This window comes from Phodopus roborovskii, unplaced genomic scaffold, assembly GCF_943737965.1.
Source record: "Phodopus roborovskii unplaced genomic scaffold, PHOROB, whole genome shotgun sequence".
NCBI lineage: Eukaryota > Metazoa > Chordata > Mammalia > Rodentia > Cricetidae > Phodopus > Phodopus roborovskii.
The window spans coordinates 229,580-357,500 of record NW_026126461.1 but is presented as its reverse complement, the minus strand read 5'-3'; the positions used below and the strand labels follow the sequence as shown (position 1 = coordinate 357,500).

Below are 127,921 nucleotides of genomic sequence, written 5' to 3'. Positions count from 1 at the left end.
GGACTCAGGCAGCAGGGCACGGCACAGAGAGCTGTGCTGTCCCAGACCACCAGGAAAGGTCTCCAGGCTTCCGCACAGGGATTCAGCCTGTACCAAAGCCCAGAGGAGATGGCTGTTTTTCTATGGGCTTTAGGATAAGATTTGCATTTCACCAATGAACTGTGAGCAAGGCAGATCACCCTACTGAATCTAGTTGGACCCCCTCTCCTGGGACTTAGCTAATTGGTTGAAAGTCTGAATAAAAAGAGATAACCTTCCCCAGCAGGAAGTAGTTTTGCTACCTGGAGCCCTTAGACTTGAACCACCATCCTTCCCTGAATCTCCTGCAGATTGAACTCACCAAACCTCCATAATCACAGGAGCACACTCAGAGGCAAGCGGATCTCTGTGAGTTCGAGGCCAACCTAGTCTACAAATCAGGTTCCAGGACAGCTAGAACTGTTATATAGAGAAACCCTGTCTCGAAAATAAATAAATAAAAAGTAAAGAACAAAGTCTCTCTCTCTAGATAGGCATACTGTTGGGAGAACTTTGACTAACACTGAAAGAGCCACAGGGTACTCTCTCTGCTTAGCAAGGCATGACCCTTGCTGGGTCAGGGAGAGGAAGCCCTCAGGCAGAAGCTCCCTCTGGCTGCTACTGTCCTTCCCAGGACCCCAGGGAGTCAGCCCTTGGCTTAATAGGACTCCTGCCCCACAGAGCACTCCAAATCCTGGTTGCTGCTGTGGCAGGAGGCTCTGTTGGCAAGGAGTTGTTCTTCAGCTTCTGCAGGGGTGATGGGAAGGGACTGCCAAAGGCCGAGCAGTCTCTGGGTCCCCATCCCCCAGGACAGTGAGCTAGTTGCCCAGAGGCAACACGGGAGCCAGGAAATGGCCCTGGGTGGGTAGAGGACACCCAGGGTAGGCAGGCAGAAAGGAAGTCCAAGAGGACATTCACCCATGAGTTCCAGAAAGCCAATTGCTGCAGGAACACATGGCAGTTTGACATATGTATTCACTGGGAGGTGCCCCAAATATAGGCAAGGATTTATTAGGGTGCCGCTGTATGTCAACTAGTCAGTGGGGACATTGTGTTGGCAGGGAAGGGCAATATAAGCCACCAGGGAGATAGCATCTTCACTTGTGTTTGGGATGCTGCTGAGTGAGGACCCCAGCAGAGGGTCCCATGTCCTCTCCTTACACAGGAGGTGCACAGGCGCTGCTCAGTGCTCTCTGTGCACTAGGTTTGGAATTGACTCTTGGTTGCTGCCACAGACACCTTGCCCAGAGAATAATGAAACCTAAATGGTGGTGGAGACAGGGTAGGTAATGGGAAAGAAGAAAATACCCCATCCACCAACAGTTCACACAGCTCTGGGCTCTCCTGGTCTGCTACCCACGGCCTCTGAGTCTGAAGAGTCCTCTTTAGCTGGATGTACAAAAGACCACCCCGAACTGACACATGTCTGGTGGGAACACATGATGGGGGAAAAATAAAAAGTAAAAAGCCATACACATAAACTCTTTTCTCATACTTAAAAAGCAAAGCTGCAGGAGAGAATGAATCTCTTTTATCTGAAATGCTTGAGGCCAGACATATTTTGATTTAATTTAAGAACATTTTAGAACATATTCACAGGTATAATGAAATGTCTTGGGGCCAGGATGCAAGTCTTTTTCTGCGTGTGTGTCGGGGGACAGGGTCTCACTGAGTAGACCAGGGTGACCCTGAGTTCACAGATCCACCTGCCTGTTTCTCCTGAGTGCTGGGATCAAAGATGTGCATCACCATGTAGGTTCCGTCTCTTCTTTGTGTGCATATGTGAAGGCCTGCAGGTGTACATGTATGTCATGTGTGTGCCTAGCCTTAGAGGCCACACGAGGTGGGCAGATGGAGCTAGGGTTACAGACTGTAGTGAACAGCTTGGAGTGGGTGCTGGCAACTACAGTCAGGTCCTCTGCAAACACAGGGCAAAGTTCCCAGAAAGAAGAAACCACACCTCTTATCACACTTTCTCCAGAGCCCACTAACTTCCGAGAATGTCAAGGACTATGGAGAGGCTGGGCTCTTAGATGCAGGTCTAATGGTTTCTCTTGGGTTATCTTTAGCCCTTGAAAGAGCCATTCTTTACCCTGCTCCACAACGGACCTAACAATCTAGACAAATGGATAAAACTTTTCGGGATGCATAGACAAAACTCTAGTTCCCACCCACCAAAAGGCTGGGGAGTAATCAGACAGTATTTGAAGCCTCCCTTTCCACCTGTATGTTTCCACCAGCATATTTGAAAAGTGTCTTGGTTTAGGGCTTTCTTCATTCTGTTACTATAAAAATACCATCAGATTTCTACCATGTTGGAACACTGAATTTGGGGCTGTCCTGGAACTCATGCTGAAGATCAGGCTGACCTCGAACTCACAGAGATCCTCCTGTCTCTGCCACCTGAGTGCTGGGACTAAAAGCATGCGCCACCACCACCCACCATAATAAACTCTTATTCCCTTTGAGGTGATACAATATAACCTGAATGTAATTTTATAGTTTTTAAAGACAGGCTCTTGCCAGGCCTAGTGCCTATAACCCCAGCCCTCAGGGTGCTGGGGTAGGAAGATTGCTATGGTCATGAGGCTGGCCTGGGTTATAGAGTGACACTCAGTCTCAAAACAAAGAAATAAAACAACAACAACATCAAAAAGCAAATACTGTCTGGGCAGTGGTGGCACATGCTTTTATCCTGGCCACTGTTCAATCCAAGGAGCAAGCAAGGACCCCATGTAGCTGGGATTGAGTGCTAACTGGGCCAATGCCTTGGCCCAAACACTTACTCGGTCTTGTAAAACATTTCAGTTATCTATTTGGTGTGCATGTGTGTAGGTGTGAACATACTGTGGTCCATTTGTGGAGGTCAATGATAATGGTGGGGGTCAGTTAACTCTTCTACCATGTGGATCTTGGGGATCAAACACAGGTTGTCAGGCTTGGTAGCAGGTGCCTAATACTCATAGATCCAACTTGCTGGCTCTATTTTGAAGTTTGGGACAGGATCTTGCTATGTAGTCCAGGCTGGCCTTGAACTCATAGCCTGGTGAAATAAATGTATTTTTAAAGCCTGGTCATCAGTGTTTCCCACTGGCTTAATGCTAAGGGTTTGGAGGAGCTGGTAGGAAGAAGAAGGGGCTGGTGGATGGCTCAGCAGGTAAATTAGGTGCTTGCTGCTCAAGCTTGTGACCTGAGTTCATTCCCCAGAGAGTACACAATGGTAGAAGGCAAGACCAACTCTATCAAGTTGTCCTTTGACTTTCATACATGGACCACAGCACACATCCCAAGCCCACATTATACACACAAACAAACTGAGGATGAATTTTTTAAAAAAGAAGGAAAGTTTTTACATGGGAGAGGAAGAAGAGACAGTGAGGTTAGAACTTTATTTCTGGTCCCCCCAAAACAAATTTATAGCAAGACAAGGTGCTGTAAAGTACTGGAAAGGAGCCTGTATGGCAACTGTCCAAATGCCCCAGGAGCTGGGCTAATGGAGCAGTGTGCCATCAGTGTGTCCAGGGCTGTGGCTTCGCAGATGACCCTCCTCTTCTGGGATGAGGTACTGTCTCTATCCCAGAGACTAATGTTTTCTGCCAAGGCTGTGCAGACAGCCATGCCTTTTTCTCTGTCTCCTGTGTTCATCTAACATGTGTTCTGACAGCCAGGGACGGGAACACTATGGCAGGCACCCATTGGTGCCATTTCTGAGAAGGATGGGCATCAGCTGTGACCATGTGACAGCACAGCTGGCTCCTTGACTGCAGGAGAGGACTAACTGTGGCCTGTGGTCATGGGTGTGGCCTGTCTCTGTGGTCAGTTAGGAGGAAAGTGTGCATGGCTGAGATCCACAAGGGAGCTGGGCTGAGATCAGCCCAGCAAATACAAGGTTGGGAGTAGGCAAATAGTGTTGTCTGCATTGCGCCAGTGTGTGTGTGTGTGTGTGTGTGTGTGTGTGTGTGTGTGTGTGTGTGTAGTGGGAGGCAGAGTGTTTACTTCCCTCTTTCCTCCCTACTCTTCCTTATGTGGAACCCTCACACTTAGAACTGAATTGTGCGCTGGACATGAAGATGAAGGCACCTAAGAGTTTAACTCCAAGGGGCATCAGTGCCAGTAGGAGCTTGGAGGGCCAGCGGGGTGTAGTGAGGGGGTGTCTCCAGGAGAGCTATGTGGAGGTGACCCACCACTGTGAGAATGGCTATTTTTGGGAAAGGGCTGTCTTGAGTGGTGAGCTTCGGAAATGAACTCAGCGTTTACAGGAAGAGAGAGGCCTCAGCGCAGGAAGGGCAGATGTGGCCTAGCTGAAGAGAAGGGCAGATGTAGCCTAGCTGAAGAGCTGGAGAGGCCCATCTGGAGTGTGAGCAAGTAGGCAAAGCTTTATTTCAGTGCTAGAGATTGAGTCCTCCCTCCTGAAGCTACTTCGTCTGCAGGGCTACGTGGTCAGAGGACTGGAGGGCCAGGAGATGGATAAGGTAGGCCTCTCCCTGGGGTTTCTGCAGCCTGGAGGGGCTGCTGAGACCTCCAGAGAGGTGCCTTTAGATTGTGGAAGGCAGTAGCAATCCACCGAGGACATGTCTCATCCGGGAGAGAGAAAGGAAGAAACACTTGTCTTACTCCAGGGACCGGTTTCTGTCTATGGAATGTGAGCCCTGCCTGAGCCGTGTACTGATGTCGTTCTCCGCGTCTCTCCCCTCCATCCCATCTTCTGTAAAGGGCCTGCTGCAGACCTCTCATCCCGGAACACTCCCAGCCACACTCCTTCCCTTCCTTTCTTCATTTCTCCTCTCCCTCCATCCCCCTTTTCACGCAGGCCAGGCTGGCTTCAAACTCCTGATACCCCCTGCCTTAGTTCCCACAGTGCTAAGATCATAGGTGTCCAACATCAGGTTTGGCTTCTTGGCAATTCTTCAAACTATGACCCTTAGAAGCAGGTGGATCTTTGTGAATCTGAGAGAAATCCAGGCCAGGCAAGGCTACACAGTGAAACTCTGTCTCAAAAACATCAAACCAAGGGGGCTGAAGAAGTGGCTCAGCGGTTAAGAGCATTGGCTGCCCTTCCAGAGGTCCTGAGTTCAATTCCCAGCACTCACATGGTGGCTCACAGCCATCTATAATAGGACCTGATGCCCTCTTCTGTCATGCAGGTATACATGCAGAGAACTCCTATATAAAATATAAATACTAAAAAACAAAACAAACAAACAAACAAAAAAAAACCAAGGCAAAACAAAAACCAGCAGAGTAAACATCTGGTCTGACCGTGCTGGCTCTCAGGCAGCTACTGTCCCTGGGCTCTGACACACTGATGGGCCACCACACATTCCCACCAGGCAAATTACCATGTTTCAGGCCCCAGAGAAGTCACTTACACTTTTTAGGATACAGGAGCCCTCTATGACCCTGTATATCAGCTGGCTGAGGTGGCACACACCTTTAACACCAGCATTTGGGAGGCAGAGGCAGGCAGATCTCTTGAGTTTGTCTTGAGTTTGAGGCCAGCATGGTTGAGTTCTAGGACAGCCAGGACTACATAGGAAAATCCTGTCTCAAAAAAAAAAAAAAAAAAAAAAAAAAAATTCAGTATGCCTAGCATGTGTGGGTTGATCCCAGGCACCTGATGCCTAAGTGGGACACCAGGCCTCACGACATCCTACCTGGTGCTATGTCCACTGCTCGGGTCCTGGACCACGTCCTTTGGCCAGGGGGGGGCAGCTGTGGGAATCGAGCGAGGCTCTTGATGTCCGGCTGGTAACCACTCTCTTGGCCTGGGATCCATAACTGCTGGGAAAAAGATAGGGCCCAATACACACCTGCCCTGCAGTCCCCTAGGATGTTCATTCCTGGGCTGGGCTGCATACAAAGGAAGACATGACCCCAGGCCCATGTGTGCTGGCTCCCAGACCCTGATCTTCATGGACCTAGGCTTATTAGCCCTGCAGCTTGGGATGCTGTGGGTAAGGTGCACGGTATGGGAGGCATTGCATCTTCCTATGTGCCTTCAGTTTCTCTGCCTTGGGGGAAGCCAATAGTCACCTGACTGTCTCCCCACACCAAGCTGGGAGGTTTATTTATTACAAACAAATATACCTAGGTCTCCTGTACTTGGAATTGCTAAGTCTGGCAGCTTTGTATTTAAGATAGAAAGAGCTGGGCACTCAGTGGCCTGAGGAGATTCCATCAGGTTGGACCCTCAGCGTGCTCACAGGGCTAACACGTGGTCACTGGCACCGTCAGGCTGCCGGGACAATTGAACATTGTGCGGAGCTGTAGAGGTTGCCTGTTTCAGCCATATGCCCAGGGTGGCTCTGTGACAGGGTCTGAGCTTGCCACTCCCTTCATCCAAGCTCCTTTCTAGTCTCCACGTAGAAAACGCTTCTGTCCCCACTTGAGGTGTGACTACACAATCTTTTTCTTTCTTTTGTTCTTTTTTTGAGGCAGGGTTTCTCTGTGTAGCCCTGGCTGTCCTGGAACTCACTCTGTAGAGCAGGCTGACCTCAAACTCAGAGATCCTCCTGCCTCTGCCCCCCCAGTGCTGGGACTTAAGGTGTACGTGCCAATTAGTTAGTCTTTTTGTTTTTAAATTTTCTCTTTCTTAATTCTATATTAAGTATAAAGGAACCTGTCCTACATTTCTCCTCAAACCCAGAGCAAGAGGCTTTTTATTGACCCAAACAAGAAATCCGTTTCTGAAATGGAACCTAAAATGTAGTTTGGTCTCTAGTGTATCTGGGTTTAGAATATTCTGCTTCTGGCTCCCTTCTCTGAGGGGTCAGGGCAGGACTTGTCTGCACTCTCTGAGCAGTGTGCTGGAACTAAGACCAGGAGACAAAGGCTTGGCATACTGTGTTAGACCTGCATTAGACCCAGGCACTGGCTTTGCATGGGAAAACCACCACTCATAGCTTTCCAGGGCAGGAAAGACCTCCAGGCCTGCGCTTCCTTGGGTCAGGGTACAGTGACAGCACAATGACAAGCAGGAGAGAACAATGGTGAGCTCCCTGGAGCCCCTGCTGAGGCTTTAGGTCCATCCTTCCTGTGATGGTTAAATCTTGGTTGCTCTTTTTTTATGTGTATATGTGTGTGCCCGAGTGTATGGCTGTGTACCATGTGCATGCAGGAACCTTCCACCATGTGGGTGCTAGGAATCCAAGCCACCTAAGCCAATCCAGTTCTTCTTTTTCTTTTCTTTTTGAGACTGGTTGTCATATGCCTGGAACTCACTATGTAGACCAGGCTAACCTTGAACTCAGAGAGATCTGCTCTGATGGTTAGTCTTAATTACCAAATCGACACAGTCTAGAATTTGACAGGAAGGGAGTCCCAGTGTGGGTGTGTCTAGATCAGGTTGGCATTTGGGCATGTGGATGGGGATCCTTGGTTAATAGGAAGACCTATCCACTGTGGGTGGAGCCATTCCCTGGGCAGGGCATCCTGTATTGTGTAAGGATGCAGAGAACGTGGAACACTAGCTTGCATGCATACTGATGTCGCTCTGCACTTGCATGTGGGTGTAATATGACTGCCTTGACTTCCCCACAACAATGGTTCTCACCAGAACTTGTGAGCCAAATAAACCCCTTTCCCTTAAGTTGCTTTCGCCGGGGTATTTTATGGCGGCGACTAAGGCACTCCACTTCCTTTGTCAATTCCCTCGTCACATGCCACTCTGTGGATTCTGGGGTCGGTCCCACCCAAGTAAGATGGGCCACGGTGAGAACTGGGATCTGGGATCCCACTGGTGCACACAGGCAGCTACTGGGACAGACTGATGGGACAGGCGTGACTCCTCTGTGGCAAGTCCATTTCAGGCAGTGCTGAACCCCACATCTGCTCACCTGTGAGATTTCTTGTTTTAAGGCGAGATATCAGGATGTAGCCCCAGCTGGGCCTGAAAACCACTTGCTATGTAGACCAGTCTGGCTTTGAACTTGCAGCAATACCCCTACCTCTGCTTCTGAGTTCTGGGATTACAGGGCCTAACTGGTATGTGGTCCACACTCAAGTTATGTGTTGGTGGCTGGGGAAGAACTTTCCTCAGGCTAATTAGTGTCCAATGGGAAGAAATAAAACGGTGGACAAATGGAGCAGGGAGAGTTTTAGCCATCATTCCCTCAGGCCAGGGCTGATGAGAGCTGCAGAATCTCATGAGACCCCCCATCAGAGGGGGCAGGCGGCCAACAGATTAATTGGCATTGTGTCCTCAGGGGCTGGGTGGTTGTGGTTGGGCCAGATTGAAAGATGGTAGAGGAGAGGCAAAGTCGACGCCAGGAACAACAAATGCAAATCGAATGCCTCAGAGGCCTGGCTAGCAGAAGATGATGGAGACGGGGCTGAGGCTTAGTGTTATGAGGCCAACTCGGAAGTGGGAGGCAATGGAGAGTCTGGGACCCAGACTGGCTAAGCAATTTGGGCAGGGTATTAGAACACCATCCCAGTGCCTGGAGCAGACTATCAGGGTGTGCTCATCCGGGAGGAACACCTGCCCACATTAGGCAGGGGCCCTGGGAACTTCTCATAACTACCAAGGCAGAGTGCCCTGATGGGACTCACGGAAGAAACTGGAATTTGCTAAGGCTGAAAATGATTCATATCCACTCGTATTCTTTTTACATCTGTCGCTGTCTCCCTCTCTCTTCTTCCTGTCTCTCTCCTCCTGCCTCACCTTCCTCCACAGGATCCGTGTAGACCAGGTTGGCTGGAACTCACAGTCCTCCTCCTCTGTGTGGCCTGAAGTTGGCTATTCTTGAAAATTAGTAATTATCAATGTTAACTTTGGCCACTGTCACCAATGCCACCTAGCCATTTCTATGCACAAGCTCAAGTACCCCTGAACCCCAACAGCATGACGAATCTGTCTAAGAGGCACAAACAGGTGCTGGTGGTGTGGCTCAGTGGTAAAGAACTTGCCTGGCGTGTATGAGGACCTCAGAACAAAGTGCATCCAAAGAGACCCTCCCTCCGGATCAGCAGAACCAGGACACATCCCTAGGCGCCGAGCTAATCCCTAATGGTGAAGGCATTCTTAGTAGGACTTACAGCTGCAAATGCACGCCAAATGACCAACGTCCAGAGACTTGGCAAAAACCCTGAAGCTGCCCCTAACCACAAGGACCCTTTAGTGCCTCCTCCCGGGTTACAGGGACTTCCTTTGGGCTCTGTGACAAGCTGGTTCCTCAGCATCTGGGGCATGGGAGCCTCTGATTCTAACCAACTGTGAGCTGAGGGATCAGATCTTCTCCTGAGATCTGCTTTGCTACTCTGTGGCTTTTCCTCTCTGAATGGAGATGAGAGTCTTATCTGGCCTACTCACAATCCTTTCAATTTCCTCTTGAAAATTAAAAAAGAAATACTCGGTATATTTCTGGGTCAAACGCTCAACCCCCTGCCACACCCCATCCCTGGCATCTAAAATATACTTTTATGCCTCACCAGTTCACCACTTTCTGTTTAACTCACTGACTGACTTGCTTCAAAACACATTCCGACCTCAGGGCTGTTTATGTGCTCAGCCGCACACTCTGACACCACGGAACCTTTAACACGTGGCTGACCCCTCAGCCTGAGACACTGAGGTTCTGAAACCTGGTCACAGGTTTACATTGGGATGGTTTAGGTAAGGTTTGGGAATGTCCCTGGAGGGTTCATTTGGCAGTATAGAGGTGGTGAGACCTGCGGATGTAGGGTCTAGGCCAAAGTGATTAGGTCAAGGGGGTGTCGCCACCTAGGGGAGGGTGTTGATGTAGTTACTATGGGAACCTCATTGGTCCCCTCAAAGATGAATTGCCATAAAATCAAAAGAGCAAGCCTGTCCCTCCATGGCTGCTGGCTTCTTGTCTTGCCATATGCTCTGGGACTTGTGTGCATGCCCACCATAGTGCCATCTGCCACGCTGTGACATAACCAAGAAGATCCTAGCAAGAGGTCAAAGCAACGGGAGCACAGAGTCTTATATTTCCAGCTTCCTAAACTGTGAACTAAACGAACCTTTTTTAAAATAAAGTATTCGGCCCCCGGGGCTGCAAAGATAGTTGAGTCGGTAAAGTGCTTGTTCTGAAAACATGAAGCCTGAGTCCATTCCCCGGCACCCACACAAACACCAGGGCACGGCAGTGTGTGCCTGTAATCCCAGTACTGCAGAGGTAGAAACAGACCCATCGCTGGGGCTTGCAGGCCAGCCAGTCTAAGGGCATCAGTGGGTTCCAGGATCAGTGAGAGACCCTGCCTCAAAAACTAAGTTGGAGAGTGATAAAGACACCTACTGTTGACCCTGGCACACACAAAATAAAGCACCCAGCTGCAGGCATTTTGTTATAGCCATGGAAAGTGGACTAAGCCAGACAGCAAACTGAGATGGCTACTCCAAAGTCTCATATTGAGTTCCAGGAGCGGCTAGATGTGAGCGGTAGACACTGTGCTTCAATGGGACCTGGAAGACAAGCCTGCCACCAGATCTGTCTGCGATTAGAGACCTGTGGATTTCTGTGACCCAGAGCTGTGGCCAAGGCCAGAGAGCTTCCCAGGAGCAGGTGTGGGCTCTGCTCATCAGTGTTCTTACATGAGGAGGATATGCCACGCCCAGCATCACCAGCTTTGGCCCCTTTGCAGATGTCCGGCTGAGTGGCTGGCAGGGCCTGCAGGCAGCTATTTCTGGCTTGTTGGGCATTCTGGGTAGAGACCAGATGGGCATTCTGGGCAGAGACGAGATGGTCTCCCAGTCTGCAGAAAAACATGAAAAAAGCCAATAAATACAGATAGCAAGGAGGTATTTGAGGCAGGTTTTCTCAGGGATCCTGGAGCGCACTGATTCAGCTAGACTGCCTGGTTTCAGAGCACCACAGAGAGATGCAGGAGGTGGCTGTAACTGAGGTTATTTTGGGGAATGGACATTTTAAAACTTTTTGTTAGTTTTGCCTTTTGAAGTTAAACAATGTTACATTTATTCAGTGTGTGCATGTGCCTGTATAAACAATGTTACATTTATTCAGTATGTGCATGTACCTGCACTTGGAGTAGTTGGTCCTCTTTCCATCTTGTGGGAATCTGGTATTGAGCTTAGGTCATCAGGCTTGGTGGTGAGTGAGCACCTTCACCTGCCCCACCATCTCATCTGCCAGCATTCTTAAAAGATAGCATTTCAAGTAGCCCAGGCTGGCCTTGAACCCATCATGTAGCTGAGAACTACCTTGAACTTCTGACCTTCCTATCCCCTTCTCCCAAGCGCTGGGATGGCAAGTAGAGCCACTACCTAGATAAGCCACCTCAGGGTTTCTCTGTGTATCCCTGGCTGTCCTGGAACTTGCGTTGTAGAATAGGCTGACCACAAACTCAGATCCGCCTACCCCTGCCTTCCGTGTGCTGGGATTAAAGGTGTGTGCCTCAACTACCTGGCTCTAAAGCACCTTTTAAATTAGTAGTGGCAGAAGCCAGCAGGCTCTGTGAGGTGGCAGCTGTACCTTATACCTGCTAGTCCCCTTTGTGAATTCATAACATTACAGGGGTTAGCACATGTCTATTACATCAGAACATCTCAAGCGCTGTGGGTTGCTCAAGGCCCAAACCACTTCTCCAAGGACAAGGTTGACTGTCACATCCTGTCACGTAAGCTCTGAACAGAGGCTGGCTGAGCACGGCTGAGGCAAGTTGAGTTCTTCTACAGTGAGTGATGCTGTGTTGGCCCCAGGCTGGAGAGATGGATGGGAGTTTCTGGTCCAGCCTTGCCATGCCATGCTAGATGTGGAAAGAGACAGGTCTGGGAGACAGGAAGCTCTGTGTCCACTTGGACGTCTCTAATTGTGTGTGTGCAACAGAGCGCTCACTCACTCCAGCAAGGACACCCTGGTCACAGACTCAGCAAGGGCTTAGTGAGTCAGAGCACGATGACAAGCTTATGCCTGCCTAGGGTCAGATGTGGGAAAATGCTGTCAATAAACACAATTCCTTATGGTTCAACAAGGACAAGGAGAGACTTCTCAATATGGTGCCAGGCCTGCACCGAGTTAGAGGTGAGCTGGGCCTGGGGGCAGGTGGCCATTCAGCCTCCCGCTCTGAGTTGGGGTTTTCTGGAGGCAGAGAGAGAAAGAAGTGGGGGATTTCAGGTAAGGTAAAGAGGGATGACAAAAGACATTTGAGCCCCAAGGGAGACGAGGAGCCAAACAATGGTGTTCTGTGTTAGGACTCCTCTGTGGTCATGGCGGGAATGGGATGGCAGGGGAGAAGGGTGGGAGGGCTCAGTGACAGCCCAGAGGGCAGGGGCAGGGGCAGGGGAGGAGGGTGGAGTCTGGCTGTGCTGTTGCAGGGGTTCCTGTTAGCCCATGAGGCAGGGCCTAAGACTATCACGCTGAGCCTGCAGACACTGACTGTGAGGCACCTCTCTAAGTGCAACTGGGCTGGGGTGCCGTGAGTGAGCATGGGTGCCGTGAGTGAGCATGGGTGCCGTGAGTGAGCATGGGTGCCAGGAGTGAGCATGGGTGCCGTGAGTGAGCATGGGTGCCAGGAGTGAGCATGGGTGCCGTGAGTGAGCATGGGTGCCGTGAGTGAGCATGGGTGCCAGGAGTGAGCATGGGTGCCAGGAGTGAGCATGGGTGCCAGGAGTGAGCATGGGTGCCAGGAGTGAGCATGGGTGCCATCAGTGAGCATGGGTGCCGTGAGTGAGCATGGGTGCCGTGAGTGAGCATGGGTGCCGTGAGTGAGCATGGGTGCCGTGAGTGAGCATGGGTGCCGTGAGTGAGCATGGGTGCCGTGAGTGAGCATGGGTGCCGTGAGTGAGCATGGGTGTCAGGAGTGAGCCATACTGTCCAGAACACAGCACATAGGAGGAAGCTAGGTTATGGCAGAAGGCCAGTCTACAGTGGCAGGGGCAGGGGCAGGGGCAGGGGCAGACAGTCACTGGGAGAGGGTAGGATTAGTAACTGCAGTGGGTTCCAAGAGTTGGGAACTGTGAGGTCACCTGTGATTCTGGAAGTCACTGAGCATTCAAGAGTAAGTTCAGACTGGTGCACGGAGCCAGCGAGGACCTAAATGGGAGGGGACAGCAATCAGGTAGAGAGGCTAGGGAAGCCGGGGAGGGGTAGAAGACAGCGAAAGGGCATTGGGTGTGGGGATGGGAGCAGCGGGCTTTGGGAACTCGGAAGGGTTAGTTAGGCCGATGTGGACAGGAGTCATGTCTGGGGCGCACAGCGTAGACAAGGCTGAGAGGGCAGGGTCATGCACCAGTGTTTACTTCAGCCGCTCTGTTCCTGATGATAAAACCAGTGTTTATCATGAAAAAAATTAGATAATACAAAGGATGGGTAGCACGGCCTCTGCCACAATACCTACAGGTGACCACTTAACTGTGATCCGTTTAGGTGTTTTAAAACAGTTGGGAATGCAGCCCTACAGATTACAGCCAGGATATCTGAATCTTCTTTGAATCCCCCCCAAGACAGCGCCCCTTACCAGCAGGAAGTAGTTTGGAAAGAACGACGCCCAAATTCCCAAATATTGTGTATAAATTTTTGTTTTCATTTAATTGGACTTTGTTATATAAAATTAAATAAAATTTAAAAAAAAACAGTTGGGAATGTGACTCAGTTGGTAGTCAGCCTGCCTGGCATACAGGAGGCCCTGGGTTTGATCCCCGGCACTGCATTAACCAGGCATGTTGATAAAGGCCTCTAACCTGGCACTTGGGGAGGTAGAGGCAAGAGAATGGACACGTGAAGGTCATCCTCAGTTAAATATGATTCCAGACCAGCCTGGGCTACCTGAGACCCTGTCTCACTGTGGTGCGTATCTTAGGGAGGCAGAGTCAGGTGAATCTCTGCAAATTCAAGGCCAGGCTAGTCTACATAGTAAGTTCCAGACCAGCCAGGGCTGCATAGTGAGACCTTGCCTAAAAAACATGGCATGCATGTACCACCACACCTGGCTTTTGTCTTACAGAGAAAAAGAAAGAAAGAAAGAAAGAAAGAAAGAAAGAAAGAAAGAAAGAAAGAAAAAAAGAAAGAAAGATGGCAAAGAACCAGAAACGGGGTTTCTTTGTAGCTTTGGAGCCTGTCCTGGAACTCACTCAATAGAACAGGCAGGCCTTGAACTCACAGACATCCACCTGCCTCTCCCTGCTAAGTGCTGGGATTAAAGGTGTGTGCCACCACCACCTAGCTGCCAAAATGTACTTAAAAGAACCGGGGACCTGGCTCTTTACGGGTGGCCAGTAATACCCCTTTATAGTTCACTTCTATTCAACAACATATTGCCACATTGTGAAGGTCTCCCATGTCATCAAGTATTCTTAATGCTGCTACATATTTCCAGTACTGTTCAGGACCATAACTTGGACAGCCAGGCTGCTATACTGGGCATGTGGATATTTCTTCATAACCAGCACAGTAACAAGAACCCCTGTGCAGATCTATGCATTACAGTGTAGAGCTACTGACCCAGAAAGCACTGACCTCTTGACTCTGTGGGGCACATTAACTAAGCGTCCCCAGGAGTGCTACGGTTCTTGATTTATGTGGAAGCAATGAGGCCTACCAAGGGGCTGGTGGTTGTGAGTGGAGAATCAAATTCTTGCGTGTGATTTCAAGAAGTGGGAGTAGGAATTCTCATCACCATGACTCCTGGCCGTCAGGCGGCTGCGGGTTTTCTGAATACTGTCACATTCTTATCAAGTCACACTGAGCAGACCTCTCCATGCCTTTACTCGCTACATGATTTGCTCTGAGTTCTCAGCGCAGGTGTCACATCTTCACTTATTTTTGGGTCCCCAGGACTGGGTTCGTACCCCATTAGTCACAGAAACGAAAGAAATCAGTTATGGAGGTGGCGGTGCACACCCATAACCCCAGCTCCGAGGGGCTGAGGCAGGAGGACAGGCGAGTCTGAGGCCAGCTTAGGCTGTAAAGTGTGACCCTGTCTCAAAAAAAAAAAAAAAAAAAAAAAAAAAAAGTTAATAAATCTACCTGGCAGAGGGCGGGCGGGACTACTGAGTCAGGGAGCCTCTCACGGCTGGGCAGGTCACCCTGGTCAAATTCCTCCCAGACATGACCTCCAGTGGAAAAGCATGCTCCAGGGTCTCTTCATAGGACAGGCTACCTGGCCCCAGAATGAACTGTGCTCCTCGGTCAGGTGTTAAATTCGTTAGATCCACGGTCACCCGTGACTGAAATGCCCTTATGCTTCTTACAGCATGGCTGCCCTGCTGTGAAGCCAGGGTCCTGATCATTTTCTAAAAGTTGAAGAGATTGTTGTCTTCTTTCCCATGCCCAACAGGGATGTTATCAGTCCCCCTTGCTGCTTCTGTCCCAAAGGACCATTTAAACTAGGATGACAAGTACTCACCTGTCACTGTTCTAGATCAAAACACACAACCCCTCAAATGTAAGTGACCCATTGCAGGGCAAGAAAGGCATGCCGGAGCAGTTCACACTGCTGCTAACTTGGTGTGGTTAAGCGGTTGCTCTTTTTAAAATACGTATCTAGCTAGTCGCCATAGTGTTTGTACATATTTATGGGTACAGTGACATTTCAATACACGGACACATAGTACTAAATACACCAGGGAAACTGTATAGCTATCTGTACAAGGATGCTCTTATTCTTAGAAAGTATACGCTGAGGGTCTGGAACCTCTTTTTAAACTGTTCAGTAAGAAACAAAACAAAACAAACGAACAAACAAAAAGCTGTATAAGCTAGGCATGGTGCTACAGGACTGTGAGACTGTCTCTCAGCCACACAGCAAGTTTGAGGCCAGTCTGGACCACAAGATACAAAACAAGGAAGGTCAAGCTTGGTGGTGTACACCTTTGCTCCTAGACTTAGAGAGGCAGAAGCTAGTCTACTTTACATAGTGAGCTCGAGGTCAGCTAGTGATGCACAGTGAGACCTTGACTCAACAACAACAACAAAACACAGAATAAGGGTCTGGAAGCCTCTAATCTCTGAGGCCAGCCTGGGCTACATAGTAAGTTCCAGTACTGTCTGATCTACATAGTGAGACCCTGCCTTGAAAAACAAAACAAAACTGAACAAACTAAGGTCTAGAGAAGGCTCAGCAGTTAATGCTTGTGGTCTATCCGAGGATTAGCGTTAGCACCGGTTTTAGGTGGTCACCATCCCTCCTAACTCCAGTGCGGGAATCTGAACCCCCTCCTAACTCCAGTGCGGGGGTGGGGGGGTCTGAACCCTCTCCTAACTCCAGTGCGGGGGTCTGAACCCTCTCCTAGTCTCACTAGCAACCCTGCCTACACATAAGTAAAGCTCTTAAAAACAAGACAAGCGTGTTTGTAAATGCTGTGTTGCACATACAGAAAGTGAGTGAGAGAAAAGGCAACGTGATCTCTCCAGAACGGTACTCTCTGTTTGACTGCACACGAAAAGTGCTCCTTCTGTGTGAGAGGGAAAAGGACACAGATATACTGATTTGTGTATCAGTAATTAAAAATAAAACCCTAGAAACAGAAGCACAAGGGATTTAACCAAGCAGACCTCAGAGCACTGGTCCACGGTGTGGGCTGGGAAGTACCACGCATCAGATTCCAGGTGTGTGGCAAAGCTTGGCAAGAGCTAGTGCTGGTCACTAGTGTTTCCGGTAGCTATGCCGTGGAGCTTACAACACAGGTATTTACATCCTGCCGTCTGCTCAGTGTCTCCTGGTTTATCATAAAGTTACCACACAGAAATAATCAAACTGGTGATAGGGGTTAAGGAAAATACGGTGTGGCCATTAGGGTAAGGCCACTAGTGCCAAGTGGGTGACCACAGGTTTCAGTCAGCTTCCTGTGACATGCACACCTGTTTAGTTTTCCCAGTTTAGGAAAAGACAGGGCATGTAAATCCCAGAACAGACTCTTGACTGGCAGCTCAGAGGTCCTGAAGCACTGGTGACCTGACTCAAGTTTTATTTTTCTGTCGAGAGGTAGAAACCAGACTACAGAAAATGAACAGTGCCGGGCAGCTAAAAAGGGACATGGCTGCTTTTCCTATTTTTTTTTTTTTCTTCCTGTGTTGGGGATAGAACCCAGGGCTTCATGTTTACCCCAGACCACATAGCTGTTCTAAGAGCCTTGTCTAAAACAGAGCCGTGACACTGGAATTCTAGCATCGGGCCGGGAGAATGGACAATAAATAGGGCGGGGGGTTTAAACCGGCTGACCCCCCACTGCTCAGTAACTCCCTTCTCAAATGACCCTGGCCAGCACTGCTCTTTGGAGGTGGTTCTGGGATTCCAGCAAGTCACACGCTTCTTCTGCTTGAAGAAACAAACCTGTGTGCATGGAGAGATGGGACCTCACATGCTTTTCCTCCCCAAATCCTCAGATAAATGATGAAGAGAAGTGCTTTCCAGTATGAACACTTTATTGTGCACTTTAATACATATTCCACAGCAATTAATCCAAGCAGAGCTTACAAAAATAGACTCCCGCTTTCTGCATCCCGAACTTACGCTGGGCACCCCGTCCTGTGGCCGCCAGGGGTGACAGGCCGACGCAGGGGCTCATCCCCACTCCACTGCACACCGGCCGACCCTTTCCGCCGTGCCTTCCCAGTGTTGGTCATGATCTGGTGGAAGTAAGAAACAGGTTTAGACCGTGTGTCCCTAAGAGCTACGCAGAACCTGAGCAGGCTAAAGGGAACAGATCCAGGGACAAGATGCTACGTGAGCCAAGGTCAAGGGCAACTGTATTCCTAGCACATAGGAGGCAGGAAGATCAATATTCAGTTACATAGCAAGTCTGAGGCTAGCCTGCACCACATGAAACTCTGTCTCAAAAAGGGGGGTGGTGTAAGGACTGAGTTCAGATCTTAGCACCTGCATGGCGTCTAGTTTGTAATCCTGGCTGAGAAGTACAGACCAGGGATGCCTGGGGTAAACAGGCTAAGGAGACTAGGCAGATCCCAGAGCTCTGGATTTGGTGAGAGATCCTGCTTCAAAGTGTTAGGTGGAAAGCAATAAAAGGAAGACATGTGACATGTAGTGTCAACTTGTGGCCTCCATATGCACACACACATATATGGACACACACACACACACACATATGGACACACACACACACACACACACACACACACACACACCATGTACCAAAAAAAGGGGAAAACCTAGTAACAATAACGAAAACCAAACAAACAAAAAAGGGGGACTTCCAATGAGAGGGTTCATGCTACAGGTTACGTGGGGATGCAAAAGTTATGAGGAGTCTTTTTAGCTTTGCATACTATCACAGATTGAGCACAAAACTTAAAAAGTCGTGGGAAGAAGAAAACAGTTGAGAACTGTAGCTGCTCTAAGCATTGAAGAGGACTGGATTTTTAAAGGTGAGAAGGTAGAAAAAGCAGGCAGATTTGATTTTTTTAAAAAGCAACATTTTAACCAGGTGTAGAGGTACAAACCTGTATAATGCCAGCACCCACAGGGAGGCAGAGACAGTGTATCTCTGCAGGCTCACCTACTTCCTCTCTGCTTTGCTAGCTAGAATTTGGGCCATCCCAAGGAGCCTTCACCTGGGATAGTTTAAGGCTAGCCTGGGCTACTTAGTGAGACTGAAACAAAACTAGGAGTTAAGCTACTGGATAAGGGGGTCAGTGCCACAGGGACTACTTCCAGGTGAGTCCGAGGTTACTGCTGGCTCACTGCTTCATGGGAGCCCAACCCCCCCCCCAGTGCCTCCCATGGGATCAGACAGAATGTCACATATTTGTTCAGATGTCTGAAAACAGGACCCAGCAGTGCAGATGATGCACAGTGACCATTCACTAGCCACTCCTATGGGTCAGAGCTCCCTTCCTATCTTGGGCTTGCAGAAGGACACTGAGAGACTTCTCGGTGGCCCTGCCTGGGCTGCACCTGTTGGTTAGGCAGCGTTCTTCAAGTTGGATTCCAAGGAAATGCCTGAGGAGCTTCAGAGGTTGGCAACAGGCGTGGCTCTACTTCTAGTCCAAAAAGAGCTCCCATCTGGATTACAGATGGAGGGTCTGCCTGAAAGAAGGTTCTCCCGATGCAAGATGTGGTGCTCCTAACCACAGCAAAAACAATGGAGCGTAGACTTACTCAGTTTACTCAGTGGTACAGATTTGTCAGGCCAGGTGTGCTGGTACGTGCCCAGAACCCCAGCACCAGGGAGGCCAAGGCTGGAGGAGCTCAGGTGCCAGGCCAGCCTGGGCTGTGCGGTAAAGCCTGCCTCAAAAAATTAACAACAACAACAACAAACAATAACCACAACAAAAGCTAAAAATGTTTCCCCTGAGTTCTTTTCTTCTTTCCCTCTTTCTTTTTGCATTGCTAGACACAAAATTCTGAGTACAGGCTAGCTCTACCACTGAGCTACACACCTCGACTCACTTTTTATTTTGAGGAAGTGGGTGGTCAGGGTCTATGCCGTTTAGGCTCTCCTAAACTTTCAATCCTCCTGCCTCAGCCTCCTCAGTTCTGAGATTACAGGTGTGTGACATCATGCCTGGTCAGCATGAATGATGGCAATATAGGCATACTTCAGGGCAAGCAAGCTGGTCAGTGGGTGAAGGCTTAGGGCGACAAGCTTGACAGACTGAGTTTGAGCCCCATGACCTACATGGTGGAAGGACAGACATGATTCTTACCAGTTGTCCTCTGACTCCCACATGTGTGCTGTGGCGTGCACATGCCCAGAGAAATACCACCTCTCCCCTGAGTAAATAAATGTAATTAAAAAAAGTATAGCTGGGCAATGGCGGTACACATCTTTAATCCCAGCACTCGGGAGGCAGAGACAGGAGAATCTCTTCGAGTCCAAGGCCAGCCTGGTCTACAAATCAAGTTCCAGAGCAGTAAAATTCTGTTTGTCTTAAAAACAAACAAAAAGAACCCAGCAAAAAACAAAATAAACAAACAAGAAAACACACAGTCTGTCTGTCTGTGGTGGTTTGAAAGGAAATGCCCCCATAGCCTCATAGGGAGCGGCACTATTAGGAGGTGTGGCTTTGTTGGGGGAAGTGTGTCACTGGGGGTGGGCTTTGAGGTCTCAGATGCTCAAGCCTGGCCAGTTTGTGTCAGTCTCTCTTCTGCTGCCTGTGGATCAAGATGCAGAACTCTCAGCTCCTCTCCAGTACCCATGTCTGCTGCCATACTTCCTGCTATGCTGAAAAGGGACTAAACCTTGGACGCGCAAACCAGCTCCAATGAAATGTTTTCCTTTATAAGAGATGCCGAGGTCATGGTGTCTCTTCACAGCAATAGAAACCCTAGGAATCAATCTAGTCATCCATCCATCCATCCATCCATCCATCCATCCATCATCTTATCCATCCATCCATCCATCCATCCATCCATCCATCCATCCATCCATCCATCCATCCACTCTGTACACGTAAAAAATAACCTGGAAGCAGCAGACACTGTTAGCTGACCACTTTTCCCTCCCTCACCAACACAACACTTATTTTGTTGACACAGTAATGTGACTAGTTAAAAAAGAATTAATCTTCTCAAACTCTCGTGCAGACTGGGGTCACATGACCATAAGTTCAGGCATAAGAAATGGAGAACACTAGAGTGAATTTTAGGGAAAGCACAGTTGAGGGTAGATGTAGCTGGCTTGTGTGGCTGGCCCCTTCTTGACTTTACAGATTACAGCAGGAGCTAGCTGTCGTCTCATGACCAAGAGACAACCAACATGTAATCAACAGCGCTGAGGTAAGGTACACAGCCAATGGGAGCTACGCTTAAAAGCTCCAAGAGGGCCCTTGTGCTCATATGGCCTTTGTTTTAGACCTGAAAAGTAGGAACATTTGACAGCAGTCCGTCAGTGCTGCTATCTGTCTATTTTGACTCGATGCTGGAATGATCAAAGCAAACTTTCAGTTTTCCAAAGACATACTGAGCTGAGCTGAGGTTGCATTTAATTTGAGCTTAACAGGAAAACTTTTTGATTCAGTCATGTAAGGTCAAACACTCAGCTCTCCTAGTGTAGGGATTTATTATGTTGTCAGAGTATTTTCAAATTTCAGTGTAGAAAGAAACATGGAATGCCTGTGTCATGTGGAGGGTGGTAGACTATCATTCCAAAACAGGCCACTTTGGCATACTGGTTATTTTGAGTTAAAGACACCTGAAACAGAGCAGACGCAAGAATGGCTTCTGACTTCTCTGCTTTTCTCATAGAAACAAGAAATAAAACCTTCATGTGAGAGTTGACTTTGCTGTATCAGGAGAAGAGACATTCTTGGTCAGGAAGTCACGGGCTAAGAGAATTCTGTCTAAATACACCTTGTAAAAATATTTCTTGTCATCTTTTATCACTCAGTAGAAAACATTACAAACTCATCATAATGCAGATTTTTTTTTAAAAAAAAATCATACTTTGTGAATGTAAAAACAACTCTTCTGTTAAGGAGATAACTTATTCTGTGCCAAATATGAATGACCATGGTTCAGGAGCACAGATCCAAGCCATCCTGAGGGGTGCCACAAGCTTTTACAGTCACAGAGAATAAAGTCATGAATCAATATGTTTACAGAGGTGGGGGGAGAGAGGGAGGGAGGGAGAGAGAGAATATGAATCAACAGGTAGGGAGGGCTAACAGGGTCATGGCAGGGAGTACTTTTCTATTGGTTTCAGACACTGTCTTTATTGAGGATGAGGTCTTTCCTATGGGAATCGGATGCCATCTTTATTGCATTCTAGGCTTTAGGGTCCCTCCCTGGAGACTAGAGATCTGTGCTTAACCACACACTTCCATGTTTCACTGAGTAGTCAAGAGGATGTTAGCTGAGACACAGATGTTGGTGGTAAGTGGCTGTTAAAAGGAAGTAAAGGTCACTAGAGGTGACCTTTGAGGTTTCAAAAGCCCACCCCGTGCTACTCCCCTCCTGTCTGCCTTCTGTATTTGGGTCAGGATGTAAGCTCTAAGCAACTGCTCTAGCACCCTGTCTGCCTGCCTGTCACCATGCTCCCTGCCACAGTAATCATGATCTAACCCTTGGAAACTGAGAGCAAGCCCCCAGTTAGATGCTTTCTTTTCTAAGTATCTTTGACCATGGTGTCTCTTTACAGAGATAGAACAGCAACTAAGACACAAAGTATGTTTGTACAGAATACTCTTGCTTAACCAGAGTTATGGGCAAGCACCATGCTGGATGTGGCCACTGCCATTCTCTTGTATGCTTGGAAGAATAACTCACTGTCCTCTGCTGCATTTGGCATGGCCTGGCTCTTTGTTGCAGAGGCACTGTGTGCTCTGATACACAGCTCTTTGGTGGTGAGGGGCAGCATCGTGGCTCAGCAGAGCAGGTACCCGGGCACAGCTCCCTTCCAGGCCTATGCATCTTGGCAAGCTGCCCTGGTTGTGCCTTGCCCTTTTTCCTGCCCCAAGTTTCCGTGCTGGTTTTTAAATCAGTAGTAGTTCTGGACATCTGAGGGACTTCAGGCAGGTCTCAGGCAAGCTCCTCTGTTCTCTGCAGCTCTTCTCTGAACTCGTCTTAGAAGCAGCCCAACCTGTTCATTGTCTTCTTTTGTAGACTCCATGAAGGCAGCTGCTGCGCCTTGAACTTCACCATTCTGCTACGTCAGGGAAATGGTCTTCAAGGTAAAGTCTGTGAATCTAGTTTTCCGAGGAAATGTTCAAACCCGGATATCTTCAGACACCCTGAGACCTCTGCTGGTCCTGTTAAAGGCCCCGAGTCATGACTTCCAGGCACATATAATCCAGGGAAATGCCTGTGAGCTGTGGTCAGTGTTGGGGCTGGAATGTGAGTATCCCCACAGGCTCATGGTCCCCCGCTGGCTGATGCAGGCTGGCCAGGGCAGGCCTTGAAGGATAGCTTGGCTCTGCTTCTAGACCACCCTCCCGCCTCCTGATGGCAACAGCATGAACAAGTTCCTGCTGCCATGGACTGAGTCTCGGCAGCTACCAGACTTTCCTCCTCGTGCCAAGATGGACCGTGCCCCCTGACCTATGAGCCAAAACAAACTTTCACTCCCTTTAGATGCTTTGCCATAGTTAAAGTCACTAGTATAGTTCAGTTTTCCTCATTTGGCACATGCAGTTGTGAGATGCGACATTAAGTCCTTTTATGCACTACGAGCACAAAGTGCTTTTAAAATTCCTTGCCTAGAACGCATGGGCTGTAGGCTTGCGATTTCAGGGCACCAGTCTAGGTGAAAAGGGGCAGCTCAGGGTGATTTAATGAGTGATGGAAGCACTAGGAATATACACATGGCCTCAGTGACTATGGCTCTGCCCCAAACCAAACTGTGTATATGATTTAAATTAAGATGTTTCTATGATGAGATCCTGACCTGGCCTGGGGTTAGGGGCTCAAAAAAAGTCTCCAAAAAATACATGCATGGTCTGACCCTGGTACCTGTGGATGTGACTTCATTTACAAAAAAAATCTTTGTGGGGCTGAAGACACAAGAGCACTGGCTGCTCTTCCAGAGGTCCTGAGTTCAATTCCCAGCAACCACACAGTGGTTCACAACCATCTGTAATGAGATCTGGTGTCCTCTTCTGGTGTGCTGGCAGAACACTATATACATAATAAATACATCTTTTAAAAAGATCTTTGCAGATACAATTAAGGATCTTTGAAATCAAGAAGGCCACTGAAGATGGAGGCAGAGAGCAGAGTGATGTGGCCACAGCCAAGGGCCACCTGGGGCCACCATAAGGTGGGAAAATCAAGGAAGGGTCCTCCTTCAGAGCTTCGGGGGCAGCCCAGCCCTGCCAACTCCCGGAGTTTGGACCACCTGCCCTCTAAAACCATGACAGACTTCATCTCTGGTTTAAGCCAGTCAGTGTGGCCCTTTGTTCCTACAGCCATGGGAAATGGATGCCTTGGTCTTCACCTCTGTGTTAGCAACCCTTTCTGCCCTCATTCTCACTGGCCACTGCTCCACACAGTGGTAATGGACCCCAACGAGATAAGCAAGAGTGTGCAGAACTTTTCTGTGTGATCCAAGGCCATTCCCTCTATACTTAAAGGGATATACAAGCATTAAGAAGGGTCTGAGTGTGGATTATGGTGAAACGATGCCATTTCCAAGTGCCCATCATCTGTGGTTACTAGTAGATAGCTGTCTTTTGCACCCCACCAGTATGTTCAACCAAAGTGGCAGGCCCAGCATGCTCTGCCTCAGTTTTTGTTGTTAAAAACTGTCATTATGTCTACAAAAGACCTCACTCGCAGCAGTATACTATACAGAGGGGTCAAAAAAATTAACAGAGTTGTATTTAGGTTTATGTCTGACAAAATCACAATTAATCCCTTTGCTGGCATTTGGGCACTGTGGAGTTGGAGGTACAGACCTAGGTGTTCTGCCCAGCACTGCAGGGGACCCCGCCCACTGGCCTCCTCTGGGCACCTGTTTCTGAAGCAGAGAATCCTGCAGATGCTCTGAAGGAGCATATTTTGTCAAGCAGTCAGGTGTCTCAGAGAAGCCAGTATGTTCCCCAAGGGAAACAGAAGTCTAGTGATAGTTCAGGACTCTTGCCAGTAACCTCGAGCCCCTGGCCTCTGCCAGCATCAACTGCATTGACTAAGCAGGATCAAGCTTCCATAGTCAACTGGGTTCCTCTGGTCCATGACACACTCTGAGGACAATGGTGGGTACTGTCCTGCAGACCTTTTCCTAAATGGGTGGCAATAGCGAGCCTTCCTCTAGTTTTCTCCAATCACTTAATTCTGTCTTTTATTCTTGCCCCCAAGTCCATTTTTCACAAAGTAGCCAGAGCATGAATCTAAGTTGATATGTTTTAACTTACTTATTTATATTTTAGTAAAATATTTTTGAGATAGCTTCTCATATAGCCTAAGCAGGCCTCAAATTCACATGTAATTGAGGACGACTTTGAACTTCAGATCTTCACCTTTGCTTCCTTTGTGCTGGGATTACAGAAATGTGGTGCTTAGAATGGAAACTGAGGCTTCATGCTTGCTAAGTAGGCACCCTATCAGATGAGTTCAACCCAGCCCCTACCCGAATATAAATCAACTGAGTCCTTCCCCTACTCTCATTCCTATGGTTTCCTAGAGCCTATGCAGCTTAAAATCCGCATCCCAGCCAAGACCCACAGAGTTCCTCGAGGTGCCCCCCCCCCCCCCGCTCTCCTTCAATCTCAGATCCTACCATAACATGGAAATGAACAGCTGGTGACGACCATTACCATGGGTGACCCTGGAGACATTGTGAGGATTCCTGGGCCCCTTTTATCCCTATTTCTTTCCATACACTAACAGGTCTATCTCTGAAAGGTCTCCAAGGCACTTCAGGGCCGCCGCTGAGAACAACTGGCTAACACAGACCTTTTCACAACCCAGGCCCTACTGAACCGTGTGTTACTGGAGGCATTAAATCATGCCTGTCCTTCTGCCCCTCCTGTTCCAGGACACCTCCAGCATGTGCACTTACTCCCAAGTACTCTGTGGTTAGAAGCTTCTCGCCTGAGAGTTCTCCAAGCTGGGGCTGAATCAGCTCATCCTTGTCCAGGTCAGCTTCCATGATGTCATGATCCTCCTGTTTTGAAGGAGACAGGGTGAGAGAGTTCTGGACAACCACCCAGCCACAGTCCCCCCCAGAGTGTGCAGGCAGCTGCTGGGAAATGAGGTCTCAGAAGCTATCTGTCCCCTGCTCACAATCTCTCCATAAAGATGAGGGTGCAGAGCTGACAACTCCTGAGGAAGCTGGGCACGTGGTAAGTACTTCCACGGCTGTAGACACGAGGTCTAAAGGGCCCCTTTGCAGCCCTCACAGCAGGGATATCTCTACCTCTGGGAGGTCAAGGGATCAAGTGAAAGACCAAGCAGTTGGATCACAAGACAACTGGGAAACACTTCCACACACACAGGCCTTGTGAGGCTGTGAGGTGGTGGATGACAACTTGTTCTCTAGTGCTCATAGGTCATAAGAAGGCTCAGCACTTTGGTTTCAGTCATTGGAATACAATAATGGGCCCAGAGAGATGACTCAATGGTTGAATGTCTGTTGTGTAACTATAAGGAGCTATGTTCAGATCTCAGCACCTACAAAACAAGCTGGCTACAGTCCTACATACGCCTATAATCCAGTGCTGGAGGAGGGAAGATAGAGATAAGAGGATCATTAGGGCTTGCCAGCTACTAGCCTAGACAGAAAAAAGGAGAGCTCCAGGCTTAGGGAGAGACTGCCTCAAAGGATCGGCAGAGTGATGAAGGACACCCATTGCTCTCTTCTGATTTCTGTACATGCACAGAGGCATACATATATCACACATGTGTGCTCCAACACACACACACACACACACACACACACACACACACACACACACACACACGCACGCGCGCGCACACACACACACAAGTGAAATAACAAAGGGCACAATATTGTTGGGAAGATGGGCACACACTATTGTGGCTCTGAGGTCTACCCCTTCAAGAGTCAACCCTGCTAAGTGCCAAGGATGGTGTCATTGGAGTGCGGGAAGGTGAAAGGCCAATAGGACTGGCCAAACAAGGCACCTAAAAACTGCATATGGCTGATTCATGCTTGGTTTTGGAGAAGGAATTCCTAATCCAGAGCAGCAGCCAGTTGACAATGAGAATTTCCGTGAGGAGACACACAAGAGACAACAGCTTGAAGGTAAGTGGTTCCTTCATGAGTTCAAGGCCAGCCTGGACACAAAGTGAGTTCCAGGCCATTCAGGGCTATGTATTGAGATCCTGTATCATACAACAAACGAACAGACAAAACAATTCAGCTAAGATTTAATTCTTATTTGGGTCTGAGGCACATATCTTCGAGTCCCAGCAAATGAAAGGGCAGAAGAAACACAATAGGGCAAGACAACTTTGAAAAAGGAAGGGTTGGGGGAGGAAGACTCTGATTCCAGAGTTACTATCCAGGCAGAGTAATCCAGATTGTGTGCTGCTGGCAGAGGGACAGACAGGCTTATCAAAAACAGGAGAGGCAGAAGAGGACTCAGAAACAGATCCACACAAATGTTCCCAATTGGTCCTTTTTTTTTGAGTCTGGAATCTTCCCATGTTGCCCAGCATAGTCTTGAATTCTTGGGCTCAAGTGACCCTTCTAAACAGCCAAGACTACAAGTCCATGTCATCGTACCTGGCTAGCTTCCAACTGATTTTTGACAAAACAACACCGTAAGAGATACAGTAAACAACAGCTATACTGCCTAGGGACAGAGAGAAAAAATGTCTTTATGTTTTCAGTACAAATGTAAATTTCCCCACGAGTATTTTTGATCTGTGATTGGCTGAATCCTCAGGTACAGAATCTGGACACCAAGGGCCTACTGAAGACATCACTGGGCTGTATACAAACAGGGGGAGTGTGTGGCAGCCTTTTTCATTTCCTGCCAAGAGTCTCTTCCACATTAGATGGTCCTCTGTAGGTTAAATCACAAAGGGCCACATGAAGCAGCCTAGACCTTCGTGACGAGGTGTCAGCTGCACACAGAGGGAGCTGGCTGGTTCTGAGAATGAGCAGGGCATGGTGGAGGGGAGTCTCTGGTGACAATGCTCCCTAAGACAGGTCAACCAATGTGCTACGGATCCCTTGGACACCCAACAGCCTAACGGCTGGATCTGGTTCCCTTCAACTTCCCAGTGGGAAAAGGAAGCACCATTCTGAAATGTGGGTAGCCAGTGCCCATTTGAAGCCATCTTTTTGGTTGTTGGTGGAGTTACGGTTAGAACACAAAATGCCACCAAAGGCTCAAGTATTAAAGGCTTGAACTTTGTTCTGGAGATGTTATTTGGAGAGGGCCTGGATGGAAAGAGGGGGTCACTGGGGTGTGTTCTGGGGGTGACACCTTGCTCTGGCCCCTTCCTTGCTCTGTTTCCTGGAAGCCACGAGGGGAGCAGCCTCTGCGACATACTCTCATTGGGATGATGCTGTAGGCACCTCAGGCCCACGGCAATGGTAACCCTGAAACTGTGAGCCAAAGAAAATCTGCCCTTCCTTCAAATGATCTCCTGTTACTGACTAACCCAGTGGATTCCTGGTCTTTGGTGGATCAGATTGTGGGTAAATCAGCTCTAAAGCAGATAAGGGGTCATATAAGGGGTCATTGGGGGCCCAGGGCTGGGTTTAGAGCCAGACCCTGCAGTGAGGCTGCCTGACCTGAGTTGGCTGGGCTACATAGCCAGTGCTGTCTGCCACTTCTAGAGGGATCAGCTAGGGATGGATGGGCTGGCAAGAGCAGGGGATTTTGCTTCCCCAGGTGGCCCCTACAGGCAGGCCAGAAGCAGCATCGTGACAGGTTCCAGAGCTAGCCATGAGCAGCACTGCCTTCGTCACCTGTGGGATGCTGAGGTGACACCATCCCATCAGCTTCCATCTGAAAGCACTTATTCGAAGAGAAACTGAGGTCACCTCAGGTTTCCTTAGCATTTTATTCCTTACCTCTCATGTGACTCAGTGGGGAGTCCTCTGAACTACCTGTTGAAATGGAAAAATTAATAAAAGTCTAATAACTTAGACTCCAAAAGCCCAAATAGAAAAAGAAAAAACTTTCAAGCCTTTCCGAGTTTCCCAAAAGGCAACCCGACAGATAAGGCTAAACAAAGGACAGGGTACAGAGGCCTGGGAATAGATAACACCCCCAGCTGAGTCAACATTCCTCTGTCCTAAAGAAGATCAGATAGCTATCAATTCGTGGTTGTAAAAGTCCCTTCCTAGGAGATAATTAACAAACTTATTTCCTCTATAGCTTCCTGCTTAATTGCATCCTGCCTAAACACAGTTATTGTTTCATCCTATGTAACCATAAAAGCTTTGTAATCTCAAGACATCCAGTCTTTTGTACTTTCCCTTTAAAAAAAAAAAAAAAAAAAAAACCCTCAGCCAAAAAGCGGCAGCTTGTAATAAAAAGAACCCTTTGTTTTTACATTCGGTGTGTCCCCTCCTTGGTGGTGGATTTTTGGAGTGCCACGATCTGGGCATAACACTATTTGATTGGGAAACTTCTGGAGAGTAACATGGTGACTGACAGTCTAACCTTGAGTCTGGCCTTCAGCTCGGGCAGGTCCTTTCTGTCTAGGCTTTTCTAATTCAGCCTATAATGCCCTGTAGGAAAAGCCTGTTTCTGAGGCTATACAGTGGGGACTGGCTGGGTCTCTTAAGGACCTGTTGTCTGGCTTGTGACTGTTCCACAGGGCACAGTGAGTGAAAGAGACAGCCAAGACTGTAAAGACTGTAGTCTGGAACCCACAGATTCATTCTTTTCTCTTTACTGTCTGTCTAATAACAGATTGAGAATCCATGCTTATCCAACCCAGAATGCAGGCTGTCATCACTGCTGTGAGCTTAATCCAGGCCCAGGTCCAGTTTTCACAGTGAGGGCAGTTACAAGCACCAGAGGACCTGTCATCCTGAAATTTCACTCGGAGTTCCCCAAAGGTAATGCTATCCACCAACCCCTAGTCTGGGGTTACCTCTGGGAGGGGTAAGATTTATTATGGTGCTTGGCTTGGAGTTGAGTTTACAGAAATAGCAACACCTTAGGGATCAAATAGCATGTGTACATTATGTGATTGTTTCAGGAAAGTGACTGCTCCTTGGGAACCAAGGCAGCTGGCTCTGTGGTCTGGTGAGTGGCAGGCATGTGGGCCAGGTAGTATTTCCCCTCATCTCTAGGGAATGAGCCTTGGAGGCCTCAGCTGGAAATGGGCATGTGAATCACAGCTTCATGAGGTATTGGTGACACACCACTTCCCTGCCAAGCGGGAAAATGAAACACCAAGAAACAACAAAAGTCCACATTCCATTTCAAAGACAAAGAAACTCGATGGCTGACCTCAGCTCATACCTGCAGAAGTATTGCTTTCCCCAGGACAACAAGAACATATGTAAGACCCATTCACTTGCAAATCAAGCTATATGTACCCAAACTTGCCAACAGCACTCCTTAACTGCAATGATTGCAAAGCAAGCTAGTAAGAGTCACTTAAATATTCAGTCAATTTTGGTTTTTTTAAATTAACAAGTTAAAAGCTTTTTTTTTAAAAGTTGAAAGTACTTTAAAACGTTAATTATGTGTATGTATGTGTGTGCTTGTGCAATCATGCATACATGTGTGCATGGGAATGTCTGTGGAGCCTCCTTGATGTGGAATTACATGTGGTTGTGGATCAGCTACCCAGTGTGAGAGCTGGGCATTCAACTTGGGTCCTGGCTGTAAGAGCAATATGCATGATTACTTAGCCATTTCTCCAGCTTCCTCTCCCCCTTTTATGCAGCCTAGGCTGGCCTTGATCCTTCTGCTTCCACATCCCAGGTGCTAGGATTACAGGTGTGTACCACTGTACCTGGTGGATGTGGTGCTGGGGTTTGAACCCATGGCTTTGGGCACACTACATAAATATTCTACCAACTGAGCTACATCCCCAGCCCTGAAAGTGCTGTTTAATTAGATCCTTTGCTAATTGAAAGCTCTCTCCAACCTTCCAAAACAGGATGGGGTCTGCATCTGGTGGCTAATGTGTACATCACATCAAGGTGAGCTACCTTCAGTTGCAGCTTAATGATGTTAACTGAGATGAGAGAAAGAACCAGGGACTTATGGGTAACCTAAATACAATGAGGAAAAGGTGCTTCCCCTGCCTCAGTTTCTCTACTGCAACATGCAAGCAAATACTGTCTGTGATCTTGGGAACATAATGTTCACGCACAATGTTCTTGGTTTATAGTTCTGTACTGAGGTTCTAATTCAGGAAGATGGGATTCTTAATTTTCTCATATGGTAAGTGGGATCACCTGGCTGCCTCCTTTAAAATCACCACACATCAACTGAGGATATTTCTTAAGTCCTTTACTTTCTAAAACACTGTGGAACTGTGCAGATTCAGAGCAGTCACCATTGTGACTTCTGAGATTCACACACCAGTAAAAAGGAGGGCGTGCAGCAGAGGCCACTGAGCTCACCAGGAAGAGCAGCCGGTCAAAACCAGAGCACAGGGTTAGGACGGGAAAGGCTTGGGTTTTCTTTTTTTTTGTTTTGTTTTGTTTTTTTGTTTTTTCCCAAGACAGGGTTTCTCTCTGTAGCCCTGACTGTCCTGGAACTCTCTCTGTAGACCAGGCTGGCCTCGAACTCAGAGATCTGCCTGCCTTTCCCTGCATGCACAGCCACCACCCAGCTGGGAAGAGATTTTTTTCACCCTCACATCCAATAGAGGGCTAATATCCAAAATTTATAAAGAACTAAAAAACAAAACAAAACAACAACAACAAAACTGGACATCAAGAAAACCAACAACCCAATTAAACAAACAAACAAACAAACAAACAAAAAACTTGAATGACCGAAAAGCCATCAGGGAAATGCAAATCAAAACTACTGAGATCTCATCTTACACTTGTCAGAACAGTCAAGGTCAGTAAAACAAATGACATATGTTGCTGGTGAGGATATGAAGTAAGGGGAACACTTATCTGTTGTGAGTAGGAATGCAACGTGGCGGTCCTCAGAAATCTGGAAATTGATGGACTTCAAGATCCAGCTATACCACTCTTGGGCATACACCCAAAGAATGCTTCATCCCACCACAGAGACTTCCCCCGCTATGCTCACTGCTGCTCTATCCCTGATAGCCAGAAACTGGAAACCATCTAGATGCCTGACAATGGGTAGATAAGAAAATGTGGTACATTTACACAGTGGAACATCACTCAGTCACTGAAAAATGAAATTTGAAGGTAAATGAATAGAACTAGAAAAAAAAAAAATCATCGCGAGTGAGGTAACTCAGACCCAGAAGGACAAATTATGATACATGTCTTGCTCAGCCATCATCAGAGAAGCTTCCTCCTGCAACAGATGGGAACAAACACAGAGACCCACAGCCAGACAACATACAGAGCAAGACCTTGTAATGCTCAGCCCCAAAAGGGATGTCTTCATCAAATTCCTCCCCTCAGGACTCGGAAGCCTGCAGAAGAGGAGGTGGAGATAGTAAGAGCAGACAGGATGGAGGTCACCAAGGAAACAAGGCCTTCTAGACACAACAGGCAGGTACGAATATGAGCTCAAAGAGACTGTGGCCTGCACAGGGTCTGCACAGGTCGCACAGATGGGGTCCTAGAATTGGAAGGAGAAGTGGACACACCCCAACCCCTAACCCAGTAGCTATTTCTAACTGAGAACCACTTGCAAATGAAAATTTAGTATTCTCCAAGGGAGTCTCACTGGAGAAACTCTTAGGGTAGGCCCCATGTCCAGCAGCTGGCGATCAACACAAATGAAATGACTGGTTTCTCTGGGTTCTTTTTCTCATAATGTTATGTCAGGGCTTTTATTTTTTTAAAGCCTTACAGGCCCTTTGCACATATATTATGGCTTCTTCTAGTTTTTGTGTTTTTATGGTATCCCTATGTGTGTGAACATGTGTTTCTGTTTTTATATGCATTTCTTGAGCTTTTTCTTTGGCTCTTTTTCTTGTTTGGTTGTTTTGTCCAATTCTGGTTTGTTTATTTTTGTTGTATCTTGTTTTATTTTATTATTATTCCCTTAGATTTGTTTTCCAAGGAGAGACAGAAAGGGTGTGGATCTGGATGGGAGGAGAGGTGGAGGGAGCTGGGGAGAGTAAAGGGAGGAGGAAACTATAATCAGGATATTCTGTATGAAAAAAAAAAAAACTATTTCCAATTAACAAACAAAGAAACCCAGAGCCGACTACAGTTCCAGTCATGCTCTACAGATTAGCGTTGGTAGAGAAGCCAGAGGCTGTGGGCTGCAAGGAACCCACCACATGGCAGAAAACTCCTACAAGACAGGGTCTGCTGCCTGTGAGTGGCAGGCTCCACCTTTTGAGTGTGACATGCACTGAAACTAGCTGGAGTGTGCAGTTGATGAACCAGGTGGTGAGAGCCTGGGGCCTTCAGTGAGGAGGATGGCTCAGGTGTGTGAGCATGGGCGGGGCACTGCCTCTCACATACTGCTTCGCAGTGGCTCTTCCCCAATTCAAAAGGGAAGGGCAGTGCTGGGCCTACTCATGCAGGCCACACTTCAGTGTCCTGTGGATGCAAAGTATGGCCCTTACCTCACAGGGCTGGGTTCACTCTTGAGATAAGTAAGAGTGAAGGGCTCAGGAAATCATGGGCCCCAGAGCCCATGTTTCAACACGGGTATGAAGTTTTTATAGTTGGAAAACAAAACAAAGTCATAAATCAAGGCATTTTTCAAATATATTGGTGGAAATTAGTAGGTGTGTTACAATAACTCAGGGAACCCCCTGCCATGGGTCTCGGACACTATTCTGCTAACATTCTTAACTTGGGGGGGGGGTCGGTGGGAGCTACTTGGAGCTAGAGTGTCAACAGGATTTACCTGTTAGTTACGATGACGATGATTATGCCAGAAACAAAGATGAGCAATGAAGGAAGCTGAAGATAGCAGATCATTTTGCTTTGGATCTGCAACATTCCAACTCTTTACAACCACAAAGTTCTAATCCATTAATCAGCCTTGTAAAATCTTTAATACAGCTGTGGCTGCTTCCCGGGGTGGGGACTTGGGTTTATAGCCAGAGTCATCCATGAGCTGGTTACCTGGTGAATTTCTCTGAGTGACTCACGAATGCCCACAGAAAAGTATGTTTAAAAATCCACGTTGGGAAGGAAGGTAACGATGAACAAGGAAATGCTTGGAAAATAAATGCCTCTTTGGGGTGGGTCTTAAATACCATTGTTGGAGGAATGTACTAAAATTACTGCCTTTATGTTCTGGGGCAGAATGTACCAGGTTACTAGAGTGCAGTGATAACAATTACTCCAAGAATTAAGAATGCCTTAGGAAAAAAAAAAAGGCCCTGGAGCTGAGATGAATTGATGCTCTTAAGACAGGCGTCCCCACAGCAGTCCATGATCTTATGACACTACAAGATTCTTAACTGCAGGCTTCAGATACATAATACTCTAGACAAACCAGATTCTAAGCAGCTGGCCTGAAAACAGAACTAGGGTTGACCACTAAATGCATTTGAAAACTCAGATTCCTCCAAGATAGAGTGTAGGCAGCAGAAAGGACTCAAGTGGTTTCCCTAAGACAAGTGCGTCTCCAGTGTGCATTGAAAGAATTAGGGACTTGGACAAGCGAGAGAGCGAGCAAGCGTCTGAACTTGAGACCGCTTCCCAGCTGGCTAAGCTGTAAGCCTCCCTCTTTGTAAACACACAGGAAAGCCCTCCGCATGGGGGAGCTTGCAGGGGTGGACCCAGGTGAGCAGACTCGTGGTGTGACCTGCACATTTCCCCAGTGCATGCGCCCTGTTCCCTTTGTAGCAGTTTTCCTCCCCAGTCAGTGTGACTAATACACCAGTCCAATAACCAGCCACAAGCAGAGACCAGGGAAGCTAACACCCTGTTTCTGACATCAAGTCTACTGCTTCAACTGCTCAATTTGCTCAGTTCCCCTGTAACCCTGAATTCTAAGCAAAAACAGGGTAGGAAATATGGAGGTGCTGTTAATGATCCCAAAGGAGAGCGGAAACCCAGAAGTATATTTAATACATAGTGTCAATGATGCCTGGGAGAATCAAGGAGGCTTGACAGAACCAGAAGTGACTAGAGCAAACGCTTCAATGAGGCCAGAGAGCAAGGAGCTTGTTTGCCTTGGAACAGCTCTGTAGGAGCTACACGTGGTGTAGACAAGATGCAAGGGGAAAGCTCCTCACAGCGGGTGACAAAGACCCTGGGGGCATTGGGTAGGTGCTGAGCATTATGGAAACCACTTCCATGTTCATCAGAAAGTCCTAACAGTCTTACTGTATGTACTCAAGATACAGATGTTGCTGCAAGTAGGCAATGGCGTTGGAGAATGGGCAGCATGTCTCCCTAGTTGGCTTTGCGTTGGGTCAGTCAAAGAGCTAGTGAGGCAGTACTTAGGCCAGCACCTGCTGTCTGGGACACTCTTCAGACATCTGAGAAACTATGGGATGACTGCAGTGAACTGCCCACCTCCTGAAAGCAGAGCATCAGCCAGAGCCGTTCCAGACAGCTTGTGCGAGAGTAGTGGTTCTCACCCTGCTTAACGCTGCGATCCATGAATACAGTTGCTCATGTTGTGCTGACCCCCAACCACAACATTATTTTCGTGGCTACTTCACAACTGTAATTTTGCTATTGTTAGGAACCAAACTGTAAATATCTGATATGTGACCCCTGTGAAAGGGCTGTTCTACATCTAACGGGTCGCAACCCACATGTTAAGAAGCACGGTACTAGACTTTCTGCTATCACAAGCCTCGAGGACTTACAGATGACCCTGCAGTTATTTCCACCTGAGCCAGAGGAGAGCACGTGCACCGGAGGGGTGCCCTGGCACAAGGCACAAACAAGGTCGGTGCATCTTATGCTATAAACCAGGGCTGTGATTGGTCCAAACAAAGGACTGTGCTGAATACAAGCTCTCCTGGGGCTGCTAAGACTTACTTGGTGAGTTACTGGGACACTCTCCTGTGCTGCCTCTGCTGGGGTTGCAACATTATGCTCAGTGACAGGCTTCTGTCCTCAAGGAAAAAATACACACTGCAGAGCATGGTGCTGGCAGCTGAGGGGTCAGCAGGCTGAGCTCGGAAGGCAACAAGGCACAGTAGCACTTGAAGCTTCTCCTTGCCTAACCATAGTTCCTTTCTTTCCTTATACTATATGAGACCCGAGATAGAACTCAGGTCATAAGCCTTCACAGTAAGCACTTTTACCCTCCAAGCCATTTGTCAGCCCATTTAAAAATTTATTTATTCTAAACACAATTTCTGCCAGAGTAGAACAGAAGAACCCCCAGCCAACTGACCGGTACAGACTGGTATAGAAGGACTGAAGGAACAAACCCCCTAGAGACCAAGCCAGGGGGTGTCCCACTCCCCAGCTTGGAGTAGGGAGGGTGGGAAAACTATCACATTAGAATTGATTCTTATATGGGAAGGGATGCCCTTTTATGTCAGCACACATTCATAAAGAAACAACTATTCTTTGATATACTATGAATTCTAAAATAATATTCAGATGAACTTCAAATTTATCACAGGAAAGAAAAAAATAAAGAAAAAAGAAAATTTTCTAGCCTGACCTTGGGACAGCCAGGTCCCAGCCACACAATTCCTTCCTTATTTAACAGCCCCTTCTGACTCTGCCTCCTCCTCCCTCTCTCTTGGATGACTGTGTGTGTAGTATGAATGTGTATGAATGTTCGTGCATGCATATGTGTGTCTTATTTGATCACTTTGCACCTTACATAGTTAGGCAGGGTCTCTTGCTGAACCTGGAGCACGCACAGACTGCCAGGTTACACCCAGCCAGTTTGTCATGAAGATGGTGTCATCTTCATCTCCCAGCACTGTAATTACAGGCAGGCTCTCACACCTGCCTGGCTCCTAGGATCTGAACTCTGATCCCTGGGCTTGTGCAGCAAGCCCTTTCTCTCCTGAGCCATCTCCCCAGTCCTTGTCCCCTCTTTAACCCAAGAGGGAGGCAAAACATCTCATCCGGGTGCTTCCTATGCCGGGTTCCACCCTGTCTCCCATGACTCTGGCTCTCTCTAAGAATGAACAGGGAGCACGGTTTGCATCCAGTCACGGACCCTAGCGTGGCAACTCTACACGGGGTGTGGCACTCTCTGAACATCAAGGGTCTTCATAGGCTAGTGTACTGAATGCTTGGTCCCTAGCTAGTGGCATTATCTGGGTGGCTTCTGGGAATGTTAAGGGTGGGAGCCAGCTGGAGGAAGTGCTTCTGAAGGCTAAGTCTGCTTCCTGGTTTCTTAGCTGCTCTCTGCTTCCTGTCAGCCATGAGAGGACAGGCTCATGTTCCATGTTCCCACATGCTGTTCTGTGACACCATGGGCCTGGAACTGAGAGAGCCTGGACCCAACCAACCATAGACTGAACCCTCTGAAACCATGAGCCAAAGTAAATCTTTTAAGTTCTAGAGGGTATTTTGTGACAGCGACACACAAGTAACAGGGCCCTATTTCACAGTACTCTCATCAGCACTTGAAGCAAAGGGACTTCCCAGACAGGAACTCTGATGCTGAGTGAGGTGAGCACCCTTGTCAAGGCCTCACAGATGACAAATGGTGGGCAGGACTCGGGCCTGCGATGAGATGTCTTTCTGTATTTATATTTGCTACCCACTGACCTGACTGACATTCAGTACATTAAGCCATGTGCCTGTCCTTTTCTAGGGTCTTAAGAGGTACACAGGGCTCTCATGCTTGGCCCACACATTCCCTACTGTCCTGGACTTGGGATGAGGACAAAGACAGAATGTTGATCAAATGACACAAGACAAGAATTTGACCTAAGACTCCAGTAACCTGAAGCCATAAGCTGACCTGCTAGGAACATGTCCATCAGAAATCCAAACAGTACCTGTAACTTCAACCCCACCCTAAGGGTGCTTAGCCTTCTGAATCAGAGTTCTGCACTGCTCCAGGAAGAGGAGTCGACACCGTAATGTATGAAGGGGAGGTGGTAAACCAGCACTTATATATATTATGGGCTACAGATTAACTCAATGTCTAGAAACAGATCACTCATGACTTTCTACTCCAGTCTTAATGTGAAAACAAACTTAATAATGTGTGTGAAAGTATAAGGTAAATGAGGGTCTTACTGGGTGTGTGTGTGTTGACTACCAGCATGAGAAACTTGAGACTGTATTGGATGAGTTAGCACACAGGGGGATTGTATCAAAGGGTCCAGCCTCTTCAAAGAGCAATTTGGCAGGATCTAGTGAGGATGACAACCATCAAGTCTAGAAAAATGAACGTATGCAAGTGCACGTGTGTGCATGCGAGTGCTCGCGCGCACGCACGCACGCACGCACACGCACACACACGCACACACACGCACACACACACGCACGCGCGCACACGCACACACACACACACACACACACACACACACACACACACACACGGAAAGGAAGCTCTTGGTTGTACTAAACAAAACCCAGGAATGGAAAGAGAAACTGGTGGTCTGCTGTGTTTCTGCTTGGGTTTAGGTGTGCTGGTATGTAGGTGTGCATGGAAGCTACAGGTAAACTTCAGGTGTGCTCCCTCAGGCACTGTCTGTCTTGGGTTTAGAGACAGGGCCACCTTCTCCCTGGCCTGCAGCTTGCCAAGTAGTCTAGACCAGCTGGGCAGTGAGCCCAGATTCTTCTTGTCATTACCCCCAACCCTCAGTACAGGGTTTCAAGGATGACTCTGTGCCCAGTTTTTTTTTTTTTTTTACATGGGTTCTTGGGATGGAACTCAGGTCCTCATGCTCACACAGCAAGCCCTTTTTTGTATGCATGAGCTCCTAAAACCCCTGTGGACTGTTCTCCCAGCAGAGAAACATATTTCAGGGACATGGATAGGCTACCCGAAGCAAGTCATATAAAGGTTGAATATGAACGCTGAGTGAAAACAGCAAACTGGCAAATAACTTATACCTGTTAAGCCAGATGTATATTAAATGAAGGCAGAGCTAGCTCCATGGCAGAATGCTTGCCCAAGCAAGTACAAGGCTCTGGGTTCCATGTACAGAGCATTGCAAAACAGCAAACCACAAAACAACAGTGCACGCAGGAATATAAAGGCATCTTGAGGTGGGTTGGAGAAATGTCTCAGTGTTTATAAGGACCTGCTGATCTTGCAGAAGGCCCAGTTTCAAATTCTAGTACCCACATGGTGGCTCATAACAATCTGTAACTCCAGTCTCAGGGGATTGGATGCCCTCTTCTGACCTCTAAAGTCATCAGTCACAGTCACAGTCACAGTTACATGTGGTGCATAGACACAGACACACACGTACCCATAATAAATGAATGAGCGAATAATTAAAAATATCATGAGGGTTGGCAAGATGGCTCAGGCAAGGGTGCTGGCTGCCAAGCCTAACGACCGGGGTTCAATGCCTGAGGCGCACATGGTGGGATGAGAGAAGGGACTCCTGTAGGGTGTCCCCTGACCTCCACAGGTGTGCCGTGGCACGTGCACAGCCACTGTTGATGGACTTATTGTCTGTATATATTGTATATACTTACTGTATATAGTTTTTCCTATGTTAGTTGTAGCCTTCTTTTTGTACTAGACAAAAAGGGGGAATTGTGGTGACATATTATTTTTGATTAAAGCTTGCCTGATGATTCAGAAAGCAAAGTCAGCCTCAAACTATAGAGATCAGGCAATGGTGGCACACACCTTTAAGCCCAGGACTCAGGAGACAGATGTAGATGGATCTCTCTGAGTTCAAGGCCACCCAGGGCTACATGAAATTGAATCAGTCTAAAAGAGAAACAGAGCTCACACCTTTAATCCCAGCACTAGAGAGGTATAAAAGATAGAAGCAGGGTCTTCATTAATTAGTGTCTAGCTTCACTGGAGAGCACAGCAGACCGAGTGAATCTGAGGAGCAGTGATGTAGGGAGCAATCTGAGGATCGCCCCTTTGGTCTGAGCTGAGGTAGAGGTAGGAGCTAGTGGCCGGATGCTTTGCTTTTCTGATCTTTAGCTTGAAGCTTGAACCCCAATATCAGTATCTGGGTCTTTTATTTATTGTGCTACGCAGAACCTCCTCCCCACAGTAAGTATGTACATCTAGTACAAAATTCAAGAAAAAAATCATGACAGTACAGAATCATCTAGAGTTACATATTAGCTTTAAGGGAACAGCTAATCTGGAACGAGAGGGGCCATCAGGGAAGAGGGAAAGGGCAGAGTCGTGGTGTCTACTGAATGACCTTTTGCATTTTCTGGAAAGTTTAGACTGCTCCTTCAGGGGCTGGAGAGATGGCTCAGTGGTTATGACCAATGGCTGCTCTTTCAGAGGACCAGGGTTCAATTCTCAGCACCAACATGGTGGGTCGCAAACATCTGAAACTCTAGTCCCAGGGGATATGACACCCTTCTCTGACCTCCATATACACTATATGCACATGGTGTACAGACATACCTGAAGACAAAATAGCTGTACACATAAAAATAAATTAAACTTATTTAAAATTATAAAAAAAAAAAAAAACCAGCATGTGCTTCAGTGAAAGGGTAAGTGATCACATCCCCATGTGGCCCATTCCCTTCTCTACGAAGAATGTCTGGGGGCCACATGCATGGTAGGCTGGGAAGGCAGGTGGCTGGGAATCAGGACAGTGAAGCCAGGCGCAGGCCAGGGTGTGGACAGAAGAGGAAATGAAAGGGAGGTCGTAAGTGCTTTCAGACAGATGAGTCACGGGCTCTTGTCTGGAAGATGATGACAAGGAGAGAAAAGAGCCACAGGATCTCCAGCAGCTCCAGGAGCATGGGGACAGGCAAGTCACTCACAGACCTCACAGCTACACACGTGACATAAGTCACTTGTCAAATGCCGCAAGTCAGGGTTAGACACTGGGATGAGTACAGCTCTAGTCTGGGGTAGTCAGTAAAGTGGTCCATGTGGAGAAACTGACACACGCAGGGCCCCAAAGACTATCAAGGATGATGCCTACCATCACCCAAAGGCTTCCTCAATCTAGAAGTGAAGGAAGGTCACTAGCTGCCTGGTTCCAGTGCTCTGAGGCTCAGTTCAACTTCTCAACTTCCTTCCTCTTCTAGAACTAACGCTGACCTCTGGGGCCAGAGAAAGCCCACCAGTTAAGAGCATTTGTTGCTCTTACAGAGGACTCAAGTTCTGTTTCCATGACCCATGTGGCTGCTCACAACTGTCTATAACAGTTCCAGGACATCCAACGATCTCTTCTGGTCCCTTAGGGACACAGGTATACACGTGGTGCACTTACATGCAGGCAGGCTAGACATCCATATACGCATACACAAATAAACATAAAAAAAAAAAAAAAAACTAGAAAAGGGAGGAAAGGAAAGGAAAAGAAAAGAAGCCCAGCCGGGCAGTGGTGCTGCACACCATTAGTCCAGCACTCAGAAGACAGACAGTGGATCTCTGAGTTCAAGGCCATCATGAGCCAAGCTCCAGACAGCCAGGACCACACAGAGAAACTGTCTCAAAACAAACAAAAACAACAGAAAAAGCCCAAAAGGGATGTTCTTCCCAATCTCTAGTGACCTGACTCCCTTCCCTCTTCTTACTTGTCGAAAACACACCAGTACTCTACAGCTTCAACAGTCTCCCACTCAGTGCTTGAGCATCCTTTCTTCCCTCTGCTTACCGCAAGGTTCCCGATGTTCTTCCTACTCTCCTGTCTTCACAGCACCATGCCTTACTGACACTCACTACTATGTGTTTCTCTGCGTAAGGTCTGCTTTCCCACCATGGGAAATATCGACTTTGTTTGTTTAGTTCTCACTAGGGCTCAAGCAACTTCTACTAACAGAAACACCGTGTTTATTCAACATTCCCTTCTACAGAAACTGGATACAAATATGTGACAAGATATTGGAAAATGGAACTGGAGAGACTGCTCAGTACTTAAGTTCACCGGCTGCCTTTCCAGTGACCCAGGTTTGTATTGGTTCTCAGCACTGACATGGAGGTTCACAACCATCTCTAATCCTAAGGGATGTCTTCTTCCAGCCTCCACGGTCACTAAATGTATACAGTACACAGATAAATGTGCACACAAAACACCCATGCACATAAAATAAGAAAATGAAAAGCAAACACACAACAATAACAACAAAAAAGGGATGGAGATATGCTCAGTGGTTAAGAATACTTAATACTCTTGCAGAGTACCTTGATTTGGTTCCGAGCACCCATGTGAGAGCTCACAATCATCTGTAACTCCAGTGTTGATGAGATACTTTCCTATGAGTTCTTGGTCAAAGTGGCCCTAGGGTCCCACAAACAACACAAAATATTGCCATTGCTCTTGGCTGCTTACCAACACCCTTTGGTTGTAAGACATAGAGAAACCAAGCCAGAACTGACTGCAAAACTCCCTCCCACTGGTTTGTTTCCATAGTGCCTGAAGGCGCCATGCAAGCTGCTGGAGGGAAAGCCATCAATAGTATTACCCAGCGGAGAGCCCTGACAGCGACGGCGGCAACCATGCAACAGTGGCATGACGGTGACGGCGGCAACCAAGTACTCCAGGATTGAATTTGAGGCCTGTTCCACAGGAGGGAATTCAAGCCTGGTACTGTAAACCTGGTCAAACCCCAGCGCTCTAGAGGTCACAGGCCCTAGGGCAGCAGTGGGGAGGGAGAAGGGAATGGGATCCACTATGGTTGTCTTGTTAAATTGATAGGCTGTCAAATTTCTTCACAGTATTTATGTTTAAGCACATAGGCTAGTCCTGTCCCTGTCCTCGATCTTAGCCAGAGATGCTTCCCTCTGCCCCAGTTAGCAGTTAACTCAACATATAAGGGATATAGGAGTGGCTACTAAACCCTAAATGGGACATCTGAGCACCCCCTAACCGAGTTTCAGGGAACATCCTGGAAGAGGGGGAGGATGAGGAGGAATGCTGTGAAATGTTTTGTGACATGACATGGCCATGCCACTCACCTCACTACAACTATGGGAATCTGCATAAGGTCATAGGGTCAAGCCAGTAAGGCCAGTCAACATTCCATCAGGCAGCTCTAACTCTCAATCTCTCTCTCTCTCTCTCTCTCTCTCTCTCTCTCTCTCTCTCTCTCTCTCTCTCTCTCACACACACACACACACACACACACACACACGAAGTGGCAAAGGAAGGAGACATGTCAGGGTCCTGAGGGGAGCTGGGGGTAGGCATGATCAAGATACATTGTTCACATGTATGGAATTGACAAAGAATAAATAAAGAATATTTTACTTCAAAATGATAAATGTAATCACACATGGACTATACTAATATCCCAAAATGCCTGTGCCAATAAAAAGACCCTATATTCTACTTTAAAATATTAGGTAAGAGAGAAAAAAAATATTTACTATAAAGTATTGATTGACATTTCCTGGTTTCCATGGAAATGATATCAGACAAATATGGTTTGGAAAAGCCTTGGAATTGTGAGGTGTCTTCGAGCCCTCACCTTGTTTTGAGCCATCTGAAGTCTATTTCCATAGAAACCGGAGTGAAAATGAGGGCAGGAGTCATGAGTCAGTATGTTGGGCAGTTCCTCCCGGCCATGGTTTGGGGACCCAGGAGCTCTGCTGCAGAAATACATGAATTTAGAAACTGAAGGGTTCCAGAAAATGCGAAAGCCGCAATTGGGAAACACCGGCTTCCTTATTGAGGGGCTAGAAGCATGGCTGCCCCGTGAAAGCCACAACAGGTGACCATCTGTAGAGGCCACTCACAGACAAAGTCTAACTGCTGGCTCTGTGGACACATGTCCGGAAGAAAGTTCAGGGGGGTGAGCAATCTTACTGGTTTCAGTTGTGGGTGACAGTGTTGGATGGGAGCTGAAACTCTGAGCTCGAAACCATCTTGGCACTGGAATGCAGGTCACTGAGAGGGAACTGGCCCTTAATTTCCTGTTCTAGCCAGATGGACAGTGTGCTTCCCGTTTAAAATTATTCTACCCACATGCATACAGGCAAAACAGGCAAAGTTACCCTAAGCCTGGGGCTCTTATCTTAATGACATGCTCTCTTGGCTCACAAATCCTCATGGCTCCCCTCCCAGGGGCCCTTCCTTCTTTGGCCAGGCTCTGAACCAGTCCCCACTCAACGATGCAGCAGAAGGGAGGCTGGGTACACATGACTTCCCAGTAATTTCGTCTCTACCAATCACCACCCTGGGCCCTGAGTAAGATTCTGTGCCTCTCAAAGTTCTGCTTTTCTCATCTAGAAAATGGGGCTAAAATTAGCCCAGCTTGGAGCCATGTATGATGATGTAAGCCATAATCCCAGCATTAGGGAGGCTGAGGCAGCAGAGTTTGAGGCCAGCATGGACTATATATATAGTGAGAACCTGTCTTATAAAACCCAACCAAACTAACAACAGTAGTGGTGGTGCACGCCTATGATCCCAGCACTGGGGAGGCAGAGGCAGGTGGATCTCTGTGAGTTCGAGGACAGCCTGGTCTACACAGTGCGTTCCAGAACAGCCAGGGGGAAAAAGAGAAAAAGGAAGATGTGGGTGAATGTGAGCTGTGACCAGGTGCCATGATGACAAATGCATCAGCTCTGGACATGGAGAAAGCAGGGAGGGAGGATGGAGCCAGTGTTCAGTGGAGGATGCTGTGTGAGTCACAAAGTAACCATGTTTGTGTTGCCTCTACTAAATGTGTTCACGTCTGGGGTATTGCAAATCTTGTTCCTCCCTGCTAGCCAGTGCTTAAACTACCTGGAAACTAGACAAAACAGAACACACACCCAGCTCTTTTCTTTATTCCTGGCTACCCACCTACTATGGTGTGCTGTTGGTTTCTGTCAGGTTGACACAAATATAGATGTATTAAGAAAATGCTTTGCCAGGTGGTGGTGGTATACACCTTTAATCCCAGCACAGAGGCAAGTAGATCTCTGTGAGTTCGAGGCCAGCCTGGTTTGCAAAGTGAGTTCCAGGACAGCCAGGCCTGTTATAGAGAGAAACCCTTGAAAAACCAAAATAAAAGGGAGGAAGGACAGAAGGAGGGAAGGAAGAGAGGAAGGAAGGAAATACCTCCATAGGTTGGCCTGTAGGCAAGTCTGTAGGACACTTTATTGACTAATGATTGATGTGGGAGTGCCCAGTTTACTGTGGGTGGTACCAACCCTGGGCAGATGGCCTGAAGAAAGCAGGCTGAGCAAGCCTTGGGGCACAAGCCAGTAAGCCATGTTCCCCATGGTATCTGCATCAACTTCTGCCTTGAGTTCCTGCCCTGACTTTCCCTATGATGAATTATAAGCTGTAAAATGAAATAAACCCTTTCCTCTTTAAGCTGCTTCTGGCTGTGATGTTTTATTGCGGCGAATGAAACCCTAACTAAGACACGAAGGAACAGGAGTTAGACAAATACACTCTAGCACTCCCTACATAGGGCCAGAGTCAGCAATCCTAAGCCTGCTTCCCCTACTCACTGGTGAAACCACAATTAAAGTTCTTACCATGTTTCCCTAGACGTCTTAACCTCCAGCCCCCTAGTGCATGGTTCTCTGTGTCATAGTGTGTCCCTACCTCTTGGGCACCAAAAGGACAAAACAAATTTTCTTTCTTTCTTTTTCTTTTCTTTCTTTTCTTTTTTTCTTTCTCTCTTTTTTCTTTTCTTTCTTTCTTTCTTTCTTTCTTTCTTTCTTTCTTTCTTTCTTTCTTTTTTTTTTGAGACACAGTCTCAGTCTCTTACAGTTGAGGCTGGCATTAAACCCACCATGTAGCTGGGATTACAGGTGTGGGATTATAGGATTGGTTTATGCGGTGCACACTTGAAAGCACTTCACCAACTGTGATAGATCCTCAGCCCACAGAAACACTGTTCAGTAATGGGTATCTCCAGATATGTAGCCTTACAGAACCTCACATTTTCCTACTAACATATGCAGTGTTAAGTCCCTGCAGGCCCCATCTCTGTGGTACCTGTGTTTCCTCCAAAGCCAGGAGATGATGGGCTGCAGAAACACCGTACCACAAGTGGCTGCTGCACAGCTCAGCATGGTGGGTTAGAAACAATAATGGGGATAATGAGGATAACGACTAGCAAATTTCAAAAGTTTAAGACACTCAATGTAGATGGATTTTTCTTTGGGCTGCCAGCTCACAATCCATGACATGGAAACTTACTATGAAAGCTTAGCCTATAGGTTAGGCTTGTTCCTAACCAGCCCTTATAACCCATTTCTTTTAATCTATGTTCTTTTATGTGGCTTGGTTACCTTTACTCTGGGCTGTCACCCTGTTTCCTCTCCATCTGGTAAGCGACTTCCCAGAGCTCTCTGTGTCTAGAAGTCCTGGCTATACCTCCTGTCTAGTCATTGGCCATTTAGCTTTTTATTAAACCAATCCCAGTGGCACATCTTCCAATAGTGTAAAGGAATATTCTATAACACCTAGGCACCACCCTGCATGCTTTGCCCCCCCCCATCCATTACTGAAGCCTGCACCTATAGAAAGATTATAAAAACCACCACAGTCTGGTCTTGCTTTGGATGTAACCCTTGGGCCATGTGTTGATGAAATATCTAAGGAGGATAATGTAAGTTTTTCTGTAACCAATGCAACAGAGCAAATACAAAAGGTGATCTTTGTTTGTTTGTTTTCTGAGACATGGTTTCTCTGTAGCTTTGGAGCCTGTCCTGGAACTTGCTCTATAGACCAGAACTACCCAGTAACAGGGCAATCTTTAAAAACAGGCTTCTTAGCTGGGCAGTGGTGGCCCACGCCTTTAATCCCAGCAGTTGGGAGGCAAAGGCAGGCAGATGTCCGTGAGTTTGAGGTCAGTCTGGTCTATGGTGAGTTACAGGACACACAGAAACTACACAGGACTACACAGAAAGACCCTGTCTCAAAAAACAAACAAACAAAAACCCTCCAAAACAAAACAAAATGAAAGTAAAAAATCCAAAAATGCATTTATTTTTATAACTTTTAAAATTAAACTAGCAACTTAAAAGTCCCTGAGCTGTCTGATAGACATAAAGGATCTCTGTACTATTTTTCCTGTGAAGCTAAAATTGCCGAAGATGGAAAAAGTTTCAAAAACCCAGACACCGAAGAACAAGCATGGTGGAGAAGTATCCAGAAAACCCTGCGTCAGAGACACAAGCACCTTGGTGATGACAGACTGGCACAGTGCTGATGGGGGTCAGGAAAGGAAATGGAGGCCATGATGACAGCTTGCAAACCAAACACTAGTGCTGAGTCAACAGTCCATTGAATGGTGTCTGGACTGTTTATTCTGATTATTTAGGGCCAACAGTGACTGATTACCAGTGATCTTTAAACACTTAGCAACCAAACTCAGGTGAAATACTTAAAGCCCTGCCTGCACCTGTTGACGCTCACATGGCAAATCCTGGAACACCCGGACTTCTGACATTTGCACAGAGGGACAGCAGCATCGACACCACTGATGGCACGAAGAGAAGCAAAAGATACACAGGCGTGCCAGCCACTTTTGTCAGTGTGACAAGCCCCTGACACAGTCACACAAAGGAGCCAGCTTTACTCTGGCTCTGAGGGGGGGCAAACATCACAGCTGGGGGTACATGTGGCACCAGAGGCTCGGGGTGCAGAGAGGAGACAATGAGAAAAGGGACAGGGCGCCAGACCCCTGAGACTTTAAACAAATTCTTAAATATCAATGGGCCAAAGAAGGAATCACAAAGAACTAGAAAATGCTTAGAGACACATAAACCAAACACATGCAGAAGCAATGCTCAGAGGGAAGCAGCCGGCTGTAACGATCCAGATGAAAAGACTTCAGGTCAATAACCTAACTTTATACTGCAGGAACCAGGACAAAGAAAAGCACGATAAAAGTAATGTTAACAGAAGAAGGAAACAACAAAAAACAGAAAGCCGGAGAAAATGAAAACGCAAGAGAGAAAACCAGCAAAACACAAGAGTGGCTATGAGAACAGATGAACAAACTGGCGAAGCCTCGTCTTATTAAATGGGGCATCACTCCTGAAGCAATGAGATGGGCAAAAACACCTCAACCAATTAGATAACTTAAGAAGTGCAAAGAAACAACAAAACAAAACAAACAAACAAACCACTGAAACCCACAAATTACAGAGCAGTCATGAAGAAATATAAATGTCCAAATAAATTCTTAAAAGAAGAAATTTTCACAAAACCAAAACATAAAGGGACTCAAAGGCACAAACCAGCAAACTCTGCACCTGAGAGACGGAGGCAAAAAAGAATGAAAATTCAAAGTCACCCTCAGGTAAATACAAATTCAAGGCCAGCCTGAGCTACACAACATCCTATCTAAAAGAAAAAGCGAACAAACAAACCAAAATCAATATGTAGAAATCTATTGTAATTAGGACAATATATACAGACTTAGCAAGCAGGAGCCCATAAACAAACGCTACAGCAAATGGGACGTTTTCGTGCTATGTTTTCTCTAGTACTGCCTAAAGTAGCAAAATCTGGACAACGGCACACTCATCACATCAACAAGCATCAGTTGGCCGCGTGGAAGCATTTCCAAAGAATATTAACAAAAGGAAAAGGCCACCTTGTACATGTCTGTATATTTATATTAGATCTCTATCTGCAACACAAGCCATTGCCAAAACACACAGATAGGAGCATATGTATGTGCGTGTCTAGGTGCGGCTCTCAAAAAAGCCTACATACACCTGGGTGATAAGCAAGCTTTGCTGGGTCGGGGCTGCGGCAGAGTCAAGCCTACGCTTGGTGGTCTCCTGCCCCTGCTGCGTGCCTTCTTTCAGGCCACTGCATTCCTCTTCATCCCAGGCTTTTCTCCACCCAGCCTGTCTCCCAGTATTTTAGTAACCCCTGTAGTACTTTCCATCTCCTTCCCCTTTAAGGATCTCTAGCTGCTGTCCATCCTGTGTCTACCAGTGTCTGACTGGAGGCCCCTGGGATTGTAGCTCAGGGCGCTTTGTTGCCTCACGCCACATGCCTATGAATCCCAGCTACACTCACTAGCTTCATGCAGTTGGTGAGGGCCCGTTTTCCTGTGCGTCTGCTCATCTGTGAGAATGGAACAGTAGCAACCACAGGGCAGAATGCAGGCGGGAACAGGGATGGAGTGGTAGAGCATAAGCCACCATGGGGTGATGCCGCACAGGACCGTCCCTGTCCCCTCTGTGGAGGCATTGAGAATCACAGATAGTCTCATGGAATCTTTTGTTTTGTTTTGTTTTGTTTTTAATCCCTTCTGTATTTCCTAGAACATGGTTACTCCAAGGTCCTTAAATATTTGTTCAGTACATAATGAAGGACAGATAGGACGGAAGGAAACTGTGGGTCACTTACATGGATCCTACAAGCAAATGTACATGGCTGACTGCTCCTGGCACTACAACCTACTTTGCTAAGAGGGAGAGAATATTTGTTTTAAAATCAGTCTTCTCAAATAGTACAGGAAGGCATTTTCTCTCCACTTAAAGCCATGTGTAAGCTGACACACCAGCCTCATCTGAACACACACCAAGGAAACCTCCTTGGGGGATGAGGTCACTGGAACTGGGCTTCTGGTTTGGGATTTTTTGCCAGCCCTTAAGCAACACCATGCTCACGTTAATCATAAAAATAAAGCACATAGGATAACAGAATTCTTCCAAACACTCGATGGGAGCATCTGAAACCTTGCCCAGCCACTGGCTGGCACTGCAAATTCTCTCCAATGCATTTCCAAAGCTTATATAATGCTGCTTTTATTTCTCTGGAGGTTTAAATGGGTCTGGAGTCTTATGGACCCAAAGAATGTAAGAAGCAAGTTATTTATTAGCCCCCCCCCATCTTTCTCTTTCATTTGAAACAGGGTCTCATGTATCCCAAACCATCATTAAATTCACTATGTTATCAAGGAGGAAGACCTTGAACTTCTGATTTGCTGCTTCTGCCTCCTGAGTGCTGAGATTAGAGGTGCATATAGCATCAAGTATGGGTTCCATGATGCTGAGGATTGAATCCAGGGCTCTGTGCATGCTGGGCAAACATTCTACCAACTGATCTACATGTCCAGCTCCCATGAAGCAATTTAGAAGATAATGAGAGCCGGGCAGTGTTGGCGAATGCCTTTAATCCCAGCAGAGGCAGGCAGATCTCTGTGAGTTTGTGGTCAGCCTGGTCTAGGTATGTAGAGAAACCCCATCTCAAAAAGGAAGAAAAAAAGAAAAAACGAAAGATAACAAGAACACTGTCCTTTGAGGCCCTCCTTTCCCTATTTTGACGGTCCAGTCTCATGTCTGCCAGCAGCAGTGTGTGGATATGCTTAGTTTTTTCCTCATTTTAAACCAAACTGGCCCTTCGTCCTTCCCGGCTTTCTGCGTGTGCCCACACTGTGTGAAGAATAGGATATAATGAGGATTGCCGACCTCTTGCGGCCCGCTCGCTCCTCAGCTGACTGTAGTGTGGCCCCAAACCGAACAAATGGCTTCAGCCCCGCCACATCCACTGCCCTGCTCTTCTCCCTTGCTGGAGAGTCTGCAGTCCCGGGGCCTCTCAACTTCCCACCCACACTTCCTCATTCCTCTTCCCCCTCATGTCAATAAAATGGGTGTGGCTTTCCACACCTTTCTGCCTCACAGGCACAGGAGTGTATCTAATAACTCTCAGGCGTAAGGATTTATATGTTTGCTTTGTTTTAAGCATTGTTCACATTAACTTTATAAATTTTTTTTTTGAGACAAGGTATTGCTATGTAGCCCATGTTGGCTTCGAATTCAACATCCTCCTGCCTCAGCTTCCTCCTTGGCAGTTGGCACCACCACACCCTGCTATGTTTGCCCTCATCTCAGAGTTCCTTAAATGGTCTGTACGCCAGAGGATATATTACTAGCTCTGTAATTTTTGATTTTTAGTTATAAATGGGTGGATATTCGACATAATTGAGCTTTCTGCACATAGATACAGTTGCATTTTGAGACCTGTGGAAGGAAAACAGGATTTTGCATCTGAGTCCCCATAAGGGCTTGCACTGAGGCAGAATGCCGCAAGTACAGATCTCGGCTCAGTGTAAAGCAAGGCCAGCATAATCCGTGTGGTGCCTGAGTCACTCTGCATAGCCATGTCACCAGGCAGCTGCCTAAAGGCAGTGCAAGAAGTGACTTCGGCCATCGTACTGAGTCCAAAAATCAAATTAAAAACACGTCCTGCGCTGCAAAGTAAGAGAGGTTCGATCCTGGTGCACTGACAATACTTCTGTCTTCTTCAGGTTTGTCACTGTGAAAGGTGACAACGGCACTGCCACTCAAGTACTTCTTGACACTGTCCTCTAACGCAAGCATCTGCCACTCTTCTTGCTCTCTGTCAGCTTTAATAAGTTATGAAGGGAAGGCCTAGCCTTGGTGAAAGCAGGCACAGCAGGCTGCACCGGTGGCTCCGGCTAACGCACAGCAGTTCACTGTGAGGGTCACTGAGGAGCCAGCCCAGGCCATGCTGGCTCCAGTCATCATGTCACTTTTGACCTTGTTCTTTTATTTTTCTTATAAATCCTCTTAGGAAATTTCTGAGAAGCCTAATTACTGTGACAAATGTTTTCAAATACCACCCTCAGCCCTGGTTCGTTTTTTTTGTTAACTTGACACAAAGTAGAATGATCTGAAGAGGAACATCAGTGAAGATGCATCCATCAGACTGGCCTGTAGGCAAGTCTGTAGACCGTTTGTTTTGGTGGATGACTAATGTGGAAGGGTCTGGCCCAATGTGAGTGGTGCTGTCTCTAGGCAGGTGGTCCCAGAGTGTATAAAAAACAAACAGACAGGGCCGTGGTGGCGCACACCTTTAATCCCAGCACTCGGGAGGCAGAGGCAGGCGGATCTCTGTGAGTTCAAGGCCAGCCTGGTCTACAGACTGAGTTCCAGAACAGCCAGGGCTGCTACACAGAGAAACGCTGTCTCAAAGACAAAACAAACAAACTGAGCAAGCCATGAGGAGCAAGCCAGTGAGCAGCACTCCTCCACGGCTTCTGCCTCAGCTCCTGCCTCTTGGATCCTGCTTACAGTTCCTACCCTGTGACGTGGAAGCATAAACCAGCAGCAGAAGGCCTGACTAAGAGGAGGCTGAAAATAAAACCCTGCGGAGAAGCAGCAAATCCCAAGCCCTCGGGCCATGTGTACCCTGGACTGTAGCACACTGCTGCACTGCCCAAGGGAAGTGTGCACAAGTCAAATCCCCATATTAGCCAGCACACTTGGACCAAATGGATCTCTGCTTCAATAGAAAAGTAAAGGGTTAGTGGCAAAAACAACTGAACATGCCAGGCATGGTTACCATTCTAGCACTTGGAAAGCCAAGGCAGGAGGAGACAAGAGCAAGGCCAGCCCTGGCTACAGCACAAGACCGTGGTCTCTACACAGTATAAAACAAACCACCAAAACCAACAACGACAAAAACACCCAAAAGTCCCCGAAGATGACACCGGTAGGGAAAAGAACAGAATGTGAGAGGAACCTTTTTTGGATAAGGCAACAAAAAGTTAATGGAATGAAATGATTAACTGAGAACTATTAAAGTGTCAGGCACAAAGGGAGCGCCTTACTCCAGTGAGGCCTAGTGGCTGTGCCAGCAGCTGGCTCTACCCTAGGGTGGCAGCAACAGCCTTGAACGCAGGTGCCTATGTTTGCTTAGGTTGAGACAATGAATCTTATGCTTTTAAAGGTTTGAAAAAATTAAATGACATGAAAAGTATATAGTCTTCTAACTTTTAATGTCCACAAAAGGTTTTCGGGGAACACAGCCTGGTTTCCCACAGCCACTGTGTTAAAGGGCAGAATTGAGTGGTTCAGACAGACCGTGTGGGCCGCTCAGCCTGACACACTGCCAGCCTTCCCCTTTACACAGAGTCTACTGACTGTGATAAGCAGCTTTCCTTGTGGCACAGGGCTGCTCTCTGTCCCCTATGGAGAGGACAGTGGCTCGATCTGGGGCTCCCTTGACCCATCACGCAGGAGAAGCAAGAGTGTCCATTGGTGCCACCTGCAGCCCAGAAAAGGAATGGCAGGTAGGGAACCAGGCTGCAGGGGAAGTTAGCTTCCTGGCACATCCTAAATATGGCCTCACTGATGCCTCTGGGGAACACATACTTGGCTTTTACCAAGTATTTTCTAAACTGACAGAGCAGAACCATAACTTCAAATCCAGCTTCCTACATCCACGTATAGGGCAGATGCTCCCCAAAGAGAAGATGCTTCAGTATTCACATCTGCCCTAACTGCTACTCATACATATAACAAAGAAAGGCCATGTTGTCCAAGAAAGAAAGGATAACATGTCTGTCCTTTCTAGGTCTGAGGGGAAAGCCACCCAGAAGCTTATCAACTTAGCTGCCGCCTGCAGTCTCCAAGTTACTGTCCTTTACTGTACCTCACCAGGACTCTGTGTGCTAACTAACTTCTAAGGACCAGGAGGCAGATTTGTCACAGCCGGCAAACCTACACCAAAAGAATGAAAACAGGACAGTAAAGTGGTTGGTTCTGCCAGCTCCAAACCAGACAGGACCCCTTGTCCACAGAATCTCATCATGAGCCCGTGCACCCTCATCCATACCATCAAGGAAACAGGCAAGGGCTCACAGCCCTTCAGAGCAAAAAACTCACAGAAAAGAAGGCTTTTCACCTTCCCCTAGAAGCTAGAAGAGACACAATGCTGTATCTGTGAAGTGTACAGGGGTCCATGTCCACACCCCAGTCTGGACAGGGCTTAGATGTACATTGAGCTAAATGCCGCAGGAGTATGTCCTGAGACTTGGGAGCCCAGAGAGGATGGGAAACTTTTGCTCCTTCCCTCCGGGAGCCCAGCTTCTGACCTATAAAAAGTCTAGGCTGGAGCACTGGAAGATGCCAGCCACCTGGAGAGAGGTTGCGGAGGATGACGGCAGCCACATGCGACCTTGTGTGAGGGCTATGGGAGCACCGCACATCAGTCTCCACTAACCCCAGAACAGTAAGGAAGGCACCACGTGTGCCTAAGTGTTCAGGACACAGAGCGGTGTGAGAGCTTTCTGTGTTGTCTCAAGAGCCTTCAACTTACTTCATCATCTTCATCTTCATCATCATCGGATTCAAGAACTCCATCCAGTAAATCTTCTATAAAGAAAAAAGTCAATCAGAAAGACCACAAGGCTTGGCCCTCGGTCACCGAGTGTCAGCCAGTGTGTTCATGTGAGCATCATGTGGAGAGTCATGCTCCTGACCACAAGCCGACACCCTGACAGGCTACAGAGAGTGACACTTCCGCAGCTCAGAGCGAGCTCCTGATCACCACCCTTCACCCTCCTGATCGCTCATTATTACACCCATTTACTCTCTTGGCCATCTCCAACCCAAGCATTTCAGCCAGTTTGCTATCAATCTTAGCAACCTCAAACACTCTGTTTTTATCAGAACATATTTATTCTCATTTTTATGAACCCAAAACTGGAGAGAATTGCACCGCAGGGAATGAACCAGTGCTTTACTCCAGGAAGCCCTCTAGCTTCTGCAACAGGTGCTACTTCATTTAATCCTCATGACAGTTGTGCTGATCACCAGACCTCACCCACAGGCAGAGAGGGACCAGGGACCTGTTTGTGGATCCACTTTGTAAGCCCTTTTGCTCTAACTTGAAGATGTAGGTTTGGGAAAGGAGCTAACATGAGGTCACCCTTCAGATATGCATTATGGGGTGGGGGGGGAGGGGGAGATACAGAGAGACAAACTGACCACAAGGGGCCATGACCAGGCCTTGAAGAAGGAGATTAGGAGAGATAGCACTTATACTGAAGATGCCATGATGGGGTCTTAAAGGTAGAGAGGAGAGAGCCCTCCCTTCAAAACTGGGGAGGAGTTGCTTTAGGAGAGACTGCTACCTTGTACAGCATAGCCAGGCCTGAACAAAAGAACTTTCAAAATCCCCTGAACAAGGAGGGTTTCTGGTTCAGAGCATCTGGGGTTGGGTGGGGTGGGGTGGTGGCAGGAAGTTCTACACCATGTAACTTATGGCCTAGCCTACAAGCAAAGGGGGACAGGGCAGGCATTAGCACTAGGTAGATGCATAAATTTATCATGCAGCTGCAAGTGAGTGGGACTGGGCTTGCCTTTCCCACCAAGGCTTTGTGCTTTGAATAGTTGAGAGCAGGGGCCAGGTAGTTCTTTGTTAGGGGCGGGAGGACACAGCCTGCTTTCTTCCAAGCTGCCTCATCTGTCTCTTAGACTAGACAAGCCTAAAGTGGCAGGTCTATATATAACACCCATGACTTTCCCACAGGTTGGGGCAGGTGTTGGCAGCACCTAAGTTCTTGAGGGCTAAGGCTCATCATTCAATTGCTGGAATGTACATAGATGAACAAGTCCACGGTACTCAGAACCAGAGAATGAGCCATTTCCTCACCTGGCAAATGAAGACCTTACTGCTTACATCCTCAGACCCTGGGAAAGGAGGGAAGGGAAGAGCTGGCAGGGTTTTACATCACACCAGAACTAAGGGATCTGGACCAGGTACATAGCAGACAACACCCAAATATGAGTTAGTTTCTTCTCCAAATAGCCTTCAACAAGCCACATCTCTCCATCAGCACTGCATCTAGATTCCCAATAGCACTGTCCCTTGTGGAACAACCCATCTCCTAGTGAATGGATGGGATGGGTGGCTACTGGCTTGCCAGGAAGCCCCCTGTGAGGGTTAATCGCCAACTCAACTGAACTAAGAGATGCTTAGATTAGTGAAGCTCACTTCTGGGTGTGGCTTTGAAGACTGATGGTTCATCTTGACTGCCACTTTGATGGCATTTAGACTCACCATGGAAACAAACCTCTGGGCAAGTTCCTAGATTGGGATAACTAAGTGGGAAGACACCCTTTGAATGTGGGCACTCTTATTTCACAGGCTGAATTTCTGAATGAAAAAGACAAAGTGAGCCAAGTGTGGTGGTGTACGTCTTTAATCCCAGCACTTGGGAGGCAGAAGCAGGTAGAGCTCTGTTGGATCTCTGTGAGTTCAAGGCCAGCCTGGTCTACAAATCCAGCAGCTAGGGTTCTTACACAGAGAAATCCTGTTTCAAAAAGCAAAAACAACAAAGAGAGAGAAAGAAAGAGAGAAAGTGGGCTGAGCACCAGCATTCCTCTGTCTATTTATTCCTCTTTCTCTAACCTCAGCATCCCTGACTACAGATGCAGTGGAGTCTTGCTTGCTATAAAGGACTGTTCCTTTGAGCTAAAGGAGACTCCATGTAAGGACTCAAGCATTATGCTGGCCTGCCCCGACGCCTGGCAGAGCACACTCAGGCAGTAGCCTGGTCAGCATGCAGGTGCAAAGGACCCCTTTAAAAGAAAGACCCCGTCCACTTACACTCTCTTTGTTCCCCTGGGGCAGACAGGACTTTTCCTGTCTCCCTCTTTTCTTCTGTCCTCTCTCTGTCTGGTGTCTCTTTACCTCTTTTCTCTTTCCTTCCCCCCTTTCTCTTTCTAACAAAACTTCACTTGGTGTTTGTTCCCCGCGGTCCCCCCCCCCCCCCGCTTCTATCAGGTATCTTGCCACAGTAACAAAAAGTAACTAAGGCAGGACACTGAGTTGACTGGCAGTTAAGACAGCAACTGAGTGGGAGTGCTTGTCCTGAATGTGGCGGCCCCATTCAACAGGTTGGGGTCCTGTTCTGCCTTGCTTCTGCCTGGTATACTGGCTGGTGTCTCTAACCTTTCTCTATGATGAGCTAGCATCTATCTGCTGGCTACCCTCATGGATGGCTGGAGTTGTGGCCTGGGCCTGAGCCAAGGGACAAACCTCCCTACTGTTGTTGGCTGCATACTCTGCATGTTTCTGCCCCAGGCTGAAGTTTTCCTTTAGGCTTCACCAGCACTCCATTTTACTGGGACAATCTGAGAATTTCAAAGCTCCCCCTGCCCCTAGGACTACGATTTCATTAGTATGGACATGGACCAGACTGGAAACTGTGAGTGGACGATGGTTACCAGTGGGCATTTCCCTGGTGTGCTGGGTTGTGAGGAGACATTCTGCCTTTTGGTGTGTGCTGAATAGAATTGTGTACTTGTATTGCTGGTGCCAGGGAAGGCATGGGGAGAGATGGGTGATAAACTTGGTCCCCAGATGCTGGTAGCATCAGAGTCCACAGAAAGAGCAAGGGTCTTCCTTATCCATCCCTCACACAAGGCTTCTCTGCTCTCTTGCCACTTGTGTATCATGGCAAGGGAGGGGGCTGGGAAACAGGGGACTGTGCTGCCTTCTCCCTGATGCACATTTTTCTGGAATGGTGACATTTCTACATGGTTCTAGAAAGACTGATATCTGCTTCACTAACTGGCCACAGGACCTGGGAAAGTTGCCCTTATCAGTGGGACAGGTTTTAAGAGGGGACAGGAGGGGCTCGTAAAGAGGTCTTACAAGGGAAGAGAAGGCCTTGGGGACTGTTCTGACCTCCTTTTTGTTGACCACACACCTCTAATGTGATAAGAGATCTCCATTATGATAAGAGATGTTAATATAGACAATCTGGCTTTGACTCCCTGGCTAAACTTGTGGGGAAGGGGGTACATGCACATGTATGTACGTGTGTGAATGTGGAGGTCAGGGGTCCACCTTGCATGTCATTCCATAGGAACTGTCCATTTTGTTTGTTGAGACAGTCTCTCTCTGGGACCTAGGCTAGGCTGATTGGCCAGTGAGCTTTAGGGATCTGCCTGTTCCCAACTCTCCAGTTCTGGGATTACAAGTCACCATGCCTGGCTTTTCTTACATGGGTGCTGGTGTTCAAACTCTGGTTATTATGCTTGCACATCAAGCACTTTAGTGATAGATTATGTTCCTGGCCCTCACATCCCCATTGTGGGATATGTGTGTGCGAGTGACTCTAGATATGGAACCCAGGGCCTTAGGGTTGAGCAGACATTGTCCTACTGAGTTACATCTACCCCTTGGCTGAACTTTCATGTGTTGAACTTGGCCCCTTCTTTAAAGGCTTCTATTTTGCTTGCTTTTTATTTTTGATGGAGTCTTGCTATGTAGTTTAGGGTGGTCATAAACTCTTATATAGCCCAGGCTGACCTTGAACTCATTATGATCCTCCTGCCTGAGCTTCTCTAGTGCTGGGATTACAGGTGGGCACCACCATATCTGACTCAGAAGCCTCATGAATGACACCAGGCATCACCAACTTCCGAGAAAGCCTGAGCATCTTTCTGACGCATGTGACCAATTCGAAAGATAAGACAGAGATCTCCCATGAAACTGACCGGAATTCAGCTGCTTGATGATGAACTCTATCTGGCGGATCATTTCGGCATTGCCTTCTTTGATGAAGCATCGAAGGATATCCTCCATTCCCTAGGAACAGTACAGAGACAACTCTTGATATAGGAAGGATTACTTTTCAGTGGGGTAATTTCATCTACTCCAAAAGATATTTTTTTTCTTCTTTTGGGAAAGGCTATTTAAGATTAAAAAAAAAATCATCTGCTTAGTATTAAACATCCATTTTAAAATTCACAGTGAAATTGTTGGTTGATTATCTCAATTTAATGAGAACTTTACACTTAGGAGAAACTGAAACGATCACGAGCTTGCAGTGTAGGCCTGTGTCCCAGCATCCGTGGACGTGTACATCACTGCCTTTAGTTTGACAAACACATAGTCTGGGGAGGTGACTTCTGTCTCCCGCTTTTCCTAAATTTATACACACTCTGTTCTGAAATTTAGGGTCATTTATGGTCTTTGAAAAGTTGAACCACATGTTTTAAACAAGTCCATCAAAAGAATGATGGCCTGGCAGGGCAAAGCACTGGCCACACAAGCCTGAGTGTGACCCCTAGGGCCACATAAAAGGCCAGATGTGGCCGTGCACGACTGCAATCCCAGCACTCCTGCATGAGACAATAGGTAGAAGCAGGAAGGCAAGACAGGCTGGAGAATGAAGGGCAGAGGCAGAAACGAGGCAGGCAGTGCCTCAAGGCAAGGCAGGAAGGAGAATCCACGCATGGAGAGCTGTCCACTCTATGTCCACACTACGTGTGCATGCCACCCCACCTTCCAAATGATTAAATAAACTCACTGGGGTCTTACAATGTAGTCCTGGCTAGCCTAAAACTCACTATTTAGACCAGGCTAGCCCTAAACTTAAAAGATATGCCTGCCTTTGTCTTCCAAGTGCTGGGATTAAAAGTATGGGCCACCACGACTGGCCTTATTAAAGTTTTGAAGAAAGAATGACAGGGCTGGAGAGATGGCTAGGCAGTGAAGAGTGCTTATTGATCTTACAGAAGACCCAGGTTTGATTGCCAGTACCCACACGGCAGCCCACAACTGTCTATAACTCTAGTTCCAGGGGATCTGATACCTTCTTCTGGCTTCCTTGGGCACCAGGCATGCAAATATACACACATTCATGCAGGTGAAACACCCATATACACAAAACTAAAAGAAAAACCATGCGAAATTATAGAGCTACTGCACTGTGCCACTCTAACACAATGAATGACACTAGAATTTTCCACTCGAGCTACAAGAACTAAAGCAAACGTGGAAATAAGATGCTAACTCAGGCAAAGGACTCCCCTTCTCCCCTGAAGTACTGGAATGAGTGCACACACTGTACTAGACCAAACAAGGTGTTTCCTTGGCAGCAAGAGGAGAAGCAGGGTCTAAGAATGAATCCAAAACACAGCTAGTGGCATCCAGAGAGGCTGGCTCACCGGCAGCCAAACACTCACCAAACTGCCTAACACTTGCCCTTGAATTTGTGGTGACGTGACCTAATATGGTCCTTATTTTATTTTTTCAATGTAACTAATTGATTAAGCTATTTATTTATTCATTTATTTATTTTGGAGACAAGGTCTCACTATGTAGTCCTGGCTGGCCTGGAACTCACTATCTAAATGGACGAGTTTTGATCATGCAGAATTCGGAATGTGATAATCAGCTCCCTGAATCATGTCCCATTGCTACCGTACTCGAATTGCTCAACTTCTCCCAAACACAAGATATATCATTGGTACGACTTACGTAGATGTCTTGTGTCTCTCAAAATGTAAGGCCTGTATATAAACTGTATATAAGACCTGAGCACTTCACTTTTGCAAATTATACCTAACAAATGGTATCTAGTCCAGTGGATGGCACAAAGCGGGTGCTCAGTGAGAGGCAAAATGGAACCTGCTGGGTCTTGGAGGGACTTGTGTCTTAGGTGAGGAAAAAATGGAGCTGAAGCCCTGAAGTAAATGAGGTGCCCGGTGGTACAGTGAGAAGACCTGAGGGCTGGCCAGTATCTTAGAGGACAATGGCACTCCACGAGAGGCTGGGACAGATCTCTGGGCTTGACGTATAGTTACCCACAAGTCTGCTTTAGTCCTTGGTTTCCACAAGAGCGAAACTTTTGGTCTCTGTCTCCACAGTAGACTCTTCCCCACTTCCATCCCCACAAGGGTGAGTTAGGGGGCTGTTATTAGGAGACAGTCATGTGTTCAACCTCAACTTGCCAATGACCACAGTGGTTACTGAGCAGCTTGGGAATAGCTGGAAACAAAGAACTCATTCAATCTCTTTTCTCCCAGAGGCCAGTTCTGTGAGGATTATCTGCCCATATCTTTATAGATCATTTTAGTCTAGTTGATTCTCCTTCTTACATCTCCGGCTTAGTTAGCACGTGGAAAACAAACAGCTCAGCCCGTCTGTAGTTAGGAGGAGTGTTTGAACACGTCCTTCACAGCAAACACTCCTGTGAAAAGTTTTACATATTTTTTTTTAAAGCTACATATAGTAGGTAATGTTTAATCTAAATTATAGAAATGAGTTGGTATAAAAAATAACAGTATTCTGCTGGGTGTGGTGGCACACGCCTGTAATCCTACCGTTCCAGAGGCCAAGGCAGGAGGACCAAGGGCCCCAGCCCTCTCTGGACTAGACTGAGACCCTGAGTGCAAAACCAAACAAAACCTGGTATTTCATCCTAAAAGCAACAACCTGGCACTTCAGATAAACCTGCACAAATGAGGTGGGAAAGGTAACAGAGACTCATCACTAGCCACTTAGGCTTCTCAGACATTCAGTGTGCCAAGCGGAAGAACTAAGGAACTTAGCTCAGCTGTCATTAGAGAAAACAGTGAAAATGAAGGCTGAGTCTCCTTCGGTGGAAATGCTTGGATCAGAAAGGTTTGGACTTTACAGATTTTGGAATATCTGCATATACATAATAAAAGATATCCTAGGGATGGAACCTAGGTCTAATGAAAATTCATTTATGTTTCACAGTTTCACATACATTTTATATGTAGCCTCAAGATAATTTTACATAGTATACAATATTACACATACACACACATCTGTTGTTATTTTTGAGACTGCTCATGACCCTCCTGCTTCTGTCTTCTATGCTAGAACCATGCACTACCTGACCTGGCTACACATCTTTAACAGTTGCTTTGTGAATGAAACAGTTTCATGGTGAGAACTTTCTACCGATGGCTTCATGTCTGTGCTGAAAAGTTTGTGATTTATTTATTACTTAGATTTTTCCAGACAGGGTTTCTCTGTATTGCTCTGCAGCCTGTCCTGGAACCTGCTCTGTAGACCAGACTGGCCTTGAACTCACAGAGATCTGCCTCTGCCTCCTGAGTGCTGGGATTAAAGGCATGTGCCACCAACGCCCGGCTAAGTTTGTGATTTTTGAGGATCTCAGATTCTGTACTTTTTTAATTAGTTGTACTTTGCTATTGAATATGCTCATCATTGATTCTTGCATGCATACATTCAAGATAACACCTATGTTTTAAATACTTAATTTTTATGTACATGTAAGCGTGTGCATGAGTTTGTGCCAGCCACATGTGTGCAGGTGCCCTCAGAAGCCAGAAGAGGACATTGGAGTTACAGGTAGGTACGAGTTGCACAATGTGAGTGACGGGAACTGAACTTAGGCCTTCGAGAGGAGTGGCAGGTGCTCCTAACTGCTGAGTCATTTCTCTGGCCCCTATAGTCTGGATATGTACATGAGGGATGCTCAGCTTATCCCAACAGAGATGACAGCACTACAGTGAGAGAAAACGATCTAATATGGCCACATTTCTCACTGGACTAAAGACTGCATTAGTGCTGGGATGTGGCTTAGTGGCAGAGTGCTTTGTTAGCCAGTAAGCCACATTAGTTTCATCCCTGGTACTTTTGAGAAAGGGGGGAGGGAGAGAGAGGGAGGAAGGAAGGGAAAGAGGTTTTAATATCTAGTGTGATACAGCCACACAGGAGTGGAAAGCTCTGGAAACAAACACAGGTGCCCCTGGCTGTGTGACTCTAGGCAGGGAAGTTCACTTCAAAGCCATCAGCAAGGAAATGGACACAGCACAGTCCTAAATACTAGTTAGTTTTAATACGGAAAGCAATTAAGTTCCATTGTTGGGTGTATTCATTCACACAGACGGTTCTTAAATGAATCACGTCTTGCTTAACTGTTGACACTATTTTAGATAACCAACTAGAAGATTTAGCAATTCTCTTAAAAAAAAACAAAACCAGTGGATGGAATGTTCTTGTGGTAGCCTGTGTTCTGAGTATGGAAACACATGTAATCCCTTCACCACAGAATTTATTATGTACACAGATACTCTGGTTTCATATAGCATGAAGAAAAAGGTAAAAGCTTTAGTGGTTTTGCTGGATAACTTTAGAAACAACTGTCCTCTCAAAATAAGACACTAATTACCCAGCCATTTTGTTGTTGTACTTCAAATATAAGCACAAATGCAAACAAAGTAATTAAAACTCTATTTACCTGCAACTGAGATGCAAAGCAGCTTTATAAACTGCCAAGAAACACCTCCAACATTGCAAAAGAAACTTTCTAGAGTTTTCCCAACACTGTAGCTCTTTACCATTTACAATGTAAGGATCCTTGTGAGATTCTGATAAAAGCAACAGATTCTTCCTTTAGAAATCCACAAAGATTTGGTTTACATACAGTTTTAGGGAGTCTGTAAGCTATGTGAGGGCATAGCTTGCCCTGGAGGAAGCTGAGGTAGCCTTCTACCCACAGCTCTGACTTACAGGGCTAGGAGGAGCCTTTGAACTGCTCAGGGCTGTGTGTGTGTGTGTGTGTGTGTGTGTGTGTGTGTGAGAGAGAGAGAGAGAGAGAGAGAGAGAGAGAGAGACAGAGACAGAGAGACAGAGACAGGGTCTCACTAGAAAGTCTAATGTGAGATACACTGGGCTCAAACTCACTATGTAGCTCAGGCTGGTTCCTGCCTCAGCCTCCCAAGTACTGAGGTTACAAGTGTGAACTGCTATGCTCAGCGCAGCATATCTCTTACCATGGCTCTGGCCTCTTCACGAATGGATGGGATGGAAAGGATGCTGTACAGGGCTCCGTTCACATATGGCTGTATCTTTAAGGAGAGAAAAAGGACCAGTCATCTATTTGCAAGTTCCCAAATATTAACAACTCAACAACCAGATGCCAGACTCAGGACCATTCTCACTAAGGGGAGAGTTGGTGTCCCTCTCTTCAGAACCCAGAATGCACATTTCACATGAGACCCCTCCATTTGTTTGTGAGAGCTGCAACCGAGTCCAAATCTAAATCCACCACTCCCTCACAACCTTGTTCCTATTGTGTGTCATTGTGTAACTAATGTAATTTCTAACATCCTAGTCAACCAGAACATTGAGAGTCAATGTGGATTCTGCTATTTATTCTGCATTTCCTCTCTGAGCCATTATGGCTAAGAGCCCTTGCTTCCCCACATCTGCTTCTACTGTCCTTGCTCACATGTCACTGTCATAACCGAGGATACACTGTCTCTAAACTAGACCCCAGTTCTGAAGCTTGCCCTGTGATCCAGCTACCATGCAGCGGGGCCTTCTTACCTGTTCAATTCGATAAGAGCCTCTCTCTCCATAACTCCAAAATTACCAATGTGCAGACAAATATGAGCATCTTTCAAGATCAGGACTATCTAACACAGGATACACATGGGCAACCTTTGTCTGTTGCAGCTCCCACTCCTCCAGCTTCTAAAATATACATATGTATTTGTGTACCTCTTTTTTTTTTTTTTTTTTTTTTTTTTTTTTTTGAGACAGGCTTGCTTTGACTTGCTATGGAGCTGATGATGACCTTCAACTTCTGACTCTCCTTCGCAAGTCCTAGGCTTATAGGCATGAGACACCATGCCTGTTTTTTGTGGCACTGGGATTAAAGGCAAGTTCTACTGCTCTTAAGCAAATGCACTGGCAATAGCTGATGACAAAAAACGGACTCTTTGGTCTAATTCATTTGCATTCCATTAAGTCACAGGAAGACTATGATTCCTGTAGCACTCATCTGCCTGAGTTGAACATAACGAGGAAAAGTCTCAGGGAGCAATTGGGCCAGGACTAAAGTAGTGGAAAACTTGCTGGCCTTGAAATATAAAAGGCCCAGGATGAACTGTAACAGCCTCCTAACGTCTACCTGCTGAAGATGCCAATGTCAGTGAGGTGATGCAGCTGTGGGCAACAAACTAGACCAGAGCTGCCTGCTTGGAATGGAACGGATGTGTGGCAACCGAGTGCTCCTCTTGACCCAAGGGTCCTGCCAATCATGCCTACTGAAAGACGCCCTGTGTCAAAATATGTCTTCATATGCTGCCATCAGCAAGGAATATATATTAAACACAGCAACTGCCCAAAGCCAGCCCCCTGCCTGTGAGGTCACAAGCACCCAGGTCGTCATTACAGCCCCCCAGGCCATCCCAGGACAAGCAGCGCTGCCTGAGTACCTCATGGTTTTCGTGGCCAAGGAGATCTGAAAGGACTTTCAGCACGAGCCCTGCCACTTTAGCACACATGTTCTTTCCTGTGGGAAGCAAGACCAAAGAGACATGTTAGACAGAAGCCAGCTGTGTAAGCAGCTAGTCACTTAGTCACGCTGAGCCTCAGTTTCCTCCCTTTAAAAGTGGATTATTGTGTTGGTGGGTTTGGTGGCACATGCTTACAATCCAGGGAGGCAAAAGGATCTCTGTGAGTTCAAGGCCAGCCTGGTCTACATTGTAAGCTCCAGGACACTCAGAGCTACACAGAGAGACCAGATCTCAACAAACAAAAATAGATAATTAGTGCCTGCTCCAAAGTGAGGTACAGAATTAAGTAGGCCTACATCAACCCCAAGAACTCGGAAGCTGGTGTGACTCGGAATGACAAGTGTGCTATGTGAGCACATGGCATCACCAAACACATTGCCAAACTGTAAGGAAGCAAGCTGATGACAGGACAAGGTGGCCGGGGCTTCCACACAGCTCCACACAGGCCACTCCCAGGGCGGAAGACTGCACACATGTGGCTTGGAGCATGAAGCTCTGCAGATGGGGAAGACAGGGCAAGCTGCTGAGTCAGCACATTCTCACCTTCCTTTCCCACAGGCCCTAGGGGATGGAGGCAGCTCAGAGAGTAAGAGCCTCTTCCAGGGCATCAACTACTGCAGGTGAAAGAGTCTGCAAGGGCTGGTGTGTGTACAGAAGCTAAATCTCCCATCTCTGTCGAGCCGGTAAGCATTCTTTTGTTTGTTTGGGGGGGATGTTGCTTTCATGACAGGGTCAGCCCAAGGCAGCCTCCAATTGCAGTATAACCAAGGATGACCTTGAACTTCCGATCCTCCTGCCTTCACCTTCCGAGTGCTGGTATTACAGGCATGCACCACCACGCCTAGCTTACATGGTACTAGGGATTGAACTAGGACTTTGTGCATTCCAGGCAAGCATTCTGGATAGGTACATTCCCAACAGGTAAGAAGCAGCCTTCAGTGCCCCTGTGAACCTCCATCTCCAGGAGAGTAAAATAATGAGCAGACAGCATAATTTAATTACACTGCCCCACCCACCAACTTAATCCCAGAGGGTGTTGGGAGCATGCCTCTGTCTTCAGTAGCAGGAATCATAACTCTTAACTTCCTACCTTTGAAAAGTGCAACAAAGATGAAAGAAACGTGAGTGGATTAACTCTCCTCTTCAGAAGGACACTTTGTAAACACAAAACTTCTCATAGATTATTTCCAAAGGTAACCTGGTGTTTTAGCTTGAAGGGCTTGCTAGCTTCATACCTGCTACAAATACTTTACTTACCCCTGTCCTACAATTTCTCTAAGGGTGACAAAATGCAAGCTCTCCCTGGCTCACTGGGAATACAGATTTGTGAGCAGGTCTCTGCCCAGCCATCCTCCATACCAGGATGTGGGTATCTGGGTGCATGCATGCATGGAGGATTGGAGGGCTGTGATACCTGCACTGCGGAGGCAGAGGTTCATGAGCAAAGCCACAGAGTACTCCAATGTGTAGTCAGACAGGCAGTCGGGGTCCTTCAGAAGGTCAATCAGCCAGAAGATGAGGCCATCTCGAATCATTGCCGTCTGCAGTGGGCGCCTAACAGGAAAGGACCTTATTAGATGAATTAACATGCAAGGGATTTTCCATGGAGAGTATTCTGTGGTACAAAGAGCTTTGAAAGAAACTCAGCCAGGCAAAGGTGGTGCACATCTTTAATGCCAGCACTCGGGAGGCAGGGGCAGGTAGATCTCAGTGAGTTTGAGGCCAGCCTGGTCTACAAAGTGAGTTCCAGGACAGCCAGAGCTGTTATACAGAGAAACCCTGTCTGGGGAAAAAAAGAAAAAGAAAAAAGACAGACAGACTCTGGGGAACATCCTATTGTTAAGCCCATTCTTGATCTTTAAGGACACAATAGTTTAAAGACTGATTGAGCAGTAAGAAGGGCCTCCTACTTTGAAAGTATCCTTTCCAATATCCAAAGTTAGCAGACTTCTGCTTGAAATATGAAAATGTCATTGATAGCTTTGGCTTACTTGACCCAGGCAACAGGTCGCAGAAATACAAAAAACTTTGAAAAAAAAAAAAAAAAAGCAGTTTGGAGGGGCTTATCTCCCATGATTCCATGTGCTGGACTTACACAAACAAGACAGAGCCACAGAACAGACGTGGGAGGCTGTCCAGGGCTGAGGATGGAATGAAGAGCAGTTAGTGTGAGATTTGTTTCTGACAGATAGAAATGCTCTAAAATTAGGACTGGTGGGATGGGGGGGGGGGGTAAGGGCACTGCAGTTGGATCCCTAAGACCAATTGGTGGAAAGAGAAACAATCCTGACAGCCTGAGTTGGATCCCTAAGACCAATTGGTGGAAAGAGAAACAATCCCTACAAATCGTCCTCTGACCTCCACAACACACAATACACACATGTAAATAAATATATGGGAACTAGGTTCTATAGTCAGGTTGTGACGGCTGCAGAGCTCTGCAAATCTGTGAAAACCAGGCTTGTCTATTTATGATGGTGACTGAGGCTGGAAAGATGGCTCAGCAGTTAAAAACGCTTGTTGCTTTTGCAGAGAATCTAGGTTCATTTCTCAGCATCCACATACATCATGGCTCAGAACCATATGTTTAAGCCCTGTTCCAGGGGATTAGAAGCCTTCTTCTGGCTGCTAACATGTATGTCAACAGGCACACACAAGTTGCACATATATACACACAGGCAAAACACTCATATGCATAAAACAAAACAATTTTTTTGGGGGGGGGAAACAAGGTAGAAAACTATGTAGACAGGCTGGGTGCCTGTGCCTCCCAAATGCTGAGATTAAAGGCATAAACCACCATGTCCAGCTGAGCTGTTGCTTGTAAAAAGTTCTAAGACACTAGATCTGTTTCAAAAAACCACGAAGGGCTGGCTAGATGGCTCAGTGGTTAAGAGCTGGCTGCTGCTGCTCTTTCAGAGATCTCTGGTTCAGTTCCCAGCAACTACATGGTAGCTCACAGTAATTTATAACTCCAGTCCCAGGGATACAACACCCTCTCTGACCTCCGAGGGCACCAGGCATGCTCACAGTACACATACATTCATGCAGGGAAAACGCCAAGCAACTGGCTGGGGAAGGCAATAGCGCACTCACTGTAATGTCTTCCTCCATGCCAGCAGCCTTGAACAGCAGCGCTTAGAGAGAAGCTCTATCATGGAAAGTTATCTAACCTTTGCAAATGTTAACAGAAAGACCCATTGCTTCCTAGGACGTCATGAGAAATTAAGTAAGAAGTAAGTGGTGGTTCAACCACACACACGCACACGTGCCAGTCTGAGCTCACAGGCAGGAACTGACCCATGGCAAGGTCCTCACCTGAGGCTGAACTTCTGCAAGGCTCCAAGGACATTCTCACGAGTGATGACATCCTTGTCTTCCTCCTTCAGTCTTCCTTCCAACAGCCGCAGCACCTTTGTGTTCTGGGCTAGATAGAGTCGACCTAGAGATGTGTCAGAGATGAAAATGGGGAAGATATAAAGAATTGGTCTGCTGTGCACCGAGCCAGTTTCTAGTGAAGATTTGCATAGGATACACTAGAAAGTTCTAGAAGAAATTATTAAAGTGTATTTTTTTCTGAGCCAGGTGTGGTAGTACATGCCTGAAATCTCAATACCAGGGGAGCCACGGCAGGAGGAGTGAAGTTCGTGGCCAGGCTAGTACCTACGGAAATTTACTCAAGCAATGATCTAACCAATAGAAAACCTTTCTTCCTATAGGATGAACATACGCCACCACCGCAGTCTGGGGCACCCTGAACCTGAAGGTCCTACAGGGAGGAGAGAAGTGGAGCTACGCCGCGAGGCCCCTGACCTTCACAAGAGAGGAAGCCAAGAACTGCTCCTGGCACACTCCTCTGCTGCTTTTGGGCATGCTCAGGGCCCAACGGAGGTGGGAGCTGTGTCTGGCGCACCTTTATAAGTGCAGCATCACCACTACCCTTTTGCAGATGTGCACTGACAGATACCAATTTTAAACAGGATTATCAGATGGCTGCTTCTCAGTTCATACACTGGCTTAGAACAAGTGTTTGTCAGATGAATGGGGTAATGAAATAAACATGTTGAATATCATATATACATATCCTGAAAGTCTTTTTATTCATATTAAAAAAAATGTGGTGGTGCACAATCCCTGTACTCGGAGGCAGAGAGACGGCTATGTGTGAGGTCAAGGCCAGCCTGGTCTACACAGACCCAGTTTCAACAATAATTAAAAAAAACAAAGTAACAACAACAAAATTTTCAAACAACTGAGGATGTAAGGGGATTGTCCTGGGTGTGATGGTGTGTGAGATGTGCATTTGTGATGTAAGGGGATTGTCCTGGGTGTGATGGTGAGTGTGATGTGCATTTGTGATGTGGGAGTGTGGGTGGCAAGGCATATACAAGTAGGTCGCAGGACATTTGCGGAAGTCACTTCTTTCCTTCCTCCTTATTTTGAAGCAGGGTTTCTCCTGCTCTTCTGCCACTGTGCTGCACTCTCCAGGCCGGCTGTCTCCACCTCCCATCTCACCCTAGGAATGCTGGGATCCACATCTGACCTGTTAGTGGGTTCTGAGAATCAAACTCAGGTCATCAGTCACACACAAGGCCTTTTACTAGCTGAGCCATTCCACCTGTCCTGATAATGTCCCTGTATAAAACTGACTTTCAACGCAGCTATAGAGTCTTATTATTTCTGAAACTTTCAAATCCTTCAAAGATGAAAGGAAACAGTGTCGTGTTTGCTTGAATATGCTCCCCTTGTTTCACCAAACTTACTTTGGCAAGGAGGAATTACAAAAAGAAGTATTGCCCACTAAGCAGTTAAAAACAATTTAAGTAAGAGTTATAAAATGTTATGTATTGTAAAATAAACTCCAAAGGCAAGAAAATTTGCTTTGACAGAAACTCAGGCAATTATATTCGGAACTAATTTTCCCGAGAGACATTAGAAGAACAGAAATAAAATGAGGAGACCTGGGCTACTTTAAGCAACACTTGGAAAACACTAATTTCATAGGGATGCCCCCTGGCTTGGCCAGGGCCGTCATCTTACCTTCAGCCAGGGACGCCAGGGCATTGATGAGCCTGGCCATGTACTGCCGCACAGCCTCGCTCTTGGAGTGCAGCAGCTGCAGCACGCTCCTCTGCAGGGACAACCACCAAGAGAGATGACAGTCAGATTAGGAGGTGGGCAAGGGACAGGCGCCCTGTGCCTGGTTGACTACGGGGAAACTGGTTACAGCCACATGCAACTCTTGATTTCCAAACGTTACTCGATGAGACTCAAAGTGGCCAAACCTCTAAGTTAAATGAAATACCTTGAGCACCTAAAACAACAGGGCTCACGTGGCTGCCACTGTCGCTGGCTTCCCAGATGAGAAGCACACATCTGCCTCAGCCCCCTCCAAACATGACAGCACTACAGTACATGGCTTTTTTTTAAATTTTATTTTATAAGACACGAGTCCTGAACAACTGACTAAATACCGTGAGAAATGTTACTCCCACAGTTCTAGACAGAGGATGTAGACCCTGAGTCATTCACAAGACAGTGATGGGTGAGGACAAATCCTCATTCCCACCACTGATGCTTCAAAAGGCTGAAGAGCTAGGGACAATACAGACAGACAGAAGACAGAAACAAAGTGGCTACATGGCATTGTTCTGTTCCTGTGATCTCCCAGCACAGGGACAAGGAGGGAGTGTTACTATGAGAGGGTAACACAGAATGTGTCTGCACTGGGGTACACCATGTTCACATGAGCAGGGAGCCACCATCGTAATGGTGCTCGCCTGTCACCCAGTACTTGGGAGACAGAGGCAGGACAATGTCCAGTTCGAGGTCAGCCCAGGCTATAGCAAGACATTCTCAGTGGCTGCAGGGCTGGAGAAGATGGCTCAGCAGTTGAGAGTATTTGCTGCTCTTGCAGGGGACCTGGGTTGGGTTCCTAGTACCTACATGCCAGCAATCAACCATGAACAACTTCCAGGGGATTGAATGCTCTCTTCTGATTTCCTGAGACCCTGCCCACACGTGATGCACATGCATACAGGCACACACACACACCAAAATCAAAATAAGCAAACACCAGTGGTTGGAATGTAATTTAGCCATAGAGTATTTAAGAAACCCTGTGCTTAGAAAGGACGGTTGGGGGGGGGGGCATGCTGGAAAGGGACCATCAGGAGAGAGGAACAAGGTGTCAGTAGAACTTCTGGGAAGCAAGACTCCTGTATGGTAGCTCTGAACTTGATGTAGAGGGCTCCAATTGAACTATGCTGAGAAAGGGCCATGTGCCATCCCTGAGATGTCAACTGTCCTTGTACCATCTTTATTTAGGCAAATTTTCACTGCAGTGTACAGAACAGAGAACTTACAGGTTACTAGGACACAGCCTGAAGAGTGTTCCCAAGTGAGCATGTGGTTAGCAGGGAACCAAGTGCAGAAGTTACATTTCCACAGTCCAGGGACCCTCCAGAACACCCTTGCAAACCACTCTCTCTGGCCTGTAACATACATGAACTCCTTCCTTGCTTCTTGCTGTGTGTTCATCTGTGTGCCTCTGTGTGTGTGTGTGTGTGTGTGTGTGTGTGTGAGAGAGAGAGAGAGAGAGAGAGAGAGAGAGAGAGAGAGAGAGAGAGAGAGAGAGAAATGCATGCACATGGAGTCCACAAGTGTTTTCCAGCTTATTTTTTGAGGCAGGATCCCTCACAGACCCTGAAACTTGCTGGCCAACAAGTCCCTGGGATTCTCTGCACTGGGATTACAGAAACAGATCACTGTAACCAGCCAGATTGTCCCCCTGCCTTCTTTTTAACATGGACATTAGGAATTCATACTTACACTTAACCAACTGAGCCATCTCCTCAGCCCCAACTTTGCCTGAAAAAATTATTACTGACCAAGTAAATATTTATTACAGAAAGCCCTAATGCCTGGTTTAAGGTCTTAGTTGAATCTCACACAATGTGTGGTGTTTCATTTTAATTGTCAACTTGACCCAATCTAGAATCATCTGGGACAACAGTCTCCATGAGGGGCTGCTGCCTAGATCAGGTTGGCCTGTGGGGGCTGTCTTAATGGATATGGAAAGCACCGCTTTAACTGCGGGCAGGCCCAGGCCCTGACCAGGAGACCCCGAGCCCTGTGAGATGGGCAGGCCAAGCTCATCCCCAGCAGACGTGTGTCCATTGCTCTCTGCTGCACTGTCACATCACAGTTGTCTAGATTTGTTGGCAAAGATGGATTTACGAGCGAAAATAAACTCTCCCCCAAGTTGCTTTTGTCACAACATTTTATCACAGCAATAGAAATGAAACCAGGCTAGGGCATCCCCCTTCAACCCTGAGCCTCTAGTTTCTCACTGTAGAAGAGAGATTATTATCCCGTGTTTCAAGGTGTAAGGACCAACCAAGCTCTCTTATGGAAAAGTTCATCACAGAATGCAGAATGCTCTACACATAGAAGGTGTGCCTTTCTTCCTTTCTTCCCCTGGCAGAAGTTACACTGGCTTCTCTGGAGTTATACTGAAATTACTTTAAAGTAGCTAGACAGCCTGGGCTCCACACTCACGTCCTCTGTGTAGCAGTTTTAATTTTACAGGGGATTACAATTAAGAGAGTACCTGAATCTTAGAAGAAACTTGGAACTTTAGACTTTTCAATAAGTTTGAAACTATGGGGACTTTTGAAGTTGGACTGAATACACTTTTGCATTACGATATAGCTATAAGCCTTTGAGGGCCAGGGAGGGGAATGTGGTGATTTGCAAGAAAATGGCCCCCACAGTGGTTGACACCTTTAGGTGCAGCCTTGTTGGAGTAGGTGTGGCCTCGTTGGAGGAAAGTGTGTCACTGTGAGGATGACTTTGAGGTCTCTTTTGCTCATGCTATGCTCAGTGTGATACACAGCTCACTTCCTGTTGCCTGGGCAGTGGTGGCTCACTCCTTTAATCCCAGCACTTGGGAGGCAGAGCCAGGCGTATCTCTGGGAGTCCTAGGTTAGCCTGGTCTGCAGAGTGAGTTCTAGGACAGGCTCCAAAGCTACACAGAGAAATCCTGTCTCGAAAAACCATTAAAACAAAAAGGAGTTGCTGGTGTCTCTTCATAGCAATAGAAACCCTAACTAACACAGTATTACTATAATTTTTAAAAGTCGGAATGGGGCTATTTCTTTTTCTTTCCGTCCTTCCTTCTTTTTTTCTTTTTCTTTTTAGACAGGGTCTATGTAGACTCTTGCCTCCTTCATCCTGAGATTGGCTTTCATATTTCTTTATGAAAATAAAGATGTTGAAACCTAGAAGTTTATAAAGTGTGCAAGTTTCTATTTCTTATATTTTTGGCTGTGAGCCTGGCCTTTAGTGCCTGAGCCATCTCTCCAGCCCAAATTTCTATTTCTTAATCTAGGTGCTAGAAAAATAACAACTGTGATTTTTTTTTTCAAATATTTTCTATACTCAATTTTTGAGAATAGTAAGTGGAACTATGAAGGAAAGACAATAGTCCTTGGATTAAAGAAGTGTGCTCTTCAGATGCATACATAATGCTGAGAAGTTAGAACCATCAGATGTGTTCAACTTGATATGTGTTAGCCGACCAGTTCAATTTCCCTTCCTAACAGGCCCATCCATTTCGGAGTCATTACCAAGGAGTCTTCCTACCCTGCAAGTTGTCTGGTATCTCCAAAGAACTCTAAGTCAATCCTTCTTAGAAACCAAACAGGGCTGGGGAGGCACTCTGTTGGTGGAGTGCTTATCTAGTATGCATGAAGCCCTGAGTTCAATCCCCAGGACCATATAAACTAGCCATGGGCACAAGCCTATAATCCCAGCATTCAGGAAGTTGTAGAGGCAGGAAGTTCAGAAGTTCAAGGTCATCTCTAGCCCATACAGTAAATTTGAAGCCAGATGGACTGTGTGAGTCCCTAACATAAACACCACCACCACCAAAACAAAACAAGTAACATAATGGACTTGAAGGCGATTGTAGCACTTAGACAAAAACCACTATTGTAACACATCAACTCTGAACTCTGAAAATGGAAACAGTTCAAGTGGGAGGAGGGAAGAAGGGCAAGGGAAAACTAACAGAAGAGAGCTACAGAGCCTATCAGCCACCAGGCGTGTTTGGGACTCTCCAGAACTGAAGAGTGCATTAAGAGGTAAACACAGACCTCAAGAAGCTAATAAGTTCGCATTGCAAGGTCAGCATACTGACAGTGTCCAGAGAAACCAAGGCCTCAAGTCTGCTAAGTGCTGCTCTACTTCAGAAGGCCCTGGCCACCTCTTACCCACCTGCTTGTGGCTGTGACAATCCAAGAGGTCATTGCTGATATAGGCTTGCAGGACTGTCTCCCTCTGCTCTCCGGGATGGGACGTGGTCAAGCGCTGCAAAGAAAAACCAAAAGTAACAAACTCTTACAGAGGCAAAGGTAGTCCCTGAAGAGTGAGCAGATGGTCAACCAGCAGGGAGGAAGGTGTGTGTGTGTGTGTGTGTGTGTGTGTGTGTGTGTGTGTAGTTGGGGGGGTGGGCTAGCTCAGAGTGGGCTACCTGTAGAAGGCTCTCAATGACGCTATCCTATCGGGACTGATGGACAATAGGGGTGGGGAGGCAGATGGGAGAGAGGCTGGCTAGCTGGTTGGAATTTGGGAAGCCATTAAATCTGTTATGTTGCCATATGAATTTGTGTGATATCCACAGGGGAAGAAGAGAAGTTTTGGTGGGAATCATGTGTGGTGTGCAGGTGCACGTGGCCGTGTACAGTTTGTCAGGACAGGAGAAAGCTGTGTTCCTGACAAACATGCACATGTGCTTGCTTTCCCAGGAAAAGCTTAAATAAACACCGTGAAGATCAGCATCTGCTTCTGTATGAGGACAAGCGGGCTGTGTTCCGAATATCCTGGTTTGCAGCACAGACAAAGGCCCGGCCAGAGCCAATAGACACAGAAGACAGGAGGGAGGGGAGGCCTTCGGAGGGAGGGAGGTGCTGCTGGCTGACCTGATCACCACTGAAGAGGGGACTGCTAACGGTTGTGCCAAGAAAGTCACAAGGGGAATTCCTGTGGAGCCAAGAGGCTGGATGGGGCACCAGGGAAGAGCACAGAAAAGTCACTGAACCCCTGCAAGCCTTCCTGCTTATCTGGCGAAAGTACCGGTTCTCTGTGGAAAGGGAGGTCCTGACCCAGCAAGAGGCCAGAGAGTGGACAGACTGAGCCAGCAGTGCTGGGTGGCAAACTCAGGCAAGCAGGGTGAGTGTGGTGACACCAGAAGACACAAGCAAACCAGGCTTGGGGCAGCCCTTGATGATCACTCAGGCCTCAGGCTGCCCCCCCACCCCGGTCAACCACAGGGTTCTCCCCTTGGGCCCCGTCTTCCTAACAGTTCCCAGTGAGGCACAGTCCAGAAAGCCCCAGCAGACGCTAAGTACCAGTGAGGACTTTCTACTCAAAGGGGGAGAGATTGCTCAGAGAATTCTAATCCCAGTGCACCCTGAAATACGGGTCCACAAAGGAGCTACACTGCTCTAAGGGGAGCTAGAATGGGCTGTCTGCTGAAAGGCTTTGGTCAGTATTTCTCAAAGTGCAGTTCAGAGAACTCTGGCCATCCCCAAAACTCTTCCATGGAATCGGAAGGGACATGGCCCTTTTCACAGTGACACTAAGATGGGTTCTGCCATGCTCTTGATCCCTTTCTCAGAGACTATGTAAGTGTGACACTGGTAAGTCTAACACAAACGCAATCTCTGAGAACCCAGGGGTTCTCCTCAAAGATGACAATAAAGATGCTTACACAATAATGCTACTCTTCGTGCTCACTTTGTTTGTCGTTTGGAAACCAGTTATTGTTATTTATTTGAACGTATCATTTGTTTATTTTACAGAGAATGATAAATTCTTACGTTTTCTATTTTAATTTTCTAATACTTTAAAAACTCTTAAGATAAAATCCAAATAAACAAAACTCTGGAGTTCTCAATAATTTTTAAGAATGTAGAGGGATCTGGAACACTTGAAAACCAACCACTGGCTGCAGCTGGTCAACCTAAAGAATGAAGAGGAAGGGAAATCCAGACGAGGCCGGTCAGTGTTTGTCCTGAGGCCTACCCAGTGTGGCTAACCAGTCAGTCTTGTACCCAGGGCTCTCTGGAGTTGTGACTGAGCTTGGACCTAATGTGCAGGCCCCAAGCTGAATGAGGCCTGGCCAGGTAGGGGCGGACTGGCTGGGGCAGCTGCCACATTACACAGGAAGTCAACTGTAACTGACCTTAGTGCATAGTGCTTTAGAACCTATTTCAGGAGCCGATTTTCTTGCTGGGGTGGGGCCTCACTATATAGCCCTGGCTGGTCTGGATCCTTCTGTTTAATTCAGGCTGGCCTTGAACTTACATAACTGTACCGACCTCTGCCTTCTGTAAACTGGAAGTAAAGACATGTGCTCCCACACCTGGCTGGAGCAGCTTTTATCCTCAGGCCTTGGTGGCAGGCAGCAGGAAGGGATTTTAACAGAGGGGTTATAAGATACTAGCCAAGTTAGCAGGTAGCCAAGCAGAGAAGCAGTGCTGGAGTTTTCTTTCTGTTGTTTGTTTTTAACTTCAAAGGGAAGATACCTACCCAGCGCAGGGCCTGCAACAAGAAGGCTTTCAAGCGGTCACTGCCCCAAATCAAATCCTTCTTCAGTTTCTCATAATCCAGAGAGGGCAGTAATGGTACATCCTTCATCTTCCTACTCAGCATGGCAAGTTCAGAGAGAAGAAAAAGGGCAAAGGGGCATGTCATTCCATCTCACAAGCATCAAGATACCTACTTAGACTGAAGGAACCAGCAGTGGCCTGAACGCCACCCCAACTGTGGGCTCCCAGAATAGACGGAGCCTTCCCCTGGGAGCCTAGTATACAGGCCAACACCCAGCTCAGCCAGCTCAGCCCTGCCTGATGGGTGGACTTGATATGTCTAAATTTATTTCTTCTTAGATTTCAATGGCATGCAAATTTCCTATAATTAGAAAAAAATTATATACTGGGTTTTGTTTTTATTTTTGTGCTCACACAGGGTCTCTCTGTGTGGCCAAGGCTAACCATCCCACCTCAGCCTCCCAAGTGCTATGATTACAGGCTATGTCACTTAAGCCCAACTCCCCACACCCATGCTGACTTCTTGACTTTGCTAACTGTGGAAGGCTTGTGTGAAATATTATGTAAAATTTTGGGGAGCTGGAGAGATGACTCAGCAGTCAAAGGCACTGGCTGCTCTTGCAGAGGACCCAGGTTCCATTCCTAGCACCAACAAAGCAGCTCACAACCATCTATAACTTCAATTTCAGGGGACTCTGTCCTGTCTTCTAGCCTCTGAAAGCACTGTGTGCATATGGTGTACATACAGGCAAACTGGAACACACATACACATAAATAAATACATTTTCAAAAGAGAATTTTTCAAAAAGAACTTTTGTAATAGTCTATTTACATTTCAAAATTAATATAGCAAAGTGGTTATGGAGGCTGGTACTTATAATTTGAGAATTTTGGAAGCTGAGGCAAGAGGATTACTGCAAGTTTGAGGCTAGCTTGGACTACATCGTAAATTCAGCCCAGCCTAGGCTATATAATAACAGAATACCACTTTAAAAATTTAAAGTGTAAACTGGGCAGTGTTGGCGTACATCTTTAATCCCAGCACTTGGGAGGCAGAGGCAAGTGGATCTCTAAGTTTGAGGCCAGCCTGGTCTGTAGAGCGAGTTCCAGGTCAGCCAGGGCTATAGAGAGAAACCCTGCCTCAAAAACAACAAAAATTAAAGTGTAAATAGGTTCTCAAAGCCCAATTTGCTTCTGTTGTAGAGGCAGGGCTTCCTCTGAAAGGAAGGGAAGAAAACAGCTAGCTCTATTTGGCCGTGGACACTGGCTAGATTACCACACTGCCATGATTACCCACAAGGTCTATTACCAAGCGGCCCAGTATTCTTCTACTGATCAAGAAAATGGGTCACACTTCCTCCTATGTCCTCTTAACGCCCTCCACAAACCCACCCCTTTTGATTTCTGTGGGTGGCCCTGACCTGATGTCACTAAGGATGCTAGCCTTGCAACTACTGTCCAGGAGTGTACTCATCACACTCATTCTCAACCTGCAGCATGAATCCCCGACTCTTCTCTCTATTCGTAAGAGTTGAGGCACAGAGGCATAGTGCCACAGCTGCTGGCAGAGGTGGGATTTTAACCGGGCAATTCATGCTTGTAAGAATTACACTATACTGCCACCAAGTGGCAGCTGAGAACATAGCCCCAAGACCAGGGAGACTCAGGCAGGGGAGCAGTCCAACTGACTGAAGCCACCTCTGGTTCTGAGTCAGCTCATAGTTCCTACCCCCACATGCTGGCATAGAGGTTAACCAGAACCTACTCTAGCCCCTATATCCAGGTTCAAGCTTCCCCCTTCCTCACTTCTGCCACACACAGCTGATGACATGCGTTATCACACACTTCTGAGCAGGGATGCTTGGGCAAGGCTATCCTGAGGACCTGATCACAGGTGAGCCAGCAGAAGACACTGAACTTGACACTGCCATGCCTGCTGACTGTGAATGATGGGATGGAATTCATTTCTAGAGAAATCACAGTATCAAACAAATAGTGTTTTTGCTATTTCATGCTACCTTACAAGACTGTTAAAAGATAATTCTACTTTAGCATTATTTATACTCATTGGTATTTCCTTTCGTATCCACATGTGGTTGAATGTTTAGTAAAACTATATTGAATTCCAGTTTCACATACAGATATGAATACAGGCTGGAGAGATGGCTCCGTGGTTAAGAGCACCGGCTGCTCTTTCAGAAGGCCTGGGCTTGGTTCCCAGCATCCACATGGTGGCTCACAGTCATGTGTAACTATAGTTCCAGGGTGTCCAATGCCATCTTCCAGCATCTGCAGGCACCAGGCACACAGACCATATACGAACTAAGCACCCATACACATAAGATAAAAGCAAGTAAAATTTTAGAACATAATTGATAAAAACTCCTAAGAATGGTTACTTACTCAGGTACCAAGGAGGCTCGTAACATGGTTGAGGCCTGAGGGGAAGACAGAAGCAAACAGCCCATGTTAAACACTGACGGCAATGCATTAAGCCTAGCCCCATCGAACAGCACATAAACAGTCATTTGCAAAGTGTTCGGGGCAGCAGTGTCCTCAAGGCCAGCCTGGTCTACAGGGGGAGTTCCAGGACAGCCTGGTCTACATGGGGAGTTCCAGGACAGCCTGGTCTACAGAGGGAGGTCCAGGACAGCCAAGGCTATACTGAGAGACCCTGTCATGGAAAAAAATGAAAAAATTACAGGGGCTGGAGAGATGGCTTAGTGGTTAAGAGCACTGGCTTCTCTTCAGAGGATCCAGGTTCAATTCCCAGCACCTACAAGACAGCTCACAACTATCTCTAACTCCAGTTCTAGGGGGTCTGGCACCCTCACACAGACATACATGCAGGCAAAACACCCATGCACATAAAATAAATAAATACATTTAAAAAAGGAAAAATATTTACAATCCCCTTTCACCTCACCCCTTCATCCTGTGCGAAGGCCAATTCACCATGTCCTTTACTGACAGTCATAGTCCCATCTAACTTGTCGTGGTGTTCAAGTATACATCATCATCTTTTTCCATTATGGGCATTGCCAGGTTAAATATGAGGAATATAGAGGAATAAGAAATGTAACATGAGGCATGTGTATGACAACACAAACCAAATGTTCAAAAAAAAAAAAAAAACTGAGATTTCAGGAAATTTGAATATAGGCTTAACTGCTGGCGGATCTGTTTGTGCGTTGTGTTTATTTCTTAAATCTCTCTGTTAGATGTGGGTGTTTGGAACTGGGTTCAAAGGACTTGGAGAGAAGAGGGTAGGTGTAGCTAAATGGCAGTGTTTGCCCAGCACCTCAGTTTGCAAAGTCAGAGAAACCAGAGGGTGGAATAAAACAGACCCGAGAGAAAACCGAAGCAAAGAAAGGAAACAAGCCCACCAAGTGTCATCAATTCCTGAAGCCAGTGAGGGACACAGTGGGACTGTATCTCCTTTAGGAGCTCTTGAAAGTATGTGACTCTCATGTCCCAACCCTGGGCATCCAGAGACACCAATCAGCACTTGACGAATGAATGAAGATGGACTCCCAAGAGTTACTCCAGCACCGCCACCAATACCAGTGACCCTGTAACTGATTGCTTCCCTCTGCCAAGTTTACAGACCACAGAACCCACCTCATAGAAGTCAAGCCTCCTTCCTTCCTTCCTTTCCTTCCTTCCTCCCTCCCTTCCAGCCTCCTTCTCTTCCTCCCTTCCTACCTCCATTTCCCTCTCTCTCTCTCTCTCTTCTCTCTCTCTCTCTCTCTCTCTCTCTCTCTCTCTCTCTTTCTTTCTTTCCCTGTGTAGCCTTGGCTGTCCTAGAACTCACTTTGTAGATAGACCAGACTAAAGATCCACCTCCCTCTGTCTCCAAGGGCTGGAATTAAAGGTGTGTACCATCACTGTCAGGCCAAGCCTCACTTCTAAATGCCTCGTGGCTATGTTGCGGTGCTGGGGTCTGACCCTAGGACATTGCAAGTGCAAAGCAAGCAAGCTACTTTATACGCCCATCAGTTTACATATTTAAATCCTTGGCTGATTTAACTGAAAAAAATTACCTAATCCTATCATGAGCTTACTAAGCTGTCCAGAAACAAGTCTGATGTCATCTACTCACCTAATATCATCTCACACATTAAAGGCCGCAGGATGGGAAGGAGGAAGTCAGTTGGGTCAAGTGAGGACATGGAGCTGCTAAATGTTAATATCCACACCCCAAGTACAAATTTTTAAGAATCACTGAAAACAGCCATTCCTAGTCCCTCCCAGTAAAACTCATCACTCCCACCCAATAAGACGTCTTCTACCTCAGGCTCTCCTGCCACACTGGGCCAAGGGACCTTCACCAATCACCCTTGGGTCTCCTACCTCCCCCTCATTATACCCCCTCTCCCCTCCCCTCTCCAGCATCCTTTCTCTTTCCCTTCCCACTCAGCTCTGCCTACATGCCCAACAAGAGGCAGACCTGCCCCAGCCGGCCCTCTGCCCTTTCCTCCAGGAAGCGTCCACAAATTCCCCTCTCCTCTGGCACAACTAAGCTCTCTCCAACTTCTGTGCTGTGTGCAGTGTGTTCCCTCCCTCCCCCGAGTAGTTCCACCTGGCGGAGAGTCTGCCTATAGAGGACACTTGGTGATGTCTGCGGATACTGTAGGTTGTTGCGCCGCCGTTGTATCCAGGGATTATGTGATTTTCTGGGTGGTTTTTGAAACTGGGACTCATGTAGCCCAGGCTAGATGCAAACCTGCTACATAAACAAGAATGACTTCAAACCTTTGATCCTCCTGCCTCCTGCCTGGAGTACTGGGACTTCAGGTATCCACCACTATCCTTGGTTTTATGTGGTGTAGAGCTTGAACTCCAGGCTTTGTGCATACTAAGCATGTACTCTACCGACTGAGCCATGCCTAGCATCACGGCCTCGCCAGCTCGTTAATCATCTCACTGTTTGCTAACTACCAGTCAAATCTTTTCAGATTTTAACTAGATGGCTCCAGACTTGACATCCCCCCGCCCCCCGACCTAGAAAGCCAGTGAGAGCAACAGCGTGGGTGGGGACCGCAGTGAGGTCAGGGACCCCAGCATGCTTTCTTCTTCCCTGCCTGCCCTGGAGCTGCTCAATGGAGAGCACCAGCTGTAGAGTAACAATTTGAGCTTGGCCTCCACACTGACCCTGGGACTGGCCCTCTCACGGTATGGGGACCTCAAAGAAGCTCCATTTCTTTCCTGGCTACAGGTTTTGAGAGGGACCTCATGTAGCCCAAGCTAGCTTCAAAGTCACCATTTAACTGCGAATGGCCTTGAACTTCTGGTCCTCCTGAATGCTGGGACTACGGGTGTGAGCCACCACTCCTGGTTTGTGTGGTGCTGGTGATTAAGCCCAAGGGTTCACTCATGCTAGACATTAGACCAGCCGAGCCATGTCCCAGCAACAGAAGTGTTAGTCATGGCACACAAACACCTATGAGGCTTTCTGAGCTACTGCTGAGCAACCCTGGACATGCACCAGATCTCTGAGGTGCCCACTGCAGGCTCTCAAGCCAGTTATGAGCACGGCTAAGGTGTCTGCATCTAAGTCACTGCTCCACGGTTGTCAGCACCGCAGTGTGTACAGTACATGCAGAGCCCAACAGCGGGAAGGCGACAGCCCCAGTGGGAGAACATCTATCACAGTCAGAACTAATCCTCTACTGAGGTAAGTGGATTTGTTTGTTTTGAGACAGGCCCTGGCTGTCCTGGAACTCAGAGATCCGCCTTCTTCTGCCACCAACTCCTTAATGCTGAAGGAGTAAGCCCCAGAAAGAACGCCCTAGTTATGGAGGCCTGAGGATGCTACTTGACTTCTAGGACTCCATGCTGAGGCAAGAAAAGGACCAACACAGCTCCATGGTGAGATTCAGAATACAGTGCTCCCGACCTCCCTGAGCAGTTAGCTTGTAGAGTCCACCCGAGGAAGCCTTGAAGGAATGCTGGGAAGCTTCTTCAAGACACAGTAGATCAAGCTGTGAACCAAGGTGTCAACTACTGAATCCAGTCAGTGAAAGCTCCTGGGATTCTCATTATGTGGAGACAAGGTGTACACAAGCCACGGTGAAAATGCAACACTTCATCTCTCCTTGGCCACAGGAAGCCCTGGAACCCTGCCTTTCCTGCAGCTGTGGCCTGGTGTACAAGGGGGGGGGGGCAGCTGCAGGCCTGGGGCAGCTGGTGGAAACAACCTGAGGACCTGTGAAGGTGTCTCTGGAGAGCTCGGTGCAGGTGCGCCATCAAGGGAAGTACTCCTAGGGGGCAGTTCAGGAGGGAGAGTAACCCTCTAGCAACACTGCATAACAGTGAACCAGGAGTCTCATGAGACAGCTTGCTTCCTCAATCAAAGTTGGTTTGTCCTGGGCCAGGGTTAGTTGATGGGGGATTTCTTTCTGTATATGTTTCTCTTATTGGTTGAAGAGGAAGGCAGTTTGGAGAGAACGGAGCCCAAATTCCCAAATATTGTTTGTAAGTGTTTGTTTTCATTTAAATGGGATTGGCTAATGAACACAGTCAATCTCTTTCTAAAGAAAAAATAGGGAATGTGATATAGAAATGTATACTTTGCCTTGGTATGGATTTTGATTTATTGATACAAATTTAAGGTCAATTGTTATAGGTGTATTTTTCCTCTTGTTTAGGTATTGTGTTTATACAGCCCAAAATGTAATGTATAATTAAATACAAATCATAGATAATCACCTATAATAGTCAAAACTTATGTTAGTTAGGTTTTCTAGATATACAGAGATATATTTGAGATATATAGTCTTTAAACCTTTCAAAGACCTACAGTGGTTTAATAGATTTTTTTCAAGTAAAGAGACACAACTGCTCCTGGCCACACCGATTATGTCAGAGAGGAAAGTGGGCATCAAAAAAACTCGTTACACAATTTACCTTTGACATGACAAGACTAACTGCTGAACTTGTAAAACAAGATGGGACAGTCCTGCAGGATTCCTGCTTCAAGGAAGAGTCTGCCAGACATTCTGCAGGACAGAGAAAAATGACTGACAAACTGCCAATACAGTTTGAAATTTCCTGTTTCCCAGAGAAGTCTGCCAGACATACTATGGCCTATGGGCTGAAGATGGATGCCCCAACATTACAGAAGAACTTTGGGTGACTGTCCAGGCATTGAGATGTCTCTGTCAATACTAGAGTTTGTATATTATCCTTTTGAGGTCTTTGATGGAGTTGAAGACAGATAGCTATGGTTAAAGTTTTCCTTAGTTATGATAAAAGAGAAAAGTTACATATAAAACTTTAGACTCACAAAGATAGAATAGATAGAATATTTTCTTTAAATTTTGCCAAATGTTAATGGATTAAATATTGTTAACTATAGTTCTTACTTGGTAACTGTTTTGTTATATGTAATTTTACTGTTAAAATTAAAAACACTTTACTTAGACAGAAAAGAGGAGATGATGGGAGATGCCCTTCTATATATGTTTCTCTTATTAGTTGGTGAATAAAACACTGTTTGGCCAATAGCCAGGCAGAAAGCATAGGCGGGCTACCAGACCAGGAGAAGGCTGGGGAGAGGAAGGCAAAAAAAGGAGATGCCATGTAGCTGAGGAAGGAGTAACGTGTCTGGACCCTTCCCCGGTAAGGTGAGACCACATGGAAATACTTAGATTAATAGAAATGGGTTAATAATTAAGAGAGCGCCCTAGCAATCGGCCAACAGTTTATAAATTAAGTCTGTGTGTGTTTATTTGGGGCTGATCAGCTGTGGGACCAGGCTGGAAAGAAACTCTAGCAGCAGTTAGTCTGCAAACCCTGTTTTGAAAAATGTGAGCATAAGAAAGGCTGAAGAGCCTGGCAGTGGCGGAGCATGCCTGTAATCCCAGCACTCAGGAAGCAGAGGTAGGCAAATCTCTGTGAGTTCAAGGCCAGCCTGGTCTACAGAGTGAGTTCCAGGACAGCTAGAGCTATGTAGTGAAACCCTGTCCCCAAAACACCAACACCAACACTAACAAAAAAAAAAAAAAAAAAAAAAAGAGAGAGAGAGAGAGAGAGAGAAAGAAAGAAAGAAAGAGGAAGAAATGGTTAGCCCATCTAGGAGTATAAAAGGGGTGGCAGCTTGACACCCTCAGCAGCATGCGCCTAGAAGGCAGACAGAAAGGGGGCCGCTAAACCCTTTTAGGCCACGCCCATTCATTTACACCATGCCTCAGCTATGCTTAAGTGCATGAGCATGGACTGTGGACCCTCCTGAGGAGACTTCCAGAGAGGCTCAGATCACAGTGGGCTACACAAGGCCTCCGCCTGCAACTGGGGGAGCACCCCTGAGGGGCTGTGTAGCCCGAAGCGTGGGTACTCTGAAAAAGAGCTGCTTTCCACTAAAGGACGGGCAGTCACGGAGCAAGGGGTTAATGTGACTGCTACTGCTAGGGCACCTGACTCCCTCCTGGGGCACAAAGCTATCAACAAACAATGTACCCAGAAAGCTGAGTGACCAGCATGGCAGAGGCAGCCTGGCTCAAAGCCAGGAGAGAACTAGGGTCAGTCTCAGCAACAGCAAGCAACTAACACAGCAGAGAGGAGCTCCTCTGCCAGATGCAGAGGACCAGTGCGCATGGGTGACGGGGAGGAACAAGCCCTGGGTGACCTCCAGGTGCTTCCCGGAGTGTCATTCTCCATGACAGGAACAGGGCAGAGTGCATGGTGGACACATAAAATGTTCCTGCTGGGATGTGTAGGGGTAGTCTGCAAGTCTATGTCTGGAGCTAAGCAAAGTCAGAGCTAATGGCCAGTAATGGTTCCACCAGCTGACTAGAGTATGAGGTCTGAACTGTCATAGATTGGAGGGGGAACGACACAGGACACACATCTGCGGGTGAGGTAACAGCAAGGGGACGGAATCTCAGCAGACAGCTCTCTCACCACACTGAGCATAAAGCTGAGTGGCCACGTGGCCAGCCGCAGGTACCCTTCGAAGAACTATTTTACTCAAACAAAGGACAGCGTGGATGCAGTTCCCCTCCAAAGTTCCCATTTTCTAGGTCTTTTGTGGATTTACTGCTATCATGGAGGTGTTTTAACTCTTATTTCCAATACACCCTTTCCTGGAGATGTGGGGAAAGGAGGGCTAGTTTCCAGTTGGCGTTGTTTGTCCAAATAAGGATTCATTTAAATGGAGATATCTCATGAACTCACAAGCCCTAGAGGCCACTACTGGGCCTTGGGACTCCCCTAGGGGGTGGGGGGATATGGCTTGTATTTCAGCCTAAGAGTTGGCCTAGGCTCTTTCTCATGGTCAATCGCCCTCTTACCCAGTCCCTCAAGGCAGCCCTTAGCATGGGGTGGGAAGGTCATCCATCACCTGTCCTCGAGGACTTCTTGCTCATATATATCTGGAGGACAGTGGTGGAAAAGGGAAGGATGGGCCATGCACTCTCACAGCCACAGTAGCAGAAGCAAATGTAGCTGCAGCTTCTAGACAGCCACAGGCTGGATGGTCACCTCCACACCAGAAACCACACTGTCCAAAAATTAAAACCCTACAAAGTGCCAGGTGTGGTGATATGCATTTAATCCCGGCACTCAGGAGGCAGAGGCAGGCTGATCTTTGTGAGTTAAAGGTACCCTGGTCTACATAGTGAATTCTAGGATAACCAGGGCTGTGTAGAGAAACCTTGTCTCAAAAAAAACTAAACAATGTTGGGTGGTGATTATTGATATCCTGGCTTCCCCCTCTCCCCCGGTGCTGGGCAACCTGGTCCCGACTCTTCTCCCTCTCCTGCTCCCTGTTTTCTCCTCAGCACCCACCTGTCACTCTACACCAGCCCTCTCCTGGGACTGTACCTTCTCCTTAGGGGACCTTTCCTGGTCAAGGGCCCTCTCTAATCCTCAGGCTCTCTGCCCACCCCGGGATCACTCTTCTCCAGGCTATCTTCCCTCGCCCCAGGATCCAGCTTTGACAGGTGATCGTTCCTCACTGACAGCTGTCAAGGCTGTCAGAGTTGCATGGCTGTGTCATGCATGCATTAGGTAGCAGCATAAGGACTCTGCATGCAGAAACCATGTGGAACTGGGGCCGGGAAGAGCTGGGCCAACGGCAGCTCCATGACTCCAGCTTCAACAGCTCCAGCTGTTGGTTCTAAATCACTCCATTCCCTATAAAAGCAAGCGCCTCCTGCCTGTTCTCTCCTTTCCATTTCTGACCCCTCCCTCCCTTTGCTCCCTTTCCCATAAACTCCACGTGGGTTTGTTGAGTTTGGTGGATCATGTTTCATCGCCCGAAGCTGCATCAAAGAACACCAGTGATACTGTACTCAAGAGGATCTCTGAGTTCGAGGCCAGCCTGGTCTACAGAGCAATTCCAGGACAGCAGCAGGCTTACTCAGAGAAACCTGGTCTCAAAAATCCATTCAACCATTTTGAGTTTCAGGATAGCCTGGGACTCAGTCTCAAAACAATAAAACACACACACAAAAGTACTATTAAGGATGAGGTGTAGAACAGCATGAGCATACACACTTGTAAAAGGTCTGGAGGATGTGTATTTGACCTAGGCAGCAGGTAAGCCATGGGAGACATCTGTGTTGAAGGGAAAGGTTTGTGGTCTGTCTGCCACAGTTTTGGTTAAACTGCCATTTTCGAGCTGAATGCTCATATAGCCCTAGCCTGAGTGGTTGAGCTGACTCTTCAGCAGGTCATAGAGGGTTGAGTGAGCACCAGGCTCCCTCTAGCTGCGTGTGTGTGACACCTGTGTAACCTGAGCACCAGCCATGCATTCTGTAACAATGGGGACACAGGGGCTGACTGGAGAGATAGATACTCAGAGCGTAGGAGCGTTTGCTGCTCTGGTGGAGGATCTGAGTTCAGTTCCCAGCACTGACATTAGGTGGCTTACAACCTCCTGTAACTCCAGTTTCAGGGGATCCAACACTCTTCTTCTTGGTATCGGATTCAAGCACACATGCACATAATTATTAAAATAGCAATAATAAAATGTCTTTGAAAACAGGGATACAGTCTAGAAAATGCAGTTGTACAGGATTGTAGGCTGGGCATGGTGGTGCCGGAGACAGAGGCAGAGGCCTACACAGTGAGGCTGCCTATGGTGCCATGAGAACATCATAGTACTCAGGGGCTGCTGTGAAAATGTCATTGCAGTATGGATGTCTTTCCAGAATCTTAGAAAACAGCCTTATCTCTTGTGCTCGGGGAGAATTCAGACTTCTTTCTACTAGGCGGCTGATAACACAGTGTGATTTCTACGTATCCCAGTTCTGGCCCTGATAAGGCAAACATGAGGGAAGCTAGGGTGAGGTCAGCCACACAGGGACAAGGTGACATGCAGTATTCAATATTACAGGACATCTAGGAGAATTCTTTACCTCACAACGCCAGAATCTAACTAGTGCCAGTCCTGGAAACAACTGGACCCGCCAGTCGGCTCAGATAAGGCAGTATTTGGACACAGTGTTCTGGGCATGAGAGACAAGCCAGGTGAGCCCCCTCTTCTCCTGGACAGTGTGAAGCCTTCTGCCAGCGTGGCCCTTCTTTTTTTCTGGGTAGAGGGATGACTCACTGGGTTTGTGTGACAGGGCATACCTGACTCTGCACCACCTGTCCACCCATTCCTGCTGACTGCAGAGCTTGCCAGAGAGTAAGGCCAGCTATTGCTAGACTATGCTGCACCTGTGTGGCAGCTCTGGAGTAAGTCCAGATCTTGCTTGTCTATGCTGCCCCCATATGGCATCTCTGTGGTAAGGCCAGCTCTTGATCCTCTATGCTGCCCCGTGTGGCGGCTCTGGGGTAAGTGCAGCTGTCTGGGTTTGGTAGGCTATTCAGAACTGATTCCTGGACTCAGTGTAAGAAACCTCTCTCTCCACAAATGAAGCCCATGCTCTCCAACAGGAGCTTTGTCAGTGCTGACGGAGATCTTTACAAACCCTCTGATCAGTCCTGTTTTCCAGTTCAGAAACTGGATGTGAAGAAGTCCAGATCTGAAAGCAGTGCAGTGAATTTTACAAACACTGGCTGGCCAACTCCCTGGCTCGAAGCCCTAATGCTAACCCTGCAGGCCTCACAGGAAGGTGCATTCCTAAAACCTGGGTAGTCAACACTTACTTTATATCTTTAAAAACAGCCAGCTCCTAAGATGTCTACTCGCTAAATCTCCCATGGCCACATCCCAAGGCACAGGCTGCACAGCCCAGTCTGTCTGTCCCTGTGTGCACAGTGATCAACATGGATAGCAGCTCTTCAGTACTTGAGTAAACACATAAGCATAACTGATCTGCAACCTTAGAATGTATCCCTCCTACATGTAACATACAAGCAACCAACCTTACTGGAGAATTGCTGGCAGTAGTGGTTGGACAATTGGGCTTTTTTTTTGGGGGGGGGCTAGAGAGATGGCTCAGCTCTTCCAGAGGACCTGGATTTGATTCCCAGCAACCACAGAAGAGCTCATAACTATAACTTTAGTCCCAAAGGATCTGCCACCCTTTTCTAGTCTCTGTGGGGACTGTATCCACATGGCATACAGTAATACATGCAGGCAAAATGGCCATACACATAAAATTAAATTTTTTTTAAATAATCATTAAATTTTAGCCAGGCATGGCCTATACCTTTAATATCAGCACTTGGGAGGCAGAGGCCGGAGAATCTCTGAGTTCAAGGTCAACCTGGTCTACAGAGCAAGTTCCAGGACAGCCAGGCCTACACAAGGAAACCCTGCCTTGAAAAAAAAAAAAAGTAGTAAATAAATATATAAATAAAATTTAAAAATGGGTTTAGGCAGGCATGGTAGTGCACACCTTTAATCCCTGCATTCAGGAGGCAGAAACAGGTGAAGATCTGAGTAAGTTCCAAGATAGCCAGGATTATGTAAAGAGACCCTATTTCAACCCCCCCAAAGTAAATAAATAAATAAAAGTTAAAAAAAGAACATTTTAAAAAACAAATTTATAGCAAATTATAAAGTATGAATACTTGGAAATTTTCATTAAATTTTTAATTTTAATTTTAAAGGGCACACAGAGAACCTAAAAGCACCTATGTTTACTTAAGGGATGTGCATGTGTGTGGGCACACATGAGTCGGTTTTTGGCTGTGCTTCCTGGCCCATGCACAGAGCATGAATCATGGTGTCTGGAAACATAGAGTATTACCTAATAAAATGTCCTACCCCCATCCCCTAGCTGCAGCAGCAGGGCACGCCTTGAAGCCACAGTCTCTTTTGACATGGGCTGCTGGAGAGCTCAGGGCCAAGCTGCAGCCAGTAGTTCCCAGGTTCAGTGAGCACGCCAGGCACTGCCAGACCATTCTTCACCCTGGCGTTCGCTTGACTTACTCTTTCTTCTCTTTCATCCATAATCTATTTTAGTTTATGCTTTTTTCATTTTTCATATTTACCTTTCTCTACCTTTCAGTAAGCTGCCTTAAACCTACTTGAGTGTGAGGGAGGCTGTAATTTTGTTTTCAATACTAAAGGCAGCCTCTGTGAAGATTCTAACGTGAGCGTGAATCCTATTTAAAGCTGCACTGGCCCACAGGGTACTGCGGATCATCAGGGACCCTGTCCAGACCTAGACCCTCAGCTGCACCCTCCTCATAAACAGTTTCCCTTCTGGGAGTTTCTAGACTGCCAAAGACAACTGCATCAGAGTCTCCCAAATGCCATTTTCTCAGACTTCCATTCTCATTAGTGAAGTCACTTTAAGTCTGGCAGGGCAAACCCAGGACACCCTCCCTCAGCGCCTCACCGTCCCAGGCCTTGTGAAGTCCACGCTGTGAGCCAGGTTCTGTCGCATCTGGTTACTGAAGAGGCGGACGCAGACACTCTGCAGGTACTCGGGGGTGATCTGCAAGGACAAGGCCGGCAGGTGAAAGGCATGCAACCTGCCCAAAGAAGCTCTAAGGCTCACTACCTCTTGGCATTTCCTATGGGCGAGATGAAGGCAGAGCCGTGCCAGAGACCTAGAGACGGCATCTCAATGGACTTAATGCTGCCTGCAAGATGTAAGACTCTCAGCTACTCCTCCAGCATCTCATTGGCCAGCATGCCGCCATGATGCTAACGGACTGCTAATGTTTTCTTTATAACAGTTGCCATGGTGGTGGTGTCTCTTCACAGCAACAAAACCCTAACTAAGGCAGTCACAGAGAGTAACAAAGGGGAAATTGGGTTTACTTTAGCTCACTACTGCAGGGTGTCACTGTGGAGAAGTCAGTAATAGAAACTTGGAAGTATCTAGTCACATCCAGTAAAAGACAGAGAGAACGCATGCTGCCCACACTCCCTCTGAATACACAAAGGGATGCTCCTTACCATCTTGCCACTGACCGTGGCCTCTAGAGAATCCACCAGCTCGGCTGTGACTCCAATGAGGTTGTGGTAGTCAGCCTGGATCTTGTTGTACCGCTTGAGGTAGGTCATGGCCCGGCGCTCGGCCTCTACCAGCTGCTGGTGGAGCTGCTGCAGCATTTCTAGGAAGACAGTCTACATTGGAGCCAAACACAAGGACAGCGGTGGCAGCAAACACAGAAGCCAAGTAACCATGCTCTTCTCTGAGGCTGCCAAGCCTTCTGCTGTGATGCTTCACAGTACCACACAAGAGGTGAGCCAGGTAGGGCTTCTGTGCAAACACAGCCACAGACAATAAGATCCATGTTGTGTGCTTTCAGAAGGAAAAGCAAATTCTCTTAGTGACTGAAGAAAAGGCTATCCTCCACATCATGTCCAAGAGCCAGCTTGAAAGTGGCTTATTTGGTGCTTCAAGGCAGCAGGGCACTCAGGCTATGGCATTGGGAGCTGCTATTTTTAATCAAATCTGCCACGAGAATCAAGAACAAAACAGAAGCCAGGAAAAGGAGCAGTGACATATGGTCAAGACTCACCTTAGTTGGTAAAGAAATTAGCTCTAATAGAGAGAAGCTTAACTGTGTCTGGCCCTTTGTCTAAACTCAGGTGTAAGTGAATCAAGCCCTTTGTATTGCTGGAGGACACTGCAGAAATCTGCATGGCTACCACAGACTCAGAAATGCAGAAATATAAATTGGTTTGAACGACTTTCCAGAAAAGAGCAATGGGAGCCCAGCCTGTGCTACATTCAAGACTCTGTCAAAACCAAAACCAAGCATATGGATGCCCTATCTACTCAAGATGGCCTTGGGATTTCTACAGTCAGCCGGCAAGGCATCCAGATGACTGAAACTCAACTTCTAATGGGTCAGGAGTGTTTTATACTGACAGCAGAATCCAGTGTCATCCACAGGAAGCTTTTACAGGCATAATAGAGGAGTTACAGTCATGGCAGCTTCAGTCCAGATTTCAGAGGAAAAGCCCACAAAGCTAAGCAGTGTGCTGGGATTGGAGTCCCTGTAAGCAACTCCCAGTGAGGCAATATATTATAAATCTCTAGCAGTGGCATTGACGCCAGCAATGTGCAATGCCCCCTTAAGACAGCCGCAGGCAGGATGCACAACCAGCCTGAGAGTGGCCACATGGGCTGCCACTGGCAAAGCCACAGACGGAGGCAAAGCTGAGGGGTCCATATCCTACCAAACTGCCCCAAGTACTAGACTTATGAGCTGTAGGGTTTCATGTTTGCCATTCTGTGTTTGGCTCTTGCTTTAGGTATTTCACCATGTTTTATTTTCCTGTTCTTTCCTTTTGGATTAGGAACCTGTGACCTGCCCATATTCTGCTATTGGATACGTTTGTAACTTTTTTGTATGTCTTTTACAGAGCTCAGAGCTGGGTTTTAGCTGAATCTCTGGTATTGGGCATCTGAGCAATGCTAGAACAAGCAAGCTTTTAGGGGCTCTCGGAGACAGAATCGTGTGTTTTCATTGTGAGATGCTCATTAGCGTTTGGGGCCAGTGGCACAATCCAACAGTTTGAATGAGTGTCTCCCATAAATATGTGCTGGAGGCTTAGACCCCAGGGTGGTGCTACTGGGAGGGCACAAAAACTTCAGGAAGGACCCAGCCTGTCTTCTCTTTGCTTCCTGGTTCATGATATAAGAAGTATGTTCTACCACGTCACCAGAGACCCAAAGCAACCAGGCTGCCTGATCTGGAACTGCAGCCCCCAGAACAGAGAACTAAATCAACACTTTTGCTTTGTAATTAACTGCCTCCAATATTTATTTCATTGTGATGATGGGCAGAAGGGTAACACATGAGGAAACCAAGGACAAAAACAAGCATTCAAAATCTTCTTGTCTCATGCTACCAGACTCTCAGATGTGTCACAGCTAAATGATCACTCATTTGCCAACTCCCTGGTAAGCTGGATTAAATAATTTACTAATCCTTTCTTTCTTTAAATGGATGGGAACACTAGCACTCATCCAGAGGACCCAGGTTCGATCCCCAGCACCCATACTGCCACTCGCAACCACCTATAACTCCAGTTCCAGAGGACCCGGGGCCCTCTTCTGGCCACTCAGGGCAACAGGTACACATGGGGTGCATAGACTTCTGTGAAGGCAAACGACTTTATACACATAAAGATAACCTTTTTAAAAAGTTTAATTCTCTTAAACAAAACGTAGAAGAACCAGGGAAAGAAGTTCTCAAATCCTCTGAGATTGCTCTTCTTGGAAAAGAGCAACATTGCTGTTTCATGGACCAAATTATCACATAGGGAAACTCCATCCTCTGGGAGCTGAGGACCCTGCTTTCTTAAATACTTGTGTGTGAAGCTCACACAGACACTTCCCAGCAATTGAAGGCATTTCCAAGACAGAGTATCTAAGACAAGACCATGGCGAAGCTAACTAGCTTTTCTCACCTTACTGAAAGATGAAATGCTCTGGTAGAAATTATTGCCATGGAAAAAAAGTATCATTTTATGTAAACACTCAAGACTGGAATTACTTTGAATGTTTAAAAAAAAAACTAGAAATGCTGTCTAAAAATGGAACTGCATCTGACAAGCAGGAGGTAAAAAGCTGAGCTATTAAAATAATTTCTCTGCTCCATACTGGCTGTGTGCTTCCCGCCAGCCTGTGACTTGGCTGTTTCCCTTTCCTCCATTTCTTACTTATCGAATATGCTGGCCAGGATGCCACACTAGCCATCCTTAAAGAGTGGGTCTCAAGGAGCTGCACAGAGCAGGGTCACCAGGCAGGCATTCTGTAAATATTTAGACTCTGAAAGCCCTCATTTGCCAAGTCCACAAATTCTCTCCGTCTCTGTTTCTTCTCACAGCTTAAAGTTGAGCTGGCAAAGCTGTTTTCATGAAAGCAGTAATCAAGATGATTTACCTTTGCTATTCTGTCCATTCTCCTTCTGGGACAAGAAAGCAGCTCAGGAAAATGGCTGATAAAGAAGAGACTGATCATGACAGTGGAGGCCGGAGCAAACAACCACACCACAATTTCTCAGCTGCTTGGTCACTGCCACCCCTCACTCCATTGCAGTGGCCTCCGTGACAGCCATGTGCCACAGTATTCCCACAGCCTCCACACTGGCCGGCTTGCCCCTAACAGAGGCCGTTGCACTGCTGATAAAACCTTCCTAATATTCTTCTGAACCCATACCCCTAAGACTGTCACTACAGCTCTAAAGCCTCAGCCTGAGGACACAGACTAGGGGAGGACAGGGTCAAAGGCTGCACCTGGAGCTGGGCTGCCTGGCTCTCAATCCTAGCTCCCATCTGTTTGTACAATGAGCAGAGAAATGCCTTTGGTTTATCTTACAGATCTCTTCCTTCTCTACTAAGGGCTCCATGCACACAAGCTGTGCGGGGCCATTTACAGTGTATACTTCAGCGACTTTCTGTACATTCAGAGCTGCATATCCGCACTACAATCACCTCTGCTTTTCTTCTTCCTCTCCATTCCTTTTTTTTTTTTTTTTCCTTCTCTCCCAGGGCAAGGGATCAAACTCAAACCTTGTGCATAGTAAGATACATTCTCCAGCCTCATATGAGATGACTTTGGATAGATGCTGGCCCAATAAGAAAAGACACATGTTCTTGTAGACTAACAACCAGTGGGAAATAAATCAATCTCCAATGGGTGGGGTGACAGCACATTCTGGTGTTTTTGGAACAGGCTCTATTTATAACTGTGACACTGTCCCTCTGCATTCTCAAAAGTGTCCCCAGGGGAATTAGATTAGGATAAGGGCTGTACAACTGTGTCTAGTTGCTAAAAATCAATACATTTGACACTTATGATGGGTAAGCTTTACAGTATATAACTATGCAACATGGTTACTTAAAAGTCTAGATTTGAACAACCTCGAGGCCTCCTAAATGACTCCATGACCCTTTGCAAAGGAACATTTTTTCCAAGGAGATTTTTAAAAAAGAGTATAGAGTTTTTTCGTTTTTCTTTACCAAGACAGTTTCTAGGCTGCTGACACCAATATAAGATCATAAAGCTAGAAAGAAGGTTCAATGGTTAAGAACACTTGCTTCTCTTCTAGAGGTTCTGAGCTCAGTTCTCAGCACCCATGTCAGGTGATACACCCTCCTGAAACTCCAGCTCCTGGGTATGTGGACACTTTCTTCCGGACACACACACACACACACACACACACACACACACACACGAATATATCTTTCAAAAAATAAAATGAGACCATGGCCAAGTCTCAGAAATCCATGAAAGTCAGCCTGTCCAGGTCATGGCAAAGCCTCCACAAATGCTTAACTGACCTCATAAAAAAACAAATGCATCAGATCCTTGACAGCTTTCGGGTCTAAGACAGCCAAAGCCAGTGTTGTTGCTATAATCCCAGGGGTCCCCACTCACTTCAAAAGGATACATAGATGGTTAAAAGTTTTGGCGTGTTACTGGCTTTAAAAATTAAAGCTAAAAACTTTTCCAGCTTCAGCTTTAATTCTGGAGTCCAAGAATCCTGAAAAAAGAAAAATAAGTAAATAAATCATGACAGAGTTAGATGACCACTCCTGGAGGGTATCACACTACATGTGGAGGGGGGGGTGGGAGGGGAGGGTGGTCAGGGTGCATGTAAGGGTGGGAGAGAAGGAAAGAGGGAGGGAGGAAGAGGGAACTGGGATCAATATGTAAAATAAAAATGAAAAATAAATTAATAATAAAAAACTATAAAATAAATAAGTAAATAAATAAATAAATCAGCTCACTAAATAGCCACAGTATCAACAAAGCTGTGGGATTGGGTTAAAAAGCCCAGTAAGCTGCAGAAACCAAATGTGAAGCACCCTGTCAGGGGTGGGAGAGCATGGAAAACAGGTTTTCTGATGTGTGACTGATTCATTTATAAATAATTTAAGGACACGCAGCAGGGACAAATAACTTGCATATGATTAGAATATTTCATGAGATTTAAACACAAGCATGATAGGTAACATTATTAGGCTGAATACCAAAATTAATTAGGTATAGCCTAGGCATGCATGCCATGGTAGATGTGACATAGACAATTATTTCTTAAAGAAAGGGAATCATTTCTACTCATCTAGACAAGAGGAAAAAGGTGGGACCTGACACACTACCTCATGTCATGGAGAGCACTGTAATACAAGGTTAGTTCAATCTACACCTGAAAATTAATTCCTGACAGTGGTGGTGGCACACACCTTTAATCCCAGCCCTTGGGAGGCAGAGGTAAGGGATCTCTGTGAGTCTGAGGCCAGCGTAGTCTATGGCCCGGGCTGTACAGAGAGAAATCCTGTCTGAAACACACCCCTCCACCACCTCCTTGTTGGGGCGGAATCTCTCTCGTTTTCGCTGTTCTATGTATTCCAGGCTGGCTGACCTGACAGCTTTTGAGCAATTCTCCTGTCTCCATTCTTTTCTCACTCTAGGAATACTGAGATCAGACTGTAGCAACCACATCTGATTGTTTGTGGGTCCTAGGAATTAAAACAAGGTTGTTGCACTTGCTCAACAAGTACCTTTACCTGCAGAGACATCTCACCAGCCCAGTCAAAACATTAAATTTTCTATCAGATTTATCCTTTTTTATTTTATGTGTGTTTTGTCTGCATGTATGTGTGTGTACCATGTGCTTGCCTTGTATCTGTGGAGATCAGAAGAGGGTATCACATACCCTGGTACGGGAGTTATGGATGGTTGTAAATCACCATGTGGGTTCTGGGAATTGAACCAATAAAATGTTCTTAACTACTGAGCCATTTCTCCAGCTCCCCAATCAAGACATTTAAAACAATTGGAACAGGGGCTGAGAATGTGGTTTAGGTGACAGAGTGCTTGTCTAGGATACTAAATACTAGCATGCTAGAACAGGAAACTCAGTTCTTAATATTGCATAAAATTGGGCATGGTAGTGCATGCCTGGAATTCCAGTACCGAGAAGGTAAAGGCAGGATGATCAAGGCAGAAGTTCAAGGTCATCCCAGTTATATGCTGAGTTGAAGGCCAGCCTCACATGAGATCCTCAAAAAACCAAAACCAAATATTTGGGACCCATGAACTCTCCAGTCAACTTGCTCTGGTTTTGGTTACTATTTTATATAACCAACCAACAGGTACTTTCCACTCAATTACTTCTCGGACAATGTTCTTGCAACCAATAAGAGCACAGGCTCTTATTTCTACTGTTTTTAGCTTTGAGAAGGACACTTTCTGAGTCGGATGAGCACTGATCCCACACTTCCAAGGAGAAGTGTGAAGGGCCCAGAGAAGCCAGGCCGGCTCTGATGAAGTCTGGGAAAAGCCACTCCTCCTCTTCCTATTCCTTCCTGTGTGGAGCACAGGCTTTAGAGTGCCCTTGGCTGCTTGACTGTCTTTCCAGAACTAAACACTCGATCCTTCAGAATCTCCCGTGGAATCCTAATATACGGCAGGACTACAAAGGATGGGGGACTGAGCCCAGGGCACAGCTTCATGGTTTCCCCCATGGCCTCCTGCCCTCTCCCTTGAAGAGCCTGCAAACTTCCATTCTCCCCCAGATCCCTAGTGAAGACTGAACTTAGGATCCTCTACATGCTAAGCAAGGGCTCCACCCTGAGTTACATCCCCAGCTCCTTTTACTTTTGATTTTGAGATAATATGATCTCATTAAATTGTCTAGGCTGGTCTTAAACTTGTAATCTTCCTGCCTTAGTCTCCCTAGTAGCTGGGATTTGTACACAAGGCTAGACCCCTTCATCCCTTTAAGTCTTTACTCACTAAGCTTACGTCAGTCCCTGGCATCAGCAAGCACTCAGAAATTTTCCCTGAAATAATCATAAGTGCCTCAAGTGTTTCCAAAAGAGGGTGTTCACTGCAGAATGTGCAGAAGATACACTGATCACTACACAGAAAAGAAGTGGTCATGCACACTTCAAAAATTTTTATTATTTACTTATGTGAATGTGTGGGTGCCTGTTCATGTGCCCAAGGAGATAAGCCATGTGTTAGCTCCCTGAAGCTTGAGTTCCAGGCAGTTGTGAGCTGCTAATATGAGTGCCGGGACTCAAACTCAGGTCCTCTTCAAGAACAATATATGCTCTTAACCACTGAGCCATTTCTCCAACCCATAATGTACACTTTTAATCACAATACTAGGAAGACAGAGTGCTTGGTGAGTGCAAGGCCAGGCTACATAATGAATTCCAAGCCAGCCAGGACAACATGACATAGTAAGAGTCTGTCTCAAAAAAAAAGAAAAGAAGCTGGGCATGGTGGCCCACGCCTTTAATCCCAGGACTCAGGAGGCAAAGGCAGGTAGAGCTCCATGAGTTTGAGGTCAGCCTGGTCTACAAGTTCCAGGGCAGCCAGGACTGTATAGAAGAGACCCTGTCTCAAAAGACACGAAGAAATTTCCTTCTATTGACACTGCAACACATATAATATGAAAAAACAAACAAACAAACAAACAAAAAACCTTGATAAAATGAGGTTCCTTAAAGAAAACCCTGACAAGAAAGGAACCGCAGGGCCACAAATGAGTGAAAGTGAGAATCCTGAGAGAGTTTAAACCTGAGATCCAAGGGCTCCACCATCAGTCAAGAGTAGGATAAATAAATCCATTATACAAATGGGCATAGCAAGCCAATCCAAAAGGCAAGCTCGTCTAAGGTTCTTCACTCAGAGGCGTAGGCAAGGAACTACTATTAGTATTCAGGCCTCTGTATCGGCCTGCCCTTGGGGTTCTGACAGGATACGCTCTCAACTGCAGCCACTAAGACACCACCTGTGCACATTCACTATGTTCCCTTTTAAAAGGGCCCTGCCCACCTCTCATCCATCTCTCTCCTTCTCTTCCTCTGTCTGTCTGTTCCTCTCTCTGTCTCTCTCTACCTCTCTTTCCTCTCTCCTGCTGCTCCTGTTCCTGAGACTGGTCTTCCCACTCCCCTTTCCTCTTTTTACAATCTCTTTCTTCTAATAAAAATTCCCTCTGCTTGAAGAACCCTCTTGCATGGAAAACTACACCTGTGCTAACCCTAACACAGATGAAGGACAGAAAACCTCACTCAAGGTCAAAATGGTAAAAAAAAAAAAAAAAAAAAAAAAAAAAAAAAGAAAAAGGAAGGAAGAAGACATGGATGAAACAAGGAGAGTCATGGACACTTGATCAGGTATCCAGAGGAAACAGTAAGGAGAGTGGAAGAAAGGACATATGGAGAAATACAAACTGAGAATTTTTCAAACTCTTCCAAAATACAAGGCACCAAATCAAGGGTTCAATAAATGACCCAGGACACACTAAAGTGAAATTATACAACCTCAAATCCAGAAAGGAAAGACAGGTCACTCTCAAGAGACAGACAGGCAACTCCAAAGCAGCAGCAAGGGCAACAGGAGAGAGGGAGTTTAGCTAGGTTTAAACATAAATGGATCACCTCTTCAATACCTATACATATAAACAGTATGACCTAAAGGCTACTATATTTTCTCAATGTCGGTTTGAGTTAATAAGCCTTAGTGTTGATGACAACAACAAAATATCCTACCTTACGGCACAAGAAAAGTTTGTTAAAACAAACTATCTGAACCCTGTTTTAAAATAAAATGTAAGAGTGGTTGCCTGGCAGAGAGGTGGGTGTAGCGCCAGCTGCCAAGGGCAACACAAGGCAGTCCTCAGCAATGACTAATGCACAAATCTGTACCTTGATGGTGACAGGAGGTTTGCCTATGCACATGTTAAAATTCATAGAACTCTACCTGTCCAAAAATTGACTTTACTGTATGTTTGAAAAAACTGATTTGATGTGTGTGTATGCATGTGTACAGTTATTTTGCTAACTGTATTTGCTAACTGTAAAGGGAATCATATGATCGGTCTGCCTTCTGTTTATCTGTCTTGGCTTACTGAAGATTAAGTCAACATATGGTTCAGTTCATACAGATTATACATCATTGCTATTTCCATTCTGAGACTACAACCCAATTTCCTTCTACATATCCCTACTGATACCTAACTGGGCAGTTTCTAGGTCTTGCTATGTCCCTTATAGATTTACATATATGTGCAAGAACATACAATCACAGCTAAAAGTTATAGGATGGTAAAAAGTAAATCAAACACTACCAAACCATTTAATAGAATGATTATATAAATAGAGCTACAATAAGATGATAATAATGAGGATAAACCTTAGGTCTTTTAAAGCATCATTCGGAATCCACCAATACAATACTGTGATCCAGGTTCTGACAAATTCCACAGGCAGCTGCTTACCTGGAAGAGTTCTTTAAATGAGGGGTGGACCATAGGATTGGGCACAAAAGGGAGGGCGTAGAAGGGAAGAAACTCTGTGGTCTGGCTCAAGGCGGCCCCTTTGGTTTCCAGATAGGTTTTGAAATAAGAAATCCTCTCATCTAGCTCCTGCTTGTCCTAGAAGGAGAACATGTGTTCAGGGTCTTTGGCTCAATACTCAGTCCTCCTGCTCACCCAGTCCACTCTTCAGTCTCCCTTGGTCCCAGCAGTTTCAGTAGCATTGCCCCATCCAGCCCGGTGAGGACCACTGTTCCAGTGTCCAGCATCACTTTCGACAGGAATGCCAGAGGACCAATGTGTAGTTCACATGTTCTTCTACATCACTAGCACTGTCTTCCTGTGTCCTTAAAAAGTTTCATTCTCACCTTGTCTATCATAATCTACTTGACTAATTCTCCCACTGTGAGATGTACCCATCATCGTTTCCACTTTACAGACACAAAACATTTGTCTGCATTCCCATGTTGTCCTTGGAGAAATTTCTAAAGGGGAATGACACATCTTTGTAGTTTCCTGTAACAGAAGTGCTCTCCTTCACTTCATGAAGCTAAGGACTGACCTTGCCCACATCACTGTTCCTTAGAACCCAACTCAAGGACCCCTCCATCACTGTTCCTTAGAACCCAACTCAAGGACCCCTCCATCACTGTTCCTCACAACCCAACTCAAGGACCCCTCCATCACTGTTCCTCACGACCCAACTCAAGGACCCCTCCATCATTGTTCCTCACAACCCAACTCAAGGGACCCCTCCATCACTATTCCTCACAACCCAACTCAAGGGACCCCTCCATCACTATTCCTCACAACCCAACTCAAGGGACCCCTCCATCATTGTTCCTCACAACCCAACTCAAGGACCCCTCCATCACTGTTCCTTACAACTCAACTCATGGACTCCTCCATCACTGTTCCTCACAACCCAACTCATGAACCCCTCCATCACTGTTCCTCACAACCCAACTCAAGAACCCCTTTATCACTGTTCCACACACAACCCAACTCAAGGGCTGTTCTTTCCAGCTTCAGTGTGGACACTGAGACGTTAGAACTGGTGTTTTCTCCTCCACCACACAGACCCACTTTCCTCTTCCTATGAACACACCTCACTCAACCTAGGCCATAAGGTCCTCTTCTAAGCACTGGGCTTTCATATTACATCAAAATAGAAATTGTTTTAAATAGCAATAAGGTGGGACAAAACAAAATAATAACAAGCACCAAAGAAAGTCTGCCTCTCCCCCCACATGGATCAGACTTAGAGGAACAGACTTCAAAGAATGGCTACTTCACGGTAGTGTGAAGCCACTTCCTCACCACTGCAGCCTCCAACGGTGTCCCTGACATTTCAGTGAATTCCTACAGGAACTCAGGTCAGTGTTACTTTGAGTGATCAAATGTCAGCTCGCTGTCCTTCGTCTGTAACTCAAGGTGCATCTGCTACAGGGGTATGACATACCAGCCCTCTGCTTCCCTTTCCACATCTAGGGAAAGGTGGCTGAAGCTAAATTCAAGCCATCCATGCACCTTCAACACTAGTTCTCCACTACTTGCATTTACATGTATGGCCTGTGCCTTTTCTTAGATACACCAAGTTACCACGTAAAGGAAACTTGCTTTGATAAGTCTCCGAGAACCTGAGGTGCTTAGAAAACAATTTAACTTTGACCATAGAAATGACCAAATCTGCATATAAATCAGAAAATAAACTTCTGAGACTGAAGTAGAAAATCATTTATCAGAACATAAGATGCAATGTGATAAAATGCTCACAAAACTGAACCAATGCTTCTTTGAAATCCATGGCGGCTTGTTAGCAAACTCAGACTGACCCAAACCCCAAATCAGCCTACCGGCCTGCCAGCAGAATACTTCAAAAGATAGATGGCGAAATGGATGTGAAGGTAGAACTCCAGCTTCTGGGCCAGGGAGTCAGTATCTCTGATGGAGTTGGGAACATGTCCCTCCCACAAATCAAAGAACAACTTCTGGTCTCCATTGTCAAATGCTGCCACCAGATCCTTCTGTGGGGAAGACAACAAGAATCCTAGATGATGTTTGTTCTCCCAGTACTCCAAACTCTCACCACCTACTTCTTGCTAGATACCGACACACTCCTTCCCAGATGCTGCTTTGGCTGCAAGCCTAGTTTTTCAGTCTTTGCAATACCCAAGCTGGGCTCCATGAGACACAAAGGCCTTCAAAACAGAGTTCTGAGGCCAGAGGACTCATGGGCACGTGGGAGAACGATGTTCAGAGCGCTGCCTTACTCAGAGCTACCACTACCCATTCAGTACAGCTCAATAACTTTTTTGATTGTTTTTTGAGACAGGGTTTCTCTGTGCACCCCTAGCTGTCTTGGAACTCACTCTGTAGACCAGACTGGCCTCAAACTCACAGAGATCCACCTGCTTCTGTGTCCTGAGTGCTGGAATTAAAGCCACCACAGCCTGGCTGAAATCCAGAACTTTTAAAAGCAAGCCCAATAAAGTATTTCTATCTCCTCCAAACAGGGAGCCTGTTAGCCACTGTGGATGGAGGCTGACAGGACAAAGCACAGGGAGCCATGCACAGCCCCCCCCCATTAGAGTGGGGGGACCTGGTCAGAGGCTCCTCGCTCTCCTGTGAATGCCCAGCAGCAAAGTGACTGCCCAGGCGCATTCTCCTGGGACAGGCTCGGTCCCCTGCTGCCCTCTCCTGAGTCCCCTGCAACCCTGCCAGCCACTCTGGGGAGGCTGAGAGTTCATGACTGTAGATGAGGCCAGTGTAGACTTACCTGGTATTTTCATGAAACTTTTTAAAACATGTCTTGGCAGATGCTACATATCAAATGGTCTGTCTACAATTTATTCTAGAGTCTGCATTTGTAAACCCAAAATTACAAACCTTCACTATGTCATTACCATCACATCCATATCTGAAAATGGTCCTTGCTTTAAAATAACCTCTACACATAAAACAATCCACTCTTACTACAGTCACAAACTGATCTTCTGTTAGCCAGGGTCACCAAGATGAGAATGCATACATACCACCTATCACACTGCTGCTGGAACTAGGCTCAAGAATGGCAGCTTAAGGCCACCAACCATTAGCAGATTTTGCATAATCACTATTCCAGACATTTGTGTTGTTTGAGTTTCTAAAAGAAATATTTGAATTACAACTGTTTAGAGAGTTATATGTATGTGCATGTGTGTGGTATGTTGGCACATGTTCCACAGCATGTGTATGAAGGTCAAAAGACAACTTTTGGGAGTTGTCTCTCCCACCACATGGTCCTAGCAATCAAACTAAGGTCCTCAAGGTTGGGAGCAAGTGTGTTTACCCACTCAGCCGTCTTTCTAGCCCAGTTTTTTTGCTAGATTCCCTTGTCTTGACTTCCTGCCTTAGCCTCCCAAGTGCTGGGAATAGGGCATGCACAACCGTACTCCTCTTTTGCTCCAAGGATTTTTGTTTGAGAAATCTATCCGTGAGGCACTATACTAGAGTAGCATATGTTATAATAATATACAGTATTATCTAATAGCTATTGATCTGGTAACCAAAAAACAAAGGTAAATAAATGTTAAACACACACACCAGAAAAGACCAAATATTAGCAAAGACGGATAAAACTGGAAACTTCTACATTGTTGGAAAGAATGTGTATGGATGTTTTGCCAATATGTATGTCTATGCATCATGTGCATACCTGATATCTGCAGAAGCCAAAGGAAGATGTCAGATCCCTTGGAAATGGAGTTACAGATGGCTGTTTGCCACCATGTAGGTGCTGAGAATTAAATCCAGATCCTTTGGAAAAACATCAGTATTCTTAACCACTGAGCCACCTCTCCAGGCCCTTCTGTTTATTTCTGCTTGTTTTTTGGGTTTGGGTTCTTTTTTTTTTTTTTTAATAGCAACTATCCTAATGTGTTTAATGTATGATATCTTGTGGTTTTTAGTGCATTCCTCTGATAGCTGTAGGTCTGTTTTTACCTAACTTTAAAGAAATTGCAATTTTCATGCTATGACAAGCATCTCACAAAGCTGAAGACAAGGCTGGTCTTACCTGGATTATCAATGACTTGGAGTCCTTCTTTATTGATCCACCTACAGTTTTGGATAATGGCTTTCCTTTTACTTTGCATTCTTTTGAAAATGTCTTCAAGGTGTCTTCAAATTCCACAAAATCTAAATACTGGAAAAGAGAACATAATTCAGGAACAACATCAAAAACCCCAATTAATTCCAAATAATCCAACTAGACAATGGTCAAACGGCCTGAACACACATCTCTCTAAAGCAGACATATAAAAGGCCAACAGAAATATGCTGACAACCACACCCATAAGAATGTTTACTATCAAAAAGAGAAGGCCTGGGAACAGACCAGTACACGATGCTCTTGCAAAGGACCCAAGCTTACTTCCCAGTGCCAACATCAGGAGGCCCATAACTTCCTGTGTAACTCTAGCTCCTGAGGATCCAAAGCCCTCTTCTGGCCTCCATGGGCATCTGCACTCAAATGCGCACACATGCACACAAACACACAAATCATAAAAAAGATAAACACTAACAGTAGCAAAGGAAGTAGAGAAAAGGGAACCGTCTACACTATTAATGGCAATGGAGGCCAACACACTTATAATGGAAAATAAATGGAGGGAGGCTCCTCAAAAAACTAAAACTGAGAAGGAGAGGAATAAGAATACATTACATAAGTGTATGAAAATTATTCAACAAAAAAATCAGAACTACCCTAAGATCCAGACATCCCATCTCTGAGTATAGACGGGAAGAAAAAAAATCCATGTTTATATCTGCATATGAATATTTCTGCAATATTATTCAAGACAGTCAGGACATGGGATGTACCTAAAATGTCCATCAGCAGATGAGTGGGTAAGAAAATTTTACTAAAGAAAAATATTTCAGCCTTAGGGAATCCTGTCACTGGCAACACAAATAGCACTAGGGGACAATCATTACATGAAATAGGCCAGGCACAGAAAGACAAATATTGCAATTACATGTGCAATATAAGCAGTCATGCTTATAGAAGCATGCCAGAGGCTGAGGAAATACTTTGGTCAAAGGATAAATTTTAGTTATGCACAATGAGTAAGGTCTGTGAGCTAATATTCAATATGGTGACTGTGAAGCACAAACATATTTGGGATTTGCTAACAGACTTGATTTTAAGTGTTCTTTTTTGAGACTGTGTAGCCCTGGCTGTCCTGAACTCACTCTGTAGACCAGGCTGGCCTCAAACTCACAAAGACCTACCTGACTCTGCCTCCCAAGTGCTGGGATTAAAGGCATGTGCCACCACTGCCTGGCTGATTTTTGTATTAAGTGTTCTTAACACAAGCAGAGGAAGGGAAGAAGAAAGAGGGTAAGAGGAAACACAAGACAGGTGTACTTAATCAGCTTAATCAGGCGATCACCTCAGTACATCAATCCACATTCACTGAAACTTAAGGCCACAAACATACATCTTTTTGTCAAACTATACTTTTAGATGGATTCTAGATAAATGTATCAGATCTCCTGGGGCTGGAACTACAGGTGGTTATGAGCCACCCTACATGGGTTCTGGGAACCAAATCTGGGTCTTCTGTATGAGCAATATGTGCTCCTAACCACTGAGCCATCTCTCCAGCCTGTGATCCCTTCACGGGAGAGGCAGGGGCAGGAGGATAAGGATTTCAAGGTCATTTTTGGCTACATATCAAGTTCAAGGCCATCCTAGGCTACATGACACCCAACAAACACAACACACTCACACTCGAGAATGAGAGAATGAAATGGGAAATTATGTAAAGGTTAAAAAATAAATAACAAATTACAAAGCAGAAAGAATTTGCTGCAGCTACTACTTATTTGTATATTCATTTGTTCATTTAATTTATTTTGATAACAGGGTCTTTGTATAAAGCCCAGACTGACCTGCTGAAGCCTCTCAAGTACCTGGATTACATGTGTAAGCTTTCTACATTTTAGGATTTATTTATTCTTAAGTCATGTGTACAGACAGTGTACCTACATGGATAGCTGTACACTACATGCATGTAGCATCCACAAAACAGACTACATCAACTCCTTTGAAAATGGGATTACAGATGGCTATTAGTCACATGTGGGTGCTGGGAACCAAACCTGGGTCCTCAGGAAGAGCAGTCAGTGCTTTTAACCACCAAGCCATTCTTGCTACATTTTATTTATTCTTTTTTTTAAATGTGTTTTTGCCTATAGATTTGTCTGTGCATCACATCCATGCCTAGTATCCACAGAAGCCAGAAAAGGGTGTTAGAGTCCCTGAGACTAGAATTACTAATGGATTTAAGTCACCAAGAGAACCTGGGTTCTCAGTGATCTTAACCTCTGAGCCATTTATCTGATTATACTACATCCTAAAATACATGTTTTGGGGACCTGAGTTCCAAACCAAGTACCCATAAAGGGAGGTTCATAAATGCCTGCAACTCCAGCTCCAAGAATCCAATGCCCAATTGTGGTCTCCATCATCAGTCACACACGCAATGCAAGCAGCCATACAGACATAAACACACAGATAATCTTTTTTCAGAAATGCTTTTCTGTAACTTGTGTCTCATTTAACTACCTCTTTCACCAGTCCAAGTAATTCAGATTCATGGGCCAGAATATCCCCCATAGTGAATTGTTACAGGTAATTCTCACAGCAGAAATCTCTACAAGACAAAAACATAAGACAAAGAAAGGTTAATCAACCACCTGAAAAATCACAAATGTGTGGCTGTAGTGGGTAGAATACTGGGCCCCAAAGACAGGCACATAGTAATCCCCAGAACCGGTGATTACAGGACAATGGGAGGTCACATGACTAGGGACATTTAAAGATGCAAGTGGCATTAGGATAACTAATCAGCTGTCCTTCAATCACAGAGATAATACTGGATTACCAGCGTACCCAAAGGAGTCACAGAGAAAAGCAGGAAGGAAGGCCAGTGTCAGAGTGACAAGATGCAGAAAGATGGACCTGTCACTGTCCTCGAAGTCTGTTAGACAGCCAGGTCCTGACAGGTCTGGAACTGAATGGAAAGAGATTCAGGGAAGAGAATAAAAACAAAACCTGAGCACACTGACTCATTAGAAAGAGTAATGTTTTGAAGAAAATGGAAGGTAGGAACCACACTGACTAAGGCAACTTGACAGGGCATCCAGAACTCTGAGTTCTCTGAAGCTATGTGGACTAAGCCTGAGACAGCACCATTGTGGAGCCATTGCTTCCCCAGGCACCTGCAGCTGTCTGTGCTCAGTTACCAGGCGAGGTCTTCCTAGAAGAAAGAAATGTAATAATGACAGAAACAGAAGCTAAGCTAAGTTAGGGTCGGGGAAAGGTGCTGCACAGCGAGGTAAGGGTGTTAAGGTGTTGCAAAAGGAAACACATTCCAGCCAAGTGATGGTGGCACACACCTTTAATCCCAGCACTCGGGAGGCAGGGACAGGTGGATCTCTGAGTTTGAGGTGAGTCTGGTCTAGAGTTCCAGGACAGTTAAGGCTACATAGAGAAACTCTGTCTTGACAAACCAAAAAGGAAAAATAAATAAGGTGTGTGTGTGGGGGGGGGGGTTCACATTCCAGTGATTTGGAAGCCAGAAGGCAGTGGTGGACTGAATGGGAGAGAAGCGTGGCACCACTACACTTTTGGGCGGGACACGGTGACAAGAGGCAGACTACCACTGAATGCATGGATGAGAAGGCTGGAGAACATGCTGAAAGCGGGAATAAGGAAAGTGGGCAGGTCAAGATGTTGAAACCTCTGAGGTAAGTACAGAGGTATGGAGGGAAACTTCTATAAGAAAACAAGTTGTCAGGGGTAGTGGGGAGAACTGGCTGCTCCTCTAGAGGCCCTGGGTTTACTTCCCAGCACCCACATGACAGGTCTATAACTCCAGTTTTCAAGGGAAATCCATGGCAACAGGCGTGCATGTCATGCACATATATAAAAATATGCATGCAGGAAAAACAGTCATACACATAAAATAAATCTTTATAAAAAAAAAAAAAGAAAGCAGGCAGGCTGAAAGCTCCGTGTGTGACACAGGCTCCCCTTTACTCTTGGCACGAGGGAGGGAGAGGCAGGCTGATCTCTGAGTTTGAGGCTAGCCTGGTCTACAGAGTGAGTTGCAGGACAGCCAGAGCTATATAGAGAAACCTTGTCTTGAAAAACCAAATGAATAGATTTAATTAAGATAAAGAGTAAGCTGAGCAAGCCACAGGGAGCAAGACAATAAGCAGCACTCCTCCGTGGCCCCAGCATTGGCTCATGCCTCCAGGTTCATGCCCTGTTTGAGATCCTGTCCCGATATTCTTTGATGAAAAGTCATGTGGAATCGTAAGCAAAATAAACCCTTTCCTCCCCATGTTGTTTTTGGTCACGCTGTTTCATCACAGCCATTGAAACTCTAACTAAGACAGTGCCCCACATCATGAGCAAACTCACATCCACCTCTGAAAATCGACAACGCTACAATTAAATCTATGCTGATACTGCAGGAGTTAGTTCTCTCCTTCCAACATGCGGGGCCTGGGCTTCCGACTTAGGTCATCACGTTTGGTCAGCGAGTGGTGCATACTTGTCAGTTCAAGGTCACCCGTTTGAGAACCCTCTCTGTTGGATGGTCGTCCCTTCCGTCTCCTTAGCTCAGTTAATTTAGTTCAGACAACCTCTGGGCTAAGGATTTACTTTGTGGAGAAAGAAGGGGATTGCTCATCATGTTTCGGCACGCGGTGACTTCTGCGAGTACCACGCTTCCACTTGGATTCAGTGAAGTCTGAGTTTGATCTGGATGCTGGGAGGGAAAACTACAAATGAAAACTATGGAGAGAGGGAACTAACCGGCCCAGGCCAAGGAATCGTGCTGCCAAAGCTCACTCCCGGTCCGCCCTACCGCAGCAGAGCGCGGGGTTCCCGGGCGAAGCAATGAAACTACGCTTGGGATGCGCAGGCGGCTGCCTCGGGCCCTGGCCATGTCGGAGCCAGGACGGACGAAGCTAGCCACCCACGCGGGGTTCCCAGGTCTGCGCCACGGGGCCCAGCCGCATCCAGGGCCGCGCTTACCAGATGCAGGGCTGCGCTCTCTCTCCTCCGGACAGCCAGCTCTCCCGCCGTCACCCCGGCAACCGCCACCGCGGGGTCACGTGAGGCGACGCGGCCAATAGCGCAGGGAGAGGCCGGCGCGGAGCATCCTGGGAGGGAGAGTGGGCGGCCGCAGAAGCGCTCTGCAGCGGAAGTGGGAGTTTGCAGTGGCCTGGGGTACCTGGTTCTGGCGGAGGCTTCCCTGCACCACACTTCCATCTATGACAGAACCTCCCAGAGCTTATTAGAGTAACTTTTGTCTTTTTCGTGTGAATTTAGGTTTGTAAACAAAAAAAAAAAAAACAGCAGACTGGCGAGATAGCTTAGAGAAAGCTAAAGGCGCTTTCCTCCAAGCCCGACGACAGAAATTCGGCCCCCAGGACCTGCTGCTTATCTGGGGAACACGAGAGTGCCCTGAACTCAAGGTTCTGCTCAGCCCACTGTCCTTGGTGTATTCAGATCTACTCTTTACACTGGTCCAAACTCAGTGCTCAAGGCAAGAAAAAACTTTTCCCCTCCTCTAGGAGTGCTGAGGTTCTCTGTGTAAAGTCTCTATATTTTCTTTTCCCAGGCCCTCAAAGAATGGGTGACTCCCAAGGCTTTATATGGACTGTCCAGGGGATTTGGGAAGGGAGGTGACCTCGCCTTTAAAGGAACCCTAGGGTAAAAATAAACTACACACACACACACACACACACACACACCCATGTCCTAGGGTGGTCCGAGGCCCCCATCTGAGCTCTGCCCTGGTAATGCTTTTGAGTTAGGATGTCTTTCAAGCGAGGCTATACTTAGCAGGAAGAGAGAACTATGTCCTGTCCAGGTAATGTGGCTTGAAAATAGTTTTCCCTGCCTGTATTCTTAGTTAGCATTTATTATCAGTATAACTCTGTACAAGAGGTTATGAAGTAAAATATAGGACAGCCACTTACCTTTACATTTCAAATAACTATCAGGAATATATCCATAATGAAGAGTTTCTGCACCCCATAAGCCTCTCCCCTGATGCAGCAATCCAAATCAGACCAAATGAAGCTGAGTTAGGAAAAGCCCACATTTCATGGATACAGCTCTCCCGGATGGCCTTCCAGCCCCCGAGAGAGGAGATAGGAAAGAGAGATCAGAAAACCATGAGTCTTGTTTTCTGGGAGGCGGTTTAAATACCCTGCGTAAGTGGTCTTGAGCTTCTCCAGGGGAGGGGTCATCATTTGGGACCCTTTCTGACATGCAGCAGGGTTTGGAGGGAGATAGAGGAGGGAGGGGCTTTAGGTGAACCTCGAACATAACATCCCAGACTCCTTGGGTCTATGGATGCCAGGGGCTGGGGTGAAGCATTCACCATACTACATAATATTGCCATTACTATTGTACATATATTGGTGCTATTTTTTGAACTTTTATTTGCTAATCACATAACTATATTTGTGCCCAGCATCATAGTAGGCAAGTCATGTGGGTTGTTTGGGGTGGATAATGGGTTCAGTGTTTCATAGGCTCACCTTGTTGTACTTTACTAGAATTAGGTGCATCTGCAAAACAGCCACTGTAACACATTCTCCACCCCCTTGTTTTCCAAAATCCACCATCCTTCATGTTCTGGGAAGGACCCAGATAAAATTGTCTGCTCTTCCTCAAGAATCCCATGCAACTCAAATCCCAAACAATTTGCAGTTGACTGATGCCCTTGTTTACTCGATGGCATCGCAAACACTGATCTTTCAACTTCCCATTGTCTCCTAAGCCATTAGCTGAATTTAGAAACTACTTACTCGCCACTCACTGGGTGGTAGTGATGGTGCCGGCCTTTAATGCCAGCACTTAGAAGGCAGAGACAGGTGGTTCTCTGTGACTTCAAGCCAGCCTGGCCTACAGAGTGAGTTCCAGGACAGGCTCCAAAGCTACACAGAAAAACCCTGTCTCGAAAAACCAGAAGGAAGGAAGAAAGGAAGGAAGGAAGGGAGAAAAGAAGGAAGGAAGGAAAAGAGAAAGAAAACTCAGGAAAAAAAATAAACATTTCTGGGTCTTCTGCTGAGAATTAATCATAAATCTAACCATAAACCACCCTAACCACAAATCATCCCATGCCTCCATGCAAGTGTTAGATGGAGCCCCTACTCTCCAGGTTACAATTACCTGAGTAAAATCCATCTTCTTAATTGTCCAGGTTTTGTCTTTGATAAAATGAATGGCATGAGGTAGATCCCTCAGGGCCTTGGCAGTTAAGAGTACTGGCTGCTCTTCCAGAGGACTAGTTTGATTCCCAGCATCTACATGGCAGCTTACAAGCACCAATAGCTATAGTTCCAGGGTCTCTAATACCCTCTTCTGGCCTCTGAGGGAACTGCATGTCCATGGTACATAAACATACATACAAGCCAAATAAACATACATGCAAAAAATAAATAAATAAATGAATGAATGAATGAATGAATGAAATTTAGGGTTAGAGAGATGACTGAGCCATTACAATTATCCCATTCTCACCCTTACATGGTAGCTCACAACCATCTGTAATTCCACTTATCTGATATTCTTTTCCTGGACTCCACAGGCCCTGAACATATGCAGTACACAAAGAGATACACATAAAAATAAATGAATAAAAATATAAATAAATACATTTTAAATTAAAAAGATACGTCTAAAAAGGTGTGTGGGAGGGGATTCCTCAGAGTTCACAGAACTGGGGAGAACAGACATAATGCAGGCATTGAATCTCAGAGCTCTGACAATAAAAACACTTCCGGGGAGTATAAAGATGGCTCAGTCAGGAAATGCCTGCTGTGCAAGCGTGAAGATCTGAGTTCAGCCTCCCAGCGCCCTCCCAAGAGCTGGGTTATGAACAAAACAGCTTTAAAAAAAAAAAAAGTTTGTGTATTTATTATATATACAGTGTTCTGTCTGCATGTATGCTTACACACCAGAAGAGGGCACCAGATCTCATTACAGATAGTTGTAAGCCACCACGTGGCTGCTGGGAATTGAACAGCCAGTGCTCTTAACCTCTGAGCCATCTCTCTGGCTCCCCCAAAGTGGTGTTTTCATGTTCACCTTTGGCCTCCTCACTCACTTGAAAGCACATGCAGAGGCCTGCGTACACATGTACATAGACCACACACATACACAATCAGAAACACATACATGGAACCCTCCAGAGTTTTTTCACTTCAAGATGCATTTGCCTGACTGTTGGGATTGTGCTCACTGTGTCAAGCACGTCTCTCCCGTTTGTAACTATGGACTCAGTGTAATCTGACAACAACCATGTTGAGTTATAGCTGTTGTGATCACCCTTGAGTAATCCGGGGTTGGTTTCCCACAAATAGTTTCTCAGCATACCATAAATAGCCAAATCCATGAGAACGGTATGTAGGACTGGAGGACTGGACCCGGGTGCCAGGAATATGTCTGACTCTTTGAGATTAGCCTGAGATAAACCAGGTGCATTCCAGCTTGAATGAAGTCACTTTTGTCCTGACTGCTGTAGAAAGTACCAAACTGTAAAGGTCAGTTGACCCAAATTTTAGAGATCTACCTGCAAGCCATGTTCTGTCTGTAAATCTCCAGGGAGCTGAACTCAGTACAACCTTGGATCAGTCTGCCTCATACTCCTGCCACAGGGCAGCCTGGGCCAGCTCTCAAACTGTGGGACTGGGTAGTTCGAGAACAATAACACACCTAACTCATCCCCTCCCTGACCACAGGGATAAGCGGCCGGTCCAGACAACTAAATTTACTCTCCCTCTGGCCACCGATTGGTTCATAATGATCATGTGACCTGTTTGAGCAAGTCCAGACCGAGCCAGTAATCATCCTCTCCAGGGACGTTTCTACTGAAGTGCAGTCACACACATCACTGCAAAAATGGCACCCAGTGCCGCCTACAGTCATGTTTTTCACCACGTGGAAAAGCCTGAGAAAATTAAACCCTCACCCAGAAAGCTGCAGAGAGAGTGCTAGGGTATGAAGAACCAGCCTGCCTCCATCTTAGGCCTAAAAGGCCTCTTATAATAAAGACACTCCAGGTTCATTAAAGTTCTTTTCTCAAGGGTTGGGCTATGCCCCACCTCCAACCTTAACTGCAGGTGTTTCTGTACTGCCTGTTCCAGAAACGGCAAACGTGTCTTTGTTTCAAAAAGTTGTTTTGTGGGATGGAGAGATGGCTCAGAAGTTAAGAGCACTGGCTGCTCTGCCAGAGGTCCCAGTTCAATTTTCAGCAACCACATGGTTGCTGTACTGAGATTTGGTGCCCTCTGCTAGCATGCATGGACACGTGCAGGCAGAACACTGTATATATAATAAATACATAAACTTTTTTTAAAGATGTTTTGTTTATAACCATCTTGCAATTCTATCTTTGTTTCAAAAGATCATCTGACCACCTGTGACTTACTTTGTTATGGGTACCTATTGCTATGATTACCCTATGCCCACCTTGCAATCGTGTCTTTGTTTCAGGAGGGACTAACGTGTTATATGCACATAATCACACCTAATTTGCCCACCAAATTCCCCACTTGGAAACCCCCTACCCCTGAGTCATAAAAGCTTTGTCTTCCTCACATCTAATGCTGACCTCTCAAACCCCACCTTATGAGGAGGCAGCCCTTGTATATGAATTTAAAAAAAACTTATTTTAATTAATTGCCTGCTTTGATTAATTTGGTCATTATGATTTGGATCCGTGGTCTCTACCATCTTTGGGATTAACAGGTTCCTGGTCCCGACCTGGGATCCCTGAAGCTGCCTCATTCTTACAGTTCCTTCATCCTTTCTGTGAGCCACACTCTTTCTCCAGCATCCTCTGGTCCATTGTTATTTCCTTCTTAAATGCGTTCAAGTTGGATTTCTATGGCAACAAAAGAGGCCTAGCTAGTAGAGGCATAATTTCTATATATGTCTTTCAAATGGGAAAAGAGACTAGCTTTGCTATGTGTACATGAAACAACAATAACAACAAAATAGAAACTTCTTTTGAATTTTAGGGCAACTAAGTGATGCTTAATAGAAGACTTAAAAATTATCTGTTTACTAATTATTATTTTAAAGTATTTCATTTAAATGAGGTGGGGGGGCAACTTGCAGGAGTTAGTTCTTTCCTTCCACATGTGGTCTCCAGGGATCAAACTCAGGTTGTCAGGTTAAAAGGTTTGGTAGCAAGCATCTTTATCTGCAGAGCATCTTGCTGGTACTGTGCCTGTGTTTATGCATACCATGTTTATATACAGGAGCCAGAGGGGGCTAGAAGTGGGTGCTGGGTCCCCTGAATGGGAGTTACAGTCGATGAGTATGAGTCTCCAGGTGTGGGTGTTAGGAACTGAATCCAGGTCCTCTGCACGAGCAGTAAGTGCTCATAACCCCGAAGCCCCTTCTCTAGCCCCTAACACTTAGATCTGCAGCTCCCTCTGCTCAGGACCAGAGTACCTCTGCCCTCACTGTCCCATGGGTTCAAAGCAATATACTGAGCCAAATGGCTCAACTTCCAGGCTCTTAGAACTTGCCAAAGCACTCATTTGCTTTGTAGGTTTCTGCCTGATCTCTTTAGTGCTCTCAAAGCAGGACAAATACTAACAGTGGGCCCAAGAAAAAACTTCAAATTATTAATTATGAAAACTTCAAATAAATGGAAAAGTAATGACTACTTTAATGAATCCCCATAAACCCATCACTCAGATTCAAGGATTATCAAGACATTACTGCTGGGAAAAACTCGACCTCAGAGTAAATCCTTGGAATATGCAGAACACTTCAGCCAACACTTTAGCAGCATACTGGACATCAAAAGCACTGGCCAAGGTTTGCATTCAAGGGGTGGGGAATCATCAGAGTCTCCAGCCCTCTGTGGTCCAAAACCTGAGTACTCTAGAGGGATATTTGGGGGTGAGAGTGGGGGAGTGGGTCCCTGTGGCTTCATCAAGAATATCTTCATCTCTTTTTTAAAAGATCTATTTTTATTTATGTGTATGTGTCTATGTGAGCGTATGTCACATATGTATGGGTGCCAGCAAAGGCCAGAAAAGGGCACCAGATCCCCTGGAGTCTGAGCTATCAGTATCTGTGAACCACCAGTGTGGATGCTGAGAACTGAACCCTAGCTCTGGGAAGATCAGAGAACTCTCTCTCTCTCTCTCTCTCTCTCTCTCTCTCTCTCTCTCCTCTCTCTTTCTCTCTTTTAAAATTTATATTTTCTCTGTTTTTGTTATTTTTAAAGATGCATGTATTTATTATTTTATGCTAGTTTGTTTATGCACTGCACGCATGACTGGTGTCCTTGGAGTTCAGAAGGAGAGGTCACTAAGATCTCCTGGGACAGGAGATAGCGATGATTATAAGCCACAGAGTGGGTGCTGGGAATTGACCCAGGTCCTTTGGGATAGCAGATTGTAATCTTAACCTCTGAACCATCTCTCCAGCCCCAGAACTCAACATTTTCAAACACACCTGCTGGGTGTTTTTGATACTAGCACTCAGGAGGCAGAGGCAGGGTGATCTCTGTGAGTTCCAGTCAGCCTGATCTAGAGTGAGTTCCAAGACATCCAGAGCTACACTGAGTAACCTGTCTTGAAAAACAAAACAAACAAACAAAATCTTATATTACAGTTTAGTTATCTACTTTGTATGTGTGTAAGTATACATAGTGTGTTGGGGAGTCAGTTTTTCCACTATGTAGGTCCCCAGGATTGAACTCACATTGTCAGGTTTGGAGGCAGATGCCTTTATCTGTTGAGTCATCTCATTGGCCCTGTAAATTCATCTTTGTAGCTGAAGCAAGCAATTGCCTGGCTCAGTCTCCATTGGAGGGCAAGAGCCGAGACCACAAGCAAAGATAGGACTGATAATTGTCATCCCTTTGATTGGATAAAAAGCTAAAGCCACCTAGATTAAGTTTAATAACCTTAACTATCTGTGGTTTTAGTTGTCTATGAGCTCCCGTAGGTGAGGCCAGACCAAAAGAGCATTTGTGGGCAAGCTCAGGGCCTGAATCCAGACTGTGGGTGGAGAAGACTCCCCTAAAATCCCAGGCATAAATCTAGAGATGGGTTACAATAAGACCTTGCTTAGGCTAAAATGGGTTCTTCCAGGAAGCTGGGATACAGGTCACAGGGCAAAACTCATGATGTGGTTGGGCATGAGGTGTGTGACTATATCTCCAAGTACTTGGAGTCAGGAGGATGGTGAGTTTGAGACCAGCTTGAGCTGTCTACAGAGAGGCTGTCTTAATATACCTCCTCCTCCCCAACATACAAACACAACCTCTCCTCACAATATCTTGAGTGTATGGCAGAAATCCAGATTCATTTGAATGGAAGAACTAGCTTCATAGGCAGAAGTTCTCAACCTGTGGGTCACAATCCTTTTGGGATCAAATGACCTTTTCACAGGGGTCACCTAAGACCATCAGACAACACAGATATTTACATTATGATTCATTACAGTTATAAAGTAGCAACAGAAATAATTGTATGGTTGGGGTCACCACAACATGAGGAACTGTATTAAAGGGTCACAGCATTGGGAAGGTTGAGAACCACTGTTTTCCCCCCAGCTGCTTAGATTAAAAAGATGAGGATGAAAGGAAGCTCCAGCTAGGAATATAGCTACCCTAAGATTGTTGTCTTGGAAGCAGATGGGGGACAGTGTGTCTGAACACAGGGATAGAGGGAGAGCCAGCTGGGCTGTGAAGTAATGTCTTTGTTGTCTGGGGTTGAATTATCATAACACTTACACCACGGTGACCTGGATGAGGTTAGCACAGACTCAGGCCTTGAAAGAGATCTGTGGAAAGGCAAACATGGCTTCCAGGATGGTTTCACAGCAAGCATACTTCTCCCTTCAGTGATGTTTTTAGTCACAGACACGATGCTAGTGGCCTATTATCCATTTATAAGCAAGTTTAAAACTACTTTTAAAAAACTAAGAGAAAGAAGATAAAGAGAAAGAAGGAAGTAAAATAATGAAAGAAAAGGAAGGGGTCGGTGCTGAGCATTGCAAGGTGTGTATTTTGAGCTCAGAAGGAGCCACACTGGATGGAAGAGTGAATACTAAAGGGTCCACTTTAGGGTGATTTTCTGGAAGTCAGCACACCTTGAAAACAAGCAGGTTTGGGTCATAGTGGCACACACCTTTAATCCCAGCACTTAGGAGGCTGAGGCAGTTGGATCTCTGAGTTTGAGGCCAGCCTGGTCTACAGAGTGAGTTCCAGGACAGTCAGAGCTACGCAGAGAAACCTTATCTTGGAAAACCAAAGAAGGAAAAAATAAAAACAAAAACGAAGAACAACAGCAAAACCCCCAGCAAGCTGTGTTTCACAGAAACCTGAAAACCATATTCGGTTACTCTGACCTCTGTCTCTCTTGGAGGGGACACTCCAGCGGGCTTCCTGCAAGCCAGGCACATGCTCTTGTAGTCTTAGCCCAAATACCAGTCTTCCTTGCCCTACATCTTATGTTATGATGGCTGCTTCCAGAGTGAGACTCACAGACGATCTCAAGTGTAACAAGTATAACTGACCAAATGAGGGAATGGTTCATTAGTCTAACAGTAAGCAGGATAATGCTGGCACATTAAGCGGCACTTTCTCTAGCTATAGTGACTGTCTCAGGGACCACTCTGAACCTGTGGTCACAGTTAAAATGTAAACCTCTCCTGGACCCCAAGACTATGTATTTGATGTGCACAGGCTCCTGGATCCAGAAGACAAACTGTGGGCCTGGTGAGGAAAGAATTCAGAACTGGCCCTCGGATGGCTCTCCATCCACAGCTAGCCCTGGAGAGAACTTAGAACTTGCTGACTGGCCATGCAAACCCTCAGTCGCTGGAGTGAGTAGGACCCATAGGCTGGGGACAGTGGTCTTGGTGAGGCAGAGATGCCCGGCGCTGGTGCAGACCAACCGGCAGGTGGTGCTCTGGGCGTCTGTGGCCTGTCTGGATAAAACTCTCCCTCTCGGATGCTGCGCCACCCTCGTACCCAGGTAGAGACCCGCAGATTTGCCCTATGGTGGCCTAACATTTGGGGTGTCGCTGCCGTGATCTTGGCCCTGGAAAGGACGGGGTTAGTCGGAGGTCTTGGCAGAATGTTGGGAGACGACCATCCCTTCCCTCCCCACCTTCCCCCGGTGCTCAGTTCCAGGTACCGTGGCTCGGGCTTGCTAGCCTGCGGTGTGGAGGCGGAGTCGTTCTCAGAAAACCAAACTGGCCGCCTGGGCTGTGTTTTCCTTCCTCCGTAGCCCTGCGCCGACCACCTCGGGCGCCTCCATCCCGCAGCCAAGCCCACCCACCATCCCTGTGACAGGTCCTCTCCAGCCCTGAAAGTCACCTTCCTTCCCAGCCTCATCTCATAGGAGAACCAGGTGTCTTTGAGTAGGCACAGGACATTTCAGACAAACTTAAGCTGCAAGGGGCTGATCCCACTCGGGCAGGTCTGTCCTCTCAAATATTTCTCTCTGTGGACTGAAACTGAGGGAAAGTTCTCTTTGTGTAACCCGTGAGTGCAGGGCAGCCAAAGGATCCCCCATCATCTTCCAGGGTTCCATGGTGGCTGGGGATCCTGAGGATAACTGCACCTGCCTTGACTTCCTAAAATCTCCGTGTTCTGTGTGGTTACGGGCCCCGTTTTTATTGAGGTGTCCTCACTCGTTGCTTTACTTCGAGGCGAAATTGGCCCTGGACAGCCTTCTCAGGCCCTAGATCAAGGCAGATGGTCCTAAGAGAGTCCAACAGAGACCCACACATCCTATTTTTCTGGTAGCTACAGGGCCTGGCTCAGGACAGCATCCTCCTGGGGGCGGGGATGGGAGGGAGCGGCACTAGGGACAAAGAAAGCAGCCCATCTGGTTGTTGGGACCCTCTTCTGTTTGGATGCAGTCTGGACCCAGGGTTCTGCACAGAGCGGTGTGTGTGATGCAGGATGACCTGGATGAGTCGCGGCCCTGTCCTGTACCTCCATTTCCCTTCTGCCTGGTCTCGATGGGGCCTCCTTGATAGAAGGTTAGGAAATAAACAACTGTGGAAAGGAGAGGAAGGCCAGTTTCTTCTGAGCCTTTTCTCTGGAGAACCTGGAAGGCTGGAGCTGAGTTAGGGTAAGGAAATGATGCCAGCATACCGGGGAGATGAAGCCCGGACAAACCCACTGCTGTATCCAAGGGCTCCAGAAGAGTGGTACATGACGGCAGCCTTGTGAGAAGCTGGCAGCCAAGCATCACAGTCTTGGTCTGGGACTATTTAAGCTATCTAGACCTCTGAACAGTTTTTCTGGCCAAGGCCTTTCACCACTGACAGGGTCCTTATCAAACCCAGAACCCAGGTCTTGGGAAAAAGCCAAGATAAGGGACCCTCTCTAACCCTCCTTCTGGTTTTATGGGCTCCCAGTGTTCTAACGACCTGACACATTTTTCTAGAACCATCTTTCTGTAGGTGTGTATATGCACCTATCTGGAGGCACGTAATGGAATCATTGTGGACAATTTTTCTTACTATTTTGAAAGTCTGTTTTGCCTAGCATCAAACTGAGAGTCTGCTTCCAGTTGGTAATTTCTCAAAATGGGGGCAGCGAAAGCTAATCTCTGGAAGGGGGTCTCTCAGTCCCAGCCCTCCATCCACCCACTCTGCTTCAGGAAGCTGTAAGCCCTGCCAGCTAGGGAAACTAATTCATTTTCTCTGCCTGTTCAGTCCTTACATGACCTTATAGGGTAGAGGCTGAGAGCTCTGCAGAGAGGCCAGGCTTGCGAGAAGAACAGGCTACAGAGGTAGGTATCTAGCACCCCACTGAGTGTACAGACATGTGCCATGACTCTCCACCTTCTCAGTGTTAAGGTTTAATAACATGCTTTGTAGTGGAACGGTGATGCTGGTGCATGCTTTAATCCCAGTATTTAGGAGGCAGAGGAGGTTGGGTCTCTTTGAGTTTTAGGCCCGCCTGATCTATAGAGCAAATTTCAGAACAGCCAGGACTACACAGAGAAACCTTGTCTCAAAACAAAACAAAACAAACAAAAACCAACATGCTTTGTACTATTATCTTTCTTATTTTAAAGTTTTTATATAATAATTTTACTGTTTGCCCGCCCTTCATTTTTGTTCTTATTTTATGCGTGGGTGTTATGCCTACATGCCTGTCTGTATGTCACTTGTGTGCCTAATGCCTATAGAGGCCAGAAGAGGGTGTGGGGTTCCCTAGACCTAGAGTTACAGACAGTTAGGAGCTGCCATGTTGGTGCTGGGAACTGAAGCCAGGTAGGTCTTCTGGAAAAGCAGCCAGTGCTCTTAATTACTGAGCTATCTCTCCAGCTTAAAAATGAGTAATCTGTCAGGTTGGCAAGAACATAAAAGTCCACTTAGAGAGGGCTGGCCGGATGGCTTGGCTTGTAAGGGCACTTGCTGCCAACCCTGACGACCTGGGTTTGATCCCCATGACCCACAGGGTGAAGGAATCAAAACTAATGCCTAAAAGTCCTTAACCTTCACAGATACTGTGTCGGGAGTGCACAAGCATCTACACGCACGCGCGCGTGCGCACACACACACACACACACACACACACACACACACACACACGAGAATGAGTAAACAGGACTCCTTGATCTTCTCTCATATGGTACAGCAGAGTGAGCTGAGCTCCATCATGTGTGGACCAGCTGCCCTGGTTTCACTTGGTTAATTGTTTGATTGGCTTTGCTTTCTTCGGAACTATCTTCCATGCCCTTTGGTCTTGGTCTCAGGCTCAGTGATAAATTATGACTTTGCTTTGAACCTGAGGCATGAGAATGTTGTGTTAACAGGCTCCCCAGATCTTAGCACAGCTGACACCATGTTAGAAGCACCATGATACCATTTTGACCTAAAAGCCCAGCCCATAGACCCTCAACGTCTGCTAAAATAAGGTCAAAGACCTAATCTATCATAGTTCATAGTCTGGGAAAGTCTCTACATGTACTAAGTGTGTGATGACTATTCTTGGATGTCAACTTGACTACATCTGGAATTAGCTAAAACTTGAGTGGCTGGGAACATTTGGGAGGGAATCTTCTTTCCTTCCATCTTCCCTCCCTCCCTTCCTTTCTTTCTCTCTCTCTTCTTCCTCTTCCTCCTCCCCCCTCGTCCTCCTTCTACTTCTTCTTTGAAACAGGGTTTCTCTGTAGTTCTGGCTGGCCTGAAACTCATTGAACAGACTAGGCTGGCCTCATACTTGCCTCTGCCTCCTGAGTGCTGGGATTAAAGACATGCTCCACCACCTCCTGGCTGGGATTTTTTTTTTTTTTTTCTTATTCAATCCTTTGACATGGGAAGAGTCACTTTTGATCTTTTGAGGTGGAAAGATCTACCCTTAATCTGGACCACACCTTCTGCTGGAAGCTGATATAAAGGACATGGAAGGAGGAAGTTTTTGCTCTTTGACTGCTTGCTCTTACTTTTCCTTTACTGGCGTTAGAGCAGAGTATCTCCACCTTCCCAATGCTGTGACCCTTTAATACAGCTCCTCATGTTGTGTGACCCCAACAATAACATCATTGTGTTGTTACTTCATAGCTGTAACTTTGATACTGTTATGAATTGTCATGTAAATAATTGATATTTGACCCCTGTGGAGGTTGAGGACCACAGGTTGAGAACCACTGCATTAGAACCTACTTCTAAAGGATTCAGATGTATACTGAAGTCTAGTTGAGACATCCAGCCTCATGTACTGAACAACTACTGGATTCTTGGATCATCTGTTGGTAGACAGCCATTGTTGGATGAGCTAGACCTCAGCCAGTAAGCCATTCTAATAAATCTATCTATCTATCTATCTATCTATCTATCTATCTATCTATCTATCTATCTATCTATCTAATTCATTCTGTCAGTGTCTAGTGACTAGTACATCTTGCTTTTTGGCTTCTGTAGCTCTGCTTATTGCTAATTGTTTTGAAGTGAGTCAACCAGGATATGGTTTTTGTATATAAAAAGCCAAGATCAGTAAGGTTTGTAGCTACACTATTCAGCAAGTTCCCTGTTTTTTGTGTTCTCTGGAAGAGTTGCCTCCTGACAGTTGGTCCATATTACATATGACCGTGTGAATCTGGGAGGACATTCAAAACCTCTTGAGTCTCTCAGGGTATGATGGGGTACACATGCAATCCCAACTGCCCGAGAAGCTGAGTTAGAGAGGATTGAGAATTCAAGTTCAGCCAGGCAGAGGTGGTGTGTGCCTTCAATCCCAGAGGGTAAACTTTATGTTTTGTTTGGTGCAAACTTCTGCTTAAATTGTCTGTCTCTGCCTGAATTCCCTCTTTTGAGAAGACAAGAACTACCCAGTAACAGGACAATCTTTAAAAACAGGCTTCTTAGATGGGCAGTGGTGGCCCATGACTTTAATCCCAGCACTTGGGAGGCCAAGGCAGGTAGATCTCCGTGAGTTTGAGGCTAGCCTGGTCTACAAAGCAAGTGCTAGGAGAGGCTCCAAAGCTACACAGAGAGATCTTGTCTCGAAAAACAAAAACAAAAATACCCAGAAAAAACAAAACAAAACAAGCAAACAAACAAAAAATCAAACCAAACCAGGCTGCTTGTCCTTATTAAGCTCATATGCTAATGGGGGGGGGTAGAAACAGAAATCAACAATAAGTTGGTTGTGGGTATCATGAAGAAAAGGTATCCAGGGTCAAAAGGCATTAAGACAACTCCTAAGAGCTAGGACAATCATTTAATACGAAACCAAAAGGCATTGCCTATTTATTTATTATTTACTGAGACAGTCTTTCGTAGTTCCCATATATACCTGTCGGAAGTCACTGCAGGACAACTTTGCAGCTGGCACACACAGGCCTGTCAGGGCTCAGCACTTACTACTGAGGGCAAAAGAGTCACAAAGGAACCCTTCCCCTTGGGGCTTCTAATCCAAGTGGAGAGATTTCCTTTGGCCATCAGGGTCCTTATTTGGGGGACGCTAGCTCATACCCCCCATAAGCAAAGAGTCTTGGCCAATTTAAGATTATCTTGAATCTTTGGGACATGAATCAGGACTGTCCATAGCAGGTCATGGGAATGAACTCTGAAAGGAAACCCTTTATCTCCACCAGTTCCTTACCATATCTATTTATCTCCTGGATGAGATGTATTACAAATTACTAATTCACTTCCTCGGAAAACACTATTTCCATACACCATAAGAACTACACAGATCCCAGTAAACAGACAGGAAGTACCATCAGGAACAGGCTGCATGGGAGAGGCTGGAGAGTATTTGGAAATAATACTGCCTTTCTGAATAGTGTATGTAGGCATTTGTGCCTTGGGGTTCTGACAGGATTCGCCCTCAGCTGCAGCCACTAAGAGCACCACCTGTGCACATTCACTAAGTTCCCTTTTAAAAGGGCTCTGCCCACCTCCCATCTCTTGTTTTCTCTCCTTTGTCTGCCCACCCTTCTCTGCCTTTCTTCTCTTCCACTGTTCCTGTCCCCAGAGGCCGGTCTCCCCCACCCCTTTTCTCCCCTTTACAATCCCTTTCCCCTAATAAAAACCCCTCCACTTGAACTCTGTCCAATGGCATCTTCCTTGTGCCGCTTTCTTGAAATTACAACAAATAGGGTTCTGACTTTTAGGAGTGTGGAGGAAGGCAAACATCGGGAAAATACAGGATGGGCAAGAGAAATGGCTACTGCCAGGTCTGTTAGCTTACTGAATCAAACACTCCCTGAAAACCCAGAGGTCAGAAACAGCTTAACAGAAATGAGCCCTGTGTACAACTGTAAAAATGACTTTTGATACTGAATAAGTCATTGAGTATGAGTATCCTGTGAAATGAGAAGGTAGGCTTTAACTAAAATGGCTAATAGAACTTATTTCTAGACAGTAGTACCTGTCTCCTAGGGCATTTGTGAGGCATAAGCAGTGATTCAGGAGGTGCAAGGCCAGTGTCTGGCACACAGTAAGCCTGTGGTGATTAGTCATTCTTTGATCTCTAAAACAGCCTTGAAATGAACGCTACTGCCTTTGAACAAAAGAGGGAGCCACTAGGGGGCAGAACTAAAGCCCACAGTATTCTTTTTCTTTTCCCAAGACAGGGTTTCTTGTGGCTTTGGAGGCTGTCCTGGAACTAGCTCTGTAGACCAGACTAGTCTCGAACTCAGAGATTCTTCTGCCTCTGCCTCTGCCTCCCGAGTGCCGGGATTAAAGGTGCACACCACCACCGTCAGACAAAGTAGGAGCTAACTCTCAACGAGAGCTTGCCATGGTGTTCTTATTGTATGGTTTGGCTTAGGTTTTTGGCTTAGAAGGACCCAGCAGCCCTCACTGTAAAGTTAAGCCCCAACAAGAGAAAAAAAAAGTTGCTAAGGGAGTGTAGGAGTGTCTCCTGGATGATGAATGTAAGGCTGGAGAAGCGTTTGGGACAAAGCCATAGAAGTATCTTTGTTCAAATTCATTTCTTCCTATGATCTCTCACAGTTGTCAATCCTCCCTTGGAACATTCATTCACTGCAGGGAGGAGAAGCAACCCTGAAGGCTGAAACCTCTGGGGAAGCAGCTTCTGGGCACATGAATCCATCCTCTGTGCTCACGGGACTCTGTCCAAGCTGTTCTGTCGTGCTCGGCTGGTTCCCAATTACTATGCTTTTGTTTGCTTGCTTATTTATTTATTGTTTCTCGAGGCAGGGTTTCTCTATGTAACAGTCCCGGCTGTTCTGGAACTCACTCTGTAGACCAGGCTAGCCTCGAACTCAGAGAGATCCACTTGCCTTTGTCTCCTGGGGAGTGCTGGGACTAAAGGTGTGCACCACCACCATTGAGTGAGACCAACATGATTTATAAAGACTGATTTGAGAAAGGGTTAGAGTGGGCTGTCTGGAGGTAGACTCACCGGGGTGTGAGCAGTGAGGAAGGGGAGTGACACTGGAGTCACTGTAGAGGTCCAAAGTGGCTGGAAGCTGGGTACCAAGTGTGCTTAGATAGACTGTGTTCACTGAGGCGGTCCAAATGAGGATGCCTCAGTGGTTGGAGGTGCATGCCAGGAGCATGAGTGGGGTAAGATACCCCATCATCAGCACAAGGACAAAGCAGATTAAAAGGACCAAAGAACAACTTTGAGGGCTAGCAGTAAGAGCTGTCAGACATGCTAGGACCTGCCCGAGTGGTAACAAATCCCTGTACAAGTTGTCCAAATTAAGACCAACATTTGTCGAAAATGAAGGGGAGGTCCAAGTCAGGAGGAAAATTAGAGCATGCCCCAAGAGTGATGGGGAGGATCTGACTGCTTTCCAGACAGGGTCTTACCATGTAGTTGAAGCTAGGTTTAAAGTTTCTAGTGCCCGGCCTCAATCTCCTACTGGGATAATGACATGGTTCACAAAGAGGAGTTGCAAAAGGCAGGGATCCTTTATCTCCAGATGTGCAGAGGGACTGGATTTATCTCCAGATGTGTAGAGGGACTGGATTCTACATCAGGTCCAGTTTCTGAAACCAAATCACCTACTTCCACTTTTTTGTTGTTACATATTCCAGCTAGCCTTTCACCCTAGAAATGTGAGACTCTAACATCTGGGTGGGGATGGTTCCAGTCTTCCCCCTTCCATTGCTTCTACAGAGGCCCCCAACTTCTTACTCATATTTGATCCGCATGACAATTCTGCTGTCAGCTTCCAGCACTATACATTTCCCAAGAAATCTCGGGAAAAAGCAAATCCACCAGGAAATAGTCACATGATGATACTCAGATCCAAGAGACCATTGTACTTTGCAACCTGCATGTTAAAGCCACCATTCGTTCAATACTCCAAGTCTCCAGGGTACTGCCTAATGAGAATCTGTGCTGACTTTTTCCTTAAGCAGGCTAGCGAATATACTACCTCTTCCCAGACCACTCACTTTTGGATGATGGTATTCTCAAGACACTTTTCTCGGTCATTTCATGTATTGAGGGAAATGTAAGAGATAACTGTCTGAAATGCAAGCAACATTAGAGCTTGAACAGGAAGGGCATAGCTAATGAGAAGCTAGGAAATTAGATAATTTCTTTTATAGAATCAGCTGATATTGAGGAAACAGGGAATTTACAAAAGAGGGATACAATGAAATTAACTATGTGGAACCATCCTTGGGAATCAGTAACCTTTAGACCTGGACCTAACAAGACTGGATAGATGAGTGCATTAGGGCTGACCTCTCTGGAGGTTTATTTATTCTCTGGAGGTTTATTTATTCATTTTCCTTCATATCTGGTCTGGAGATATAGTTCATAGCTCAGTGGTAGAACACTTGTCTAGCTGCAGAAAACTCTGGGCTCAATTTCCAGCACTGTAACAAAGAGCTCTTCAAAGGCCGTCTCCTAACTTTAAGTCAAAGAACCAAAGCTCTCCTGCTTCAGCTTTCTACATGCTGGGGTTATGGACAGGTGCCACCAAGCTTATTAGCTTACGGTGGTGGCATCAGATCTATAACAAATAAAAAACAAAACAAAAAGCCAGGTTGAAAAACAAATCAACTGCACTCAGGAGGTAGACAAGTAGATCTCTGTTGAGTTCAAGGCCAACCTGGTCTCCATAATGAGTTCCAGGATAGCCAGGGTTATACACAGTAAGACCCAGTCTCAAAAATACAAAAGTAACAAACAAAAAGAGAGAGAGAAAAAAGAAAAAACAATCAAGTCTTATTGATCTGGAGATTTTAACATATTTATTTGAAAACCAAATTCTGTGAAAGAGCACACTAAACAGTCATGTATCTTCTCAACCAAAGACTTGGGACACAGGTTCTGTAGGTCAACATAGGCAATGATGCGTGCATCGAGTAGGTCTAGCGTGGGTTCCCTCACAGACATTGCAGTATGTGCCAGGATAGACATCTTCAGCTGAGGTGAAATCCTGGCAGAGAGAAAGTGGCAGAAGTTGACAATGTTCATTATTCCCAAAGTTTAAAAAAAAAAAATTACTAGTTGAAATCTAAACCCAGCTCCAGTCGGCATCCGCAGCCCTGTTACGCCAGTTTGTGATACTCTACTCTCCAGATTCTTAACAAGTATTCCACCCTTTAAAAAACTCCTAAGAATTCAATGTCTAGCCGTATGGCCTTGAACTACACAATGTGACTGGTCTCAGCCAGGCAGTCCTGAGACATCACAACAGGAGCATGCAGAGCAGATAAGCTCAGGCTGAGAGAGAAAGCAGTGAGAAACTTCCACTCTACAATCCAGTCCCTGAGGGAGGATTCTATTTTCTAATTAATGGCAGGGTTTCTGTCTTTAATTGCTAATCTCTGTATGCACTGGTGCTAGACAGGCTTGGTGGCAAGCATCTTTAGGTTGGACCATGTCTCTGGCCTCCTGCTTTCTTTAGAGTAAAACAAACTCACATTTTTCTAGAAATGTCTGTCATATTAGTGGAACTAAAGAAATCATTACATATATATTTTCAAATATGTAATGATTATAAAAAATGAGGGAATTAAAAGAGTGACGTCTTCATATAATTAGGTTTATTTCAAGTTTCACAAGCTAAGGATCCCCCTTTTAAAAAAAAGTAATTTATTTGTTTTTATTTCATGTGCATTGGTGTTTTGCTGGCAATGGGGTTATGCCCATGTGAAAGTGTCAGGTCCCTTGGGCCTGGAGCTACAGACAGTTGTCTTGTGGGTGCTGGAAGTTGAACGCAGGTTCTCCGCAGGGGTAGGCAGTGCTCTTAACTACTGAGCCATCTCTCCAGCCACCCCTACTCTCCCTCCCCACCTTAGTTTTAAACAACTGGAGAAGTGTCTGTGGTATAGTTTGATTCCAGGGTCTTTTTTTATCTTTATCTTTTGGTTTTTCCAGACACGGTTTCTCTATGTAGCTTTGGAGCCTGTCCTGGAACTTGCTCTGTAGGCCAGGCTGGCCTCGAACTAACAGAAATCTGCCTGTCTCTGCCTCCAGAGTGCTGGGATTAAAGGTGTGTGCCACCGCTGACTGGTGACTGGTGACCCCGGTGTCTTTATAGGGTCCTGTGTCTGAGGACATCAGATGTCTTATAGCTCCACCGAATTTGTGAATGTTAAAGCTCCAGTGCCAGAATTGTTGCCAAGAGGACAAAGAGGGAGAGACCTATACATGCTTGTAATTCCAACACTCAGGACAGCTGGATCTTTGTGAGTTTGATGCCAGCATAATCTATAGTGAGTTCCATGACTGCCAGGGCTACACAGAGGTCCTGTCTGAAAAGAACAGAGCATGGCCTATGAATGCCTAATTATGACTGACCTACCCAAGGAGCCGACAAGAATGCACATCCATTCTATCTCCTTTATCACTAAGGACACCCCAGCTGATC

At 46.4% G+C, this 127,921-nt stretch overlaps 1 protein-coding gene across 1 annotated transcript; it reads right to left on the bottom strand.

Moving 5' to 3' along the window:
- Positions 1 to 17,359: 17,359 nt before the first annotated feature.
- On the bottom strand, positions 17,360 to 108,728 carry Armc9 (armadillo repeat containing 9). The gene is made up of 21 exons (XM_051190705.1): positions 108,630 to 108,728; positions 106,149 to 106,236; positions 103,593 to 103,721; positions 101,392 to 101,562; positions 99,500 to 99,655; positions 94,655 to 94,747; positions 93,145 to 93,169; positions 90,201 to 90,358; positions 89,635 to 89,733; positions 78,296 to 78,330; positions 75,873 to 75,984; positions 73,557 to 73,649; positions 69,318 to 69,408; positions 67,596 to 67,719; positions 65,692 to 65,831; positions 64,197 to 64,273; positions 62,748 to 62,822; positions 57,687 to 57,777; positions 53,494 to 53,549; positions 25,391 to 25,495; positions 17,360 to 17,564 (listed from the first exon to the last, which is right to left on the bottom strand). The coding sequence occupies exons 2-21, from the start codon at positions 106,197 to 106,199 to the stop codon at positions 17,445 to 17,447; spliced, it is 2,001 nt and encodes a 666-aa protein (XP_051046662.1). The 5' UTR covers positions 106,200 to 106,236; positions 108,630 to 108,728; the 3' UTR covers positions 17,360 to 17,444.
- Positions 108,729 to 127,921: the final 19,193 nt, after the last annotated feature.

Coding starts and splice junctions, on each gene's coding strand:
- Armc9 (XM_051190705.1), bottom strand. CDS start 106,199: ATGGGGGATATTCTGGCCCATGAATCTGAATTACTTGGACTGGTGAAA. Junction 103,722..106,148: donor TACTTGGACTGGTGAAAGAG/GTAGTTAAATGA, acceptor TCTCTTTTCCAG/TATTTAGATTTTGTGGAATT. Junction 53,550..57,686: donor CATCAAGCAGCTGAATTCCG/GTCAGTTTCATG, acceptor TTTTCTTTATAG/AAGATTTACTGGATGGAGTT.